Source organism: Cricetulus griseus, chromosome 3, assembly GCF_003668045.3.
Source record: "Cricetulus griseus strain 17A/GY chromosome 3, alternate assembly CriGri-PICRH-1.0, whole genome shotgun sequence".
NCBI classification, from domain to species: Eukaryota; Metazoa; Chordata; class Mammalia; order Rodentia; family Cricetidae; genus Cricetulus; species Cricetulus griseus.
This window is the reverse complement of record NC_048596.1, coordinates 116,615,762-116,758,593: the sequence shown is the minus strand read 5'-3', so window position 1 is coordinate 116,758,593 and position 142,832 is coordinate 116,615,762. Positions and strand designations below refer to the sequence as shown.

Below are 142,832 nucleotides of genomic sequence, written 5' to 3'. Positions count from 1 at the left end.
AAATATTTTACATTGGATTGGACATTTGTATATTGTATACAAATATTATATATTGATACAAATTTGAAAACATACTGTACATACATTTCTAATATTGTTCAAGGTATTGTATCTATTCAGCTCATTTGACAATGTAACTCAAATTTCTACTTCTTGAAAGTTATTACCAACAATGTAAGATAATAAGGAAATGTAGGTTAGTAATTAATTAGTAACTATTCCAATCGAACTTGTAGGCATGGTATCAAGGTCAAACAGAGATATATTTTAAATAGGTCATCTTCAAAAACATTAGAGATCTACAGAATATGGCATTTAAAATGTTATATTAAGATAGGTTCTTTTTTTATGATAATGAGACATGACTGTTCCTGGCAGCACCAATTTACTTCAGAGAAGATGATGGGCATTGAAGAAACTCTACATGGAGTTTACTTTCTTTGTAGCAAAAGCAAGTCACTGGTCAAGAAGTGCTTTTGCCTTGACTGTTGACAGTATGCTGTCCAAATTGGACAAACAAGACACAAAAGAGAGTAACCGCAAAACCTTGGATCAAGACAAAGTGGGACAGCCTTTCAAAAAAAAACCCTGCTTCACAGAAAAGTCTGTCAGAGATGCTAGGCCTATAGGATAAAGATGGATGCCCCAACATTGCAGAAAAATCTTGGATGACTGTCCAGATAGCCAGATGTTTTTGTCACTTCTCACGTTTTCTGGAAGTCACTTCCTTACACTTCCTGCTTACTCAGTTAATATATTTCCTTCTCAGCAAGTTGAAGACTAGATAGTTATATTTTTCATTGTTTACCAGACTCAGAAAAGAAACTCACTAAAGAGGTGTATAGTGTAAAAGTCTGAGAGACATAAAAAGATCATTTTGATAATGCAAATTAGAATAGAAAATAAGTTAGATACAAGACTTTGGACTCACCAAGATAGGACAGATAATGAAGTATTTTCTCTGAATTTGTCAAATGCAAATGGACTAGACATTATTGACAAACTTATTGCCTGTATATATTGTATATACTTATTGTACTTATTGTATTTAGTTTTTCTTATGTTAGTAGTTTTCTTTTTGTATTAGACAAAAAGGGGGAATTTTGGTGATATATGTGATTTAAGACTTACCTGAGGATTCAGAAAGCAACATCAGCCTCAAGTTATAGAGAGATCAGACAGTGGTGATACACACCTTTAATCCCCACAGCCAGAAGCTAGGAGGTGATGGTACATACCTTTAATCCTAGGACTCAGGATTAACAAGTAGACAGATCTCTGAGTCCAAGGCCACCAGATCTACACAAGACTGATCCAGTCCTAAAGAGAAATAGCTCACACAAAGATGATCTCAGCACCTGGAATCACACTAGAGGGGTATAAAAGATAGGAGCAGGGTCTTCAGTAGTCAGTATCAGGCATTCATTCTCCAGCCACATTGAGGATTGGAAGACATTGAACTCTCAGGATTCTCCAGCCTGAGGAGAGGTTACAGTCTGAGGTTTGGTGGAGCCATGATCACCTTCCAATCTGAGGTAGAGTGACAGATAATGACTAGCTGCTTTGCTTTTCTGATCTTCAGCTTGAACCTCAAAAATCTGTCTCTGGGTCTTTTATTTTCATGCTATAGCCTGGTGTGATGGGTGATAGCATAATCCCAACCTTCAGGGGGCTGAAGCAGGAAGAGTGCCACAAGTTTGAGGCCAGCTTGTGCTGGAATTGAGACCCTGTCTCAACCAAATTTAAAAAAAAAACCTTATTATCATTTGGGAGGTAGAAGCAGTGAAATTAGGAGTTGAGGTCATCCTGGGCTACATAATGAGTTTGAGACTAGCCTGATATACATGAGACCAACAAAAAACAGTTTTAAAGTCAGGTAATGGTGATACACGGCTTTAATCCCAGCACTCTAGAGGCAGAGGCAGGTGAATCTCTGAGTCTGAGGCCAGCCAGCTCTACAAAGTGAGTTCCAGGACAGCCAGGCCAGTTACACAGAGAAACCCTGCCAAAAAATGTATTTAACAAATAAATATTAATTACTGGTAAGAGTTACTGAATGGAAGAAGACAAAAAAGAAATGAAATGAAGGGAGCTTTGAGAGGCTAGCTCCAGAAGCATGTTTAATTTAGAAGTCATTGTCGAAGGGTCTGGACACAAAAGCTCAGAGAAAAAGCACACTGATTGGAAGTTTGGCAAAAAGAGAAAGGCAGGCATAGTCTAGAATAGCTTCCTGACTATGTCGAGTTGTTGTGGTGTTCCTCATACTTGCCATGACCACTACTTGCCATGACCACTGGGGAGTTACATGCCTGGCACTGTCTTAAGGCCTTCAGCTTTTCTCTGTAACACAACTTACACATAGTTGCCAAGTCTACCTTTCTCAGTGCTGACCATGCCTCTCCGTCCCTGGATAACTGTTGGCAACACCCCATTCTTCAGAGTAGAGCATCCGAACGCCATGGTTAGCAACTAAGCACCATCCTAGTGTGACCCTCATTCACCTTTACAGCTTCATCTCACTCATAGTAAGTCCCTTAACTGACAGTGGAAGGGTGAATCCATTCATTCATCCATCCAATAAGCTTCCAATAAGCTTTTGTTTGTTTTGTCAAGACATGACTCCTCTGTGTAGGCCTGGCTATTCTGGAACTCGATTTGTAGACCAGGCTGGCCTCAAACTCACAGAGATCCGTCTGCCTCTGCCTCCCAAGTGCTGGGATTAAAGATGTGCGCCACCAACGCCCGGATACAAGCATTTCTTTAGCACTCATTATTGCAGAATGGAAATGATAAATGGAGCTTTCCTTTCTGGGATTTATAAAAACAAACAGGAAATTGTGCAACAAGTATAAGGACTTCAGCGAATAGAGAAGACGTGATGGTGACTGCTGGGGAAGGAGGCCAAATGCAGACCTGACTGCCAGAAAAGTCTTGGTAAAGAGGCCAGTTTAGGCTAAACGTGACAGAAATAGCCTATGAAAAGATGGAGTGAGGAACATTCTTGGTAGAAATGGTGATGGAGGAATGAAGACTGCAGAGGTGCACGGCACAGCGAGGGACCGGGAAGGGCTCAAGGCTATTATTGGCTACCTAGCTGAGTTCAAGGCTAGCCTGGACTCTTGAGACCAGTCTGGGAAAAGTGTGGGTGTGTGTGTGGGGCAGCAATTGTATCAATAGCTGGAGAAGCAGAGTTCATTCCTCAGCCAGACACACACTAGTAATCCCAGCACTGGAGTCAGACACAAGGATCCCTGGGGCTTGCTGGCCAGCCAGTCTGACTGAGTCATAAGCTCCAAGTTCAGTGAGAAATTTGTGAATATGAGTCACACACACACACACACACACACACACACACACACACACACACACACACACAGAGGGGGGGGCGTGGGGAACAGGGCAAACATAAGATGAGGAAGCTGCTGACCAGATGGGGAAGGGGCCAAACAGAAGCTCCCATGTACATTTCTGTACAAGGAGCTGCTAAGATTCTCCCAGCGTCTAAGCCACAGGCATCCACTAGGATAATTTTGCCTTGTCATGCCGATGACACAGCTGGTGACTAATGCCTGTACAGAAAGTCACTGGGAGAGAATTTCCATCTTTTTAAATCTGTGTTACTACTGTCTTGCAAGTTCTGACCTCAGACATGATGAGTTTGATGAAAAGCAAAACAACCCAACCAAGTTTAGAAAAGAGAGAGAGAGAGAGAGAGAGAGAGAGAGAACAGGGAAGGGAACCGGTGAGATAACAGCCTGGAGACCTGAGTTCAATCCCCAGCCCCTACATAAAGGAAGAAAAGACTCAACTCAACTCTTTTGATCACACACCCATATCAAAACATCAACAAAAAACTAAGCTTGAACTGAAAATATTTTAAGGGCCAGAGCCCGCACAGTGGGTTTTTCTTATTTGTTTTTATGGTACTGCAGATTGAACCTAGGCACATTTTACATATTAAAGGGTCCTCCACCACTGAGCTATGTCCTCAGACCGTATGTGTACGTGTGTTTTGAGCCAGGGTCTCACTGTGAGGCAGCGCATGCAGGTGTCATCATGTCCAGTTCCCAGTTTCGTTCTGTATTTTCAATTATAGATTTGTGTGTGTGGTATGTGAACATGAATGCAGGTGCCTACTGATGTTAGAACAGGCACCGAATGCCCTGGAGTTGGGGTTACAGGCAGTGTGGGTGCTGGAAAACAAACTCAGGTCCTCTGGATAGAGCAGTATGTGTGCCTAATGACCGGGCCTTCTCTCCAGCTAGCTGGGTTTTGTTTTTAATGTTTTGTTTTCAGATTTTAAATTATTTTGTTGTTTTATGTGTTCAAGTATGTCATCTGCAGGTATGTTTTTGCACCATTGCGTGCTTGATTCTCATGGAGGCCTGAAGATGGCGTCAGATTCCCTGGGACTGGAATTACAAATGGATGTGAGTGGCCATGTGGATGCTCCGTAAGAACAGTCAGTCCTCGTAACCATTGAGCCATCCCTTCAATCCCTTAATGTTTTCATATTGAGACAGAGTTCCACCCAATTGCCCCAGAAGCCCTTGTTTTGGTCCTCATGCCTCTTCCTAAGTGCTAGTATAAAACCACCTGATTTCAGTGTTTCTTGTTTATAGTGCTGGGAATCAAACACATGCCCTTCTACATGCTAAGTTTTCCTATTAAAAAAAAAAAAAAAAGGAAGGGTCTCATGTAGCCCAGGCTGCCTTGAGCTCACTATGTACCTTAGGATGAACTTGAACTCCTGATCCTCCTGCTTGCCTTGTGCCTAAATGACGTGGGTACACTGCCATGATAACTGTGTCTCAAATACTAATCATCAATACTGAGCATCTACTCTGCACGAAGCATCACTAGGTAGTTTATGTGCAACTGGTAGGCCCCCAATCTCTCATTTCTTGTTTGGTATCCAGGCATTGGGTTATTAAATGTATAGGTCCTGGTCTAAGACTCAGTTATGCATAGTGAAGGAATGTCTTCAGTGTTTGGAGCATTGTCTGGACCCTCTAATTTATCCTGTTCATTGCAACATAGAAAAGACAGAGCAGATCAGGACCTGGCAGAGCTACTGGCACTCAGGCTCTGTTTGGGGTGGTAGAAGATGGCTATGGGAGCTTGGGATGGAGACTGCCAAGCCACTGAAGACCATTCCCTAAACCAGGTGGATGTTTTGGTAGCATTAAAAATGTGCTTTATGCCAGTCAGAAGTTCTTGTCACATTTTCTACAGTGAACAGGTTTTTCTCCTGTATGTGTTCTCTGGTGTGTGAGAAAATGGGAATGCTGGTTGAAGGTCTTGCCACACTTGGGGACACAGGCAGGGTCGTCGTCCCAGAAGGCTGCGATGATGGGTTGTGAAGTCTGGCTGAGGCTCTCCCCACACTGGAATCTGTAGGGTCTTTCTCCTGCATGGATTTGTTGGTATTACAGAGGGCAGAGCTTTCAGCAATCATTTCCCACAGTCATTGCACTTACAAGGCCCCTCACCTGTGCGTCCTCTGATGAGTGCCCAGATGTGAGTTCTGACTGAAACTTTTATGGCATTTGGGACAACTGAAGAGTGTGTATTCACGTGAACCACAAAATGAGAACCCCCAGGCCCTTCCTGCACCATGGGCATTGAAAAGGCCCTTTCTCCCAAGTGGGTTCCATGGTCTTGATCAAGTCTGAGCTCGGACTGAAGCCATCCTGGGAGTGCTTATACGTGTAAGATTTCTCCCTGTGTGGATCCCCTGGTGGGTGATGACATTTGCGCTCCAACCAGAGCTTTTATGACATTCCAGCACAAGCAGGTGTGCATTGATGAGATGGGGAGACCGCCCAAAAGTCTTCCCATGATCTGGGCACTCGTTGGGTCTCTCACCGCTGTGGGTTTTTAGGCTTTTCCAAGTGTAGAGATGTGGCAGAAGTTTTTTCTCACAACTACTACATTGGTAGGGCTTCTCTACTGTGTGCATTCTGCAATGTGTGACGAGGTAGGACTCTGTTGGAAGTTTTTCCCACACTGCTCACATTCATAAGGCTTCACATTCATAAAGCCAGGATGGCTTTTAGGTGTCTCGAGAGCTAGGTGCCCTGGCTAAAGATTTCCCCACAGTCTGCACACACAGGCTTCCTTCCTATGTATCCATGCTTGTTTATATCTTTCTCCTGGTCCTCATCTCCTAGAGGGGTCTATGATGTTCTTCTAATTTCAGAGCCTTCTCCCAGGCTCCTCCCCAGTTAGAACTATGAGAAACACCATTATTGGTCCATTTTGGGGCCGTTTCATACTGTTCTGTTGTCTCAGGAATGTCCTGGCTGAATTTCATCATAAATTGGTAGCAACAGAACAGACTTTGGGGGAGTATGGTCACAGCTGGCTACTACGAGGACTGTTAATTCATTCAGTCATTACAAAGCATCTCGGGGAGGGGGGAGGGGGGTCACCAAGAAACATAAGATGATGTTTTTTCCCTTGAGGAGTTTGCAGTAGAGAGGCTGGGGAGGTGGCTCAGATAAAGTGCTTGCCACAAAGCATGAGGACCTGAATTTGGATCCCCAGCTTCCAGACAGGGTGGTTGGTGCATGTCAGTAACTCCAGCATTTGACAGAGAATGCAGCACAGGCAGCTGGCAGTCAGACTAGGCAAATCTATGAGCTCCAGGTTCAGTGGGAGGCTCCACCTCAAAAATTAAGGTGGAGAGTGATTGACATTGACCTTTGGCCTCCAAATGCACACACGCATCCACACACGGATATAACACACACACACACACAGTTCCACTACAAACAAATGAAAGTTAGCAGTTGATCACCTGTTACAGTGTTAGACCCCCGAAAACTCAAGTATCCGGGGTCTCAGGCCAGGTTCGCGGTCACCCCAATCACCAGGCGGATTCGAGAGCTTGCTGCAAACTGCACGAGGCTTTATTGTAATTTAACGAGCTAACCCCATGTTAGCTCGGGTCTTTCACCCACCCGCCATGGCAGACGGCTAGAAAAAGACGGCTCCTAACGGGCTCCCAAAAGATCTTATAGGGCAGCGTAAGGGGAGTGTCTAGGGGTACGCACAGGCTCAGGATTGGTGTGCTTCCAGGCTTGGAGGGCTTGCCCTGTGTTGATTGGTCAACTGGTTGTTATGGCTCATAGGCCCTCCCAGGGTGGTTGCTATGCTCTCTACGTCATTGCTGTGCGCTTGTCCGTAAAGCACACCCAGGGTCGTAAAGCATAGCGCCACCAGCTAACTTCCGATTGGTTCCTTGTCACAAGACAGGCATCTGACCTCTAAGTGACTAAGGTTCCTTGTCACGAGACAGGCATCTGACCTCTACGTGACCAAGGCAGGTTTATGGCAAGCACGTGTTCGGCTGTAATGGCTGCCAAAAGGGAAGCCGGTTCCTTCATTCCCCCATTTTCTTTTTTGTAAATTCCAATCATGGAATTGCTGTCTCTCTAGCATCCCCATCAGGGAGTGATAGATACTGGCATCCCCATGCAAGGGAGTTCCCTTTGACTTAGCATTTTAACCAGGGAAAATGGACGGCGAAATTCTTTTCCAAACTGCTTCCTGCTGACTTTGGGACGAAGTTAGGGACCCCAGAAGGTTGAAATGCTAGTCAAAAGCAAAAAGGAATTTAGGCAATGGGGAATTCATCAGGGGCTTCTGGTTAGAAGACACTGTTGCAGAGACAGGGGGTGTCCACATCAGCTGGACTGGTTTACATCCACAGCAAGTCCAGGGCTCGCAGTCTACTTAGAACAGCCTGTAGTCAGCAACTGATACTCAGATGTCAGCCAGAAGCAGAAACCTGTTTAAGACATGTTTAAACTAGGAACAGAGGTTAAAACTTATTTACTGAAGCCCACAGTGCAGAAAAAGCAGATATCTGTTTAAACAGCAGGAACATATTTATAACTTTGAGTCCTAGCAAAAACTGTAGATTTGGGCTATAAGCATGTACATTTTTTTTTCTGTCCAGAGAGCCAGGTATGGATTGGACAGAGGTGCCTTTGGCCTGATGAAAAGCCCTTTAAGTTTGTACTTAGATGACAACCAAAATAAACTTAAAAACTTTGAGCTTGTGCCTGAACAGTAGATAGTTACTATTTTATCAGCTAACATACTGACTAGTCTATAGTGGATCTGACTGCCTGATGCTGTCAAGCTGACAACCAGTAATATTTCAGAGATCTGAGAAGGGTATATTTTATCCGAATCTACTGAAAAGTGACAGAAGCCAGTCTATATACAGTTAGCCACACCCAAGTTTCTCCATTACCGTTGGAGGCAGCTGTCTCAAAGAACAGCAATCTTCGCCAGGCCTATACTGTGAGAGTTTTTTTTTCCTCTCTGTGGAAGAGGGACATGGAAAAGACTGACCTTGTTTTGTCTAGGCAAAGGGGTGCAATCAATTTTCCAGTGTCCAGCAGCTTTGTCCACAGTCTCGGCCAGGTCCTGGCAGGCGGCAGGTTTCACATCTGAGCATCTCGCTCACTGGTCCAGGTGCAGGAACTGAGGTGCCTCGTAATCTTCTTTGGAGACTTTGGGTCACTGTCCGGATCTGGCAGTCTGTCTGACATTATAAACTTTAAAGATAACAATTTAAATGCCATATTCTGAAGATCTCTGAAGCATTAGAGGTCTGTTTTAGTTACTTTTCTTAAGCATACAAGAAGCACACAGGTGGCTAGGTAAAGTCTTCTTTCTGTAAGTAATTTTTAGTCTGACTTTCTTAGACATTCTTAGACAATTTTTTTTCTTTATTATTTAAGTCTCTTACATTTTTTTTCTCATTTTATAGTTAACATCAAAATTTTATCAAAGTCTCTCTTACAGTTCTTAATAACTTTAAGGCCGTTTAGATGTCCGCATCAGGCCACTATAAGTTTATATGCTCGAGCTTTATGTGCTCAAGGCAGAGAGACCTGGGGTAGGGGTGCTGCTGGTAACCCCAGACCCTTGGCCAATCCAGGGGTGGGAAAGACTCCTGCGGCCCCCCTGCATACCATGTGTGTAGAGCACAAAGAATGCCGGGCAGCTAGGCAAATGGCAGGGACCCACGGGACCGGCAAGTGGGGATAGGGAAAGACTCACCTACATGGGCCAGGCTCAGCTGTAAGGGCTGCAGCAGTGGTTCGAGTTCAGAAAAGCAGCATCGGGGGACTCCAACATAACACATTCTAACCCGTGACACATGGCAGAACTCCTTTCCCGTGCCATGTGCTTAGGGCAACAAGAAAAGACCCCTGACCCATGCATGCCACAAATATGAGACATGGAGACATTAGACAGGACAGACATTAAACAGGACAAACCGCGGCAAAGAAATGGTGCCCCAAACCAAAATTACAACCAAACCTTGGACTTTCATCCAGGGTGGAACCAAGGTTCTCGCAAGTCTGCTTACCCTATGGTTCAATTACAAATTCTGCGCAGATCAAATACAAATTACAAATTCTGCGCAGATCAAATCAAGCAACCCTCGGACTTTCATCCAGGGCAGGACTTCAGGGTCTTCCCCAGAAGTCCGAATTACAAATACAAATTCTGCGCAGATCAAATACAAATTACAAATTCTGCGCAGATCAAATCAAGCAACCCTCGGACTTTCATCCAGGGCAGGACTTCAGGGTCTTCCCCAGAAGTCCGAATTACAAATACAAATTCTGCGCAGATCAAATACAAATCATGGCACCAAACAAAACAGCAAGAGACAAAACAAGCAAACATTGAACATTGAACATATATAAGTTTCGAGCTCGAATCATCTTACCTCCAAGATCGAATCCACTCAGGTGAAGGGTGGTCGCAAATCCCGGACGAGCCCCCAAAATGTTAGACCCCCGAAAACTCAAGTATCCGGGGTCTCAGGCCAGGTTCGCGGTCACCCCAATCACCAGGCGGATTCGAGAGCTTGCTGCAAACTGCACGAGGCTTTATTGTAATTTAACGAGCTAACCCCATGTTAGCTCGGGTCTTTCACCCACCCGCCATGGCAGACGGCTAGAAAAAGACGGCTCCAACGGGCTCCCAAAAGATCTTATAGGGCAGCGTAAGGGGAGTGTCTAGGGGTACGCACAGGCTCAGGATTGGTGTGCTTCCAGGCTTGGAGGGCTTGCCCTGTGTTGATTGGTCAACTGGTTGTTATGGCTCATAGGCCCTCCCAGGGTGGTTGCTATGCTCTCTACGTCATTGCTGTGCGCTTGTCCGTAAAGCACACCCAGGGTCGTAAAGCATAGCGCCACCAGCTAACTTCCGATTGGTTCCTTGTCACAAGACAGGCATCTGACCTCTAAGTGACTAAGGTTCCTTGTCACGAGACAGGCATCTGACCTCTACGTGACCAAGGCAGGTTTATGGCAAGCACGTGTTCGGCTGTAATGGCTGCCAAAAGGGAAGCCGGTTCCTTCACAGAAGGTTCTCAGTTTCAGGAGGTCCCATTTTTATTAATTGTTGCTCTCAGAGTCTGTGTTACTTTTGTTCTATTTAGGAAGTGATCTCCTGTGCCTTAGTAGTTGCTTTCTTGTAGAACCCAGGACCACCAGCCCAGGGATGGCACCACAGTGGGCTGGGCTATCCCTCATCAATCACTAATTAAGAAAATGCCCCATATCTGGATATTATAGCGGTATTTTCTCAACTGAAGTTCCCTTCTCTCAGATGATTCTAGCTTGTGTCCAGCTGACATAAAATTAGGCAGGGCACCATTCATGTTTATACACACAAACACATTTATAGACACAAAAATATCAGAATAGGGGCTGGAGAGATGGCTCAGAGGTTAAGAGCACTGACTGCTCTTCCAGAGGTCCTGAGTTCAATTCCCAGCAACCACATGGTGGTTCACAGTCATCTGTCAAGATCTGGTGCCCTCTTCTGTCCTGCAGGCATACTTTCAGGCAGAACATAGTATACATAATAAATAAATAAATCTTAAAAAAATCAGAATAGGAATACTTCCCTAAATTTTAAATCCCCCTGAACAGACACATTGATTTTTAAATTAATTTTAAGAATTATTTACTAAATTTTACTCATTGAAATGTTTCAGATAATTCATATAAAAGGGAACAAATTTAGAAACAAAATAATTTCCATTCTTGCTAATAATAAAAATAGTAAAATTAGTCTAAATCCCTTTTTTATTATTTATTATCCTTATTTTTTTTTGGATTGGTATTTTGCCTGCATGTATGTCTGTGTGAGTGTGTTGGGTACCTTAGAACCGAAGTTACAGACAGTTGTGAGCTGCCATGTGGATTCTGGGAATTGAAATGGTCTTCTGGAAGAGCAATCAGTGCTCTCAACCCCTGAGCCATTTCTCCAGTCCTATCTAAATTCCTTTTAACTTGAGCCACTTCCAATATGAATAACTCGGATGTTACTTTCTCCTTTCTTTCCTTTTTTTTTTTTTTTTTTTTTTTTTTTTTTTTTTTTTTTTTTTTTTTTGAGACAGGGTTTCTCTGTGTAGCCCTGGCTGTCCTGGAACTCACAGAGATTCTCCTGCCTCTGCCTCCCAAGTGCTTTCTCCTTTTTTTAAATAGAAAATTTTACATTTTGTGTGTGTGTGAGTGTGTGTGTGTGTGAGAGAGAGAGAGAGAGAGAGAGAGAGAGAGAGAGAGAGAGAGAGAGAGGACAACTTATAGGAATCAGTGTTCTCTCTCCTCCGTGAGTGTTCTGGGTATGGAACTTAAGTCAGTCAGGCTTGCTTGGCTAGTGCAGTTACCTGCTGAGCCATCTGGCCAGGTCCAGTTTCTCCTTCTAGGTAAATGTCAAACCAAAACATCCAATGCATAGGCCTAAGTATGTGTGTGTTGGGTATGGGGATGTGTATCACATAGGGATTGTTACAATAGTATAATGATAGGAAAGTTTTCTTACATATATCTCCTAAGACTGGAGATGGCTCAGGCTTTAAGAGCACTGACTGCTCTTCCAAAGATGACTCAGTGGGTAAAGAGCTTGCTGTGCAAGCCTAAGGACCTGAGTTCAGATCCCCAGCCCCTATATAAAACCAGGAGTGGCAACACATTCTTGTTCCCCCAATACTGGAGGGTGGGGCCAGGAGTCTCTGGGGCTCACTGGCCAGCCAACCTTAGAGGAATCTGTGAACTCCAGGTTCAGTGAGAGACTGTTTAAAAAAAAGTGATGATGATGATGATGATGGGGGCTGGAGAGAGGCTCAATGCTTAAGAGCACTTACTGCTCTTCCAGAATAGCTGGGTTCAGTACTAGCACACATGTCAGGCAGTTCATAAAGCCTGTAACTCCAGTTCTAGATCTGACTCCCTCTTGTAGCTTTCACAGGCACATGTATGCATGTGGTACACACACACGTAGCTAAGTAAAAGTAAATAAATTTATTTTAAAAATTAGTGATGAGTGACTGAAGGAGACATCCAAATGTCAACACAGGCACCACAGAGCAAGCACACCCACACACATTCATGTACCATACATGCAAACACACACAAAGGAGGAGGGGGCTGGGGTTGGTTAGTGGGAGTTGTCTCTCTGAGTCTGGGTGGTAGGTACGTAGACCCAGGGGCCCCACAGGATGAAGGAGTTGTCTGTGGACTCAGAAGTCTAAGGGTAGTTTGAACAATTTAACAAGACCCTGGGCGGGAGGGAGACTCTTATTTACAGATAGCAGAGTTAGGGACCCTCTCTGTAGCCGGAGGGTAGATTTCTATGGTGATTCCTGCCACCTCCTGCCAGGAGCTGAAAACCAGCTTCCTTTCCTGCTTTTGACCTCCACACCACTTACAAAAGACTTCTCTGTGTTCTGTGAGCCCTGGGATGGAGCTGCTGTGACCACATACATTAACTTTTTAGAGGACAACCAATTCTCAAAGTAAGGATTCATGAACTCACAGTCCTTCCCCATGAGAAGTTTCATTTAAGTAAGTACAAGTAAGTAAATACAAGTAAATACAAGTAAGTAAAAATGGAAAAAATATTTAATTTAGGAAAAAAAAATCAAACAACCAAAACCTCACTATTGTTGCATTTCTTTCTGTAATAGAACAGCAGTTCTCAACCAGCGGGTTTCGATCCCTTGGGGGATCAAACGACCTTTTCACAGTGGTTGCCTAAGAACATCAGAAAACACAGATATTTACATCACAAGTTATAACAGTAAAATTACAGTTACGAAGTAGCAAGGAAAATAATTTTTTGACTGGGAGGGGGTCACCACAACATGAGGAACTGTGTTACAGGGTCGAAGTGTTAGGACGGTCGAGAACCACTGGAATAGAAAAAGTTGTATAGAGGGCCAGGCAGAGTGGAAAAAGCCTGGAATCCCAGAACTTGGGAAGTAGAGGCAGGAGGCCAGTCTGGGCTACATAAGACACCACAAGCACCACCCCACCTCAAAAAACAAGAAACGAGAAGAAAGCTCAGGGCTCAGGAACCTGCCTGGCTGGGTGTGATTCCACAGAACCCACTTGAAAATTCAGGGCACAGTGCAGCTGGCTTTTAATCCACCCACCCCACCCCAGAGTTCCTTGATGAGCTCCAGGCAAGCAAAGAGCCTTTCTCACGGGAGATAGACCATTCCTGAAGATGATACCTGAGGTTGTCCTTGGTCCCCCACAAACTTGCATATGCACCCATGTCTACACAGTAAATATTGAAAGGTTTCTGCACCCCATAAGCCTATCTGCCAACACAGCAATCCAATCAGACCAAATCAAACTGAATTAGAAAAAGCCCACATTTAATGGATGCAATGCTCCTGGATGGCTTTCCAGTCCCCCAGAGAGTATATAGGAAAGAGAGACCAGAAAACCAAGAATCTGTTCTCTGGGAGGCAGTTTAAATGCCCTGTGGGAGAGGTCTTGAGCATCTCTGGGGGAGGGGGTCATCATTTGGAGGGCTTTCTGAGATGCAGGAGGGTTTGGAGAGAGATAGGGGAGGGGACTTGGGGTGGAACTTCTGAGTGTGTGGACACCAGGTCATGTCTGCCTTCTTCCTGCTAACAAGGGATGATGCGGGCAGGGAGGAGTCGGAAGTCAGTGGGATCACACTCAGTGGGTGGTATGAGTGAAGAAGCATTCCATTAGCTGCCATCTTGGAGACCTCAGGCATCTGTTCCTTGAAGAGGCAGAGAAGGCAGGTTGCTAGGAGAAAACAAAAACAAAAACAAAAACAAAAACAAAAACAGATTGTTATCCCCTGGCCCTATGAATGGGGCTAGCCATGGGAAGGGTGATAATTGACAGGATGAGGGGAATGGAGAAGTGTCCTGGTTGTACAAAAGAGGCAGGGGTGAATGAGTGAGACAGGAGAGCAGATGTGCCCTTCATTGGGACATTTTGGAAAACCAGATTCCAGATGCTGGGTAGGTTTCCACTTAAGCCTGGAGAGGTGGTACCAATGATGAAGTCCCAGGAGCTGGTGCAGGTGTTATCTAGAGGGCCCTCTGTGGGTTCGCCTTGGCCCAGGCAGGAAGAGTGAACCTGCAAAATACGCTTGAAAATAGGTGGGCCAAAATAGGCTCTGGAGACTGATACTAGTTTCCATCAGGCAGATTTCTTGACACAGTAGCAGAGCTGTTTTCCCAGGAACCTGCTGGTATCTGTAAAACAACTGGAACAGATTTACATCTTGGTGTTATAGCAAAAGGCTATGGGTTAAAAGGCATGAACATTTTTAGAAGACAATCAGAAGAAATTTAAAACGCTGAACCTCTGAAATGACATCTGAAACCTGCTAATTCCTGACTATGAAGCCTGTAAAAGAGGCTCACCTGTCTACTTTTAGCAGGAAACTTAACTAATGAACTAATGAGCTATCAGTACCCTAGTCATCAAACGCCATCAGATCCACCTGAAGGGATAAGTCGATGAGCAGAAGTGGGACAGCCTTTTCAGCTAAAGCAGTCCCAGGTTTTACTGAAATGGGAAGGAAGGGGAATTGGTGAGGGAACTGTGGGACCCCAGTGAGAGGTAAAAACAGAATAGGTAGCTCCCAAGCCCAATACAAAGCCGATGGATTTACATACTACACGCAGTGTCCTACTGTCAGGCTGGGAGAGGGGAATGAGTCTCCAAATCTAAGCGCCCTCAGTGCTTCACCAGGCTGAGGAGTTTGAAGGCTGACAGAGTCTCAGATGGCTGGTGTTGGTGAGGCTGGACCTCCATGGTGTGGCACATGGACGAGCCCACACAGGGGCATTCCAATTTCCAGTGTTCAGGCTGTTGGCAGACAGGGCATGGCCTAGTCAGAAGCTGAGGGTTAGGGCGATATTGTGACAAATAACCGTAATGACGGCATTTGAAGCAGGCTCCTGGCTTAGTTGACTTGGGCTGAGCTCCAGCAGGATGGAGTCTAGTGGTTAACAGTCCTTGTGCCCCTTGTGGCCTCAGGGAAGCTGCTAAGGCTTGCATATGTACCCACAGATACACACACACACACACACACACACACACACACACACACACACACACACACATATATATATGGTGGGGTCTTGTTTGTTTTGAGACAGGGTCTCTCTGTGTAACTCATGCTGACCTGGTATTCACAATCCTCCTGCCTCAGTTTATGAGTGCTGGGAGTGCTGGGATAACAGTGTGCACCTCTAAGGAATTTCTAAGTTTTGTTTTGAGTTGTCTAAAGGGGCAGAACAGAGTTTCGGGGGCTATCGTCTTGCAGAGGGCAGCCCCTGTGTTCTCTTCACATGGCTCTGAGGTGGGTTTCATGTGCTCTGAAGTCTTGAGTGGTTTACGGGTATCACAAGAACAAGCAGGATCCATACCTCGCTTAGACCTAGGCCTTTCCAGTGCCAAGATGTGACTGAAGAAGGTAAAAGCTGATGAATTCCTATTATGTGGCCACATGGTATCAGATTGAGTGTGAGCAACCCTCCTTCAAAGCCCTAGAGTCCGTCCACCCCTATTTGTGCCAACAAGTACATTGTGAAGAGTTGTGGAGAAAATGGCTTTCATATTCCAGTGAGGACATTCCCTTTTCACCATCCGCATCAACAAGATGTCCTGTGTGGGGCTGACAGACTCCAGACTGGCATTTAGAATGGAGTGCTTTTGGGAAGCCCCTGGGCATAGTGGCCAGGGTTTATATTGCCACATCATTTTGCTTGTCCTCACCAAGCTGCAGAATAAAGAACATGTGACTGAAGCCCTGCCAATTTCAAGATCCCCAGCCACAAGATGATCTACATCTCAAAGAAGTGAGGCTTCACCACCTTTAATGAACTTGAAGAGAATGGCAGCCGAGAGGTGGCTCATCCCTGATGGCTAGGAAGTGATAAATATCCCCAATCATCCCCTGGAGGAATGGCAAGTCCAGCGTTTGAGGGCTTCCATTGTGCTGGGTCCTATATCACACCAAATCATATTCAGTAGTAAAACTCAAATCCATTTAGTGGGAAGGGGGAAGCAAAGAGGGGAGTTTTGGAGGCTGGAAGGCTTTGGGAGAAGAGAGAGGTCCAATCTCAGCAGCTGTCGGGCTGCTTTCTTCTGCCATCCCAAAGGCAGCAATGAGAACAGAGGCTGGAGGTGGCTCTGGCAGGTGACACTATGCAAGCTAGGACCTGAGGAAGAACATTCCTTTTACAACCAGTCACAGGAAGTGACACTGTCAGGGGGACCACACCCTGGGAGAGGACTGAGAGGAGGAAGTTGCTGGAGATGGGGATGGGACAAGGGGATGTGGTTCTTGCTTAGAGAAGTGTGACAGTGCAGGGGATCCCCAAAGCGGAGAGCTTTTCCCCGTGACCCTGCAGTCTCATTGCCAAGGAGATGGCGTTTCCCAAATTCAGGGTTATACAAGTTACCAGGTGAGCTTCCTTAAAAAGACAACACAGAAAAGCCTCACACACACCCCCACCCAATATTCAGGACCAAACTCAAGGCTTCTTGTGCTTGGCCAAGTGCTGGTTGGCCACTTTTACTTTAGGCAACCTCTCTCTCTCTCTCTCTCTCTCTCTCTCTCTCTCTCTCTCTCTCTCTCTCCTCTTCCTCTGCCTCCTCCTCCTCCTCTCCCTCCCTCTCTCCCTCCCTCTCTTTTTTTGACACAAGGTTTTTCTGTGTAGTCTTGGGTGTGCTGGAACTCGCTCTGTAGACCAGGCTGGTCTTGAACTCACAAAGATCTGCCTGCCTCTACCTCCCAATTGCTGGGATTAAGGGCATGGGCCACCAAAAGTCTCTTTCTTCTTTTTTTTTTTTTTTCATGTGTATGTGTGTATGCATGTTTACATTTGTGTGAACACATCTTTTTGACCATGGAGGCCTGCTTTACATCTGGTCCCCTCCTCTATTGCTCTCTGTTAAGGCAGGGTCTTTAGCTGAACCTGGGTCTCCCCAATTCCAGCTACTCTAACTACAAAGCTTACCCTTAGGGACCCCCAGCTCTATTTCCCAAGTGTGGGATTACAGGCGGCTAGGCCATCGTGCCTGTGAGCTTCACCCACATGTTTGCATGACAAGTGCCTTATCCAGTGAGCCATCCCTCAAAGCCTGTCCGTCTGGTTTAGTTTTTGTGTGTGTGGCTACAGATTCATTAGGGAAAAATGAGAAAGAACTGACAGTGGGGGACTCTAAGGAAGGACTATCTTGGTTTTTTGTTGTTGTTTGAGACAGTCTCACTACCTAGCCCCTGCTAGCCTGCTTGCTATGTGGACCAGGCTGGACTTGAACTCAGAGCTCCTCCTGTCTCTGCCTTCAGAGTACTGGGATTAAGGATGTGTGCCACCATGCCTGATCAACAGCAGTATATTTACAAGGAACCTTTTACATTACAGTCATAGGGAATGGTTCAAAATAAACCCCCAGGACTTTTGAGTGGGGAACTGAGAACAATAAGCACCAGATGATGTAACCTGAGTTGGGGATTGAGCCTCTATTTTAGAACATGGAGACCCCTGGACGCTCAGGCCTCCAGGATCTCAGCCCAGGACCTTAGTCACCCCAATCACCAGGCGGAGTCAAAAGCTTGATGCAAACAGCATGAGGCTTTACTATAGTTGCTTAACGAGCTAACCCCATGTTAGCTCGGGCCTTCCATCCATCCACCATGGCAGATGGCTAGGAAAGACAGCTTGAAGAGTCTGCATAGAGATTTTATAGGGCAGCGTAAGGGGAGTGTCTAGGGGTACTCACAGGCTCAGGATTGGTGTGCCTCCAGGCTTGGAGGGTTTGCCCTGTGTTGATTGGTCAACTGGTTATGGCCCATAGGCCCTCCCAGGGTGGTTGCTATGCTCTGCGAGTTATTGCTGTGCGCTTGTCCGTAAAGCACACCCAGAGCCGTAAAGCATAGCACCACCAGCTAACTTCTGATTGGTTCCTTGCCATGAGGCAGGCACCTAACCTCCTAGTGACTAAGACAAGGTCAAACAAGCACGTGTTCGGCTGTTATGGCTGCCGAAATGGGGAGCTGGTCCCTTCAAAAGTAGACATTTAGCTGGAGTGTTGATTAAATATACACATTTTAAAAATGAGAGTAGAATCATGCTATGAACTCAGTAATTTGCTTCTACAACTTGTTTAGGAACAACTTGTTTAGAACACAATTGCTAAGCAAATAAATGCCCAGTTGGATCCTGACCCATCAGGTCTGTACTGGAGTAGCTGGAGTTCTGTGAGGCTCAGGGCTCCATTTCTTTTGTCAGAGCTAATGAGGTGTTAATCTTTAGCCTTCAGTTCTGCCGAACTTTAAGCTATTAGTCATCATGAGCACATGACAGAATTTCTGTTTCACAGGCTGAACTTGACTTTAGCACAATTTAAAACACCGGTTCCCAGAAGAAACAATACTCTGTCTTGTTAATTGTAAGAAGTTGCTATAATCAAAATATGAATTGGATTTTGTTTTTCCTTATTATGGATCCCTGCCCCCTTTTAACATTTTATTGTTGTTTATTTTGTGTGTGCTTGTGTGTATGCATGTGAGTGAATGCATTTTAATTGAACATGCCAAAAAATGATTTGAGCAATAAAAGAAATGAATTTGAAAAGAGAACCGAAATGGCCATCACGTGTTAAAATCTTTGACAAAAACAGCATATGAAAACAACCATAGATACATGAAAACAAGATACAGCTACATGAAAATAGGGCATCCAGGTTAGAAAAAAGTTAGAAAGCTTATCTCTATTTCTTTAAGATGTGAATAAGTGTTAGTAACACAAGAGATCAATAGGGAAAGTATTTTGTCCAATACATTTAAGGTAATCCCTCTCCCTCTCTCTCTCTCTCTCTGTTACGTTTTTATTTAAAAAGAGAAAAAGAGAAAGATGCAAGATGAGACATGTTAACTAGTTTATTATATGGCCCAGCAGAGTAGGGAGACTAAGAGAGAAGAGGAACAAGGGTAATGACTGACCACCATGGCCAGTCGCCATAGAGAGACAGAGAGAGTGTGTAGGTGGGAGAAGAGCAGATCAGAGAAGGAGTGAGCAGAGAAGGAATGAGCAGAGAGAGAGCGTAAAGAGAGGAAGCAGAGAGAGTGAAGCAGGATAGTTGGAGCTTTTAAAGGGAAGACTGCACATGCGCACTGAGATTCCACGCATGCCCAGAGTCCTCATGTGTGGTGGGTTACGTGGTGAATACGTAGCATGTTTTCCTGTGCATGCCCTGAGTATTGTCAGGGGGCAGGGTCTGTCTCTTAAAGAGGTAGAGCCAATCAGCATCAAAGCCTGAACCTTTCACTCTCTCTCAATAGCTGAGGGGGGGTTACCTTAAGTCTATTGAACAAATTTCCCATTTTGATCTCTTGTGGTACTAAGCTTTACTCACAGTTGAAAGAAATAGAAATAAGCTTCCTAAATTTTCCTTTCCTTTCCCTTCCTTCCTTCCTTCCTTTCTTTTGGTTGTTCGAGGCTCACCTCAAACTCACAGATCCGCCTGCCTCTGCCTCCTGAGTACTGGGATTAAAGGCAAGCGCCACCACCTGCCGGTTTTCTGAATTTTTCTAAACTGGATGCCCTAGTTTCACATAATTGTGTCATGCATCTATGCTAATTGTCTCCATGTATTGTTGGTTGTTTTCATATGCTGTGTGGGGTTTTTTTGGTTTTTGTTCCCCCCCACCCCCAGACAGGGTTTCTCTGTGGCTTTGGAGCCTGTCCTGGAACACTCTCTTGTAGACCAAACTGGTCTCGAGCTCATAGAGATCCTCCTGCCTCTGCCTCCATAGTGCTGGGACTAAAAGCGTGCGCCACTAACACCCGGCTTCATATGCTGTTTATGTCAAAGATTTTAACACATTGTGGCCGTTTCATATCTCTTTTTAAATTCAGTTCTTTTATGTGCTAAAATTTTTTTGGGGCATGCCCAATTAAAAAGTACATGCGGCTTCAAATTTAAATATTGTGATCATATATTAAGGCCTGATAAATGCTTACTATTTTGTGATTTGAGTACTGTAAACATCTTAAAACCTATTAAAATGATATCTTTGGAGTATTAAGTGTTTTATAAACATCTAATGTTATATACATAGATTTTGATAAGGATTTCTTCCCAAAACAGATTATCATTTATTTAATGGGTAACAGAATTCAGATGATCCCTTCCAAAACTTTTTCCATATAACATTGCTAAATACAGTGGTTTTTATTAAGGTTTGATTATATATAAATTAATAGGTACATGTTTCCTTTTCATAATGAGGATTTTAGAAAATATAATCCCAACAAATAATGAAGTTCAAACTCTGTTTATTAAAAAAATCTTCTGTATGTTTATGTATATGAACTATCTGTCTACATGTGGTAATATTTTATTTTTACATAATGCATTTATTACCCAATTGGCTTGTGAGAAAGTGCTCATGTAAACTAAAGTTCTTAACTCAGCCCAACTCCATTTTGCTCATAGTAAATCTAAAAATTTTAGGGAAACAAAATGATGTTAAAAGACAAAAAAAAAAAAAAAAGTCAGCTTTAATCCCAGCACTCCCGAGGCAGAGGCAGGCAGATCTCCATGAATTCAAGGCCAGCCTGGCCTACAGATTGAGTTCCAGGACAGCCAGGGCTGTTATACAGAGAAAACTTCTCTCAGAAAACAAAAAGAAGAAGAAGAAGAAGAAGAAGAAGAAGAAGAAGAAGAAGAAGAAGAAGAAGAAGAAGAAGAAGACAAAAACATATTTAATCAACATGACCACATAGGTCAAACAAAGAGATGGCTAATGGTCTTACATCTTTTTTTTGAGACACACAACATGAGTTTTTTTTTTTAAGAATTTATTTATTTATTATGTATACAACATTATGCTTCCATGTATATCTGCACACTAGAACAGGGCACCAGGTCTCGTAACAGATGGTTGTGAGCCACCATGTGGTTGCTGGGAATTGAACTCAGGACCTCTGGAAGAGCAGTCAGTGCTCTTAACCTCTGAGCCATCTTTCCAGCCCACAACATGAGTTTTTAAATTAAAAAAAAATTAAATCTGCTTTTAAGCAGGATGTGGTGGTGCACACCTTTAATCCCAATACTTGGGAGGCAGAGGCAGGCGGATCTCTGTGAGTTCAAGGCCAGCCTGGTCTGCAAAACAAGTTTCAGGATAGCCAAGGCTGTTAAACAGAGAAATTCTGTCTTGAAAAACAAAAGGCAAACAAAAAAAAGAAGAAACAGATAGTCACTCCTACTGCAGGTTGTGTTTTTTCTTCTAGGCAATTGTCCTTCCTTGAGATACTAAACTCTTTATTCAAAGATAAACAGGACAATTTATGTCTGTGCTCTTAGATATGTCTTGTTTATATATGAGTATATAGATAAATACAAACATTTTTAGTATGTTTTTGATGACTATTGCTTTAAAAACAAAAAAAAAATGAGTAGGTTGTTTTGTTTTGTTTTGTTTTGTTTTTTTTCAAGATCCCTTCTTTAACCAGGTCTATGTAAGAGAAAATTCTAAGTGTTTTCTGGTTGTTGTTTTGTGTGTGGGGGGGGTTGTTTGTTTGGTTGGTTTTTGTTGTTTTTGGTTGGGTTTTTTGTTTGTTTGTTTGTTTGTTTTCGACAGGGTTTCCCTATGTAGTCCTAGCCATCCTAGAACTGGCTCTGTAGAAGATCAGGCTGGCCTCAAACTCACAGAGATGTCTGCCTCTGAGTGCTGGGAATAAAGGCATTCACCACCACTGCCTGACTACATTTTATTAATGTTTTTGAGTCATCAAGGTAGGATAAGGCATCTAGAGCAGGATAAAGTTTGGCATTTAAGAATTTAGTATCATTATAACTAAAAATAGAGATGAATACTTTTAAAAATATATCATTATGGTACAACACATTAAGATGATCTGTAAACTCTAAGATGTTTGTGTAAGCCTCAAAGAAAGTTTTCAAAATGACAACTAAAAATATTTAGGGGTGCTGGGTAGTGTTGGCCCCACTGTCTTCCATGTTCCTACTGGTATGGTCTATTAAGCAGTGCTTAAAGCATTCCACTGCTTTCCTAACCCAAAATTCCAAAGTCCAAATTCCTCCAAACAGCATGGTTAGGCCTGTCACAGCAATACCCCACTTCTGATACCAACTTCTGACTTAGTGTTATGTTTTTGTTTAAAAGGAGGAAAAGAGGTGGATGAGACATGTTAACCAGTTTATTATAAGCCCGGCAGAGTAGAGAGACTAAGAGAGAAGAGGAACGGGGCAGAGAGGCAGAGAGAAGGAAGAAGCAGAGAGAGCGTGGAGAAGCAGCAGAGAGGGAGAGTAGAGCGTAAAAAAAAGAGCAAGCAGCAGGGAAGTTGGGACTTTTAAAGGGGAGACTGGCATGAGCATTGAGGTTCCATGCATGGCCAGAGTTCTCACGCAGGCCCAGGCCGTAATGCATGGCAGGTGATGTAGCACCTGTGCGTGCCCTGACTGTTGTCGGGGGTGGGGTCTGTCTCTTAAAGAGATATTGCCCATCAGTATTAAGGCCTGAACCTTTCAGTTAGAGTTTCTATGGCTATGAAGAGACACCGTGACCAAGGCAACTCTAATAAAGGAAAAACATTTAATTGGGGTGTCTTACATTTTCAGAGGTTTAGTCCATTATCATTATGGTGTAATATGGTGGCATGCTAGCAGACATGGTGCTGGAGAAGTAGTTGAGTGTGCTATATCTTAACTGGCAGGCAACAGTAAGTGGTCTGTGTCACTGGGCATGGCTTGAGCATATATGAGACCTCATAGTCTGCCTCTAGAGTGACACACTTCCTCCAACAAGACTACACTTATTCTAACAAGGCCACGCCTCCTAATAGTGGCACTCCCTTTGGGGGTCATTTTCTTTCAAACCACCACAATAATCTATGTCACAAATAAATGCTATGTCAGACAGAGAGGATATTAAAAAAAAAGTCATATCCAAAGAATGATGTCTAATAGATTTTATATAATCCAGGAGTTTCTTTCTTTCTTTTTTAATAACTTATTTATCATTATTTTACATGCATTGGTGTTCTGCCTGCATGCATGTCTATGTGAAGATGCTATATCTGGCACTGGAGTTACAGGCAGTTGTGAACTGCCATGTGGGGGCTGCTTAACCACTGAGCCCTCTCTACAGCCCCCAGGAGTTCCTTTCTTAATGGTCTTTACCATCTGTTCCTCTCTCCTGAAGACCGGTGTCCTGCTAACTACTCACTCTCAACTACATCAGATCCTAGGAACAGGCTTCCCAGCTATGAGGGACCTTATAATATTCAATAAATAATATGTGCTCCCTTATACACATAAAATGTGACATTTGGCCAATAGGGAGAACTGTGAATGAAAACTCCCAAAAAGAAGCTGTGGAGACTGAATGACTGACTGACTGACTGACTGATTGACTGACTGACTCTCATTATTGAGGGGAGATAGGAATGTTGCGGGTCCAGAGGTTAAGTAGCTATCTTGGACTAACTCCAGCCTCAGGGCAGCTATCCCTTGAATTTACAACACCTGGGAACTCTCTTCACTTGCCACACCTTTCTGTGTCCTTGCTTTTTTCCACTTACCAGTCTGGTCTTCAGCCTTGCTCCTCCTAGCAGGCCAGATTTCCCTGTTTCATTTTCTAATCCGCCAATTTCATTCTCCAAGAAGGGGATTCCCCACCATCTACTTCTGCAATTTTCAGACTGGTTGGCATGTTCTGTGTGCTCAGACAGAGAGGAGTGACCAGCAAAGACAGCTCCATCTAGTTCCTGTCTCTTTCTTCCCAGCTCACTGGCCTGGGGAGTGAGGAGGACATGGAGAAACTTACAAGGGAAGTAAGCAACGGATCAGTGTCTTAGGCTACCCAGTCCAAGGCAGATTCTCTTTTTGCCTCTTCCTCCTTGAGACCTGCCCAGTGTCCTAATATGTGCATAAGATCTTCCCTGTCACTGGGAAATTACTTTTGTAAACATTCTGATCCTCAATTTGGAACTTAGTGCCTGAACACAGGGAATCCCCCAACTGCATGCTGGGTCCTCCAAATGAGGCTAAGCATAAAGGTGTGTCTTGGGGGGCGGGGTACAGAATAGAAAACAAAATTTGAGGAAATAGAAAGGCTGTGCCTTGTTTAGTTGAAATGTGCATGAATTTCTCTTTCTTTTGTGTATTCAGACACACACACACACACACACACACACACACACACACACACACACACACTGAGGCCAGAGGTCAATGTCAGGTGTTTTCCTCTATTGCTCTCCATCCTACTTTTTGAGACAGGGTCTCTCACTGAACCCAGACCTCACCAACTGGCTAGACTGATTTACCAGCAGGCCCAGGGATCTTCTTGTCCTGCCTCCATGCTGGGTCTGCAGGCTTATCACTATATTTAGCTTTTTATATGGGTACTGGATCCCAACGCAGGTCCTCACACTTGATGGCAAAAGCTTTTACTGACTAAGCCATCTGTCCAGCCCCTTCTTTCCTTCCTTCTTTCCCAAGACGATTTTAGCTGTTCATTTTATTCTATTGGGATACTGGGTCTGACAATGCACCTAAGGCTGGCCTGAAGCTCAGACTCCTCCTGACTCTGCTTCTGATGGTGTTTATGCCCAAGATGAAACTGAATTGTATATAGGCAAGAGATGTGCTTATATGCATAAAGCAAAAAACAGCACTATGCTTTGGGTTGTGAACCTTAGCCTTTAGCTAAGACTGAGGCTTCTCTCTGGTCCAGCACTAGGGAGGCAGAGGCAGGTGGATCTCTGATTTGAGTCCAGTCTGGTTTACATATTGAATGCCAGGTCAGCTAGAACTACATAAGACCCTGTCTCAAAAAGCAACAACAACAAAAAAAGGTGACTCCTAGAAGCAAACCAAACAAAACCAATGCAACTTAGGTCCACGGAATCAGTGGTATCAGTGGTATGGTTTGTGCCAAATTCGAAAGCAACCTTCTGGCACAAGCTGTTGGACACAGAACCTGCTTGATGCCGCCATACCCTACATGGATTTATTTATTTATTTGTTTTCGAGACAGGGTTTCTCTGTGTAGCTTTGGAGCCTATCCTGGCACTCGCTCTGGAGACCAGGCTGGCCTCGAACTTACAGAGATCCTCCTGCTTCTGCCTTCCCAGTGCTGGGATTAAAGGCGTGCACCACCAACTCCCGGCCCCTACATGGATTTAAACTAATGGAAAGGAAATATGTAAAAGTAGATTGGGGAAAGCATAAGTAAGTAAGTAAGCAAATAAATAAATAAATAAGTTGGTTATGGTAGTAATTACCTGTAATTTCAGCACTTGAGTAGCTGAGGTATTGATTACAGGAATGCGGCTAGCCTGAATTACATAGAGTTTAGGGCTAGCCTGGGCTACATAGTGAGACTCTCCTCCTGTCTTAGGCTCCTGGGATTCAGGCTATGCCCGCACTGAAGGAAGTTAAGCACCATCCTGCATGCTGTTGTGTACAATGGTGCAAGCTTTCTGGGAGTCTTGCAGCATGCACAAATGGACTTACAGGTGATTGTAATTCAATGATTCCAATTCTACTTCTTCCATAAGGAAATGTCTTTTTAAAAAACATTTATTTATTTATAGTGTTCTGCCTATGTATATGCCTACATGCCAGAAGAGGGCACCAGGTCTCATTATAGATGGTTGTGGGAATTGAACTTAAGACCTCTAGGAGAGAGCCGGGCGTTGGTGGCGCGTGCCTTTAATCCCAGCACTCAGGAGGCAGAGGCAGGAGGATCTCTGTGACTTCGAGGCCAGCCTGGTCTCCAGAGCGAGTGCCAGGATAGGCTCCAAAGCTACACAGAGAAACCCTGTCTCGAAAAACAAAAAACAAACAACAACAACAACAAAAAGACCTCTAGGAGAGCAGCCAAGTGCTCTTAATCTCTGAGCCATCTCTCCAGCACAGCACATGTCTTATAAACCCAAACACTTAGGAAGCTGAGGCAGAAAGATTGTAAGCTTGAAGCCAGTTTGGGCTTTATAATGAATTTAAGTCCAGCTTGAACTATAGAATGAGATTCTATCTCAAAAACAAACAAAAGGTAAATATGGCAAGATAATAGAAATTTGCAAAGTGGAGCTGGTATGATGGTTCAGCCAGTAAAGGTACCTCTGCCAAGCCCCAAATCCTGAGTGTGATCCCTAGGACCCACACTGTGGAAGTAAAGAACTGACTCTAGAAGTTGTCCTCTGACTTCTACATATTCTCCATTTCGTGTACACACACACACACACACACACATAAAAAAAAAATCAGGAGTTAAGTGTTGCTCATTGGTTATGTGTATGTCTAGCATTTACAATAACCTAGGCTCAATTGCCTGAACATTAAAAACAGATAAATCAAATCAGGGTATGGACTTCTGTGATATTTATAGCCATATAAAAATGTATGTTCCATTTAGCTATTTATAGCTGAAGATGTAAACGCATGAGTTGTGTTTCTACTGATGAATGCCAAAAAGTCTCCTGAGACTGACTCCCACAGGGTCCCAGTCCTCTTGGAGAAATAAACAGAATTAGCTGTTGGGGAGGGTTGTTCCCCCTGAAGGCTGTCAAGTTCACTGTCAGGGAAAGTGGGGACCAGCAACAATCTTTTGTGTGAAGGGGCAGACAAAGATGATAGGGATGTCAACATGGTACTAGAAATCCCCTTTGGGCAGAGTGTGGTGGTATGTGCTTGTAACTGTAGCTCTTGAAGGACATAGAATCATTATAAACTGGAAGCTAGCCTGGCTATAGAGTAAGACTGTCTCAACTCAAAAATAAAATGAACAGTCATCATGGGGCTGACAGGTATGTGGCCCATACCTTTAATTCTAGTTCTTGGCAAGATCAAAAGTTAAAATCATCCTTGGCTACATACCCCCATTCCCGACCTAGAGTACATGAGACCCTGTCTCATAATGGACAAATCAGCCTTGAGAGTTGGTGAACTTTGTATCTCTTCGGTCTGTAAAAAAGTCAAATTGATGAGATTCTATTTGTGGATAGAAAACCTCTGGAAATGAAAGTTGTTTGTTGTCCGGATCAGGAAAAGACTGGTAGCTGGTAGGATCTTACTGGCCTCTATCTGAAGGACTGGCAAGGTCACCCTGGGGAGAACTTGCAGGGCCATCAGAGAGTGACACCTTGTGGTGGTCAAGAGTAATGACAGAGACAGTCCAGAGCTTGGGAGAGTCCTTGGCCTCAGCAAAACCTGGAGCAGGGACAGCTTAAATAAAGCTAATTGACTAACTCAGTCTTTGAAGGACAAAGTTAGTTTTTAGTTTCACTTATTTTGGATTCTGGGGGTGGGGGCAGGGTCTCACTATGTAGCCAAAGCTGGCCTTCAACTCAGGATCTTCCTGCCCCAGCCTCCTGGGATCAACTTCAGGTGTTTTCCTGAGGAACAACAGTCATCCGATTAACATGTTCTTGTGGATAGAACAAGAAAACTGATCAGCATCTCTAAGGCTACAGACTTGATGTTTCTTTCCTTTAGTTGTTCTCACAAGGTGTGTCATATATATGCACACTACACGGTACCTTGTTCCTTTTGCCCACTTGGAGACCTAAGCCAACCCCTCCCACCCCCTCCTCTTCCTTTATCTCCTTACTCTTCTTTGGGCTAGGAACTGAACTCATGGCCTTGAGGCATGCTTTGCCACCAAACTATACTCCTAGCTCTGCTGAAGCGGGTGGAGGAGACGGCTCAATTGGCAAAGGCCGTTACCACCAGGCCTGATGACTGAGTTTGATCCTAGAAGACGACCAACTTCTGCAAGACGTCCTCTGACCTCCACACGTGTGGCACATATGCGTCCTCTCACACATATACGTGCTAGTAATAATGATTAAAGGTTAAAAGAAGGGCTGGGTAGAATTCTGAGGTACAGAGAGTCCAGCTCTATCTTCTAACAGATCTCCATCCAAACCTTTAAACTATTTCTTTTGTTTGTTTGTTTGTTGCAAGTGCTGCTAAGATAAACATTCCATGCTGTCTGCGTTTTTATGTCCAGTCAGGATTTCCCAGTTCATCCTAGCACAGACTACCCTCTTCCCCTAAAACCCCACTCCTGCAGAAACATCTGCTCTTGCTCCTTTGCTCCGGCTCTGGCTGCCTTTGCAGCCTCCCTCCACCCGGTTGCCCCTCTGGGGTAATAAATCTTCTTTGTGCTGAGAATATGGTGTCCCGGTATGTCCTGATTCTGGGTGGCAGACCTCCCTTCACACCCCAAAACAGCAGAGGAAAAATAGACAAATTACCAGTGAAGTTGAGCCAATTTCCCCCTTATTTCTCTTCTGTGACCTGTTTATTCTTAGTACGAGTGTGTGTGTGTGTGTGTGTGTGTGTGTGTGTGTGTGTGTGTGTGATCATTTGTACCAAGCCACAGTAATTAAATACTAGCACTTTGTCATATGTGTCCTTTGAATCCATTTATGGCCCTTTTTTGTGGAGAAAAGGGTTGATGTATGTGTTTGTTACACCACACATGTGTGTGAGTGCCTGTGCAGATGACAGAGAAGGACACTGGGTATCCTTCTCTATCTATCATTCTGGTTTATTCCCTTGAGACAAGATCTCTCACTGAACCTCAGACTATGTTGGCAGTCAATAAGCCTGATTGATTCCACCTGTCTCCTACCCTGTAGGGTGGGAGTTACAAGAACATATGGCCACACCCAGCTTTTTACTTGGTGCTAGGGATTTGAACTCAGGTCCTCATGTTTGCACAGAAAATGCTCTAACTTACTGAGCCATCTCCATAGCCACCTCACTTTTCTCTTTCTTTCTTCCTTCCTTCCTTCCTTTCTTTCTTTTTCAAGACATGGTTTCTTTGTGTAGCCTTGGCTGTCCTGGAACTACCTTTGTAGACCAGGTCTTGAACTCACAGAGATCCACCTGCCTCTGCCTCCCAAGTACTGGGATTAAATATTTTTATTTTTATTTTTGAATATAAAAGTTTTGCCTAAATATATGTCTGTGTACCACATGTAAGGCCAGAAGAGGGCATTACATCCTCTAAAACTGGAGTTATGGATGGTTATGAGCTGCCATGTGAATGCCAGGAATCAATCCCAGGCCCTTTGGAAGAGCAGCAGGTGCTTTTAACTACTGAGCTCTGGTTCCCCAGTTTTCTTTTAATGGCAGTGCTACAGATCAAACGAAGGACTCAGCCATGCTAGGCAAGCACTCAGTCCTTTGCTATGGCTCTGATTCACCTATGGCCTTTTACACTAAACAAATACTTTAATTTTATGTATTTTTGTTTTTCTTATTTGTTCATCTTAGCAGCTATGCTATCATACCTAGTCATGTTCTGTTTCTGCCCCACTCCCTCCCATTTTTCATGTATGTGACATGGTGTGCGTGTGTGTATACATGGTTTTTCCTACGTGTCAGTGCACTGGCATGTGAATATGTGCTAGTGCGTGTGGAGCGCCAAGGTTGATGTTGGAAATTATTCTCCACTGCTTTTCCACTTTATTCAGGGTCTCTCAGTCAATCCCAGAGCTCACTGATAGTACTAGTCCTGCTAGGTAGCTTACTCTGGTGCTCATCTATCTCTGCTTTCCAAGGCTGAAATTACAGGTATGCCATCATGCTTACCAGACGTTTATGTGAGTTTCGGGGATCCAAACTCTAGTCCTCAAGCTTACAGAGCAAGTGTTTAATCTGAGTCATCTCCATAGCCCACTTTTCACTTTTTGAGCCATGTCTTTCTATGTAGTCCATGCTGGCCAGGAACTGTGTGTAGCCCCAGCTGGCCTGAAGCGCTTCATCCTCCTGCCTCTATCTTCTGGAGTGTTAGGATCACTAGATTATGCCACCACGACACTTAATTATACATGCACATTTGCCTTTATGTTTGTCCTGACTTCTCTTTTTGGTGTTGTTTCTTTTGGTTTTTAGAGACAGGGTTTCTTTGTGTAGCCTTGGTTGTCTTAGAATTACTCTGTAGACCAGTCTGGCCTCTGCCTCCTGAGTGCTGGGTTAAAGACCTTGTCCTGATTTCTGAATGGGTTATTTTTATTTAATTTTTTATTAATTAATTTATTTGAAATAAAGTCTCATTTTGTAACCCTGTCTGCCCTGGAACTAGATATATAGTCCAGGCTGGCCTCTAACTCATAAAGAGCTGCCTGCCCATGCCTTTCAAGTACTGGGTTTAAAAGATGTATGCCACTGTGGTTGTCTGCTTTTTTTTTTTTTTTCTAAGAAAAAATTCAAGGTGTGTGTGTGTGTGTGTGTGTGTGTGTGTGTGTGTGTGAAATCAAATAGATAATAGTATAATAGTGAAGTCCATTAAAAGCAACCTTTGGCACCAGACAATTCCCTAAGGCAGTCTCAACTTTCCAAGCTGTATGGCTCAGGATATTTCATAGTTAGCAGTGGGATTTGTGATAAGAACAGCTTATGGTTAAGGAACTTGCATGGAAACTGCTTTTGTTTATGACAAGTTTATTATTTTTGCTGAAGGTTACAAGATTTTTCTTTTCAATAGCCAGCTCACTATTTTAGAGTTATCTTTTTTCTTATAAACAGCTTTTGTGTGCGTGTGTCTTCTTTCCCTCTATGTGTGTTACATTTTTCCTGGTTTTTATTTCAGTCCTATCATTAAATTAGTTTGTAATACCTTAGGGAACATCGTAGATTACGGAGATGAATCCCTTCTGAGATACACCCTGCCTCAAGCTCTCTTTGGTGCCACTCATGTCTCTGTCCCTCTCAACAAGGACCAGCCCACGCTGGGGCCGCCTCTGAGTCATTTTGTTCAGCCTAGAGCACCCTTTTGCCTTCCCACAAATATCTCTGAATAGAGAAATTCAGAATAGGGCATGGGAACCAGCCAGAGGTTGCAAATCCATTCTGCTCTTGGCAGGAAGGAGCTGGAATAGAGCCTAGCCCCCAGTCTCAGAGAAGCCCTGGCCAGCAGAGGATAGTTAAGAGAAAAGCAAGCTTCCCCTGAGGAATAAAACAAGGTCCTAAGGGCCCAAACCTCCTCACTGTCACACTCAAGGCAAACTATAAGTAAAAAGCAAGGAAAGCACATGACCATAGAGGATGGAAAAGTTTGTTTTTGGAAGACTCCAAAAACCTTACATGTGTTCTAAGGGAGGTTGATCCCTTTGGAGTCAGTATAGGACATACTCAAACACCAAATTCTCAGCACAAAGGAGATTTATTACCCTAGAGGGGCAACGGGGTGGGGGAGGCTGCAAGGGGGTGGCAGCAGCAGCAGCAAGTGCAGGCAAGTAAGAAAAGCAAGAGAGAAGGAGGGTGTTTCTGCAGGAGTGGGTCTGTAATGGGAAGAGGGGAGTGTGTGCTAGGGTGACCTGGGAAATCCTGATTGGACGCTTTAGCCAAATAATGAATGTTGATTGTTGGAACTTGGTGTTTTGGCTCAGGAATGAGTCAGTGGCTGAATAAGGGAATGGACCTTGTGGGGCAGCTTTAGGAATGTAACGGTTTTTAGTAAGGGAGAGGAAAAGGGTTAAAAAAGGCAAAACCTGTCTGCAATGTTTGCCATGCTCGTGCCTGCTAAAATAGAGCCCTTCATGTTTAGGCCTGGTAGGTAGTCTGGATGCTTGTGACAAGCCTCAAGCCATCCTGGTTGACAAAGTGAGTTCCAGGTAAAACCAGGTTAGGAAGACCCTGTCTCAAAAATCGAAACATAACAGACCAAAACCAAAATGCCTGCTCTGGTTTTCTCTTCATATGTCATGTCATGTGATACTAATTTCACTACCATAGCTTCAAGAGCTCCCCCCCCCCCCCCGCACAATATGGAGAACTCCCTTGCCCTCCCCCACTAAAGGGGACGTCCTGCTCTCTACCTAGCTTTATCTGGAAGATGTCTCTAGGCCCAGATGCCTGACTTATCTCAAGGATGACCCTTGACACAGTTCCCTGCAAACACTCTTTCCCTGCTGCCACATAGTAATTAAGAAACATGCTCTATTTTCTCTCTTTCCTTTCTTTCTTTTTTTGTTTTGGTTTTTCAAGACAGGGTTTCTCTGTATTGTTTTGGAGCCTGTCATGGAACTGGCACTGTAGACTAGGCTGGCCTACAACTCACAGAGATCTGCCTGCTTCTGCCTCCCGAGTGCTGGGATTAAAGACGTGCGCCACCAATGCCCGGCTTTTTTTTTTTTTTTTTTTTTTTTAGATTTTATTTATTTATTATGTATACAACATTATGCTTGCATGTCTATCTGCACACCAGAAGAGGGCACCAGATCTCATAACAGATGGTTGTGAGCCACCATGTGGTTGCTGAGAATTGAACCAGGACCTCTGGAAGAGAAGTCAGTGCTCTTAACCTCTGAGCCATCTCTCCAGCCCAACATGCTCTATTTTCATAGAGCTCTGCTGCCACTAATCCAGCTGTATTATAGGAGTGTGCCACCTAATACAAATTAAGGTTTACCCCAGCTACCGCCTCAATCCTGTATATCTCCTATACTCTGTGATAAAATTGGGCTGTCTCACTGAAGCTGTCTCCCAGAAGGCTATTTCCGCCATGTGCACAGGCCATCCTTCTGCCCTTTTGTTCTCATGGACTGGTGACCAGTGGACCTCAAAGAAAAAGGGGCTCCCAGACTTCCTTGGACTGGATTTCACTCTTCCTTTCTTGAGATAAATGTTTCCCCATCCCTTTTCCCAATCTCTTTCTAAGTGTTTTGTTTGGTTTTCTTTAGTCTTTTCTTTCTCTTGAGGCTGATCTTACTACTTCTTACATGCTGTGCATTTAAATAGTCTTTTCCAAATCATGTTTAACAACCTAGGCCTACAGCATAACTTAAAAAAGTAAAATAGCACCTGTGTTCAGCAGGAAGAGGCCCCTGAGGAACACTGAGGAAAGAACACAGATTAAGTAATGATGGGGTATCAGGTAGCCCAAAGCTTCCCTGCCCCAGTGACTGGACCTCATGTCAGGGCTCACTGATCCTGTGGCCAGGTGTCCTGAGAAGCAGGCTCTCCTTGTCCTTACCCTCCACTATCTCCATCCACTCTAGGAGAGCAGAGAGACTCAGGGGGCCTAAGGCTGGGCATTCCTTGAGGTGAGCTTCCTTCTTGCTCAGCATCTAGAGAAAATCAGGGAATACATAGTTCCTAACAGATTACTGGTCTCTGCTGGAGAACCTGCTTTTGTGAGGAGAGGCTGAAAGCCAGAGCCATCCACTCTGGACCTGGTACTTCTAGGGAGTGGACATGTGGCTTAGATTCAGCCTATCAAATGTTCCTTCCTCCCTCTCAGGAGGTGCAGACAGGAAGAAGAGAAACACAACTGGCTGTAGTGTCACCAGGGTTCATGGGTGAAAGGCTGAACTTTGGCTAATGGTTTACTGATGTGGTTCTTGGGGGACTCACACTTTGTTCCATGGTTCCCAGATGTTCCCAAGCCTGGCTACTCAGCTGCCATCAACTCAGAGTTCCTTGACAGTCTTCTGATTTGTTTAAATTACCTGTAAGTAGTTTCATGAAGGTTGTTTCATTTATTTTATTTTATGTGTTTGGGTGTTTTGCTCACATGCATGCCTGTGTACTTCATACGTGTCTGATGCCTTCAAAGATCAGAAGATGGTATTGAATCCCTTGGAGCTGGAGTTACAGATGGTAGTGATCCACTGTGTTTGTGCTGGGAGTCAAACCCAGGTCTTCTGGAAGGGCAGTGCTCTTAACCACTGAGCCATCTCTCCAGCCTTGGTTCTATGAAAGTTTTAGTCATGAATTCTTGGTGCAGCAGAGCCATTCTCTCCCTGTGGTTGGCTAGTGGTGAAAGGAATATCTTGGAGGAGGTACCACAAACTTATCTGTGTTTCTTTCTTTTTGGGGGGGTGGGGGTTTGAGATAAGGTTTCTCTGTGTAGCAATAGCTGTTTGGGAACTCACTCTGTAAAGCAAGCTGGCTTGAACTCACAGAGATCTGCCTGTCTCTGCTTCCAGAGTGCTGAGATTAAAGGTGTGTGCCACCACAGTCTGGCTCTTGCTGTGTTTCTAAGATGGCCTTGTCAACGGAGGCAAGGATGGAAGCATAGCTGCCCTCTGGTGTCCACAGTAGCCTGACTTTTTAGTGACCTTGACTCAAGTTAAAAACCAGACCCTTCTCTTTGATGCAGAATATAATTTGGGGATAAGTCAGTGTGAAGCAGAGTAGAAGTTTCTTAGGGGTTGTCTGGGGCTGGTGGAAAGATTCAGCTCTAACTTCCAGCTTTCCTGTCTGCTTCTCTGCAGAAATCTTTACTGGTTTAATACCTCCATTTACAAATGGTGACTCTTGGGCTGGAGAGATGGCTCAGAGGTTAAGAGCACTGACTGTTCTTCCAGAGGTCCTGAGTTCAATTCCCAGTAACCACATGGTGGCTCACAACCATCTGTAATGAGATCTGGTGCCCTCTTCTGGTGTGCAGATATACATGGAAGCAGAATGTTGTATACATAATAAATAAAATCTTTAAAAAAACAAAACAAATGGTGACTTTCGCAGGATAAAAGCATCCTGTGTACTGTCTTTGCTGCTTTCCTATCTGTTGCCTTATTTATTGAGATAGGATTGCACTATGCAGCTCTGGTTGTTATAGAACTATGTAGTCCAGACCGACCTGGAATTCATATAGATCTACCTGTCTCTGCCTCTGAGTGCTTAGATTAAAAACAGGTACCACCATGACTGCCCTTTTATTTTTTACTTTAATGTCTGTGAGTATTTGCCTGCATGTATGAATATGTACTACTTTATGCATGTCTGGTGCCTTCGGATCCCAGAGGAGGGTGCCAGGTCCCCTGAAACTGAAATGAAATGCTTGTGAGCCCCCAGGTGAGTACTGGTAACTGAACCTAGGTCTTCTGTAAGAGCAGCAAGATGGCTTAACCATTGAGCAATCTCTCCAGTCCCCCCCTCTCTCTATGTGTGTGTGTGTGCATATATATGTATGTATGTATATATTCTTCAGTTGTTTGTTTTGTTTTTAGACAGAATCTGTGGTGGTTTGAATGTAACTGGCCTCCATAATCTCATAGGGAGTAGCATTATTAGGAGGTGAGGTTTTGTTGGAATAGGTGTGGCTTTGTTGGAGGAAGTATGTCACTGTGGGGGTGGGCTTTGAGGTCTCCTTTGCTCAAGTTTCACTCAGTGTGACACTCAGATCACTTCCTGTTGTCTATGGGATCAAGATGTAGCTCCTTGGGGCTGGAGAGATGGCTCAGAGGTTAAGAGCACTGACTGCTCTTCCAGAGGTCCTGAGTTCAATTACCAGCAACCACATGGTGGCTCACAGCCATCTGTAATGAGATCTGGTGCCTTCTTCTGGCCTCCACGGATACATACAGGCACAACACTGTATATAATAAATAAATAAATATTTTTTAAAAACAATATTTCTAGAAAATTATAGGTTTAGAACTTGGAAATGACAAGAAGCCTTAAGCAAATGTAATTGTGTTGGAATTCTTGATTTGCAGCTGGTGAGAGGCTGGAACCAGACTCCTGAGTGAAGGGCTCTTTTTCTTTCCCATGTACCCATAATTCCCCCTTGATGGGGGATGTCCTTCTGTGTATATATTTGTTTTATTGGTTGATAAATAAAGCACTGTTGGCCAACAGGAAAGCAAGATAGGTGGGACTAAGAGTCGAGAAAGATTCTGGGAAATGTAGTAAAGAGAAGTCTTATGATCTTTTTTAAGATTGTATTTTGTGGTGTGTTTGTATACAAGTATTCTATGCTTGTGTGAATGCCTGAGGGCAACAGAAGAATATTGCAGGATATTTGTACACTGTGTGAAGATGTATTGCTGGGATTGGTGTAATAAAAAAGATGAATGACCAGTAGCTAGGCAGGAAGTATAGGTGGGATGTTCGAGCAGAGAGAGAGACAAACTGGGAGGAGGAATCTAGCAGACTCAGAGCTAGTTGAGTGTGCTATACTAAGAAGAGGTAACCAAGTCATGTGGTAGAATGTAGGTTTAAAAAAAAATATGGGTTAATTAAGTTGTAAGAGCTAGTTGGGGAAAAGCCTAAGCTAAGGCCAACTTTCATAATTAATAATAAGTCACTGGATTGTTATTTGCAGGCTGCCGATCTAAAGATAGTCTGACAAGAAAGCTTGCTACAGAAGAGGGTGTCAGATCCCCTGGAGCTAGAGTTATATGCAGTTGTGAGCCACAAATATAGGTGCTGGCATCTGAACTCAGATTCTCTGGATGAGCAGGAAGTGCTGCTTATTCAGTAAACCATCTCTCCAACATTCAAATTTCTTCATTTGATAAACTACCAGAAAACAAACAGTAAACTGAGAAAAATACTAGTTACTGGGTCAGCAAGATGGCTCAGAGGTTAAGAGCACTGGCTGCTTTTCCAGAGGTCCTGAGTGCAATTCCCAGAAACCACATGGTGGTTTACAATATGATGAGATCTGGTGCCCTCTTCTGGTGTGCAGGCATACATGTAGGCAAAAATTTATTATGTAGCTGTATACATAATAAATAAATCTTAAAAAATATGGCTCAGTGGGCAAAGGCACTTGTTTTATCATACACCACAAAGGATTGTTTATTGCTTCTTCCTTAGATTTCCTATTTGGGTGTTCAGGTGGTTACTCTCCTGCTCTGTTTTTTTTTTTTTTAAGATTTATTTATTTAATGTGCAATGGTGTTTTGCCTGTATATACTCTGCGTGAAGGTGTTGGATCCCCTGGACTAGAGTTACAGACAGTTGTGTGTAGTGATATATTATTTATGCTTTATTAAAGCTTGCCTGAGCATTCAGAAAGCAAAGTCAGCCACAAGCTATAGAAGCCAGGTGGTGGTGGTAAACAACTTTAATCCCACTACTTGGGAGGTAGAGGTGGACAGATTTCTGTTAGTTTAAGGCCACACTGAGCTACAAGAAATATATCCAGTCCTAAAGAGAAACAGCTCCCACAAAGATGATCTCAGCACTTGGGACCACACGCCTTTAATCCCAGGACTTATAAGAGGTATTTAAGACAGGAACAGGTCTCAGAGATAGCTTTCATTCTCTAGCCACCTTGAAGATAGGAAAACATTGAAGTATCTAACCATGTTGAAGACAGCATAGCAGTGTGAATGAATCTGAGCAGCACTGAAGTTGAGAGCAATTTGAAGATCGCCCCTTTGTTCTGAGCTGAGGTAGAGGTAAGAACTAGTGGCAGGCTACTTTGCTTTTCTGATCTTCAGCTTGAAGCTTCAACCCCAATATCTGTCTCTGGGTCTTTTATTTATCATGCCACAGTTGTGAACTGCCATATGGGTTCTGGAAATTGAACCCAGGTCCTCTGGAAGAGTAACCATGCTCTTAACCACAGAGCCATCTCTCCAGCCCTACTCTCCTGTTTTCATTCAGTATGGAGGCAGCCATTTCTTTTGTAGCACCAACCTTGGCAACATAGAGGTGTAGTAAGTCTTTCTGTGTTCCAGCAGCAAGCTTCCAAATGATGACACAGAGACATCTTATTAATTAGGAAAGCCTGGCCTATAGCTTAGGCTTGTTCCTAACTAGCTCTTCTAACTTAAACTAACCCATTTATATTAATCTAATGTCTATCACATGGAGGTACCTCTCTTCCATCTTGCACCTCCTGATTCCTTTCTATGTCTCCTGGCATCTCCTGTGCACCTAGATTCTCTTCCACTTCTCTCTTCCTACAAATCCTGCCTATAACTCCTGCCCAGCCATTGACAGTTCAGCTTTTTATTATACCAATCACAGCAAATACAACTTCACACAGTGTACAAATATCCATTTCCCCTTTTTGTCTAAATAAAAAGGAAAGGCTTTAACTCTAGCATACAATAAGAACAACTATCAGGTAAGAATTACATTCAAATATCCAGTCCATTTGTATTTGGCAAATTAGGAGAAAGTACTGTATTATCTATCCTATCTTGGTGAGTCCAAAGTTTTGTACCTAATTCCCTTTTTATCCTAACTTGTATTACCAACCTAAAATATTTTCTTAGATAAACAATTTAAACTTTTATGTCTCCCAACCTTTATATCTCTTATGTAATTTTCTTTTCTGAATTTGGCAATAAGGAAAACTGTAACTATAACTATCTCATCTTCAACTCCACCAGAAACCTAAGGATATAATGTTACCTGCGTAAAAAAGAAGTGCAGAGCAAACAATTTCCAAAACTAAGAAACAACAGAGATAGCTGGCTGCCTGGTCAGTCACCCAAGGTTCCTCTTAATGCTGGGGCATCCATCTTTGGCTTACAGACCTAGAATATCTGACAGACTTTTCTGTGAAGCAGGAAGTTTGAAGAACAGTCCTACCTTGTCTTGGCAAAGTTCAGCAGTCGCCTTCATTTCTGTCTTGCTTATCCAATTTGGACAGTATACTGTCAGCAGTTGAGGCAAGGGCAGTTTCTTGCCCAATGGCTAGCTTTGTCACAATGAAAGCAAACTCCAAATAGAGATTCTTCAGTGCCCATCATCCTTTTTTGAAGTAAGGGTTCTGCCAGGAGCAGACATGTCTTATTATCATGAAAAGCCTTAGGTTATTAAAACATCTTAAATGTCATATTCTGTATGTTTCAAGTGTTTGAAGACCACCTATCTATCTAAAATATATCTCTGTTTGACCTTGAAAACATACTTAACATGACTACAAGTTTGATTGTTATAGATGACTAACCAGTGTTTCTTATTTATCAAAATGGTTTATAACAACAGCTTTCAGTCGGGAGGTAGTGGCGCACACCTTTCTGAGTTCGAGACCAGCCTAGTCTACAAGAGCTAGTTCCAGGACAGCCTCCAAAGCCACAGAAAAACCCTGTCTTGAAAAAACAAAAACAACAACAAAACCCAGCTTTCAAGGACTAGAATTTTACATTACATTTTTATATTTTTAATTTATTTTTATTTATTTTATTTATTTATTTTTGGTTTGTAGACCAGGCTGGCCTCTGCCTCTTGAGTGCTGGGATTAAAGGAGTGTACCACCACACCCAGCCACATTACATTTTTATATAGATGCATAGGTACAATACCTTAAACAAGATTAGAAACATATATGCAGTATAATAAAAATAACCTTACATTTGTATCAATATATAAAAATACTTTAAACAAAAGTAGAAACATATATAGAGTGTGTTCTAACAAAATAACCTTAAATTTGTATCAATCCATGCTAATGTAAAATATTTGAGACTAGTGGTTGTTTAAAAGTAGACTCAACATTCCCATCATTTCTATACTATATCCTCACCTTTTCCCTTCAGAAAGAGTTCCCTGAATCTACTACCTTTGTTTAGCTTTTTTTCTGACCATCACCAATAACAACTTGTAACCAGTGCCCCTAAATGATAACATGCATCCATAATCCACCAAATGACAAAAAACTACCCACCCCCACCTCTTGGCAATGTGGGCGCTGTGCTCTCTAAACTGCTTCCTGTTGTCTGGGGATGACATCTTTAGGGACCTGAGAAAATGGGGATAATAGCCGGGCATTGGTGGCGCACGCCTTTAACCCCAGCACTCAGGAGGCAGAGGCAGGCGGATGTCTGTGAGTACAAGGCCAGCCTGGTCTCCAGAGCGAGTGCCAGGATAGGCTCCAAAGATACACAGAGAAACCCTGTCTCGAACCCCCCCCCCAAAAAAAAATAAAAGAAAATGGGGATAATGGTCAAGTCCTGGGAGAGCTAGTTGTATTATTTTTTTGTTTAGTCTCTGTGAAATGGGAAGTATAGAGCTTATCTGAAGTCTTGGCATTATAATTTTAAAAAGCAGCTCAAGAGAGAAAGCTGCCATGCAACAGAGTTCAAGCAGAGGGTTTGTTTGTTTGTTTTTATTAAGGGAAAAGGATCCTAAAAAGGGGAAAGGGGAGGGGCAGACCCACCTCTGGAGACAGGGCAGTGGGAAAGATGAAAGACAGAGAGAGAGGCAGAGAGAGAGAGGTAGAGATAGGGGGTATGAACAGGGCCCTTTTAAAAGGAAACGTATTGAATAGGCACAGGTAGTGCTCTTAGAGGCAGCCAGTACAAATGTCTAAATACTAACACTTGGCTGGATAGTCTGTGAGGCTGGACCATCTCAGTTAGCAGCTTTGAAGTTGTTCTGGATGTAGAATTTGGGGGAAACTGCAACAGAAGCATTCTGAGAGGCTGGATCACTTGGGCTGCTTGTCTTTGTTGGTGTCTGGTCCTTTTTTTTCCTGAAAACAGATACACTTGTAAAGGTAACATAGGGCTGGAGAGATGGCTTGGCCTATAGCTTAGGCTTGTTCCTAACTAGCTCTTCTAACTTAAATTAACCCATTTATACCAATCTATGCTCTATCACATGGTGTTCATTACCTCTCTCCATGCCTCCTGTGTGTCTAGATTATCCTTCTCTTCCTTTCGTTCCCCAGAAATCCCTCTAATACTTCCTGCCTAGCTATTGGCCATTCAGCTTTTTATTACACCAACCACATCAAATACAACTTCACACAGCATAAAAATATCCCACACCAGGGAGGTGCTGCTGTGACACCAAGGGAAGCACGGAAACACCAAGGTTGTAGCTGCATTCCCTCCCTCCTACCCAATGAGGATGCGAACAAGCTAGTCTATGATAGCTTAAGTACTACAATGGAAACTTTATACAGCTGTGTTATGGGTAGGGATGACCTAGGCAGGTGATGCTAGTGTTATGGAGAGGTCCACACTTTCCTCTGGTCTCTACACCAGCAACAGTCTTTGTTCTCGTGGTTACAAAAGAGAAAAATTCAGAAGCAGGCATAAAGGACACAGGAGTAAAGCATATTTTGCCTGCATGTATGTATGTGCACCATGTGCATGCCTTGTGTCTGAGATGGTCAGAAGAGGGCTTTTGGAAACAGACCTACAAACTGTTGTGAATTGCATTGTGGGTGTTGGGAATCGAACTAGGGTCCTCTGGAAGAGCACCGAGTGCTTTTAACTTCCATCTTTCCAGCCCCGAAGTCAAGAGTTTTAACTAGAGCAAGAAAGGAAGTAAAAGTATGCTCTTTGGGAAAAGCAATCCTTTATCTGTTATCCCTCCCTGTGCCTCCCTCAGAAGGCCCTAAATGAAAGTGGCATGCTTTTTCTTGAAAGCTCGTTTTACCCACTCTAAATAAACTTTTAAGATGCAAGAATATGTCTAGGGTTTTAAGTACCTTAAAATTGAAAAGTTCACTAGGGGAAAAGGTAGCAGAACTCTCCGCATGATCCCTTATCCAGAAAGACCCTGAAGCCAGTTTAAGATGAGCCAACTAGTAGACCACTACCATCTATTGTTCTTTATATCCTGTTTTGGGCGCCCTGAGCTGACCCATCTGGAGAGACCACTATCACTATTGTTCTTTATGTCCTGTTTTAGGGGGCCTGGTTGGCCATTCCCTCGCCAGAGTTAACCTTCTGTCTAAACACTATGGCAGGCTCCGAGGAGGAGGCTATAGAGGAATAGGAGTTCCAAAGCAGAGAGAGCAGGGCGGGGCTTTCATGCAGACGCAGGAATGTCACGTGTGAAAACAAAGGGGGTGTGCCACACTCGTGCTTGTGCGTAGCCGCAAACTGCGGGGAGAAGTGCAGTCTTGTACCATGAGGGACTTTACCTGTGCAGATTTCTTCCCTGCTTAGAGTCAGCTTTTGGCTGTCGAAGGCTCAACAATATCATTTACCACGCAATTTTCCGCTGAAGAAGACTGACAAATCCACCCAGCTTTCATTTTTTATAGAAGAATACACGCTGGTTTTAGAGAATTGACACTGTCTCGGGTAAAAGTCTTGGATAGCAGTAGTAGTTCGCGGATTTTCTCTTGTCTCTGATCCTGAGGCATTGCCTCAGGGCTATGAAACCCTCTGTGAGCGCTGGTACTGTGTTCGGCTTTTATCTAAGTAGACTACGTTTCCCACAATGCCTCGGGCCTAGCTTCCCTCCCACTGCCCAGCTGAACGCTGCCTCCACCAGTAGCGGAGCAGAGTTTCCAGGGACTGTCCTGAGCAGCCAATGAGCGTGGCGGTGGGCGGGCCTCTCCCGTCCATTGTTCTCTGTACCCCATGGGCTTGAGCTGAGGTGAATCTAGAGGGGCCGGGCCGGGCCGAGGGGCGCTTTTGAACGCTGAGCGACTTGGGGAACCGGATCTGGTCCCTGGAGAGGCGAGCGAGAGAGGCAGGTCTGGAGCCGCGCGCCCCGCGGGGAACAGCCAGAGAGACGAGCGAGTAACGGGCCTGGAGCCAGCTGAGGGCAGTTTGGGGGAGGGGCGTCCGTGTCCGCGCCCAGCGGGTCGGGGCCGGCGCTCAGCTCTGCGCCCCGGCTCCTCCGGGCCCGCGGAGTTCCGCTCTCGCCAGAGCTCCGCGCACACGCAGCCCAGGAGTGCAGCTTTACACTGGGAAGGGATGCCCAACGACATCCCGCCGTGCCTCCTCCTTGTCCAGATGGGGAAACTGAGGTTCCGAGGGGGCGTGTCGTCTCCCGGTTTAGCGAATAGACTGTCTAGGGTCAGTGTACGGGTGCTGCCCAGGAAGAATTCCTATGTATTTGTTTTACACGTAGTCATTTGGACAAACTGACATTAGGAGCATCGTTTTTTTTGGTTGTTGTTTTATTGCTGTTCTGTTTTTACTTTTGCTAGTTTCATGGGGATGAGAAGAAATGTTATCTGAATCTGTGGTGTAATGATTTTTAAAAATAAATATTCATTGCTTTCATAATATTTAAATAGTTTTTAAATCCACTGCTCTGAATATTTTGTAAGAATTGCTTCCCCCACCCTCCAATCCCCATGTATGTTTATTTTAAAAGAGAATTGGGAAATCCTAGGTGATGGGGCGTGGTATCTCAATACTCAGGAGGCAGGACAGGAAGATCAGGAGTTCAAGGCCACCTGGGCTACATAGTGAGACCTTGCTTCAGAAACAAAAACAGGAGGTCTGTACTGAAACTGTAGGGACTTTTTCTTATTGTTCCCAACTAGCACAGTATAACAACTGTTTACATAGTATTTACACTTAGGTATATGTTGTCTAGAGATGACTGAAAGTACATAATGCACCATTTTATATAGGGGACTTGAGCATTCACAGATTCCAGAGATTCCTGGAACCAGTCACCTGAGGATAACCTCCTTTGAAATATAGCAGTGATGCCTTCTCCTGGTTGGGGGGTGGCACATTGGCATATGCTCCATTGCTAACCATTAAGATGTCCAGTGTGATAAGGATGAGTGTTATTATCTGTTATTACGTTGTCAGTTTTAAGTGAGGTTGAATGACTGACCTCTTTGTTGGATCAATGTCCCTTGCTCTGCAGGAAGTCTGAAGTGACTTAGGGCAGGATATGTCAGTTCTGTTTCCCTCACCCCAGAACATTGGCTTTTCCACTGCTCATTCTTCCGGCTTCTGAAACGAACAATGATGTATTATTATTTGTGGGTATATGTGTATTCAATATTTCTTTTGCCATAGAGTAAGGCAGCAAGCCTCTGTTGATTTTGTTTTGGGTTTGGTTTGGTATTTTTGAGACAGGGTTTCTCTGTGTATCTTTGGCTGTCCTGGCACTCACTTTGTAGACCAGGGATCTGCCTGCCTCTGCCTCCTGAGTTCTGGGATTAAAAGCAGGTGCCACCACTGCCCAGGAGCTCTGTTGGTTTTGAATGTAAGGTGGCTGCTGTAGAATAGTGTACTTAGTGATCCTGGTTCTCTGTCTTGTTTCTCAGCAGTGTTTCTTGTTGAGATTGGAAGAAGGAGTTGCCTTCTCGAAGAGAGCCTGCCTGGAGACACAGGTGTAAGGCTTGAAGCCTGGGTGATCATCCAGGAAGTTGGACAATGGCAGCCGAAGAGCAAGAAGTGACCACTCTCCTCAGCCCTTTGGTTCAGGTACCTCAAGAAGAGGAAGATGAACAGGCAGAGGTCTCCACTATGATCCTAGAGGATGATTCATGGGTGCAGGAAGCAGTACTGCAGGAGGATGGCCCTGAGTCTGAGCCCTTTCCCCAGAATGCTGGGAAGGACAGCCCCCAGGAGGAGGGTGCAGCCGGGGGACCTCAGGGTGCACTGGTACGGTTTCGGGAGCTCTGTCGGCGCTGGCTGAGGCCAGAGGTACACACTAAGGAGCAGATGCTAACTGTGCTGCCAAGGGAAATTCAGGCCTGGCTGCAAGAGCATCGGCCTGAGAGCAGTGAGGAGGCTGTGGCCCTGGTGGAAGACTTGACCCAGACTTTTCGGAACAGTGGTAAGCTGCAGAACCACATAGGGAGAGGGTGGGAGCCTCCCGAGGTGGAGAAGTGTAATGTTTGTGCAGGAGCAAGTGGTCTTCACACAGAGTAGGAGATGGTGCTTGTCTCTCCCTGCTCTGTCTGTGGCACTCAGCAAGATCTTAGCTCTCATAATGCCCTCACTGTATGTAGTGGTAGCTCCAGAATTTCAGTGTGAGTGGCTTGGAGGGCTGTTCTTGGAGTCCATTTGCATACTAAACACAGCCTTAACTTGTTTATTCAGGAGGTTGGGAAGTTGATTGAGATCATGACATGGTCTGGGATAAAGTTCAATAGTAAATAAAATGCCTGCCTAGCATGCACAAAAGGTTATCTGGAAGCTATTTTTGTGCTTGTGATTTTTAAAAAAGATTCATTTATTATGTATACAGTGTTTATGTCTACATAACACTGTATGCTTGCAGGCCAAAAGAGGGCAGCAGATCTCATTATAGACTGTTGTGAGCCACCATATGGTTGCTGGGAATTGAACTCAGGACTTCTGGAAGAACAGTCAGTGCTCTTAACCTTTGAGCTATCTCCAGCCCCCATGCTTGTGATTTTTAATTTCCTTTGTTATAGAGAGAAAGTGGTGGGTTTTTTATTTGTTTATTTGTTTGTTTGTTTGTTTGAGATAGGGTCTTATTATTAATCCCAGGCTGGCTTCAGACTCACAGAGATATACCTGCCTCTGCCTCAAGAATAAGACATACTTCCCCTAAGAAACAGAAAATGTTATTGATTTGTACATATAAGCACAAAAATGAGCTCTGTAATCCACCTCTTGGTCCTTTCAGTTGGTTGTAATCATTCAGATAGTTCCAGCAATTAGAAAAAAAATGCATTTTTTTTTTCAAAGTGGACGTTGGATGAAACCATGATAAACAACAAAAACTGTGTGGGCTTTCTGTTGTATGAAGTTATCTTAGACCCTTAAAAGAGTAAGTATTGGCCAGGCATGGAGTGGCACACCTGTTATCCTAGTACTCAGAATTGAGGCAGGAGGATTGAAAGCTAGGTCGCTGTATACAGAATAGATCACATATGGAGAAAGAAAGAAAAAAAAAGGTTAATTCTAGACAAGCTCTTTATAATGTTACTATATTTGTCTGCTTTGTTAGTATTAAGTTCTGGAGCCTTGCCCTTTTAGCTGTTCTGTTTGCATTTGGCCCTGGGTGTAAACTGTACTCATTTGGTTACCAAGTATCTACTTCAGTTCTACCTTTCTCCTAGGACCCTTTCAGGACCCATAGGATGGGCTGCTTTGTGCTGATGAAGTAGCACAAGAGTTTTTTAGAAAGGAGTGTGGAGAGGACAGGCCAGATGGTAGGAGGGTGCAGAGAAACATGGACCATGAGGAGGAGGTTGCAGAACGGAGTAGAATTCGGAAAGTCACAGGGCAAGGAGGAAGCTGTGACAGCTGAGAGAGCTGTGTTCAGCCAAGGCTCTAAAGTGGGAGAGCCGAGGAAGTAGGTTTCTTCAGATGGCAGTGAGGCAGACTTGCTGATTGGAATGGAAAGTGTTTTCAGGAAGTGGTGGGAGTTTGGGGGAAGGGAGGATGGAGTTTTTGAATTAAGCATCATTGGCCTCCACAGGTTCTTGAACCAGGGCCTGTGCTGCATGAGAGGAAGCTGAATTTGGCAACAGGATGTAGGTTTGATTACACTGGGGAGAGGCTAGAGGCTGGTGAGCAGCCAGGAAGCAGCCTGGTTATGAGATGTACAGTGACGGGGAGTCAGGAGGAGGTGGAGAGACCACAGTGACTGAGAACAAGATTGGACAAGGATGTGTGAGAAAGAAGTAGTAATATACTAGCATTTTAGGAGTTCTTTCTTCAGGCCTACAATCTGTTTAGCATCTCATGTACAAAACTTGTGTAAATGGCCACCATTGTCATCAGAGGATTAGGGTAACCCACTTTAAGATCATGCAGCTGGTATGAGGCAAAACCAAGACCCATGTTCTTAATCTCTTCATCACATGAGTGGCCCTGAGGATTCCTAGTGAGGTGCGGAAAGGTGGAGATTCCAATCAGGACTAAGGCAGTGACTGAGTGCCATCCAGTCTAGTGGGCTTAGACTTGGAAGGGAAAAGATGAGGAGAAGGTAGTTTATGGCAGAGGGTGTGACAGTGGCCAAGGACTGAGAGATATGGATGTCAGTCCTCACAAAGGTTCTGACTTTGACTGTGACCTAGCCCCACACTGGGTACCTTGCATGGTCTTGTGAGGTGAGTTGGATTGTCATGTGACAGATAGGCCCAACAAGTTCACACCACTGTCAGTTGGTAGAACCAGGATTCACACTCAGGACTGTTTGCTTCTACATGAGTTTCACAGATTCTAAGTTTTATTTGATGTGAAGTATTTTAATTTCTTTGGCTTTGACAGATAACTTCTTTAGGAACATGCTTGAGAGGAAGCCCACAGTCTGGATTGTGCCAGACAAGTACTATATATATCACTGAGCTACAGCTACAGTCCCATAACTTTTGTTTGATTGATTTATTTTTCAAACAGGATTCTGTGTATTCCAAACTGGTCTAAAGTTGGTATGTAGTTGAGGATGATTGTGAACTTAAATTTTTTCTTTTTACTCATTTATTTCTTTGTGTTTTGCCTGCATGCATGTCTGTGCACCATGTGTATGCCTGGTGCCCTCAGAGGTCAGAAGAGTGCATCAGTTCTCCTGGAACTGAATTTATAGACTGTTCTGAGCTGACAAGGGGATACTGAGAAACGAACCCTGGTCCTCTGGAAGAGCAGCCAGTGCTCCTAGCTGCTGAGCCATTTCCAGCCCCACTTTGAACGTTTGATCCTCCTCCTCACCTGAGGGATTACAGATGTATGTTGCCATTCCTAGTTTGTGTGGTGCTGGATATATATATATATATATATTTCACTTGCATTGGTATTTTGCATGCATATATGTCTCTTTGAGGATGTCATATCTTGGAGTTACAGATAGATGTGAGCTGCCTTGTAGATGCTGGGAATTGAACTAGAGTCCTCAGAAGAATAGCCAATGCTCTTAGAAGAATAGCCAATGCTCTTAACTGCCGAGCCATCTCTCCAGCTCCATCTTCAGTATGTGTCTTTTGAGACAAGGCCTCACATTGTAGCCTAGCTTGGCCTCAGTCTCATGGTAGTCCTCCTGCCTCAGTCTCCTGAATTCTGGAATTACAGGATACACTACCACATTCATCTTAATTGTATTATATGTGTACATTTTAGACTTCACTTGCCTTCGGATGGCTGTGCCAAGTTTATAATGAACTTCAGGATTTCCAAGATATTACAGAATATTGGGTTGAGGAGAGGTCTGTCTGGGGATAATTTACTTTCGGAAGTCACAGATATGCCATTTCTAGCCTGTATCTGAGAAGATTGGAGCACTCACCATCAGCTTCGTAGTGTCTTAACGTTTTTTTCATTGGTCATCTAAGATGGGGGATTCCCCCCCCCAAAAGAACCAGGTTGTCACTCCTGACTTCTGCTGTCACTCCTGCCTCTGTGGCAAAGCATTCCACCAACTGAGCTACATTGTGTGTGTGTGTGTGTGTGTATATTTCATTTGCATTGGTATTTTTGCATGCATATATGTCTCTGTGAGGATTAAGATTTTTTCTGCTAGGTTGGGTGGTGGTGGCATGCTCCTGTGCTTCCAGCAGAGGCAGGTGGAGCTACACAGAGAAGCCCTGTCTTGAGATGATCTCGGTTTGGTCTTCATTTGATAGCACATTGTGCCCTTCTTCCTCATAAATGGTTGCTCTCAGGGATCTCTACACTTTCCTTCATTCCTTCTCAAACATTTACTCTACCTGATACCAGCTGGCCTCGGTTTTGTTTGTTAAGATCAAGGTCTTAGAGTGTGTTTACCCAGGAAAGGGCATTTCAAGGCATGGTTAGTCATTGTTTAATATTGGATTAAGAGGCACCCCTGGGTGTTCATGGTTAAAATGTTCTGTAATTCCAATTAAAACCATACCTCTAGTAATAGTTTACATGTAAAGCTCAAGTCTATTTGTTCATGTTCCCCATGGGTGTTTTAATCCTATTCCAAGTCCTAAATCACACTTTGTTATTTCTTGACTGAATTTTTGCAGTCACTTTTAAACTAAACTTATGTCTGGGCTCTTCCCCCTCAGCTGAGCTCCTCCACACCTCCCAGAGCAGTGGCTTGAAACTCTACAGGCTTTTCCACTTGTCTACCAAACCAAGTGACCTTCTTCTTCTCCTTCAGGGTATTTGCCATCTCTTTCTCTTTGCATTTCTGTTATTTACTGGCTTTTTGTTTTCAGATGAGACCTTACAATCTTGCTTTGTTGTTGTTGTTTACATACATGCTCTACTTATTTCTTTTTCTTTTTTTAAAAAAAGATTTATTTAAGGGGCTGGAGAGATAGCTCAGAGGTTAAGAGTACTGGCTGCTCTTCCAGAGGTCCTGAGTTCAATTCCCAGCAACCACATGGTGGCTCACAACTATCCGTTATGAGATCTGGTACCCTCTTCTGGTGTGCAAATATACATGAAAGCAGAATGTTGTATACCTAATAAAATCTTAAAAAAAAAAAAAAAGATTTATTTAAGCCAGGCGTTGGTGGGCGCACGCCTTTAATCCCAGCACTCAGGAGGCAGAGGCAGGCGGATCTCTGTGAGTTCGAGACCAGCCTGGTCTACAAGAGCTAGTTCCAGGACAGCCTCCAAAGCTACAGAGAAACCCTGTCTCGGAAAAAAAAAAAAAAAAAAAAGAAAAAGAAAAAAAAAAAGATTTATTTATTTACTATGCAGTGTTCTGTCTGCATGTGTCCCTGCAGACCAGAAGAGGGCACCAGATCTCATTACAGATGGTTGTGAGCCACCATGTGGTTGCTGGTCAGGACCTCTGGAAGAGCAGCCAGTGCTCTTAACCTCTGAGCATCTCTCCAGCCCCTCTACTTATTTCTTTTAGGAACTTAACAAAAGTCCCCAAAGGCCATGGACCTTGTTCTCTTTTCTTATTCCTCTTTCTGGGTTCTCTCTCACAATGAGAACTCAATGAGTATTGCAGGGATGAATAAAGGAAAGGTTTTTTTTTTTTTGTTTTTGTTTTTGTTTTTTTATTGCTTGCTTTTTGTTTTTTTTCCAAGACAGGGTTTCTCTGTGTAACAGCCCTGACTGTCCTGGAACTAACTCTATAGACCAGGCTGGCCTCAAACTCACAGAGATCCACCTGCCTCTGCCTCCCAAGTACTGGGATTAAAGGTCTGGGCCATCATGCCTGCCCATAAATAAAGGAAACATTTGCCCTTGAAGCTTGAGAGACCTCTGCTTAGTCCATCAAGGAGACAGACATAGGGCTAGCTCTTTCCAGACCCTTATAGTCCAGAAACAAGGAACTTAACATCTACACCCCCTGCTTCCCACCACCCCCAAACAGGGTCTCGCATAGCCCAGGATGGTCTCATACTCTATGTTGTCGAGGATGAACTTGAATTTCTGATTTTCCTGCCTTTACCTCCCTAGAGCTGAGATCACAGGTGCGTGCCACCATGCCCAGTTTATACAATATTGAGGATCAAACACTGGGCTTGGTCCCATACTAGGCAAGTACTCCAAGCTGCATCTTTAGCCTCAACATTAGCCTTTAAAAAACAAAGATGGGAGCTGGAGAGATGTCTCAGAGGTTAAGAGCACTGACTGCTCTTTCAGAGGACCCGAGTTCAATTCCCAGCAACCACATGGTGGCTCACAGCCATCTGTAATGAGGTCTGGTACCCTCTTCTGATGTGCATGCATGCAGATAACTGTATACGTAATAAACAAATAAATAAATAAAATCTTAAAAAAAACAAAGATTTACCTTTTGTTTTGTTGTTTGTTTTTTGAGGCAAGGTTTCTCTGTGTAGCTCTGACTATCCTGGAACTCACCTTGTAGACCAGACTGGCCTTGAATTCACAGAGATCCACCTGCCTCTGCCAAGTACTGGGATTAAAGGTGTGCACCACCACCACCACCACCACCACCACCACCACCACCACTACCACCACCACCATCACCACTACCACCACCACCACCGTCTGGTTAAGCTTTGATTTTAAAGATGTGTTTTTGTTTTCAGTTTTTAAAATATATGCAGTGCATTTGTGCAGGGTATGTATATATGAGTGTAGATGCCCATGGAGGCCAGAAGACTATGGAGGCCAGCTACTCTAGAGGAGTTCTTTGTGGTTTGTGAGCCTACCGACATGGTTGCTGGGAACCCAACTCAAGAGCAGTATGAATTCTTAACCACTAAGCTACCTTTCTAACTCCTAATCTTTGATTTTGTAAAACAAAATGGGGTCAAGTTCAAACCTGGCAACACATAGCCGCTAGGGATACTTCTGAGTCTTTGAAGGAGGATTGGCAGGACAGAACATCATTTAGACCTAGACTCAGGGCAATGGGTAAACCAGGCGCTTAGCTTCATGAAAGAACTCTCTTAGCCTGCAGTGTTTTCATTCTCAGAAACTCCCTCATTCATAGTCAGCAAACCCAGTGAATATGTAATATGTATCAACAGAGATATTTTAAAGCAGCATATGTGTTTGGAAGTGTTTTTCCCACTTCTTAAATTAAATATCTTCAAGGAAATTGTCCCCATGTGGCCTAAGAATAACTGTGTTGGGTAGCCCTTTCACCTGGTGTGATCTAGTTGGAAATCTGAGCTATAGAGGATTCACTTTGGTTGGGGAAGACCTCTCAAGCTGAAGAGCTGGCTCTGTTGTGGGCTACAGTGTCTGTCCCTTGAAGGGAAATGGGATTAGGAGAATTAAAGACTGAGGAGAGGCCCAGCAATTAAGAATACTTACTGCCCTTGCAGAGAACCCTAGTTTGGTTACTAACACTTAGATGACAGCCATCCATAACTCCAGTTCCAGGGGACCTGATGCCCTCTTGGGAAACAGGTATGCCCATGGTGCACATACACACGTGTAGGCCAGTGCTCATAAAATAAAAATCACAGGATGATACCACTGCTCCTGGGGGAGACTATCATGTGACTTGGGGCTTGCATGAGATTGACCACATTGTCATTGTTTGGCCGTGTTTTCAGTCTACTGCAGACCTATCAAAAGACCACTTATACAAAGCAGAAGTTAATGTCTGTAACTGGCTACAGGTTATTGATGTTAAAAAAAGAATGTGGGGGGAGAAGGGTTGAGGGGGGCACTTTTCGAGACAGGGGTTCCCTGTGTAGTCCTGGCTGTCCTGTAGTCCTGTAGATGATCTTGACTTAAGCTCTAGTCTTCTGACCACTGTGCCAGATCTCTGGTTTGTGAACTTGGCAGCTGTTGTATCCATCTGGGGAACCTGGAGTCCACGGCAAGGACGCTAGAGACTGAACTCAGAAACTTCCACATGTAAGCATATACTCCACTACTGAGAGACACCTTAGTTCCCAGGCAAAGGTTTTTGGAGGCGCCATAGGTGGTTCTGTAACGCAGCAAAATTTAAACCTTACATGTCAGTATAGCTTTTTTAATCAAAGGATAGTCCATTTAATAATGGCATTAATAACCAGGGAGCTTGGTGGAAAAGCACACTGTCACTCTTACCCCAGCCCCACTGAAGCAAAATATGCATTTAACTAGGTCTCTGGGTGGTTCCTATGCATTTTGAGAATGAGAAGCCTATCTTGTATCAGGGAGGAATAGAAATCATTAAATTCATACATGTTATCCAACCAATGAGCCAAAGAATCACAGCTTAGCTCTCCAGCCATCCTTAACATCTGATGTTTAGTGGCAACAGCCAACATGTTATTTTCTTTAAGTTTGTTGTGTAGCTAATTGTCCCCTCAATGACTATAAACACAAATGTACATATTCCCTTTCTCTCTATCTCTCTGTCTCTGTCTCTCTCCCTCCCTCCCCCCCCCTCTCTCTCTCTGTGTGTGTGTGTCCAGGCACATATTCCATGGTGCACATGTGGAAAGATTTTGGGAGCTGTTTCCTACTATGTGGGCAGGTTGTGGGCAATGAGATTAGGTCATCAGGTTTGATATCAAGTGTCTCTACCCACTGAGCAATCTTGCTGCCCTCCTTTTCTAATAATGGTCTTCCATAGCCTAGGACTTGACCTCATTGTGTCTGTGGCCAGGATGACCTTGGGCTCCTGATCCTTTGACTCTCTCTTGAGTGCTGGCTTTACATGTGTGAGCCACAATGCCAGGGTTATGGGGTGTTGCAGATCAGACCCAGGCTTTGTGCCTGCTAGGGAAGCACTCTACCAACTACTTGGCCAGCTCATATTCATTTTTTCTACCATGAAAGGTACCAAGCACTGTTAGAGAGCTGTTAAAGGTCAGTCTTTGGGTTAAAGAGATGGGTCAGCAGTTATGAGGGCATACTGCTCACTGGTCCAGAGGACCTGAGTTTGGTTCAGCACCGATATCAGATATCAAATGCCTGTAACTCTAATTCCAAGGGAATCCCATGCCTCTAGGTGCCCTGGGGACCTCTTCTCACCTGTGCATAACCACATAATACAATACAAATTAGGTAATGCTAAATAAATTTATTTTATTTTATGTGCATTGGTGTGAAGATATCAGATCCCCTGGAACTGGAGTTTTAGACAGTTGTGAGCTGCCATGTGGGTGCTGGGAGTTGAAACCAGGTCCTCTATAAGAGCAGTCAGTGCTCTTAACCGATGAGCCATCTCTCCAGGCCCCAATATATGTGTTTTTAACAAACAAAAATTCCAATTCTTAGCTTGAAAACAAAATTACTTTGAATTCACTTAAATCTTTGAAATATCTACCATATGGAACTATTAAGCAGAACTAACCCTACACCATGAAATGCATGGTGATCGTATAAATTGATAACTGAATTCACTGCTGTTTTCAAGCAGCTGGGTTGAGACAGAACATAGCCAGATATGATGGCACATTCCTTTAATCCCAGCATTTGAAAAGCAGAGGCAGGGGGCTGGAGAGATGGCTCAGTGGTTAAGAGCACTGGCTGCTCTTTCAGAGGACCTGGGTTCAATCCCAGCACCCACATGGCAGCTCACAACTGTCTGTTACTTCAGTTTCAGGGGATCTGACACCTTCACACCAATACACATTAAATAAATTATTTTTTTTAAAAAAAAGAAAAGCAGAGGCAGGCAGATCTCTGTGAGTTGGAGGTCAGCCTGTCTACATAATAAGTTCCAGGACAGGTGGGCTCTGTACAGTACCTGTGGAAGCCAGAAAGACTCTTATTACTCCCTGGGATTGGAGTCACAGACAGTAGCCATGTGAGTGCTGGGAATCCAGGTCCTCTGGTAGAATAACTAGTATTCTAAACCTCTGAGCCATCTCTGTAACAGGGAGGCTCTGTTGAGAGATCCTTCCTTAAAAAAAAAAAAAAAAAAAAAAAGAAGAAAAAGAAAAAGAAAAAGAAAAAAGTTACTTAGAATTTGTGAGTTCTAGAATTTTTATTTTTTGAGACAGGGTTTCTCTGTGTAGCCCTGGCTGTCCTGGAACTCACTTTGTTGACCAGGCTGACTTCAAACTCACGAAATAGATCCACCTGCCTTTGCCTCCCAACTGCTGGGATTAAAGGCGTGCGCCACCACACCCAGCTGAGTTTTGGGATTTTCACTTATGTTTTTGAACTTTAGTTGACTCAGGATGACTGGAACCTTGGAGATAAGGGGAACTATTCCAAAGCAAAGTGAAGTTTATCCCCAACTCAACATCAGTTTTCTTCACTCATCCTGAAATGCTTTTTGTTATAGTAGAGAAAAGACCTGCAGCCAGGCAGGAAATGTGCAGGTCCTGTAGACAGCCATAGGGCCCTACTATGCACCTGAGCCTAAAGAATGTCAGGGTTGGGAAAAGTCAAGAACCATTGCTTAGGCCAACCTGTGATGGAAACTTTAAGAGTTCACTGTTAACTCTTAAGAGTAGCAGTTCAACTGCCTAGTGGTAAGCTTTTGGACAGCTCTCAAATAGTTTTGGGGGAGAAAAAAAAACAAGCTAAAATTGAGGTCAGGTGTGATGGTACATGCCTTTAATCCCAATGCTCAGGAGACAAGCAGGCAGATCTCTGAGTTCTGAGCCAACCTGATCAGTTCCAGGGCAGTCAGGGCTACACAGAAAAACCCTGACACACACACACACATACACACACACACACACACACACACACACACACACACACACAGTAGAAAGGAAGATAGAAAACCCTAAAGTTGGAACCCTATTTTTCAACTTAAACAAAAATAGGTCTCTACTTCCCAAGTCACACAAAAATAAATTCTATATGGATTTATTATTTTTTTTCAACTTTTTTTATTTGAATTAGAAACAGGATTGTTTTACATGACAATCCCAGTTCCCTTCTCCCTCCTGTCCTCCCCTACCACCCGCCCTCCCAACTAAAACCCTAACACATACATATCCTTTCTGCTCCCCCTGGATGGTGAGGCCTTCCATAGGGTGTCATCAGTGTCTATTGTCTATTGGGATAGAGCCTAGGCCCACCCCTGTGTGTCTTGGCTCAGGGAGTAGTATTCCTCTGTATGGAATGGGCTCCCAAAGTCCGTCCACACCTATGCTAAGGATAAGTACTGAACTTCTACAGGAGGTCCCGGAGATTTCCGAGGTTTCCTCACAGAAACCCATGTTCCTGGGGTCTGGATCAGTCCCATGCTGGTATCCCAGTTATCAGTCTGGGGAGCAAGAGTTCCCCGATGTTCAGGTCAGCTGTTTCTGTGGGTTTCACCTGGTCTAGACCCCTTTGCTCTTCACTCGTCCTTCTCTGCATCTGGGTTCCAGTTCAGTTCGGTGATTAGTTATGGGTGTCTGCTTCCAAAGGCTGCTGGATGGAGGCTATAGGATAGCATATAAGTTAGTCATCAATCTCATTATCAGGGGAGGGCATTTAAGGTAGTCTCTCCTCTGTTGTTTAGATTGTTAGCTGGTGTCATCTTTGTAGATCTCCAGACTTTTCCCTAGTGCCTGATTTCTTGTAAATCAAAAATGTCTCCCTCTATTATGGTATCATTCTTGTTATCATCTATTCTTCCCCTGATTCAACCTTTCTGCTCCCTCATGTCCTCTGCATCCCTCCTCTTCTCCCCTTCTCATTCTCCTAGCTCCCTCTCCCCTCTTCCTGTGCTCCCAATTTGCTCAGGAGATCTTGACCCTTTCCCCTTCTCCAGGGTCCTCCTTATTTATTAGCTTCTTTGGAGTATGGATTGTAGGCTGGTAATCCTTTACTCTATGTCTAAAATCCACATGTGAGTGAGTGCATACCATGTTTGTCTTTTTGCAATTGGGTTACCTTGCTCAGAATGGCTTCTTCTAGTTCCATCCATTTTCCTGTGAATTTTAAGATTCCATTGTTTTTTCCGCTGAGTAGTACTCCACTGTGTAAATGAACCACATTTTCTCTATCCATTCTTTGGTTGAGGGGCATCTAGGCTGCTTCCAGTTTCTGGCTATTACAAATAGTGCTGCTATGAACACCGTTGAACAGATGTCCTTGTTGTATGAATGTGCTTCTTTTGGGTATATGCCTAAGAGTGGAATTGCTGGATCTTGTGATTGACTGATTCCCATTTTCTTGAGGAGTCGCCATACTGATTTCCAAAGTGGCTGTACAAGTTTGCACTCCCACCAGCAGTGGAGAAATGTTCCCCTTTCTCCACATCCTCTCCAGCATGAACTGTCATTGGTGTTTTTGATTTTGGCCATTCTGACAGGAGTAAGATGGTATCTCAGAGTTGTTTTGATTTGCATTTCCCTGATGGCTAAGGATGTTGAACACTTTCTTATGTGTCTTTCAGCCATTTTAGATTCCTCTATTGAGAATTGTCTATTTAGTTCTGTACCCCACTTTTTAATTGGATTGTTTGGTGTTTTGGAGACTAGCTTCTTGAGTTCTTTGTATATTTTGGAGATCAGCCCTCTGTCAGATGTGGGGTTGGTGAATATCTTTTCCCAGTCTGTGGGCTGCCGTTTTGTCTTGCTGACTGTGTCCTTTGCCTTACAGAAGCTTCTCAGTTTCAGGAGGTCCCATTTATCAATTGTTGACCTCAGTGTCTGTGCTACTGGTGTAATGTTCAGGAAGCAGTCTCCTGTACCAATTAATACAAGGGTATTTCCCACTTTGTCTTCTAATAGGTTCAGTGTAGCTGGATTTATGTTGAGGTGTTTGATCCATTTTGACTTAAGTTTTGTGCAAGGTGATAGGTCACGAGGACCCTAGTTTGATCCCTAGCACCCAAATTAAAAGTCAGGCATGAAGCCAGTCAGGTATGTTGCACACATCTTAATCCCAGCACTTGGGAGGGAAGCAGAGGCAGGCTAGTCTCTGTGTGTTTAAGACCATTCTGGTCTACATGAGTTCCAGGACAGCCAGGACTACATATTGAGACTTTTGTGTGGGTAAGATGGCTCATCACATAAAAGCATGCTTGATGACTTACATTTGATCCAGAAACCTTTGTGAAAAATCCAAATGCAGTGGTCTTTGTCTGTCGTCCTAGCACTCCTATGGGAAAGCAAAATGGGAAGCAAAGACAGGAAAATCACCAAGAGGTTCACAGGCCAGCTAGCCTGGAGTATTCAGGGCAGCAAATGTGAGAAACTATGCCTCAACAAGGTGGAAGGTGAGAACTAAACCCTGAAAGTTGTCTTCTGACCTTTATACATGGGCAGGCCTACACACACACACACACACACACACAGAGAGAGAGAGATAAAGTTTGTTTTAAAGGCCAGGCATGGTGGTCTACACACACACACACACACACACACACACACACACACACACACACACACACACACACACAGAGATAAAGTTTGTTTTAAAGGCCAGGCATGGTGGTGCATAATTATGATACCAGCACTGAGGAGGATGGAGCCAGGCAGATCCCTAGGGCTTGCTGGCCAGTCAACTAGCCTAATTGTACAAGCCCCAGGCCAGTGAGAAATTGGATTTCAAAAGGTACCTAAGGAAGACCTACACCAGATTTGTCCTCTTGATTCCACATGCATGCATTAGTCTTGTGCTGAACCTTCTGCTCTGCGCTTCTTTCTAATCAGGCAATGAAAAACAGGGCTGCCATTCCCAGCACCCATGTTTGGTAGTTCACAACCACCTGTAAATTCAGCTCCAGGGGATCTGATGCCATTGACCACTGAAGTCATTTACACATACAGACACATAAATAACAACAAAATTTTAAGGAGGTTACAACCATGGGTATCAGTGAACAAAAACCAAAGCCTCAGAAGGATGGGTCTTGTTTTGTTTTATGTTTTATGTTTTTGCTTTTTTTTCAAGACAGGGTTTCTCTGTGTAGCCCTGGGTGTCCTGGAACTCACTCTGTAGACCAGGCTGGCCTCGAACTCAGAGATCCACCTGCCTCTGCCTCCCAAGGGCTAGAACTAAAGGTGTGTGCCACCCTGGGGGTTTTGTTTGGTATTAAAGTCAGGAAGAAAACTTCCTCATTAGACTCATAAGGGTAAACAATGCTGTTGACAACTTCCTGGCAACATTAATATTCCTGACAGTCATTTGTTTCTAATGGTATGCATTTCTTTGAGTGTACATAATGTCTGTAGGGCCATTAAAGCAACACACAACACAGTGTGGTCCAGGTTTGTAGCTGCTCAAAGTCAGGCTTCATCCTATGGTAGATTTTAGTCTCTTTTTCTGATGATTTTTTTCAATAAAATGTTTGCAAGTATTGGATATTGAGGGTTTGACATTTTCTTTTAAATCTTTCTTCTTTTGTGTGTGTATGGTTGTTTTGTCCTTATTTATATCTATACCAAGTGCATGCCTAGTACCCATAGAGGCCAGAAGGAGGCCTCCAATCCCCTGGAACTGAGTTACAGGAAGTTATGAAGCATTGTGTGGGTGCTAGAAATAGAACCCCAGTTTTATGGAAGAGAAGCCAGTGCTCTTGATCACTGAGCCATCTCTCTAGCTCCAGATTTGACATTTTCAAGGAAAATAAATATTTTGTATCACCAACCCAAAGCCTCTAGGCTCTCATTATAGACAGATTTAAGGGTTCTTTTAACTGTTTACTGACTTGTTACAGTCATGTATAGACACCCAGAGTCCTCATTGCAAAAGCCGTTTCAACTTGTTTTCTGTAATTGTCAAGTATAAACACCAAATGGATTTTAATGAGAGAGATTATTATAGACTTGGTGAGGAACACAAATGTACACAAGATATGGTTACTGATGGTATATTATAAACGATAACAATGAAAACTATTCACACAGACACTCTGAGCCACCAAGATCCCAGATGCTTCCAAGAGCTGGCTGAACCAGAGAGAGAGAGAGAGAGAGAGAGAGAGAGAGAGAGAGAGAGAGAGAGAGAGAGAGCACACCTCCTGTCCTCTCTCTTTGTCCCACCCCGCTATGTACATGTGACCATGCCCAAACAGGCTTGGTCAGTGATACAGGTATCCAGGGTCTCTCCCTACTCACCTCTTTCTTTATTTTTAGAAGCTGGGATTTCTCTGTATAACATCCTTAGGTGTCCTGGAACTCACTTTGTAGATCAGGGTAGCCTTGAACTCAGAGATCTCCCAAGTGCTGCAATTAACGGTTTGTGCCACCACCACCACCAGGCAGCCTTACTTTTTAATAAGATTGAGCTATTGAGGTATTTCTGTGATACAAAAAAAAAAATCCATCCATCTTAGATTTAATTGAATGCCTGCTGAGCCCCAGGCACCAAGGTGAGCATAGGGTCATTGTGTACTTGTCACTGTCCACAATTGAGACTTTTAAGTCCCTACCTGAGCGTATTTGCTTGTGTAGAAACAAGTAGAGACATGGAACGCAAATCTTTAAGACTTGGTGATTGCCACAAAGATATAAGTCCTGGCAACTAAATAGCAACCAGGAGGAAAAGAACTTGGGTCCTTCTAGGGTTTTATTGTTTGTTAGAAATCGAGCCCAAAGGGGCTGGAGAGATGGCTCAGTGGTTGAAAGCACTTGCTACCCTGCCAGAGGACCCAGGTTCAAGTTTTAGTACCTACATGGCAGCGCATGATTGTTTGTAAATCCTGTTCCAAGGGATCTGACATCCACACACAGACACACATGCAGGCAAAACATCAATACACATAAAATAAAAATGAAACAAAAAATACTAAAAAAAAAGGGAAAAATGAACCCAAAGCCTCTCTCATACCTAGCACATGTTCTTCTGTTGGACATTACTCCTAGAACCAAGCCTGCTTGTGTGTGTGTGTGTGCACAAGTGCACAAGTGTACATGTGCACAGTCTCACATGGTGGTCCTTAGACATTGCCATGTTTTAAAATTATTTTTATTTTATGTATATGGGTGGTTTGTCTGTATGTCTGTCTGTGCATCACACACATGCAGGACTCACAGGAGCTTAAGAGAGTGTCAGATTCTCTGGAACTGGAGATACAGTTGTGAGCCCACCGTGTGAGTGCTAGGAATTGAACCCTAGTCCTTGGGAAGAGTGACCAGTGCTCTTAACCACTCCCATGTCCTTCCTTCCTTCCTTCCTTCCTTCCTTCCTTCCTTCCTTCCTTCCTTCCTTCCTTCCTATGAGACAGGATATCACTGGCTTGGAACTTGCCTGGCCAGTAAAACCCTAGGGATCTGCCTGTCTCTGCTTCCTCAGCATGGAAACTACAAGCACACACCACCAAGCTATGTTTTATATGGGTTCTGGGAGTCAAGGTCAGGTCTTCATGCTTGCCAAGCAAGCATGTTACCAACTAAGCCATCTCTCAGTCCTCTTTATTTTCACTTAAAAATTGTGTGTGTGTTAGCATGTGTGTAGAGGTCTGAGGACAACTTGCTGGAGTTGGGTCCCAGGGATCAAACTCAGGTCATCAGACTTGGCAGCAAGCACTGTTGAGCCACCCTGCAGCCCCCACCCCAACTTTTTTTTAATTGTTTCTTTTTCTCATCATAATGGGGAATTGACTGGACGTTGTATGTTTTTCTCTATTTCAGATTTTGAGATACAGAGTGAGAATGGAGAGAACTCAAATCAAGACATGTTTGAGGATGTGGAATCGCATGGAACGTTCTTGAAAATGCCCGGAGAGGACGGAGATCAGCAATCTGATGGGGAGAGTGACTTTGAGAGAGACTATGGCCCTGGGGGCGCCCAGGGAAATGCCCCCGGTGAGGACCACAGGGACATGCCATCCGAAAGCAGGGAAGTTGGCCAGCTGATAGGCCTTCAGGGCACCTACCTGGGTGAGAAGCCTTATGAATGTCCCCAGTGTGGGAAAACTTTTAGCCGGAAGTCCCACCTCATCACACACGAACGGACCCACACAGGCGAGAAACACTACAAATGTGATGAGTGCGGGAAGAGCTTTAGTGATGGCTCAAACTTTAGTAGACACCAAACGACACACACCGGGGAGAAACCTTACAAATGTAGGGACTGCGGGAAGAGCTTTAGCCGGAGTGCAAACCTGATCACCCACCAGAGGATCCACACTGGCGAGAAGCCTTTCCAGTGTGCCGAGTGTGGCAAGAGCTTCAGCAGGAGCCCCAACCTCATCGCGCATCAGCGCACACACACAGGTGAAAAGCCCTACTCCTGCCCCGAGTGTGGGAAGAGCTTTGGCAACCGGTCCAGCCTTAATACTCACCAGGGAATCCACACTGGAGAAAAACCCTACGCGTGTAAGGAATGTGGCGAAAGCTTCAGTTACAACTCCAACCTGATCAGACACCAGAGAATCCACACAGGAGAGAAACCATACAAATGTACAGACTGCGGACAAAAGTTCAGCCAGAGCTCAGCGCTCATCACCCACCGGAGAACACACACGGGAGAAAAACCCTACCAGTGCAGCGAGTGCGGCAAGAGCTTCAGCCGCAGCTCCAACCTGGCCACTCACCGGCGAACCCACATGGTGGAGAAGCCCTACAAGTGCGGGGTGTGTGGGAAGAGCTTCAGCCAGAGCTCCAGCCTGATCGCGCACCAGGGCGTGCACACGGGCGAGAAGCCCTACGAGTGCCTTACGTGCGGAGAGAGCTTCAGCTGGAGTTCCAACCTCATCAAGCACCAGAGGGTTCACACCGGCGAGAAGCCCTACAAATGCGGAGACTGCGGGAAGTGCTTCAGCCAGCGCTCGCAGCTGGTGGTGCACCAGCGGACTCACACGGGTGAGAAGCCCTATAAGTGCCTCATGTGTGGCAAGCGCTTCAGCCGGGGCTCCATTTTAGTGATGCACCAGAGAGCCCACTTGGGAGATAAGCCTTATAGGTGTCCCGAGTGCGGCAAAGGCTTCAGCTGGAATTCGGTTCTCATCATTCACCAGCGAATTCACACAGGAGAGAAGCCCTACAAATGCCCCGACTGTGGCAAAGGATTCAGCAATAGCTCCAACTTCATTACACACCAGAGGACTCACCTGAAAGAGAAACTTTACTAAAGTGGCAGGAAAGTGAAGGGACATGCGGAGCTGACTCTGAAGGGAGAATTCCCACAGTGCCCCCAATGGCGTCCCTTTAAAAGCGTCGTTTTTCCTAAACACCCTTGGGAATCTTGCCAGAACCATACCGTTTGTCCTCATTTCTAGGACATTGTTACCTTGTTAGAGCCCTGTGCAGTTCCAGAATGGAGTGTAGGAGTGGAAGTTTGGAAGTATAGGTCTTCTCTGTTGTATTTCGTGATTTGATTGGCACCCCCTCTTTACAGTCCTCTGTGCTTCTGTTCCCCTGAAATGGGGAGGTATTTCTCCATATGGGATGACAGGCAGTCTGTCTGCAGTCTAGGCTGAGCCCTCCTGGATATACTGGACACCAGTTGTGTGCTTCTGAGTGTTTTGCTGTCTATTCACCTTGTCCCGTTAGGTGCCTTTACCCTAAGCTGCTAGCATCCCAGGTTCCCCACCCTGGGTCAGGCTCCACTCGTGATGGCCTTTGTGTCAGGTCAGGATGATGGGTCTCCAATTCTGAATCATCCATATGAAGACAACTCCCTTTTCTAGTTTCAGAAAGTGTACAGAACACAGTTTGTGTACAGAACTGATGTCCCAGGGTCTCTTCCATTGATAAGAGAGACAGTGAAGAAAGGTATCAACTTATATTTGTGTACCTGCTTTTGTGTTTCCATACAGTCCTATATTAAGTTGGCTGTGTGGGACACCTGACCTCCAGCTGTCTGATAGGTGAAACAGTTCTGTGTGCCATGTAAGCATTTCTGAATCACTCTGTGTACTTGTTTGCTCCTTGTCCACATTTTACACGCACACACACAGTTTTTGGAGACAAAGTCCCATATAGCTCAAGCTGGCCTTGAACTTCTGATCCTCCTGCTGTCACTTCCTGCATTTTGGGATTACCAGTGTGTGCCACCATGCTCAGTTTATTCAGTGTTGGGGATTGAATTCAAAGCTTCATGCATGCCAGGCCATCACACTATTGAGTTATACTCTTAGCCCCTTAATCTGTGTGTGTGTGTTGATGTGTGCGGGTACTTGTGGAGTCCAATGGCTAACCTCCAGTGACATTCCTAAGGCACTCCCCACTTGTTTTTTTGAGACAGAGTCTCTCACTGGACTCTGGGACCCTGCTTAGGCTAAGCTCGTGGATGGACAGCCCCAGGAACTGCGTCTTAGTGCTAGGGATACAAGCATGTACATCACACACACTCACACACACACACGTCTCTCAGCATGGGTGCTGGGATTGGACTGAGGTCCTCATGCTTTCACAACATGTAAAAACTTTACCAACTGAGCATACTTTTGGTTTATATATGTGGATCTAGAATACTGCCCTGCAGGCTTTGTATGCTAAGGGCATTCTTTTTAAGGAACTGTCAATTTTGAGGGTATCAGAATCTCCTGGTGGGGCTGACAAGATGGCTCAGTGGTTAAGAGCACTTGCTGCTCTTCCAGAGGACCCCGGTTGAACTCCAGTACCTGCTTGGTGGCTCACAACCATGTGAAACCCGAGTTCTGGGGGATCTGATGTCATCTTCTGTTCTCCATGGGCACTGTATGCACATGGTGCACATACATACATACATGCAGGCAAAACACCCATACACACAGAATAAAAATCAATCTTTCAAAGAGAAAATCCCCTGGTGAGGTTTGGTCTTGAATCAGGAGTTTGCCCTCAGATTCACACTTAATCTTAGCTGCTACCACAGGGCTTTATTCTTAGGATCCCAAGTTGTGAAAAGTAAAGGCAGGAGTGCCAAGTGGAGAAGAGAGCTGTTATGAGGGAAGAGAGAAATGTGAAGCCATCTCCTCCTACAAAGGAGGCATTGGGCATTTTTTTTAAATGGATGTTAAATATTGCCAAGTAGAGTCCCATTCTTTTCCTGACTCTTTAAAAAAAAAATAGAGTTGAACTATCTAGTTCAGACTAGCCTAGAACTTCTAAGCCTCCTTGGCCTCCTGAGTGCTAGGATTACATGCCTGGGTTACCATGCCCAGCTCCTGAGTCTTATCTTTCAATGTGTGTTAAAAAAACGTGAACTTGGAGCTGGGCGTTGGTGGTGCACACCTTTAATCCCAGCATTAAAGGTGGTGCACACCTTTAATCCCAGCATTGGGAGGCAGAGGCAAGCAGATCTCTGTGAGTTTGAGGCCAGCCTGGTCTACAAGAGCCAGTTCCAGGACAGCCTCCAAAGCCACAGAGAAACCATGTCTGGAACACAACCCCCCCCCAAAAAAAAAAACCCTTGAACTTGGCCAGGCATAGTGGCACATGCCTTTAGTCCCAGCACTCAGGAGGCATGCAGATCTCTGTGAGTTCAAGACTAGCCTGTTCTACATAGTGAGTTCCAGGACAGCCAGAACTACATAGTGAGACCAGTTTAAGAAAAAAAGAAAAATAAAAGAACTTGACCTCCACTGTTAGTAAAACTGTACCTCACCTCCATACAGCACCCATCTCCAGCCCCAGGCTGAAAGTGGCCTAAGAAAGAAAGATCTAGTTGTTTCAAAGAACCTATCATTGGGTTAGATACTCACCACTGCTGTTTGTGAACCATACATCATGTTTGTCACCCAAGCCAGATGTGATGGCTTAATCTTATAAACAAGCTCTTGGGAGGCAGAGGTAGAAAGATAACAAGTTCAAGGCCAATCTGAACTATACAAAGTCAGACCAGTCTAGCTACCTATCATTCAAGATTTGGCATGACACGTTTGGCTAAGAAGTGAGATGACACTGAGAATTATCTCTGTTCAGAATCAGTTCATTTAGACAATGAGGACGTCTTAGTGATGGTGGTAGACTGTGAAACCAAGTAGGTTGTAAGAACCATCAGTGATTCCATCCCTTTGCTTATTTGGTAAACAGTCATTGAACACTATGTCCCATCACTTGGTTAGGTGGCAGAGAAAACTACAAACTCTTAATAGGTGCCAAATAACATATATTTGAATCTGCCCAGGAAGGTGCAAGAGCTGTCTGCCAAGAAGGGAGCATCGATGGAATAGTTTCCCAGGTAGACCATTCTGGTCTTAAACTCCATGTGTAGCCAAGGATGATCTTGAACTTCTGAGCCTCACGGCTTAATATCCCAAGTGTTAGGATTACAAGCATGTACCAACATAGCCAACCTCAGAGCTTCATTACCAAAGGAATCTGTTACTGCTGTTTTTCTGTTTTGTTTTTAGATGTTCTTACCTGTCTCAGGTTACAAACTCTTTTTAGGCTGGACAGTGGTGGTGTATGACTTTAATCCCAGCATGCAGGAGGCAGAGGCAGGTAGATCTCTGAGTTTGAGGCCAGCCTGGTTTACAAAGCTAGTTTCAGGACAGCCAAGGCTACATACAGAAATCCTGTCTCGAAAACAAAAACAAAACTTTTTTTAGGACCCAGCTTAGTGTGTGATACCAACTCTATAAATACTTTCTAGCTGACTTACTCCATAGAGATATATACAAATTCAAGAGGCAGATGAAGCCCTAAATTTTGGTTTAGAAAATGGATTGGGTTCCTTAGACTGTCCTTTGATAAAATAATGATAACTTCAGTGCCCACCCAGTAATTACCTGTATAAATCATACAGCTGACAATATCCAGAGAAATCAACCTTCAGTACACTGGAATCCTGAAGAAATAGGCTTTAATACCAATGCAGGAATGGACTTGCTAGCAAGAGTGAGAGCAAGCAGACAAAGAGAGAAGCCTCCTTTTTCCATGTCCTTTTATAGGCTTCCAGCAGGTGTGGCTCAGAGTAGAAGTCTGTCTTCCCACCCCAAAAGATCTGGATTAAAAATATTCCCACCTCAAAGATCCAGGTTAGAAATGCATCTTCCACTTCAAATGACTTAATTAAGCAAAAATCCCTCACAGGTGTGCCCAACTGTTTTGGAGTTTTGTTAATTCCAGATGTAGTCAAGTTGACAACTATGAATAGCCATCTTGCTATGTAGCTAGGGCTGGTCTCATACTTACAGTGATCTCCTGCCTCTGCTTCCCAAGTACTGGGACTACAGTTTTATGCGCCACATGCCCAGCCGCTCTCACACATTAATCCAGTATATAATCATATTCTGAGACAGTCCCCTTAAAGATCTTACTGAAATATGGCAGATAAGTATATTGACGTGTATAATTTAGGTTTCACAAGCTGCATACACTTATACAACAGCACCCAGATCCAGAAACAATGGAGCATCAGTACCCAGATGTGTTTATGGTGTGGGTAGAGTGTGGGAAGCTCACCAGACCTGGCTCTAGACAAAAACTGTGTTGCACACTTCTGCTTTTACTATTTTACAATCAAGGCAAGTCATAATGAGATCTTCTCCATAGAATTCTCCTTTGGATTACATTTATGGTTTGAGACACACTGTAATATAGCTAATCAAAGGGTACCACGCAGTGACAGTGGCTATGTAAGCTCCTACTGATCTCATTTGCTGACAACTTTCTGAGGTAAGTAGCCTCACTCTAGGACAGTGGAGACTTGGGGTATGTGGGAAGTCCATTACTAGCACCCGTTAATCACACCCCTGTGGTCACTTAGCTACATTGTATTAGTTTCTTTTAAACTTTTATTTTTACTTTTGTTTACATGAGGCAAGGTCTGGGAGTATAGCCCAGACTGGCCTCACTTTGGTAGATCTCCTGCCTCAGCTTTTCTGGCGCTGGGTTACATGCATGAGCCACCACATTGGGCATTCAAATTTATTATTAAAGCCATAAGAAAAAGAATGGTGACTCAAACCCATAATCCCAGCATTAGAAGATGAAACCCACCCTAGCCACATACCAAGTTCAAGGCTAGTCTGTGCTATATGACAAAAACATCTCAGGCAGGCAAGAAGGCCTTGTGGGTAAAGAAGATGGCCACCAAGCCTGACAACCTGCATTCAGTCCCTGAGTCCTACATAGAGAAAGGAGAAAGCTGACTCCCAGAAGTCGACCTCTGACTTCTACATTTGCATCATTGCACTTGTTCCCTGCCCCCCCCCATGTAAATTTAAGTCTCAAAGATACACAAGACACACTAATAGGGACAAATGGCTGAAAGAACAGATTTAAATAGTAATGACACCTTAGCTGGTTTTTCATCTCTAGTCAGTAGTGGGGATGTCACAATTGTAATTGATTAGTCCTCTTAAATAACAAATCATTTTTCCTGGCCCTTTACTCCAATTGGGGCAGGGGCCTCTACCTCATGACCAGGAAGCTCCACAGGGACACAGCTGCCTTGTTCCACCCACTGTCTCTCAGAGGGCTATGGAGATTTTCACATGGAGGGTTCTATTAGGCTTTTTCAGATCTTTAGGTAAAATAGTTTTTTTTTTTTTCACTTCAGACAAAATTACCCAAAGCCATGGAAGAAATGGATGTAAAATTGTGAGTGATGGAGAGGTTTAGAGACAGATTACTTCCTTTTAGTTTGCCACATTCCCTACCCCAGCCCCGTGTCTAGGTATGGGGACCCTGGATAATCTGAGCAATGGCTGTGGTTCCAGGCCCCCCCCCCTTGTCCTTGGATTCCTCTCTGCTGCTCATCCTATGGTGTCTCAACTCAAGTGTGTGACAGCTGCTTCAGCAGCTGTGGGGGAAACTGCTGAGTGAAGGGCCTCACTCCAGTAGAAAGTTTGCCCAGTCATTCATAGTTTGGTGATGTAAAACTTGTCAAAGGAGAAGTGCTCTGTCAAAGACAAGAACTGCAAATTTTCTCCTGGGATAGACCTTTGTCAAACCATTTTGGTCCTAAGGCAAATCTGGATTTCCTGGGCTGGTTCAGGGAATGGTTTGGAAGCTAGCTGTGTGCTGGCCTGGGCTTCCACATAAGCTACCTCATAACTCCTCAAGATGAGAGAAAAATCTCCGAGGCCCAGTCTTATGAGTCCCTCCTGTCATCCTGGCTTTCCTCACCTCTCCATGGTTGCTCTCCCTGTGAGTAGTCACTGCTTAGCTATCTTGAGTTTTGGAATTTTCACCTGGTAAATAGTGAAAGAGACCAGGGATAAAGCCCAGAAACAGCGCATGTGGTTAGCGCGTGTCAGTTTGGTCCTTAACACCAAAAATCAAAAACACATACTGTGTAGCCCAGGCTGGCCAAGTCTCCATTCTCCTGCCTCCCCGAGAATTATAGATAAGGTGCCCTTTGTAGCTTGAAAAAACCCAGATAAAATTAAACGCTAAGTGCCTTCCTGCCCCCTTTCCTTGAAGCCCCCACCTTTCCCCTTCTGAGCTCCCCCAGCCCCTTTGCAGTATCCCCACAAGTTGACTTTGAACACACCTGCATTTGGCATGAAGCACGCTGCTCTGCAGGGAACTGGGCTGTTCAGAGCAGCATTTTGGAAAGGTCCCCACCCCACCCCAACCCCGACTCTACTCAACCAGGAATGCTCTGCTTTTCTTTTTCCCACCACAGCATAGTTCTGGTCCAGCGCTTGCCCTGAGTAGATTCCCCGCAGTTGGCGATTGGTGAGTTAGTTAGTGTCAAGGGTACTCTAAACCGGCCAGGCCTGGAAATAAGGAAGTGGGCTGTGGGATGCAGCTTCACATGACAGGCACGTTATGTGGTAGAAAATGTCAACTGGACTTGGAGTTCCATACTGGTTATTCATCTGTACACTAAGTAAGGATAAACACCCCTGTCCCTGCCGTGAGTGACAACTTTGAAAAGGCCCCGGGTGCTCAGTGTCCAGAGTGGCGAGGCCCCGTCCGGGTCTTAAGACTAAACCTCCTCCCGCTACAACCGCCACCCTTTGCCCCTTCCCGCCGCAAAGCGTACGAGAGTCCTGCCCCTAGCCAATGATTCGCCTCAAGCAAATAGGAGTTGAGGCGTTCTCATATTTTTATTGGCTAATGCTGCTGTCAGTCTGGGTATGGAGACCTCTAGGAAAAGTATTTGCTGAGTGGGTTGAGTGTCCCGTGAGGATGTACTGTGGTCCGGGAGGAAGAGGCTCCGGGCTGTCCCCGCCCCGCCGGGTGAGTGGGCCAGGCCGAGAGTCAGGCTGCTCCTGCCCGCTGGGCTGAATGTGATCTTGGTGATGGAGGTGGGTCTTGCTGCTCACTGGGCCTGGAGAGGTTATCCCTGATCTTGTAGCTTCCAACACATTTTAGTCCTCAGGGCCTGTGTTTGCCACCAAAACGTATACATGGCGTGTGGGGCAGAGTAGCCTTCTTTCTTCCTGGTCATAGTCATGGTCATGGAACTAACCTGGAGCAAGTCCCCGGGGTACCTGCATCATTATTGCTTCATAGTTATAGTCAGAGTATCCGGTAACTTCCAATACTAGCTTCCTGTGGTCCTGCATTTTTATTATCTATTCTTAAAGCTTGCAGTCTTAAGAAGTAACGATCCCCTGTGTGAAAAAGAGTTACTACGTTACGGCTAAGAAGTTCTGAACAAGGTTGACAGTCTAGCCAGAGACACAGTTCTGGGGCTAGTTCCTCCCAGGTGCTGCTCTTCTAGGTACTGCTGCTATTAAAAGAAAGACAGCTCTGGAACGAACTGACTGGACCGACCCACGGACAAGGAAAACAGAACTGAAAAACAGGAGTTGGCCTGGTATAGTGTCACATGACTTTAATCCCAGCATTTGGGAGGTAGAGGCAAGTTGGATCTCTCTGAGTTTGAGACCAGCCTGGTCTACATAATGGGTTCCAGGCCTGCCAAGGCTACATAGTGACTGACTCAAGATAAACAAAAACAAAAACAAACCAAAGCAAAACAAAACAAAATGAAACAAAAACAGTATGTGAAGAATAGTACTTGGGTGATGGTCTCTAGCTGAGTCAGCTCAAACTGGCCTCGGAAATTCCTCACTGGAGGAGCATGCAAAACAACCTTTTCAACTTTAGCAGCATTTAAGCCCCAGTATCTATCTGTCCTGCTTGTTTGTATGTGCACCACATGCTTGCAGTTACCCTATAGGCCAGAAGAGGGTGCTATAATCTCTGGGAACTGGCCAGGGAAAGTTAGGTGTTGGGAATTGACTCTGGTCCTCTGAAGGAGCAGCAGGTACTCACAAATTAAAAAAAAAAAAAAACTTTTAAAAAGAGTAGCTAATATATTTGTTTTCTAAATTTAAAGATACATATTGGGGCTTAAATGCTGCTATCTGTAACTCCAGTTCCAGATGATCCATGGAACCAGGCATACACATGGCATACATACACATACATACACACACACACACGCACGCACGCACGCACGCACGCACGCACGCACGCGCGCGCATGCAGATAAAATACCCATATAATATAAAACATTATTTTTTAAAATGTATCCCTTTCCTGAAAGTTCTCACCCTAGGGGAAGGCATTGGAGAGGGAATTACAGAGGAAAGAGAAATTTAAGCCCTGTGCCTGCTGAGGGTGAGGCCATTGCTGCTTGGCTCTTACTCTTGCTTGCTTGCTAAACTTAAATTCTTAGAATTTACTAAATTGCTGTGTCCAGTTTGAATTCTCTTTGGGGAGCTCAGGAACAGTTGGGAGGGTGGGGGGCTGGAGAAAACCGAAGCCCTCACCAAATACAGTTGCCCTGCAGGACCTCAGATTCACCCTGGGATTTATTTCAAAATCCCCTGAAGTTATTTGGAACACAAGGGTGGAGGAGCAGATTATTGGTTCACATATGTGAGCTCCACATTGTCCCATATGGATAACTTAACTAGGGTTTTCTCAGCCCTGTGTGAATTGCAATGCAAGCACAACTTCAAGCTCCTCTTAGCAGCCTTCTGGGACTGCTGCTTCAGAGAGAGAGAACCACACTGCCCCAGCACTGGGAAGTGAGCGGGGCAGACAGCCAGATTCTCTTCTTCAGGCCTGCTGGTCTAACACTTGTGATTTCACTAGGGTTCCAATATCTAGAGGCATCGGATGCTGAGGCCCTCATCCTCCTGCAGAAACTGTGCTACTAGGGGCTAAAACCAAACAGTTTCCAACTGTCCTTCCCTGGGAGGGAGGCCGAGAGCTAGGCAAATAGCAGCATCCAGAGTGTGAGAAGGAGGCTGTGGCTTTGCAAGGGGCCTGAAAGGCAAAGGCTGCCACTGAAGTATGAGAATGTCATTCTGACTACTTGAAGCAGAGGAATGAGAAGCAGCTCTTTGCTATTTGTGTCAAAGGAAATTGCTTATTCCTTGGATAAGTTGCAACTTTGCTTCCTCCCGAAGGCTGACTGGAAAATGGACAGCTTTTGCTGTCTGAGGGTCGGTCTCTGCACAAGGTCAAGACTAATACTGGAGTGGATACCAGGGGAGACCGGAGACCTCCCCAGAACATACTACTGTCCCTGTCGTGAAACCGCTGAATTACTGTGTTTCCCAGAGAAGTCCTCTCCCTTCCACACACTGCTGCTTTTCCATTGCAGATTTGCATATGGCCGGCTTTCTCCTTTGCTGCTGTGCTCCTTGAGATGTTGAACTTTTAGCACTTACCACTTTCAATCCTAGCTAGGATGTGCAGTCAGGGAAGAAAGAGCCCTCAGAACTACTGCTGCCTCTGCCTCTGCCTCCTCAGTTCTGGGATTAAAAGCATGAGCCACCACCATTGGACTAACTGGCATATTCTTTTCTTTTTTTTCTTTTTTTTTCTGAGGCAGGGTTTCTCTGTGGCTTTGGAGGCTGTCTTGGAACTAGCTCTTGTAGACTAGGCTGGTCTCAAACTCACAGAGATCTGTCTGTCTCTGCCTCCCGAGTCCTGGGATTAAAGGCGAGCACCACCACTGCCCAGCTGGCATATTCTTAAAATAGCATTGGATAGCCAGCTATATCTCTAGTTAGGTGAGTGATATTTCTGGTCCCATATGTTATGATAGGGATAGATTTTAGGTCTGGTTGGTGGGAAGGGACAAGGTAGGGTTAAACCCAAGAGCAGTAATCTTTAAAACAGCTGAGAGTTCCCCAACCAACTCAGATGACTCATGTATGTTACACACACTGGAACGCAGCACCATAAACCCCTGATAGCATTTGGATCTATACAGAAAGAAAATCTTAGAACTTGGGTTCTAGAAATACATCATGTTGGTTTTCTGTTAGTTTTTCCAGCTATGCCTTGATAAGACAAAGCAGACAGGAAGAGCAGGGGATGCAAAATTTCAGAAGTCAGTGGTGACCATGTGCTCACCACCTTTGATTGCTGGGGTTGATCCTTTGTAACCAACTTTCCTCAGAAATTCCCAAAGGATTCCACTAGCTGCGGGCAGATCTTTGAGAGTTTGAGGGCGTCCTGGTCTATGCAGTGAGTCCCAGGTCAGCCAGGGCTACAAGATGAAAGAGGAGAAAGCTAAGACCACAGGCATTCTCTCTCTGAGTCCTAGCTGCCTCATGTGAGCTTCTCTGCTCCACCATGCCCTCCCTGCCACAATATTCTGAAACCCCTGAAAGTGTGAGCCAAGTTTTTGTTGTTGTTGTTTTGTTTTTGTGTACATGTCTGCCTGCAGGCCAGAAGAGGGCACCAGATCTCATTACAGATGGTTATGAACCACTATGTGGGTGCTGGGAATTGAACTCAGGACCTCTGGAAGAGCAGCCAGTGCTCTTAACCTCTGAGCCATTTCTCCAGTTCCCAAGATAAACCTTTCCTCTCTTTGTCGGTAGGTATTTCCTCATAGTGATGAGATATCTGACACACAAGGCAATGCTTTTCATTGGGCATGGAGCCCAAGGTCTCACACATGCTATGCAAGTGCTCTGCCACAGAGCTCTTCCCCAGTCATTGTGCTATGACATCTAGTGATGTGACCTTTTATGTCTCTTGGGAGATGCACAGGCCACCAGAACCTGGAGAAAAGGGACGCCTAAAAGAAGTAACTTGGAGAATTCTACACACCAAGATTCACTAGGTAAGTCTGTCATTTCCTGTAGAGTCAAACTTAGCTTCAGAGTTTCTGTAGTAGTGTCAACATGAGGCCTTAAAAGATTCATTTTCATGTCTGTGTATGTATGTGTCTGTGTTATGTGTGTGTGCAGGTACTCACACAAGCCATAGTACACACAGGAGAGCTGTGGTTGCAGATGTCAGGAACAGCCTAACATGGGTGCTGGGAACCAAACTCAGGTCCCCTGAAAGAGCAGCCCACACTGTGAACTGCGAGCCATCTTTCCAGTCCCTACACTAAGCATTTTTATGTTAAATTTTAAAAACTCATTCCTTTCCTCAATCTTGCTTCAAAAGAAACAGAAAGTCATGGTTTCCCCTTTCTCTCCCTCCCCCTCTTCCCATCCCCTAAATAAATTATGTTAATGTATTTTGTGTGCACAAATGACTTATCTACATGTATGTGTGTGCATGCTGTGCATTCCTTGACACGAAACGATGCTCAAAGAGAGTGTCAGGTGCCTGGGAGCTGGTGTTATTAGGAAAGGCTGTGAACCACCATGTGGGTGTTGGGAATTGAACCCTTCTCCTCTGCAACCAGTGCCATCATCTCTCTACCCTCCCATTTCTTGAACCGAGGTCTTCATTCATGCTAAACACATACTCTACCACTGTACCACCCTTTCCTCTGGAGCAGTGAGGACCTGAGCTTTCTGGCTCCTTAGTCCCAAGGGATGAATTACTTTTTTTTTTTTTTTTTTTTTTTTTTTTTTTTTTTTGTGTGTGTGTGTGTGTGTGTGTGTGTGTTTCAAGACAGGGTTTCTCTGTGTAGCTGTGGCCTGAAACTCGATCTGTAGATCAGGCTGGCCTTGAACTCACAGAGATCCACCTGCCTCTGCCTCCTGAGTGCTGGAATTATAGGGGTGCGCCAACCGAGGCCTGGAAGATGAGTTTCTTAAGCTCAGAAAAGATATCAAAGTAAAAGGGAGTCAGTTTAGAAGTGTGCCTACATTTTGTTGTGGGATATGAGAGCCTATATATACAGATTGAGGCCTGGAATCATCTTTTTATTTCTTCACAGTCCTTAATATAACATTATTTTTACTGAGGCATCCCAAGAATCTTCTTAAAATCTTCTTTTTTAAAACTAGCATCTCTCCTGCCTGAGATACAAATTGGCAGGGATTGAATTCAGCAATCAGTGTGCCTTCTGTTTATCTCCTTGTGGGTTTCCAACCCACAGGCCCACTGTAAATTCCCACCTGGGGCAGGAAGATTCCAGAGCCAGAGTTTACATCTTCATGGCTCAGAGAGGAGAGTAGAAGAAAGTTCTCAGTTTGTTTGTTTTGAGATAGGTTTCTCTGTGTAGCCCCGACTGTCCTGGAACTCACTGTGTAGACCAGGCTGGCTTCAAACTCACAGAGATCTGCCTGCCTCTGCCTCCTGAGGGCTGAGATTAAACACATGCGGTACCATCACCCCAGCTGGAGCAGAGTTTTTAGCAGGTGGGTAAGAGCCAATCCTGGTCAGGTGCCAGTGTTGAGAATAGCCACGGCCTTTGCCTTACGACCAAAAGAAATTGGGGAGGAAAGAGTTTGTTTCATATTACACTCTTAGGTAACAGTCCATCACTAGACAAAGTTAAGGCAGGAACCTGCAGGCCAGAACTCAAGCAGATGCCATGAAGGTTGTCTTATAGCACCCGGGACCATCTTATCGCACAGGGTGCCATCCAGAATCACCCATATCGAGCTTCACGCATCTATCATCAATCAAGAAATGCTCTATAGGCTTTCCCATAGGCTAGTCTGGTAGGGGCATTTTCTCAATTTGAGTTCCCTCTTCCCAAATGACTATGGCTTGTGTAAAGCTGACATAAAACTAGCCGCCAGCACAGCCTTGAATGAGCAGGAGTGGCAGGGCCTGGAGGATCAGAAGGTAACAGGGATGTATGAGGACTGCCAAGACCTTGACTTCTCAGTGAGCCTTGAAAAAAAAAAAGCCCCACACATGCTTTTTTTTTTTTTTTTTTTTTTTTTTTTTGCTACATGTCCTTAGCACCTGTGGACCCAGGAACAGTGTCACTACTGCTGCAGAGCCAGGAGCACCAAGCACCTTCTAGAATAAGATAGACACCCTGATGAATCTTCCTGGATGCTTGCTGACATTTCTGATGCCTTAGGTGACAGGAAGCCTTCTGTGCCACAGAGGGGACTCCCAGGGAGCGACACCAATGGGTGCAACAGGGTACAGTAATGAAGAAGTGTCGGAGGGGTCTTAAGAGGAGCCCAGAGGCTGCATCCCAACCTCTGTGTGGGGGAATGATCTCGGCCAGTGAGCTCTCTTCTCCAGAGAGAGTCCTGAGGGCAGCATTAGGGATTGGGAGTTGCCAGTCATGACGCTTATCCTGTCTCCACTACCCTAGTCTTCCTCGGGAGAAAAATGCTGATGTCTTTGGGGAAATAGTCACCTCCTATCCTAAAACAAAGTTCAGCCAAGCTCTATACCAACTAGTAGTGTAGGGTGACTAACATTTGGAGGGGTTTTTCTCTGCTCCGCAGCAAAGGCATTTTTGTTTTGTTTTGTTTTTCGAGACAGGGTTTCTCTGTGTAGCTTTGGAACCTATCCTGGCACTTGCTCTGGAGACCAGGCTAGCTTCGAACTCACGGAGATCTGCCTGCCTCTGCCTCCCGAGTGCTGGGATTAAAGGCGTGCGCCACCAATGCCCAGCTTGTTTTGTTTTTTTAAAGACAGAGTTTCTCTTTGTAGTCCTGGCTCTCCTGGAACCCTCTCTGGCCAGCTGACCCAGAAGGCCCAGACTGGTCTTGAACTGAGAGATCTGCCTACCTCTGCTTCCCAAGTTCTGGGACTAAAGGTGTCTTCTTGCCTGCTTCTAATAACACCATGGACACAGAGCAAAGGGTTGGAGGAGTGTAGACCTTACCTGATGAGCCTTGTCAGTTGAAAACCGTCATGGACTGTGAGTTTATTTATTTATTTTTGTTGCTACAGTATTCAAGACATTCTTTGAATTTAAGAGTTTAGGGCTGGAGAGATATCTCAGTGGGTAAAAAAAACACTTGTGCAAGCATGAGGACCTGAATTCAAATCCTCAGAACCCATGTAAAAGTGTATACCTCACATCTGTAATCCCAGTGAATTACAGGGATATGGGAGGCAGAGACAGGAAAACTACCAGAAACTCATGGACCAGCAAGCCAAGAGTACATAGTAGAAGAATAACGGAGACCCTATCTCAAATAAAGTGGAAGGTGAGGACTGCTACCAGAAGTTGTCCTCTGACCTCCATGTGTACCCTGTGGCAAGATAGTTCACACATGATTATGCACACACATGCACACACAGAGAAACACATTTTTTTAAGGAGCTGGAGAGATAGCTCAGTGGGGAAGAGTCCTTGCTTGCAAACACGAGGCTCTGAGTTTGGATCCCCATGATTCTCACAAAGCCAAGCGCAGTAGTGTGCATCTGTAATCCCACTGTACCTTCAGCTAGAAGGGAGAAGACCAGAGGACCCCAAAAGCTTGAGGGCCAAGTGGCCTGAGTATGCAGTAGCCAACCAGAAGAGATCCTGCCTCCACAGAGTGGAAGATGAAGACCAAGACTCAAGGTGTCCTCTGACCTTCCCATGTGTGATTTGACACCTGCACATACATAACATACACACACATCATATAAATAAATAAAATATGTTGAGAAAAGAAATGTCTTCATACTACTTTGTTTCTTGAGACAGGGCCTCACTGTGTAGCCCTGACTTGCCTGGAACTCAATGTGTACACCAGATCACACAGAGATCCACCTGCTAGGATTACAGGTGTGTACCACCACCACCACCTGCCTTTCAAACCACTTAGAAAGCATCACATCTACACACTCCTGGAACTTAGGGGGAAGGGCTTAGTGAGTGCTGTCAGAAGTGTAGCGGGACTTTCTTTGGACCACCAGCTCCCATATACTGACATGGAGACTTATTAGGTATGAAAGCTTGGCCTTAGCTTAGGCTTGTTCCGAACTACTTCTTGTTATTTAACTCTTTTATATTAATCTATGTTCTGCCATGTGGCTGGGGTACCTTTCTTCAGTACCATACATGCAACTTCCTCCAAATCCAGCTGGCAAATCTTCTGCCTCTCAGATTCTTCCCCTGAGTTCCTCTTTCTGTGCACAAGTCCCACCTATCCTCTTCTGCCTAGCTATTAACCATTCAACTCTTTATTAAATGAATCAGAAGCTGCCTTAGGCGGGTGAGGTAAAACAGAGACATCTTCACCCACTGTGATCAAATGTCCTGCACACAGAAGCTCCTGTTTACTGAGCATGTGTCTTGCCCTGAGACTTGGCTCTGCTCAGTTTCCTCTTTCCAGTTGGTTCCTTTCAAAGGATGTCTATGTGTAGAGCACGTGTTATTGGAGATGGTTTTCAAGGTAATGTTCCAGAAGTCAGAAGCTGGAGTTTTTGTTTCTTACAAGACCAATAAATAAAAACTGCACAGGTTGTTTTAAAATGTCTTTTTATGATTTTAAAAAATTATTTATGTGACTGGGGCAGTGGTAGTGTATACCTTTAATCCCAGCTCTTGGGAGGCAGAGGCAGAAGGATCTCTTGAGTTCGAGGCCAGTCTGGTCTATAGAGTGAGTTCCAGGATAGCCAGAGCTACACAGGAAACCCTGTTTCAAAAAATTATTTATGTGTATGTGTACATGTGTACACATGCATGCAGGTGCCTGCAGAGGCCAGAAGAGGGTGACTGATCCCCTGGAGCTGGAGTTCTAGACAGTTGTGAGTATGGGAACCAAATTCCAGCCCTCTCCAAGGATAGATATCAAGAGCCCTTAACCTCTGAGCCATCTATCTCTTCAACCCCTTCTCACTCTTTTTTTTTTAAAGATTTTATTTATTTGTTATGTAAAAAACATTCTGCTTCCATGTATATCTCCACACCAGAAGAGGGCAACCAGATCTCATAACGGATGGTTGTGAGCCACCATGTGGTTGCTGGGAATTGAACTCAGGACCTCTGAAAGAGCAGTCAGTGCTCTTAACCTCTGAGCCATCTCACCAGCCCCTTCTTCTCACTCTTCTAATGAGGAATTCTCTGGTGGAAATCCAGTAATACTTGAAGTAGTTCTGTCCTGTAAAGAAGAGAAAAAACAGACCTCTGCATTAACATTTGCTGGGTGCATCTTTGGACTAGAAGAAGACCCCATGTAATACCCACCTGAGGTTGTCTTGAATGTTTTCCTGGCTGTGACCTGAACAGCTTTGGACATAACCTGTTGGGAGCTGCAGAGTACCGCGCCTACAAGATGGCGCCGGTTTCCGCCTTCCGCCAACCCGACGGCGAGTGCTCTCTGTGGTAAACAACTCCTAATTTGGTAAAGGCCAGGTATCCTCTTAATTCTGCTTGGAGACAACCTATCCTGGCGCGCCACGTGGGGTTAGGTGATTGGTAGTTGTAGGATATATCAGGCCCCCTCTTCCTGGACCCGGGGCCACTCCCTGTAAATCAAGTTTTCCGAGTAAAACTGTGAGAAGAAGATTCCTCGGTGTTGCGTCGTTCTTGCTGGTCAAGGGTGGGCGAGACAATAACCTGACTGGGGTGACTGGCGAATGAAGAAACAAGAGACCTGGTGTTCTCTTTGGCTTCTGCTTCCCCCTTCACCACCGCCTGTGGTGTGAGGTTGCCTTTCCTTATACAGTTCATTGGAGGGGCCATTCGTATTACCTCTGTGAACCTTTCTGTGGACCCTGTCCCATTCTCCTGTCACTGTACTTCCTGTAGTAGTCAGCCATCTTCTCTCTGGATCTAGAGCCCTGAGGAGGCAGCCTCTGCTCCACCATCAAGGCTCTGGCCACACAAGAACCAACCCCGCAGTTCCTGCCTGGAGGCCTGCTGCCCCCACAGACTTTCTACAGTTGTTTGTGTCTGCTGGCCTCGCCTTCCTCTGCTGCCTGCACACCATCCAATTCAATTCAATTCCCCAAAAGCTACATCTGAGCAAGGCACCTTCCAGATCACACATAGCTCTCCAATTTTCTAAATTACTCACTCTGCTTTCACTTAGTGAAACACTACAGCCTAGCTAGTGGCTGCTGGTAACTCCATCTCTGGGGGAAACAAGAACTCTGCTTTGAGATATTTGCCAGTTTCTGAGATGTAAATACTCCCACAGCACTGAGCAGAGCGGGGAGGAGACTGCGGAATGAGCTTCAGGAGGGGTGGGAATGACTGGAAAGAGTCATCAGGTGAAACTCCAATTCTCAGAGCTCTCCAAAACCAGACTTCTATCAACCCCACTGTAAAATAATAATTCATTCTCATGCTGTTCCTCATGCCACACACCAGTGTCCTAGCTACTCAGGAGCTCTCAGCCTTGTGTGGAAGGGAAGAGAATCTACATCTGGATCCACATCTACTGGGAATGGCCTCAGGAGGCTGAAGGAGGGTTGCATGTTCAGGATTAGGCTAAGCTTTTACATAAGGAGTCCATGTCTCAAAAACAAGAAATAAAACAAAAATAAATAAAATTTACTATTCCCCAAATTTCTTTTTTTAAGATTTTATTTATTTATTATGTATACAACATTATGCTTCCATGTATATCTACACACCAGAAGAGGATACCAGATCTCAAAACGGATGGTTTCGAGCCATTATGTGGTTGCTGGGAATTGAACTCAGGACCTCTGGAAGAGCAGCCAGTGCTCTTAACCTCTGAGCCATCTCTCCAACCCTATTCCCCAAATTTCTTATTCCCAAATATTTCTTAAGTGCTATGGAAGGATGTACTCCTTACCAATTCATACACTGGAACCCCAACCCCAGTGTGATATTTGGAGTTGGGGGTCTAGGAATTAAGGTTAAATAAGGTCATAAGGATGGGATCTGTGGTGATTTGAATGAAAATGGCCTCCAGACTCTAGGAAGTGACATTATTGTAGGTGTGGCCTTGATGGAGGAAGTGTGACACAGGGGATGGGGCTTTGAGGTTTCAGAAACTCAAGCCAGATCCAGTGTTACTGTCTTCCTATTGCCCATGGATCCAGATGTAGAACTCTCAGTTCCTCTCCAGCACCATGTCTGTTTGTGTGCCACCATGCTTCCCACCATGACAAGAATGGAGTAAACCTCTGAACTGTAAGCCAGCCCCAATTAACTGTCTTCCTTTGTAAGAGTCACCATGAGCCGGGTGGTGGTGGCACATGTCCTTAATCCCAGAATTCAGGAGGCAGAGGCAGGAGGATCTCTGTGAGTTCGAGGCCAGCCTGGTCTACAGAGTGAGTTCCAGGACAGGCTCCAGAGCTACACAGAGAAACCCTGTCTCGAAAAAACAACAACAACAAAAAGAGTCGCCATGATCATGGGATCTCTTCACAGCTATAGAACATTGACTAAGACAGAGCTCACTCCACCCCACCAGCATGCACAGATGTCATGGTGCACAGAGAAAGCAGGATGTATCCTTTAGCCAAGCAAAAAGGACTCAGAATGACCCCAGCTGGCCCACACTTCCTAGAGCCCACACTCACACACATGCACAGACACAGACACACACTAGGAAAAACTCAAAAAATTCCAAAGGGGTTGGGACATAACTCAGTACAGCAGGCCCTGGGCTCAACACCTAGTCCAATAAATAAATAAATAAATAAGCTATTTGCTTGTTATTGGTTTTTTTTTTTTCAATGTTTATTGGTCCATAGACATTGTTTCCTTCTGTAAAAAAGTTCACACTCCAGCTCTTCTACTCTCACCCTGATGCTGTGACAAAGGCAGGAACACAACACTGCCACTTTACACTTGGAGAGATGGGGCTCCCAGAGCCAACAGTTGCTTCCAATCAAAATGTGCCACACGCCCTACCAACTCTGCTCAGATAGTTGTGACAGTCCCCACAGCCCTGGGTAGTAGTTATCACCATTTTCATTTTACAGAGAAGAAAAAGGGACAGGCTTAACTTGCCCGAAGCCAATAGCTGTGGTAGACCTGTGGTCACTCAGTCCTGCGCTGGCATCCTTGCCACTCAAGCAAATCTCCTTCTGAGATTCTCAGAGGCCCAGGAAGGAAACCGCTGACGTCAGCAGGAGGCCTGGAGGTCCACCCAGTCCCACACATGCAGAGACGCATCACTTGCTGCAGATAACAAAGTTCTGGGCTTGCAAGGGTGCCAGGTATGGGTGGTGACCAGAGGAGTAGCATCAATCTCATTTCCATCAAGCAAGATGTGGCCTTTGTGAGTGAAAAGAGACTCCACTTGGCTTTTCTTTCCATCCCATGATGTAACATCATAGATCTGCACTGTTCCATCAAAGCCTGGAGAAGAACAGAGAAAAGAGAGGAGTGACCCCACATCCCTCACTTTCTTAGGCAACTTCCTGTCACAAGACGTTCAAGAGGTTACCCACAGAGAAAGCCATACCTGAACCAGTGGGGGATGTCTCCATGAGCATCTGTGAATACACTACTACCCATCCACACATCCACAGAGTATGTATCACAACAGCTAGGCCTGAGGTGGCTGCGCTCACACATGAGTATGTGTGTGTGTGTGTGTGTATGTGGGGGGGGGATCAGAGAGGTGAGCCTTAGTTATCATTTTTCAGGCACAGTCCACCTTGTTTTTTGTCATGGGGTCTTGTCATTGGCCTGGAATCCCCAATTTGGCTAGGCTGGTTGGCCAATGAGCCCTAGAAATCTGCCTGTCTCTGCCTCTCTGTTGCTGGAATTATAAGAACATACTGCCATATCCAGTTTTCCCTTTCTCCCCCATCTTCTTCTCTTTCTCATTCTTTCCCTCTGTGAGGCATGTCTCACTAAGTAGCACTAGCTGACCAGGAATACTCTATAAAGACCAGCCTGGCCTCAAACACACAGAGAACCACCTCCTCTGTCTCCTAGGTGCTGGGGTTAAAGGCATGCACTACCACACCTGGCAACATCTACCACACCTGGCAATGTCCAGGTTCTTTACAAAAATTCTGGGCTCAAACTTACATCCTCAAGCTGCATGGCAAGCTTTACTGAGTTATGCCCAAACTTCACCATGTGTTATCTTTAATCCTCCTAACAGTATCTCCACAAGAAATGGAGCAAAAGAAACTTTAAACCCTTTTCAATTTGCCCCAAACTCCAATCCCTCCCCCCTTGTCTCCTCTTTAGTGTTGGCCCTCATGTCTTTCCACTGAGGTCCATCTGCACTCTCCCATGCTGCTGTTCCTTATTCTCCCTGACACACAGTTTCTTCTGCTCTTTCTGCATCCTGGGACTTCCCCTTTTGTGCTCTCAGCAGACCATTCTCACTGGCTTTAGATGGCCCCACTGAGCACACCCTTGCAATGAGAACCCCCAGGCTTTGGGAGCCTGCTTCTGTGGCTATAGTTAAAATATGTGGATAAGCAGCTCACAGGGATGCTGTGGCCTCTTTCTGGTGCAGCCTCTGGCTGTTCCAGATCTTACAGTCTGCAAGTCTCTCAATACACCTGACCAACCCTCTGCTAGGGTTAAAAGGGCCACTGACAGTTGGTACAAGTTCAGTGGCCAGGGTGGGGAGCCACCCACCTTTGAGGAGCCCAGAGACCAAAGTGGCACTCCAGGTAGGCAACCTGAACTTCTGCAGCCAGGTTAAGCATGGGGCTGTAGATTCCTTCCCAAGCTCCTATCATCCCTGGGAGAGAGCAGTGGTGTAACAGACACATCTTTCTCAATAGTACCTGAAATAGCCAAGCAGTTGTCCAGGCCTGGAGCCCAAGACACTCGAAGCAGCTCTGGGTCAGGGCTGGATTTGGACACTGGGCACTGGGCTGAGCTCACAGGATGACAGAGATTCCGGGGGTCGAGGAGACAGAGCTGCCCATCTGAGCCAAGGCTGGCGACACAGGGCCCAGGGCCTTGGCCCCTGTTCCTAACATCTGCACACCATCTCTGTCCACTAGAGTCAGGGCTGGGGCTGAAAGCCTCCAATGGTGCCCACTTCTGACGGGTATCCACAAGCCCCAGCCGACCTGAGGTGCCACAGAAAGCAAAGGTATCCGAATCTAGGACCTGAAGGCTGCTCAGTGACTCACTGTCACTGGTACCTAGAAGAAAGAGAGGAGCAAAGAAGAAGACATGCTGGAGTCAGGTGGGTCTGGCAATGTGGCAGGGCTGTGGCAGGGCTGGTGGGCTGCACCAGGCCTAAGCAGAATACGTCCTGTTTATACCTTTCCTTCACCGTGACAGTCTGCTCTACTGGGTGGGTGCTGGGCCCCAGAGGCCAGGGTTTGCACTGCATGCCCCAGGTTCCCCCACATCTGGCAGGAGTCTGTGTGATGTCTCGGGGTTGAAGCCTGGCCGAGGGACAGAGCTGGCTAGAGGAGCCAGCAGGGGGCACACTGCAGCCGTACCTGAGCTGTATGTGATCTTCTGGGATTCTATGTCTACAGTCTTCAGGCCACTGAGCCGAGTCCCGTGGAGGATTCCAGGTGCCGCAGTGGAGAAGACAGACACTCGAGGCCAGAGACTCTTCTCTCTGTCCTGCACATCAATGGTACTGACAGCTTCAATGACATCTGAAGGAAAGGGGAAGAGACCAAAGTGCAGAGCGTCAGTGAAGGCTGGCCAGAAACCCCTGACATTTAGAAGGCCAAGGGAGAGAGGAAGCCAAGGACTGGTGAGGCAGAGTTAAGACAAAAGCACTCCGGGTCTTGTTCACATTCTTGAACCTGCCAGACTCATTTTCACATCTTCATAATTTGTCTCATGAACTATTTTTTTGCAAATGGGAGACAATGAGTCATTGCAGCCATCTTGAAATCACGAAGTTCTGACTTGTTTGTCAGAAAAGAGGTAGGAGAAGGAAGGGAATGAGCACGCTACTGATGTCGGTTACATCTCCAGTGAAAAGTAACAAGTTCTGAGTTCACGAAACAGTCCTGCCTCTTCCAAAACATGCTCTGTTTTGGAAGACCCCGAAGCTCACAGCTGTGCTACAGATGTTGCTGATGAAAATGGGAAAACAGTAAGGACCGCCTCTTACACAAATCTGAAAGCCCATGTACTTCAAGTAGAATAAGATTTTAATTTAGTTTTCTTTTTAAATATCATTTACTTTGTTTATTGTATCTGTGTCCATGTGGGAAGGTCAGAGAACAACCTGTAGGCATTAGTTTTTCTTTCTACTGTGTGGGTCTGGGATTGAATTTAGATTGCCAGATGGGCAGGCTTGGCAGCAAGCGCCTTTACCTGCTGAGCCATCTTGCTGGTTTTTCTTTTCTTTTTTTGAACAGGGTTTCCCTGTGTAGCCGTGGCTGTTCTGGAACTCTGTAGACTAGGTTGGCCTCAAACTCACAGTGATCCACCTGCTTCTGCCTCCTGAGTGCTGGGATTAAAGGAGTGCAGCACCACTCCCCTGCCGCCTTTTTCTTTTTGAGACAGGGTCCTGCTAGCCCAGGCTGGCCTCAACCTCTTGATTCTCTTGTCTCCATCTCCTAGTGCTGGAATGGAATATAAACTTTAATTTTTGTCTGGTTCTCATCTGACAAAGTTTTACTCTGTCTCAGACCCAGGCTGCTTGGACAGCTAGCTGTTCCTTGCCTCTGCATTCTACATCATTTGATACTTTCTTTTTTCAGTTTTTGGAGATAGGTCTCATTACATAGACCAGGCTGGCCTCAAACTCAGAGATCCACTTGCCTCTGCCTCCCGAGGGCTGGGATTCATTTGGTGCTTCTCTTGATGTCACCCGTAACAGTCTGGGACAAGTCATTTGCTGCACAAACTACTTAAAAGAGAAATTCTTGTTTAATGCTTTGTGTTTTCTTTCTCCAAATAAGAATTCACTGTTTCATGCCCACACTGTATGAAGATGAAATCTCTGGGCATCTCCAGATTTAAAGGACAGGCACTGGTCAAAATAGTGAGAGGATGGGTATGAGAAGAGTACAGAGTGACTGAACAAGAGTGTGTGGCAGCATGTTCCTTCCAGACACAGTTCCCCTGCACCATGAGCAGAGGGAAGTCTGGGCTCCCAGGGCCATGGCACCCTCGGGGCATTTCATCCAGACTTCTCAACATAGGAGCTGCAAAGTGCTTGCAGCAGACACAACAGCTGAGCCGCAGGTCTACTGTAGCTGGTCTCTAGGGAGCACCAAAAAGCAGCAATTGAGGCCACTTCAGCAGAGCCCACCTGGCTCTCCTGGGCCACACTTCCCTGACTCCCCTGCACTGACTCCAAGGAGCCTGAAACCAATTCTCCCAGGACCTGCTGCTCTGACCCAGGGAAGGGTTATCAGCTGTGGGAAGGGAGACTATTTCAAAGATTCAGGAGGGGCTGGAATGTAATTCAACATCAAAGCACTTGCCTGGCATATCTGAGGCCTTGGATTTCCTCTCTACCCAGTACCATAATAATTACATACATACATAAAACAAAAATCCAGCCTCTTGCTAGGCAGTGGTGGTGCACACATTTAATCCCAGCATTTAGGAACCAGAGGCTGGCAGATCTCTGTGAGTTCAAGACCAATGATTTCCAGGACAGCCAAGGATACACAGTGAAACCCTGTCTTGAAAAACCAAAAAAAAGAAAAAAAAAAAAAACCCTCATAAATTTACCACATAATCCAGCAATATATCTCCATATCAAGATTTGCACATCAGGGCTGGAATAGATAAAATCTGCCATACCCATCCAAAGGAACAGTATCAGCAATGAAAAGGAACAAATTACTGATGCATGCCATAACATGGACAGTCTTAAAAAGCATATGCTAAGGGACAGAGGCCAGATATAAGAGAATACATGAAACGTTCCACTGATAAGACTTTTTTCAGAATAGGCAAATCTACTACAGAGAAAAATATATTAATGATTTCTGGGGCAGGGTGTAGGAGTGAGATTAACAGTAAATGGCATAACAGATCTTATTGGGAGTGATAAAAATGTTCTAAAACTGATTTACAGTGATGGCTGTAGAAGTTGGTAAATTTTCTTTAAAAAATCATTGACCTATACACTTGACATAGATGAATCATATGGCAGGTAAAACATACCTCAATAAAATCATTAAACAGCAGCATCATCAAAAACCTACCACATATATAGGGAAGCAACACAAGGAACTGGGAAGGACCACACAGACAAGTGGCAAGGACAGGCACAGGGTCAGGGATGAGCTCAACAGCATCCCCTGGGCAGCAGTGAGGCCTGGGAGAAGTAAAGCTCTGTGCTGACTGTAGGAAGCTTTGCCACAGTGTGGGATGGCTGTGAGGTGTCTCTCCCTGGCGAGGGTTGGATCAGGCTAGAGGGATACATGCTCTGGTGACTGCTGACAGGGACCTGCATTCCCATTGCTAGTCTCCCCAGGGGACTTCCTGCTCCTTCTCTGTGCCCTTGAGAAGTAGTGTGATCTCCGGGTAGACTGCCAGTGAGCCTCTCTCTCACTTGCTCTTTTCCTTCCCCTGAACCTCTTCGATGCTGCTGCCTCCTCCTCCTCCTCCTCCTCCAGCTGGGTGCTTCTGAGTGGCCCTAGCTCAGCCCTTCCTCTGAACCTGCCCAGCTGAGAGGCCCTGGCTCTCTAGGTGCTTTGCCAGTGGCTGGGTTGGTAAACTCAATTCCTGGAGGAAGTTCAAAGCTGCAGCATTTATGCCTATCTGCCACCCTATGGATGCTAACTCATCTTTGCTGTGCAAAAGCAGACAGAAGCTGTGCTGTCCCCTGTCCCCTCCCTTACAGGCTTCTTCAGTGACTCAGCATAAGGGACAGGAACATGAGTGGCTTTCCTAAAACCTCAACTTCCACCAAGTGAACTTCACTCACCATTGTCCTCTCCAATTTGCCACACCTGTAAGTAACACCCTGGAAGGCCAGTGGTCACAAGCAACCTGTTCCAGAGGGACAGAAAATCAGTCCAGACAGAGGGAAGCTCACCCTCACCCTGGCAGCCTTTCCTCTCCAGCCCACTCAGGATCCCTGGGACCAGCTACCCTCATTCAACATAGGAGCAGGCTCACCCTGCTTTAGGGACAGGATCACAATTCAGAGAGAGCCACAGACCGAGCCCAGGCTTCCACAGGTCATGATGGCCACCTAGAAAGGACACAGGTGGGGAGCCTGAACACATAACCCTGACTGAGACAGCTCTCCGAGAAGCTCCAGAGAATTTTCCACTCTGTATTTGGTCCCTGGAGCAACTCCAGAGACTTGGTGGCTCCACTACTCAAAATGGCTGCTAAGCTAATGGTTTCTTCATACACTAAATCTATGTGTGCCCCAGCCCCTTGTGCACCCCACCTACGTCTGGAGACTGAGAAGTGGGCATGGTGGTAAGAAGACATAACACTTCGAGCACTTCCTGTCATCCCAACAGAACAGAAGGTATGGGACACAGACTAGCCATACCTGGTATCTGGCACGTGTTTTAGGTCAAAGACAGACCTGTCTGAAAATCCTCCATGGCGCACTTTGAAATCTCTCTCTGGAAATAAACCCTAAAACACAAAAGGGTGGGGGCAATCAGACAGCACTGAATTTTTCTTTTCTTCTTCTTCTTCTTCTTTTTTTTTTTTTTAACAAGATAGGGTTTCTCTGAATAGCCTTGGCTATCCTGGAAATCACTCTGTAGACCAAACTGTCCTCAAACACAGAGATCCGCCTGCCTCTGCCGCACTGGGATTAAAGGTGTGCGCCACCACCGCTGAGCTCAGCACCTGCTTTTCTTTTTTTTTTTCCTTAAAATTTATTTTTATTTTGAGGTTTATTTATGTACATTGGGGTTTTGCCTGTATGTGTATCTGTGTGAGGGTGCAGATCCCCCTGGAACTGGAGTTACAGACAGTTTTGAACTGCCATGTGGGTACTGAGAATTGAACCTGGGTCCTTTAGAAGGGCCACCAGTGGTTAACCACTGAGCCATCTCTCCAGCCCTGAGCACCTGCTTTTCAAACACCTCAGATGAGTGCCAGGGAAGGAGGCCATGAGAGTTACTCAGCCGGACCTTGGCCGGCAGATGTCTGTAAATGTCTATATGTCCAGTTTCTTTATCTTCCTGCCCATCTCCAAGCCTTCTAGCCTGTCTCATCCTTCTCAGAAGGGGCAAAAACATGCTGAGCCTTCCTGGGAATAACAGAAGAAAACAGCTTCAGCCAAGAAAGCAAGGATTGCCACTGCCAACCACTCACCCTCCCACTAGGAGCCAGGTGGGTTCCTCTAGCAACAGAGACAAGACAACCACTTAACAAGTATTCACTCTATCAGGCACATTTAATTCTTTTTCTTCTCTTCTTCTTCAACTTTTTTCTTTTCCTCCTCCTCCTCTTCTTTCTTCTTTTTTGAGATAAGTTCTCACTGTGTAGCCCTGGCTGGCTAGTGGTAGTAGCAGCCAATAACTATATTTGCATAGTTAACCACTCACAGATTCTCCTCTAACTTCAAAGACTATTCTTTCTTTGCATCATTTAAATTTATTCCCTAAGACAGGCGTTGGTGGCGCACGCCTTTAATCCCAGCACTCAGGAGGCAGAGGCCTTCTCAGATCTCACACCTTCATCCTAGGTGATCTTACCCATCCATATGGTTTCCCTAATGGCTCCCTAATCTATTTTGTGTGTGTGTGATGCTGTGAAGATTGAACAAAGAGACCTTGCTCATGTTATGTGAGTTCTATACCATTGGGCTGCTTCTCAAGCCCCTACATCTATGTTTAAAAATTCTTTACGGGTATGGTGTTTTGCGTGCATGCATGTCTGAACACCACATGCACACCTGGTACCTTGGAGGCCAGAAGAAGGTGCCGGGTGCCCTGGGACAAGAGTTATAGAAGGTTGTGAGCTGCAACGTGGGTGCTGAGAGCCAAACACAGGTCCTCTGGAAGAGCAGCAGGTGCTCTCAGCCCCTGAACCATCTCTCCAGCTCCCTACATCTATTTTTTGATACAGTCATCTGTAGCAGCTTTCTCAGGAAGCACATGACTTTCCTTGGCATTCATCCCTATGCATAGGAGCTTCCTTCTGCTAGGTTTTAAGGACAGACAGACCCAGAGCTTATCAGGGACAGTACCTGGTGGGTAACAGGCACTCCAGAAAGGCCTACGTACAAGTTCCCTTATATTCCCTCTCTGTTTAAGTTACCTGGTTTTCCTTCACAGAGAGTCTGAGAGGTAGTATCAGATGAAGAATCTCATTTTTCTTCGAACTCTCATAACCAGCAACAAACACTCCTGAAACATAACAGTAACTATGATAATTGTCAGAAATATCGTGGATTACAGCTGGATTTATAAATTCTCCCGAAGGATAAATTTCCTCTCAGTTCACTAGTTGGCTCCCATGGAAGTTGGATGGGTCTCTCAAAAGGCTGAGGCCTTAAAATTCTGCCCAAGGGCAGAAAGCCATCTCCTTTAGAGACAGGCTGGGTATATTACCTTTTTCACCAATCCATTCAAGCACTCGAGTGGCTCCTGAGAGGTCAAATGCATGGAAATCTTGGTACCTGCAGTAGAGAGATTTAAAAAAAAAAAAAATCACACGGTGCACGACACTGTACAGCTGACCAAAAACTCTGAGATCACTGCAGAATTAGTGGACCCAGGTTCTGGGACTGGGTCTTTTTTCCGCATTTTACTTCCTGTGTGTTAAGACAAGGCACCAACCCATGGTTTTAATCTGTGGGACTCCCGGGGTTCCGCAAAGTTTATTTCACCAAGTTGATGTGAACAATCAATTGGAAAACCTGTGTTCAGTTAACTTAAAGGCCGGCGCAACATAACCAGTCTTCCCGGGTGAGCACCTGGTCCCACTACTTGCTTACAGAAGGGCCGAGTGTCCCAGAACGAGAGGCCGGGGATCAGCACCGCCCGCGAGCCTACACCGGGTCCGGGCTGCCCGCGCCCTCGCCTACTGCCCACCAGACCCGCCCACGGCCCGATTTACAAGCGCAAAGACTCCACTAGCCAGTCCTCCGCGAGCTCCATAGCAACTGCCGCTTCCTTCGCTCCACTTCCGTCAGTTCGACTTCCGGGGCGGGCACGCACTCTCGCGAGAGGGCGTGGTCTCCCGCCTAGCGGTGCAGGCAGCGCTCGGAGCTGCGCGAAGCCCTCATGTTTCCCGGGTTCTGTGGGCAGACTCCGGGTAAAAAACGACGCAGAAACAGACATTCTTGGATGTCAGCTCCAAGCAGGGCCGGAGACATCAAACATGCCCCGTTTTAGGATCAAGTTTGTGCAGCCAAAGAGCTGTCAAGTGTCCCAAAGCCAGGTACAATACAGACTTAATTGGAACTTAAGGTGAACAGTTAATTTAAAAGTTCGCGTGAATGTGCCCGTGAAGGATACTTTAGGTTTTTTTTTTTTTTAATGAAAGAAATTTTGTTGGGCTAGGAATGTAGCTAGAGTGCTTGCCTAGCATGCTTGAAGCTCGCTTTCCAGTACCGCATAAACACTCCTGGCATGGAGGCGCACACCTGTAATTCCAGTGCTCATGTGCTACATAGGGAGTTCGAGGTCAGTCTACGTTACACAAGACACTGTACCAATCAATAAAGTATCTGACACTCTCATTTTTATTCGATAACTTTGGCAGCCTACAGAGAGGTTCCTACATCCAGAGAAGAACCAGAAAACAGCAGGGCTGGATTCCAGCACACTAAAGCTTGGGATGAAAGATGGGGTGAGTGTAGCATGGTGTAGGCAGCTCCCCATCTCAGGCAAAGAAATTTTAGGTAGTAGAAATGACAATGGGCCCGTGAACAGAGTACCTGATTGCCAAAAGTTGACAATCATTCATTGCCTGGTTGGCACCATGGTGAAGGGTGATGGAGCTTTTCCAAGACCACCCCATCTCAACAAACACACCACCCTTCAGAGTCCTTTCCCCTTTCTTCAAAAGTGTGTGGAAGAAGATGCCCAGACATTCTGTGTAAAGAGCAGGGTTTTTATTCACAACTTCACCAGGGAAGCAAGAACTACAGCAGGAAAGACTTTGTGTCTGCATCATCAAGATTCCAGGTGACCCAACCAGAAATCTCAGCAAAGGAGTAACACACTGGAGCTTAGAATTTACATCCAGATGGGGCCACTCCTGGGGTTGCATTCAGCAGCTTGCCTGGATGGACACATTCTAAGCCATGTTGTTGTGTTGGTCCCATTATTGGCATCACTTCTTCAGTATTGGCTCCAGCAGCCTCCTGTACTGAAGACAAAAGGAGAAGGCTTGACCCACACATCATAGGGATATGCTGTATGCACAGAAGTGGCGGGGGGGGGGGCATGCTCTCTGCTGGGTCTCTGAGTGAGTACCTTTCTCCCTGAAAGGCCTGAGACGAGTCAGGGGTAATGGTTTTCCCAGATTATGGCACTGATTTCAGGGTGGTCATGACAATTAAAGGGCACCACAGAAATCAAGTCCAAGGCACTAGACAAGTGTTAGCGACATTCCTCTACCTCCCCCAAACTCTGCCCCAGACCTCTCTGATGCTCCCTGCCACTGGCCATGGCAGTATTGCTTCCCCTGAGAGTCTCTGGTTGGTCTTGGTATTTCAGGCCTTCAAAATAATCCTAGAGGTGATGTTATGTCTCTTTGGACTCTGCCAGTCCAAGCTTCTTGCTCTTGAATCTGAGATTTCTGGGATGTTTGCTGGGACTGTAGGTAGACTTTCTCTACGGAATGTCTCTCCTTCCATATACACACACTGCTAGGCAGATGTGGGGTGTTACAAAGGGAGTCAGCAGCAGGCACTGCCAGGGGCTTGCAGACAGGCAGTAAGAGCTCCTGCTTACCAAGACCTTTCTGTGTACCACACTGTGCATGTGACATAAATGGGTCTGTTATTTCCATTCAATGAAGAGCGTGAGTAGTTCAGTGACATTCCTAAGGTCACCTGACTACTAACTAGCTATGTGGCCCCAGCATACATGCTACCCCATCACACTGCCTTCTGCACACAGCAGTAAGTAAAGGGAGAGTGCTGTGCAGTGGGGACAGTACCAGAAGCAAAGAATGGAAGAGCTGCCACCCAGCCAGGCAGGACACTAAGGGCTTGAGCACCACAGGTTAGTTAGTGCTTTACAGCCACTTCCACCTGGGGGACATCAACTTGGTGTCTAAAGACTCTTTTGTTTTTGTTTCTCACAAACTCCTGGTCTTAAACCATCCTCCTGATGTATCAGGTACTGCAGGCAAGTGCACCATTGTGACCTGGAGGGAATTTTGGTTATCACAACTTGGTGAGGAGAGAGAATGTGTTAGTGGCGTCAGGTAGGTGGAGACCAGGGATGTGTTTAGCATCCTAAATGCACAGGACAGCCCCCAGAGCCTAGACTGTCGAGAGCACTGACATGATAAAGCCTGCCATTGGTAACTGGACAGGGGGATGGACAGGGAGATGGGAAGTAGGCTGGTTCTGAGTTCCCTTTGCACCGCTAGGGCTCAGAGGTCACAGGTCAGACCACAGGCAGACTGGAACAGCAAAGGCAGATGACAACTGGGATGGACAAGGCTGTGTGGCATGGAGGAGGACAGTCTGTTCAAAGGCAAGGATATCCTAGTCTGTGACTTCAGACTGGGGATGGGCAAAGAGGAACTTCTTTCCCAAGCAGTTTGCTGCGTCATTTTCTGGTCTTTGGGATATTTCCCCTTTGAGCCCTGAGACCCTGACTTTCTAGAATCCATGCATATTACATCCTGGCTAGGCAGTCCCACCCTGAACCCAAGCTGGGTGACAATTCTTCCATGTTGGTACTGGGGTAGAGGCTCACCTGAATTGGGGAGTCTGGGCCACTGAGGTTCATGCCTAAGGCTTTCTTTAGCAGGAGGATCCGGAACAGATCATGACTCAGCGGCAGTCTCTGGTCCCTCTGGATGCTGGGAAGTGCTGTCCCCACAAGCGACAGGCCTGGGGGCTCCAGACTCTTCTTGCCCATGAAATGACCTAAAAAAGAGGTGCCAAGGTATGTGACAGCTAGGGAGTGAGGACCCTATTACCTACCACACGCAAGTTCTGGTCTATTCCACCTTTCTGCTCTCACAGAGGAAAGACAAGAAATGTTCCTCCTCAGCAAGAAGCCACAGACATCTGGGTGGAGGCAAAGCCTCAGCTTTTCCCGACCTGCTGGAGGACAGCACAACTGGAAGAAGGGTAGATAGCCTGGGGCCAGGGAAGGAAGTAGAGAAGGCTCCTCGGAGACGGATGTACAAAGAAGACATGAGTGAGAAAACCTGGCAGTCTGCTTAAGGGAAGGGGGGCTGGCTGGCAACCAGATCTACAATGCTGGCCCAGCTCTTGTCTTAAACTTGCTTAATGGGTTATCTTAGCCTAGCCTGTGGCTGCTGGATCTGACCTGCTAATTCCCACCTGTTAAACTTGAGCCCCCGGGGTCTGCAGGAGCTCTGCCACTGTGAGCCTCCAGAAAGTTGAAAGGAAACTGGGGGCTAAGGAGAATGAGGCACACATGTTGGTGTCCCCTCAAGACTTACCGGTTGCCCAGAGGTTGCCCCGGGGGTGCACTCGGATCTTGCTGGCTCGGTTGCGGGGCTCCGGGAGATCCCAATTGAAGGGGGCGACGCCAGCAGTGAACAACACAAAGAGGAGGAGACTGCAGAGCAGCCGAGAGCCCCCTGCCTGCCGGGTCATGGCTGTTTCAAGCGGGCTCTTCTCCCGCACTCAGATACTAGTTCTCGAAGCCCGCCTTCCAGCCTTTTAAACTACAGTGGAGAGGAGCCCGCTGGAGGCGCTGAGCTCGCCCTGCCCCAAAGCCCCGCCCTCTGCAGGCTCCACCCCCAAAGCCACCAGGGTGGGCACTGCCTTATTTTGAGCTTTGGCAGAAACCCACCAGAGTTCGTGTGCAACCTGGAGTGTGGCACTGCGCCACAGCAAAGGTGGCTCCCAAGACCCTCCTTGGCCACCGACACCAGCTTTCTGCCATCATGTTATATCAGCTCTCAAAGCTTCCCTTTGAGGCTAAAGTGGAGCAAAAAGTCCCACTCCTCGCAGCGTGGGTGTTTGGCATCATCTAGCAGAGGAATTCCATAAAAGAATTCTGTCACCTCCTCCGTCTTGAGGCATCTGACCCTTGCTTGCACCTCTCTGCTCCCTCGCAAATATCTCACTCTGGGCAACCTGGAAATGTTCTGTGCCCAGAATGGGGAGAGAATGATGGGGAAGGGAGTGAGAAGCTGTCTCCTAGCAGTGGAACCACTTAGAGGGCCTGGTCTATCATAACTGGGCAGGAGGCAGACCTGCCCCGTGGGTTGGGGCAGTGGAAAGAGCGCTGGGTCAGGTGATGCTTTCTTCTATTGTGAAGTGGAAATAACCATACCGCCTATACCTTTAATAGCTTCACGTCTTTCAGTACAACTCTTAGTTAAGGTACAGCACTGTCTTCTTGAGGAGCTGTCTTGACTGGTCGTGGAAAACATCTCCAGCCATCACTGGCGTCACTTAGTGGTCAGGGGCAGATATGCGCTTCAACTCCTTTATTTTTGTTTAACTGTTCGCTGCACACCAACACTTGGAACACTGTGGGAAGGCCGGGGGTAAGGTGGGGGGGCATCAACTCCCTGCTACCAAGAGTTCACCTTCTCATTGGAAACTAGGTCAAGGAAAGACAGGTGGAATGGGGTGCAAGGTCTTGGATCCCTTTCTGGAACACTCGTGGGGCATAGCAGAACCTCCCAACCTGGGCCCAATGATGGCAGCTGCTATCATCATCTTTTTGTTTTAAGACAAGGCTTGCATGTAGACCTGGAACTCACTATATAGGCCAGATTGAATTGAATTTATAGCAATCCTCCTGCCTCAGCTTCTCAAGTGCTAGATTACAGATGTGACCCACTATACTTGGTTTGCTGTCCTAACACCTACACATTAGCTAGCTGAGCAAGGCCTGACAGTCCGATGGATCACCACCCCAGAAGGGGATCTTTGATGTTCTTATGGATGTCAGAGATTAACACAGTAGGCATCTTCCTTAATTGTGTTCCACCTTTGTGTTGTGTGCATGTATGTGTGCATGCATACCCACATATGGAGGCCAGAGGACAACTTTCGGGGGTCAAGTCTTACCTTCTACCTTGTGTGAAGCAGTGTCTCTCTTGTCTCTGCTGACTTGCAATGGCATGCAGTTTAGCAGTCCTATGAACTTCTGGATTATTCTCCCATCTCGTCTTAGGAACACTGATTACATGTATGTGATACTACATACAGTTTTTCATGTTGGTTCTAGGAATCTGAGCTTAGTTCGGGTTTGTTGCAGCAAGTGCTTTTCCCCACCAAGTCCCCTCCTGGCCCCCACCTTCATGTTTGAGGTAGGGTCTCTTGTTGAACCTGGTGCTTACTGATTAAGACTGGCTAGCTAGCAAGCCTGGGAACCCTCCTGTCCCCACCTCCCCAGAACTGGGATTTTCGGTGCTGGCCAACAACCCAGCTTTTTCTATGGGTGCTGATGATCTGAACTCAGGTCCTCATGCTTACAAGGCAAGCACTTTACTAATCCACCTCACAGTGCCAGGGAAACTTTCTGCAGCTGTGATGCTGAGGTTCCAGAGTGTGGCCCATAGGACAATGACGGCCCATTTCTGGCCCTGGCTTTTCCTTTCAATTTCCTTGCTTCTCACCCCCAACCTGACATTTACACCTCTCTGCTTTCTTGTCACAGCCTAGCCATGGTGTTCAGATATAGCTCTTATCACCTTCCCGTAATAATCACTCCCTCTGCAATCTCCTCCCTCTCTCCTGCATCCACCACACTCCCAGACTCTCTTTGGGCCATGGATGTGGAAGCCAGGGGAAATAGTGTTGAGTGAGCCCTGCTTTCCTCAACCACTTAAAGGAACTTACTTAACAAGCTTCTCTCATGTTATTGGCAAAGACCACCCCTGAGGTTCACCAGAGTCAGGCTTCAGGTCTGTCATGACACTTTTGGGGCACTGCCTCAGGCCCCCAAAGCTGTGAGAATAGTTTTCCCTAACAGCTATCATTTCAGCACCAACTGAGTTTTGAGGTATCAGGGGGCAGAGCCAGTGGGCACTGCCTCTCCAGTCTCAGTGGTCTCCTACGGGTGACCCTGAGGCTTTGAGTTCTGTTCTCACAAATTCACTTACACCAAAGACCAGCTCCATCTAACACATGATCAGTTCACAGCTTAGAAGAGAAAGCCAGGGAACTGCTACTCAGATGGGCAGATGACAGCTCAGGGATGATATGAAGCCCTGCAGTGAGCAGCCCAGGCAGCTTTCTTAACTATTTGCATATAGTGTTCATGCATTTAAGGGGACAGTTACATAACCCCAAAGAGGGTTTTGGAAAGGGTTTTGGATTTTAGAGACTGAGACTCATTGTGGAGCTAGACTGGCCTTGAACTCAAAATCCTCTTGCTTCAACCTCTCCAGTGCTGCTGGTATGCGTGCCACATCACTGTCTATCCAAAGAGGTATAAATACTTAGTCTGGTAGAGAATCTCACTGTTTCTAAGAGATTTGATAATCTGAGGAAACCCGAGAAGGGGCTTTGCAAACCAAGGTTTACTGTAATAGCCCATTCAACTTCCAAAGGTAGGACAGGACATGGCACCTAGGGCAGTAACACGGTGACACAGCAGACCTCTGTTGTGTAGTGACCTTGCAAAGACCCAATGCAAATCCTGGACTGTTTTCTCTCCTTGGTAAAACAGAGGTTACTCTGAGGCTTGTTAAATAGGAAACAATAGCTCTTGCCTTTGAAGCCATTGCTGGAGCAGCTGCCACCAAAATGAAGCTCAGTCCCTTTGTGACTTCTGACAGAAGCAAATACACAGCATTTCAGTGCACCCTCTCCCTTTAGGAAGATGATGTCTTCCCCTCGTTCTGAAGAGCTGAAACACAAGTGTGATGCCCCTTTAATGTTTGCACATTTGAAAAGATGATGAAGTTCAGGTTGTCTGAGGACACTGCAAAGGCAGCAGATTGGCAAGGTGTTCCAGGTGTATAGAAAGAAATGTGTCATCCACACTGAAAGGTGCCGCCAAAAAAGGCTAATGGCACAACTGTCCACATGGGCATCCATTCCAGCAAGGCAGTTATCACCAGGCTAAAGCTGGACAAAGGCCACAAATGATCCCGAAGGGAAAGCCCAGTCCTGCCTGGTAGGAAAGGAGAAGGGCAGATGAACACAAGGGAGACGTGACTGAGAAGATGCAGGATTAGAGCAATTTCAAGCATGACGTTCATTAAAGAGTGCTTACATAGAGAAAATTAGTTAAGACTAAAGTTTGTTATAAACTGCAAAGTGGTTTTAGTCAATCCTGCTGTGATCCTAGGAAAAGCAAAGCCCGAAGCCCCATTCCCAGGAAATGGTCACTCATTAGCAGTGAGATCAGGGTGTATGTACATGGCACCACCAACATGCCTGTGACACCTTGGTTCCTAAACCAAAATGCCAGTGCACCTACATCAGTTCTCTTATTATTTTTTTTAAAAAAACGATATCCGCCTGCCTCTGCCTCCCTAGTGTTGGGATTAAAGGCGTGAGCCATCACACTTGGCTCTATCGCAATTCTTGACCAGTTCTGAGAAAAGAATTCTACAGCATTCTGTTTTTGGCTCAAGTTTTCAGGCTGAGAGCTCTGATCAAAGCTTGATGCTGGCCAATTTATTTACTTGCCTGACATTAAGTTCCAAACATAAATTCGTCTAACTAGACTCCTTGAATTAAAGCTGGGGCCTGGTTTACCAATCCAAATAGATGGGAAATTAAAGTGACGGTTCTGGAAAAGTGATTCTTAATTGAGAGTGGGTAGAAGCATGACAGAAACAGGATGCCTCAGATAGGATATACAGTTTCAAAGTCAGATTCAATAGCAAGATTTAACTGTCTATGAGAAAAGGTCATTGTTTTTATAATACAAGCTTAAGAAAATATTCTTGGCTGATGAGGGTAGTAGACTGGGGGCGTGGGTGTCAGAATAATGACAGAATGGTTCCTAAAGAGGCCGTGGGTTTTAGAGGTTTATTAGAAGACCATCATAGGGGAAGTTGAAATTCCCGATGGATGAGGTAGCTTTTCTGGTTTGTGTTTTGAAACTGGGTCTCATGTAGCTCAAGTTGGCCTTGAAGTCACTGTTGTAGCTAAGGCTGGGCCTTAAATTCCTGACACACCTGCCTCCACCTCCCCTGTGCTAGGACTACAGGCACAGGTTGTCACACCCCCTCAGGAGGCGGCTTTTGCTTTGTTTTGTTTTGTTTTTGAGACAGGGTTTCCCTGCTTAACAGTCTTGGCTCTGGAACTCCCTTTATAGACCAGGCTGGTCTCAAACTCTCAGAGCTCTCTGCCTGCCTCTGCCTCCCAAATGCTGGGATTAAAGGTGTGTGCCACCACTGCCCAGCATGACAACAGAATCTTTTTTTAAAATTTATTTATTTTTATTGTTTGTGCATTAGTGTTTTGCATGGATATCAGGTCCCCTGGAATTAGCGTTACAGACAGTTGTAAGATGCCATGTGGGTGCTGGGAATTGGAACCTGGGTCCTCTGGAAGAGCAGCCAGAGCTCTTAACTGTTGAGCCATCTCTCTAGCCCAACAACAGAATCTTTTGCGACCATAGGTTATACATAAAGCAACTGATTCGCAACTGATGTTGTTTCCTTTGCAATAATTACTTCAACTCTTAACTTCTTCGGTTACTATTTTATAACATAGTAGAACAAGATGAGTATATTAATCAATTTAAAAATAAGCACAACACTGTAACAGGCACTAGGGGACACCCAAAGATGAATCCAAGACCAGACCTGTCTCATTATATAAAGGAATCAACTCACTCTAGTGGGGAGAGGAACACAGAGAAAGCCAGTGCCCTCTGACAGTGTTAAGAGAGGAGCATGGACAGGCACTGGGTGGTCTGAAGCAGGAAGCACTGGGGGCTCCCAGCACCTTTCTGTGATCACTATGTCCACTAACTTTTTTTTTTTTTTTTTTTTTTGAGATAGGGTTTCTCTGTGTAGCTTTGGAGCCTATCCTGGCACTCGCTCTGGAGACCAGGCTGGCCTCGAACTCACAGAGATCCACCTGCTTCAGCCTCCCAAGTGATGGGATTAAAGGCGTGCACCACCACCAGGCTGGATTCTATGTCAATATATGTTCCACCCACTAAGGTGAGTTCTGAAAGGGCAGCAAAGACCCTGCTTACTTACTGCTGGAGCCAGGGTCTAGCTGAAAATCTGGCACAGCAGATATTAACAAGCATCTGCTGATTGAGAGAATTCTTAGCTGTACCCCACACAGTAACCAGCACAAGCAGAGGTGGTGGCATGTCTCCCTGGCAAGTCCCATGTGGATACAGACTGTGGCATCTGGGGACAACTGAGACCGGAAGAGTCCGGAGGACTTACAGTGACCCTTGGAAGGAATGTCTTCACAATTTGGGGTAAGCCCTGCTAGTTTCAGTCTCAACAACATTCCTTGATTAAGCAGCGTTCTTTCTATATCTAGACATACTTTGTGTGGAAAGGGTCATATCTGCTGTTTGACTTCTTACAGTCACTGGTGTTCACAGCTCTAGCAACAGAGAACAGTGGTTAAGCTGGCGGGAGGGGGGGGCACGACGGGACACAGGACATGACATGACAGAAAACAGCTTAAGCTGGCCCTCCTGAACACCTTGAGGAAGGGAGGAAATCCATGTAACCAGCTATAGTTAGCTGGATCATTTCAAAACTCACTGCTATAAGGAGGGGGTGACTGCAGATGATGGATTAGTGCCCCCCATGTTATGAGCACCTAGTTGGAATTGATAAGACACTAAAGCAAATACCAAAGCACTGTGCTAAAGAGTCTCCCCAGAAAAGTACACAAGCAATCAAAAAAGACAAGGCTCTCTCAGAAGCCTATGACTCCCTAGGTAAAGTGACAAATGCCAACAGTCCCACCAATTAAGAGGACACAGGAAGAGTCTACAGGCATACACAAACAGGAAAGCAGAATTAACATTAAAAAAAATTGGAAAGGATACATGGTGCTTAAATGGAACCATGTCGAGAGGAAGTTTTCAGATTCAAATTTGGCAAGGCCAAGAGAGAATGTACTTAGTAAGTAACAGGAAAGTACAAATCACTTTAATGATTCATGCGCTCTGCTCAACAACACTAATCTAAGATACTATGCCTCCTCTGCTTCCAGTACATGGTTATACCCAGCATTTAATATGCGCTGCTTCATGCTACTGGGGAAGCAGAACACAGTGTCTATAAAACCAGGCTCCTGCACCAGAGGCGCTCACAACCCGCCAGGAATGAGGCCATACCTCAAATCCCAAGCATTGTAAAGCTGTCAAGGATCTGCAGCAGAAGAACAATTATATCTAAAGATGGTGAGACTCAGATATGCACAGATGAGAGAATTCAGCAATATAGTGAAAACACCAGGGTGGCTGGCCTGGCGATGCTCACTCCATATCAGCTGCGTTCAAAGCCTGAACCTCACATGCAGGTTTTTGAGAGAGAGGTAGGGTGAAGACAAATGTATGGTTCAATAAAGGGATTCTTCTAAAAACAAAAGGCACACCCAAAGTAATTATCTACTATGCCTACAGACAGGATCAGTGGGGTAGGAAACATAAGACAGAGGATAGGAACAGGCATGGATACCATGACTGGTACTCAAGCAACAGGAAGCGTAAATGCTCATGAAAATGGATCCTTATTGGCAGTGAGATGCACAGGGAAATACAATACCTAGCTCCTCCCCCCTGAACATTTGAGATCTGGCAGACAAACTGGAGTTGTAGGGCTGGAGCTGAGAAAATGACACAAGATTTATTAGCTGTAGTTGTGAGACCAAGAGATCATCCTAGTATCAAATTCCAATGTAAAGTTTTATTGGGTCTCACCCCTTTTCCAATTCCTTCCAGGGGCTGAGTCCTCCACACCTCCCCTTAATCCTGCCAAATGCCAGAACTGGGAAGTTCCATTCAGTCACTAGTTAAGTTTCTCTAGCATTTCTTACATTTTCCTTGTATTTTTGTTTTGGTGAGTTTTGTCTCACTAAGATGCCCAGGTAGTTTCAAATCTATGGGCTCAAATGGTTTTCCTGCCTCAGCCTCCTGTGTGATTTGGACTACAGGTGTGTACTGCATGCCTGGCTCATTTCTTACATTTTCCTTTTTTAAAGATTTATTTTTATTTGTGTAAGTGCACATGAGTGCAGGTGCCCAAGGAGACAAGAAGTGTGGGACCCTTGGAGCTGGAGTTACAGGCAGTTGTGGGTGCCATAAACCCAAGTCCTCTACAAAGGTAGCAAGTATTCATTACCTCAATGAGCAGACTGTCTCCAACACCCCTTTCAGGATTTATTTTACAAAGAGCCCAAGATATACATATATACGTAATACATACATACATACATACATACATACATACATACGTATATATATGTGTGTGTGTATCTTTAAAGATTTATTATTTTTGAAAGATACATTCTCTCTCTCTCTCTGTCTCTGTGTGCGTGCGTGCGTGCGTGCGTGTGTGTGTGTGTGTGTATGTGCATGCTTATGGAAGTTAGATGGCAACACTGGATCCCCTGGAACTGGAGTTATGGGTGGTTGTGAGCTGCCTCATGTGGGTGCTGGGAACTGAACTCCCATCCTCTAAAGCAGTGTGTGCTCTTAACCAATGAATCATCTTTCCAATCTTTATTTTTTTTTAATGTGTTTTGCCTGAATGTATGCATGAATACCATATGCCTGCAGTGCCCACAGAGGCCAGAAGAGGGCATGAGATCCCCTGGAACCAGAGATACAGGTGGTTGTGAGCTGCCATATGAAAGCTGAGAACAGAACCAGGTCCTCTTTAAGAGCAGCCAGTGCTCTGAACTTTGGAGCTAACTCTAACCCCCCAAATCTTTTAGTTTTAAGTCTTATGCTTTATCTTTCAACAATACAAAAAGTGGCTAATAGAGTGATTAAAATGTTTTCAAGTGCTCTGGCTACTTGTAAAGAGAAATTTAGCCTTTTAAAAAAATATTTATTGGCTGGGCGTTGATGGTGCATGCCTTTAATTCCAGCACTCGGGAGGCAAATGGATCTCTGTGAGTTCGAGACCAGCCTGGTCTACAAGAGCTAGTTCTAGGACAGCCTCCAAAGCCACAGAGAAACCCTGTCTCGAACCCCCCCCCCAAAATTATGTATATGAGTGCTCTATCTGTACATTCATTTGCACACCAGAAGAGGGCAGCAGATCTTGTTACAGATGGTTGTGAGCCACCATGTGGTTGCTGGGAATTGAACTCAGGACCTCTGGAAGAGCAGCCAGTGCTCCTAACCTGTGAGCCACCTCTCCAGTCCCAGCCTTTGTTAACAGGAACATCTAGCAAGGCAGGAAAAGGAGCCAGGGCACTGAGCAGGAAGAATATTAACCCTGTCTCCCACAGACAACTATCAAGGAAGAAATGAATAATACTCTGCCATGCTGGAGAAGTGGTTGGAGCACCCTCCCGATCATGAGAAAATAGAAGCCCTGCAGGTTGAAAAAGCCATCTGTTAAGAGTTGACACCATTAAGCATCCATATGCAAAATTTGAAGGGTAGGCCTAGTTAATGGGTTTCAGCTGGCAGCCTTCTCTTGCGGGAAGGCTCTGGAAGCTTGTCTACTCCATTAACAATACAGCACAGGCTGTCACCTCAGCTGAGTACACAGAACCTGACCACGTGCCCAACAGAAAACTTGCTTACTTTGAGATTTCACATTAAACAAGAAAGACAGAATTAGAAGTATTTTGTGTTAGTGCATATTGGCTTACCCTACATTCCTTTTCCCTGGTGGCTTGAAAATGAAAAGAAAACACAATTGGGCTTTTAGTCACTACTTCAAATTCTGTCTCCTTAAGCCTGCATTAGAGAAAATGCAAAGCCAGTCACTTAAAATAATAATGGGTTTAGGCAAATGAGAGTTAAAGAGAGTAAAATGCTGGCCCCCGAGCCTTCACCTGCCTCACCCAAATGCTAATACAGTGTGGAGAAGTGTGGAGAGGGCCTGCAGGGGACAGAGGGCCAGGTGTTTCTACAGCCAGGTGAGATTTCCCTGAACCTCTCAGTAACACCACCTGGGACTGTACACATCTGACTCACACCCTAGTGAAGACTCAATTGTATAACTAAGAGATTTCCTATGAACGTCAGTGGCTACTTTGGCTTCACAGAAACCAAAACAAACCTAAACAAAACCCCTTTGTTAGTATTTGACCAACCTTCATGGCTGAAGGACTGTTCATACTAAAGCCTTTTCTTCTTTCTAGTTTCTTTTTCTTATTTTTCGAGACAGGGTTTCTCTATGTAGCTTTGGAACCTGTCCTGGAACTTGCTCTGTAGACCAGGCTGGCCTTGAACTCAAGAACATTCGCCTGTCTCTGCCTCCCAAGTGCTGGGACTAAAGGCTTGTGCCACCACCACCCAGCTTTTCTAGTTTCTTGATACGCAATCTCACAAAGCCTGGGCTGACCTTGAGATGACCTAGAGCTGACCCTCCTATTTCTGGTGCTGTGATATTCCAGATTCTGGGATAACAAGCCTGTATTGCCATGCCCAGCACACCCGAGACTGTGTAAACCATAGTGGGCACTAGTAACCAGCCAAGAAAGGCACATTTCAGGAGCTTTCCCAACAAACACAATTCCGGGGAAGGGGTTCAATGTGCAAAGTCTTTTATTTAAAATTCTGAAAAGTTAAGACTTATGACCTCAATGTGTGCCACCCTACAGTAAGGAAGGATGACAGGTGTGAACTCACTCACACAGAGCTGTCTTCATTTACAGAACTCTGTAGGCACTTTAGAAGTGAAGCTTGGCTTCAAAATACAAACACTGGGGGCTTTGGCTCAACCTTTTAATATAAAAAATTCACTGATGTACAAAAATGTGAAAGAGTGACAATGACAACATATGAAATCCTGTGATTGAAAGTCCCCTTGGGTGCACTCCATGGTGCACATGCACCCGCCCACACAGCCTTAGGTGTGGAAACAGAAACTAATGCAAACCAGTGCTACCAAGAAGCGCCAACATGTGTGTCTCCAAATATCCGCCAATCACAGACCAGGATCTACTCCAAACATCCAGCAACAAAAAGCACAGCATCTTCCAGGAACAGTGCAGCCGACTTCTTACTCACGATGGACCAGTACAAATAAACCCAGCAGAAACAGTACTGCATACTAGAAAATGAAACATGAGCACAAGTCAGAGGCACTTCCAACAGCTTTTAAGTCTTCAGTGTTAATTAACTCTTTTGTGAACAGAATCAAATATCAAAGTACCTAATTATTCCCTCATGCTTTAACTGTAATCCACTTAACAGTTTCCAAAATTAAACAGAAGACACTGTGGGGGAGGTGGACTGAATGCAGGGCCTCACACATGCTAAGCCCCAGTACGGCTAAGCTATCCCCTTAACCCAAGAGCACTTCATTTTTAATCAAACATTCAGTAGGGCAATCTCACCTTAAATTTAGGATAGTCATTCATGAGGATTGTCACAATTCCAATATAAGGAACAAATCTAGAACAAACAAGCAAACAACTTATCATCACAGAAAAATGCTTAAATGAAGCAGCTGCTAACATTTACTGACTATTAATTACCAGTACCTTCCACAGAGTACTAATTTTCATTCACAAAGTCCACTTGCATATATTATATTTGCTCCTTTCATCAGCCTGTTACAAGGAAGTTAGGATTATCACCATTTTATAGATGAGGAAACAGGATCACGCACCCAAGCTGCATGGCTTGTGTGTGGCAGAAGCAGAACCAGACTGGAGATCTTAGGTCCCCAGGTGGTATCTCTAATGGCTAGGGGATGGGTGTGGCCTCTTAGCCTTTGGGGAGATAAAGCACACACGGCAGCATACTACAAGGTATCTCATGCTGAGTGGCCAGCAAACAGTAGAGCTTTTTTCCGGAGCTCATGGCTTCACCACCCGTCCGTTTAACTGTAGTCTGGTCTTGCCCTCTTAATTCTGATTTTGTTTTTTAGACCGAATCTTGAAATGTAGCCCAGGCTGGCATTGAGCTTCCTTCCACCTGCCTTAGTCTCCTCTCCTAAAATGCTGGAATGAGTACATGTGCCGCCATGCCTAGCTCTGACTTTTTCTACAACCATTTTTATCACCATATACAGCAAATCCATCTTAGCCCCCATCTTCCTGAACATCTCCTTCAGGATTTTATTTTGTTGAACACAAACTTGCTCTTAAAATGCTTCCTCTTTGGTTTCAATAACCCAAAATCTGTTTCTACACCTACCTCTAGACTGCTGTACCTGGACTTTCATTTCTTTCCCAAGAAGGAATTATAGATGGTGACCAAGCCCACCAGGCATTTACAGAGCCTCTGAGGATCTGAACTCAGAGCCTTCCACTTGAGCTGCAAGTGCTCTAACCACTGAACAATCTCCCCAGCCCTGTGTTTTCATTAGCTTTCTTTTTTATTTCCTCAAACTACACAAAACCACCTGGTGAAAAATCTTTTAGGACTTGCTACACTGTCATTGAGGTTTTCCTCACAATTTTAACTAATTTGCTATATTACTAATTATATGGTATTTGACACTCCTCCAAACTTGATCCCCCATAACCTCAAGGCCAACAAAGTGCCTTGTACATTCAACCTTCCAGTAAACATTTAATGTTCTCTTGAGGACACACACTTGTACACACAGTTTCACCATGCAGGAGATCAAGCCCAGGGCTTCATCCAGGCCAGGCACTCACTCTATTGCTGAGCTAAGCCTTTGGTCCAATACTGCCTGATGGAATGTTTGAATACCTGAGGATTTTCTTTTCATTTTCCTAAGAAATTTCATTTTCTCCAGGCGTTAAACCTTATCTCTATGCATGACACCCAACATTGTAAGAATACAGGGCAGAGGCTAGTGGATGTCTATAAGATCAAGTCTAGCCTAGTCTACATATCAAGTTTTAAGTCAACCAGGGCTACCCAGTGACACCCTATCTAAAAAACAAAACAACTCACAATAATAATAATAATTCAGGACAGAACAAGAAAATTATCATCACTGATGTGAGAGAAATGATGGTAAGCAAATGTCTCTTCATTTTCTCCTCCGCTGACAGGCTCCAAGGTAGCTACACACTTCGTGTGGCAAACTAACATTTATCAAAGAGAAAAGAGGCTGGGCCCAAGAAGACTCTGAACTCTATCACAGTCCACTTTCACTTTGTAAAGCCTTCCTGCCATGCCAAAGGCCACAGAAACAGAAATCACCTCACACTTAATACCCTCCACCCTCAAAGCCATAGGCATTGTCTTTAGAGTCCTCCACTTCCTGTTAAACATCCTTCACTTCTTGTTAGGAACTCTCCTTACTTCCTATCTCCTGGTTTTTGTTTTTTGCAAAAATGAACTGGTCTCCCTCCCTCTCCCCCCTTCCCCAAACTCCCTTTCCACACACTGGTGTTTCTTACAGTTGGACCTTCTCTGACAGAGTCACTTAGGGCTGCAGCTGTAGCTCAGTTGGCAGAATGTGGCCTGGCATACAGGCATGGAGCCTTGGGTTTGATCTCTGGCACCACATAAATCAGTGTGGTAGTGCACACCTGTAACCCCAATGTTTAGGAAGTGCAGACAGGAGGATCAGTCATTGTCAGCTACAGCAGAGAGCTCAAGGCCAGCCTGGGTGACATGAAACCCTGTGTCAAACACACACAAAACTACCACAAACACTTTTCTGTCCTCACATTTTCTGAGTAAACAAACCCCTGAAAGATGCACCTCAAATAACGCTTTTTCACACTCAAGGTCAAGGTGTCTATGTCTGATAGAAGGTGCATGACACATGTGCATGGTGACAAGCAGTTTCACCATAGGACCTGTGTCAACATGTGGGTTCCCCAAGAGTTGAAAAGAGACACCTACAAATGAAGGATATCATTAGTTGTTTTAAATCCAAACCTGCAGTATTCTCCCCTATACTGCTCAGGTAAACAGCTATGTTAAAGTAGAATTGCTAGGAAGCAGAGTAAGATTATAAATAAGTAAACAAATGCCGCTCATAAACCAACTCCAGCACCAGCTGATGCCAAGCCATTATCTAGAGGGTCTAGAGTTCACGTGACCAAAAGTGCTACTAAGGCTGTTGTGGCACCATGCCAGCAACCTCAGCTATGAGGGAGTCTGAGGCAGCGGTGATTGTGCCTGCACATGGGTTTAATTTTTTATTTACATGTAAGAATTATATATGTTTATGGAATACTTCTTAATGTATTTCAATATATGTATACAGCCAGAGTACAAAGTGAGACACTGACTTAAACGAAAAGGACTGCTAAAGAAATAAATTACCAGCCAGGCATTGGTGGCACATGCTTTTAATCCCAGCACTCGGGAGGCAGAGGCAGGCGGATCTCTGTGAGTTCGAGGCCAGCCTGGTCTCCAGAGCGAATGCCAGGATAGCTCCAAAGCTACACAGAGAAACCCTGTCTCATAAAAAGCCAAAAAAGAAAAGAAAAGAAACTTATCAGTCTAAAGACCAAACAGTAAAGAAAATATGCTACATGAATTAAGAGAGGATCTATATTTAAGAAGCTTGGGGAAAGTTGGGAGTAGTGATGCACACCTTTAAATGTGACGGCCAAGGCCACTCACTGGCAGTGGGTCCAGGATCTAACTCTAATGCACAAACTGACTTAGTGGAGCCCATTCTACATGGAGAGATACCTTGCCCAGCCTAGACACAGGGGTGTGAGGGGTGGGGAGGTGCCTTGGTCCTGCCTCAATGAGATGATGGGCCTCCTAAAGGAGGCCTTACCCTCTGAGGAGCAGATGGGAAGTGAGGGGGAGAAGGGGAGAGCAGGAGGAAAAGAGGGAGGGGGAACTAGGATTGGAATGTAAAAAAATAAATTTTAAAAAATGTGATGGCTAAAGCTTTATGTTTTTGGTTTTATTTTTTTCGAGACAAGGTTTCTCTGTGTGTAGTCCTGGCTGTCCTGGAACTCACAGAGATCATTCTGCTTCTATCTGTTGAGATTAAAGGTGTGTGCCACCTCAGCAGGGCTAAACTTTTATGTTTTAAATTTAAATTACTATGCTTAAGAGAGCTATAAAATAAAAACGGCTCTAAACTGTTATCCCCACTTGCTCAAGGACAGATAACTTCCTGAAATGCTGAGAGCTAATGTGTAAACAAGCTTGGTTGCTTCAACTGAACAGGATGTGCTTGAACACCAATCAAGAGGAAGTATGTCAGGATGTATGCTTGCCCCTGATTGGATGAAGGTGGGAAGTATGTAGTCTTGTGGGTATTCCCTTTATAAGCTTCTGACTAATATAATTCGGTGCCATAATCTGGAAATCCTGGGTATGGACCTGGCCAGTGTCCATCGTCCAGGCCAATTTTTAATAAAGCTTGCTTCAAATTTGGCACAAAACTTGTGGGAGAGATTAACATAATTCCAGCACTTTGGAGACAGAGTTCGAGGGCAGTGTGAGGTCTATATAGTGAGTCACAGCACAGCCAGATCTCCACAGTGACACTCTGTCTAGAAAAAACAAAAATAAATACAAGTTTGGGGCTGACAAGATGGCTCACTCAGTAAAAGCATTTGTCACTAAGACTGACAACTGAGTTTGAAGAACCAACTTCCCTGGGATGTCCTCTGACCTTCACATTTACAAAAACAATTACTAAAAACAAAACAAAACAAAAAACAAAACCCCAGGCCTGGTGAATGCCTTTAATCCCAGCAGAGAGGCAGAGGGAGAAGGTAATCTCTGGGAGTTCAAAGCCAGTCTGGTCTACAAAGTGAGTTACAGACTAGCCAGAATCACACAATATGACTATCAAATAAATAAATAAAAAGTCTGAAAGGCAATTTAATAAAATACTACTATAGCAAGTTTTTTTTTTTTTTTTTTTTGGAGATAAGGTTTCATGTAGTTCAAGCTGGCCATAAACTTTCAATCCTGTTAACACAGGCATAAGACTACCAAGCTTAGCTGATAAAAAGTGCATTTAAAAGTGTATATTCACAAAGAATATATTAAGTTGTAATTGTTGATTTCAGTCAAGAGTGCTCACATCAAACTTTTTCTTACATTTTCAATTAAAATAATTTCAAGATTTATTTTTACTATTTTATGTATATGAGTGTTCTGCCTGCAATGTGCACCTATGCACTACATGTGTGCCTGGTGCCCAAGGAGGTGGTAAGCCTCCATGTGGGTTCTGGGAATTGAACCTGGGTCCTTTGAAACAATAGTAAGTGCTCTTAACCACCGAGCCAACTATTCAGCCCCATATTTTTAATTTTCAAAATAGGGTCTTACTGTGCGACTACAAACAGCTTCACCTCAAGAGAAACCCTGTTCCAACTTCCAGGTAGCTAGGGTTATACACGTGTGCACTGCACCTAGACACAAGCTTTCTTTTTCTTTGACATGTAATTTACACGCATTTTATGAGTTATCACTTAATATAGTTTAATACATGTGTGCACTAAACCAGTCAGGGTAATTAACATTTCCGTTGTACCATCAAAGCCTGTGGCAAACTTTAAGAGCAGATGTTTTGTCTGTGCCTTCACTTCCTCTTAAGAACACTATTCTTGTGTTGGGACAGTCTTCTTTGGATAAACTTCACTACCGCAGTCTCCCCTTCCTCAGTTCCATTCTTTTTTCCAGATAACATTTTCTCTCAACTATTCTGTCTGTCTCTCTTCTTTCACTCCCATTGTGCTCAAACTTTCTGGTTTTCCAAAGTCATCTCTATTAAATACTTAGTTGGTACAGTATTAGTTTCATTTCTAAAGTTTTTATTACATGCTAGAAAATGAATTAAACTTGAAAATTAAGAGAGATGAAAGAAGCTGAACACAACTGTATGATTCTGTTTACACAAAATAACCCAAACAGGGCAATCCCTAGACAGTAGGTTAGCGCTCTCAGCAGCTACAAGAGGAAGGGACGAGACGTGACTGCCAATGAGTGTGGAGGGTTACTTGAGGGTGGAGAGAAATGTTCTGGAATTAGATAGTAGTGATGGCTGCATAAACTTGTGGATATACTAAAATCTGTGAATTACCCCTCAAAAATAGAGAAACTCATATCCAAATATGTGAATTCTGCTTCAGTAACATTTTAAAAAGTAATTTTGGTTTAGAACTTTAGGTAAGTATACAGTAGTTCAGAAAAAAAAAAAAAAACTTTTTTTTTTAATTTCTAAAGATATTTGTAACCCAGTCACAGGCTTGCCTGCAGAAACGCCCTCTCCCCAAGAGTGAGGTACAGCCTGACTCTGAAACACAGCTTAGTGCTTTATAAATACAATTTCCACAAAGGAGGGCGACTCCCTTGGATACCTGTCAAGCTAAGTGATGGGGTAATCAGTGGAAAGTGAGTTTGTACAGTGAAGCCTGCCTGCCAGCTGTTCATGCCCCAGGTGTTTATATTTCATAGAAACATTACTTAATTCAGATTATTAATTTTTTGTTAAAAGCCATTAAAGGGCTTATGTTGTTAAAGCTGAAATTTTAGTTTAAATTTTATATAGTTTGGAATTTTAAAAAAGTTCTTCAGAAAGACAAGTTACTTGAGAGAAAGAAAGCCTGACTACTCTAACCTGGAGATGAGATATACCTTTTAACCAACAAAGGGACAGAATAGGCAGACACAACTGTTACAATAAGGAACCAAATGCATATAAAGGAACACTTTTTCTTTTACCACCTGAAACAAGGTTTCTCTATGTAGCTCTGGCTGTCCTAGAACTCAACTCTGTAGACCAGGCTGGCCTCCAACCTGGAGATCTACCTGCCTCTGCCTCCCAAGTGCTGGGACTAAAGACATTTGTCACCACTGCCCAGCTAAAGGGATACCCTTAAATGAAAGGGGTATACATCAAACACTCCAGCAAAATTCATTAAAAAGGTTTAAAGTATAAGCATGCTTTACCCAGTAACTCAGTTTTTTTATTTTTTATTTTTTTATTTTTTTTATTTTACTGAGAAGACTGGGTAGAATCACTGGATATATCTAACAGCAAGATGTTTATCATCACAAAAAGAAACAAAAAACTAGACATAAGCCAGGGGCTAACATTAGGACACCCAGTAGCTCTATGAGCTACCCCAAGAATGGAGTACTAGCTCTGCAAACAATAGTACATGTATTGATTTGTAAATACACTAATGACCTTGGAGTGAAAGGGGGGTTGTACAATAGTTTGACTATATTCTCCCCCATATAACAAGTGTTTTTATGAATGTGTAAGCATGTATACATTGACACCTGCATCTCTGTCCCTACAAAGAAAGGCTAAAATCAAAAGTAAATATTGATGGAGGTGGGAGAAATGAAAGCAACCCCACCTTCTTCTTCTTCTTTTTTTTTTTTTTTTTTGGTTTTTTCCAGATAGGGTTTGGAGGCTGTGGCTTTGGAGGCTGTCCTGGAACTAGCTCTTGTAGACCAGGCTGGTCTCGAACTCACAGAAATCCACCTGCCTCTGCCTCCCGAGTGCTGGCATTAAAGGTGTGTGCCACCACCGCCTGGTGCAACCCCACCTTCTGACAACTAGAATTTCTTATCATTCGAAATATATCTGTAGATTTACAACTCAGAGAAAAACAGAGGCTAAAAAGAGATTAATGAGTCTGAAAATTTGGAAATTATTTCTCAGAGGCACTGATGACCTAATGTGGGTTATATTTAGCTCTAACACAGGATATAAAAGTTCTCCTGAAGTTGATATGCACGCACCCATGCACACACATGCAGACAAAACACAACACAATGGTACTTGTTCTTATCAGGGTTCCTTCACATCTCTCATGCTACAACTGAAGAAACTGAAGAAAAACAGCCACTTTCTTCTGCACAGCAGTGTCACAGGAAGGTGGCTGTTACAAAGTTGATTTATTTAGTAAGGGCAACATTCTGACAACAGTAAGAAAGCTATGAAACACCTAAAGAGAGAACCAGCATTTGAGGCTGTCATGCCAGCAATTCTGCTGTGACGGCTCAGAGGGTAGGCTCTGGAGCTTCCAGCCACTTAATACCAACATCTTCGTGATCTTAGATACTACTGAGTTTCCTCATCTGCAGAATGGGAAAGTTAGGATTGTTTGAAGGTTAACATGAAGCAATTTAAGGCACATACAATGAGTGTCTGGTATAGAGCAAGCCCTAATGAAGGTGAGTTATTGTTAATACTATTAATATATTAAAGCAGTATTCCATACTTCCTTATACCTGTAACTTACAATTCCTGTCCTCGACTGATCTGTTCTCCTGATAATATCTGAAATAAACAGGCTTAACATAATTTAAAAATTTCATTTGACCTCATCAACTTTCAAGACTAGAAATAAAACAATATAGAATAAATTAACACAATAAAATTAATTTAGATGAGCAATTTATATTGTCCCAATACATTTCCAATAACTTAAGTTTCATGAGGCAGCATTAATTCTACTTTGGACCCAAAATCCTGGCCAGCTACTAACATCTATATTCCTGGGGTGAACTGAGTAACTGATTCTTGTTTTTAGAGACAGAGTCTCATGTAGCCCAGGTTAACCTCAAACTCACAGGTTTTTGGTAGGTCTAGCCTTGATCTTTTTGCCTCTACTTCCCAGGAGCTGGGATTACGAGTGTGCACCATCATACATGGCTAACAAATTTCTCATTGATTTGTGACATCCAGTATCTGATCTCATCCCTAGTTTTCTACTCTCTTATACGTAACGCACCCCTTCTCTCAGGAGTGGTGTGCTTTAAGACTCAGATGCATTTTAAGATGTACATCTTTTAAAGGACAAAAAGTGACTTTTTGGAATCAGGACCAACTGCTCGGCATTCAGTTGTGCACATAGTCAGTAAGATCATTTTAAAGTGATATGAAAAGCCGAAGATGTTCCCCTGGGTACTTACCCCCTCGCTCTCCCTACAACATCTTTCTTCTCTAGCCAATGTTGTCCTTGTTTATAGAGGCCTCGGTCATCAACGGCATTATTATCTCCTTTGGTTAAAAACTTGATATGCCCATTTTGCCTTCAGAGTAAAGGAAACACAAGTCAGCAAACACCGTCTTGGCATTTAATGCACAGAATCTGCTCTTCTCTACAAGGCTGAGTAATCATCATGCCTAACAGCAATTCTTTTTTGTTTTGTTTTGTTTTTTTTGGTTTCTCGAGACAGGGTTTCTCTGTGTAACAGCCCTGGCTGTCCTGAAACTAGCTCTACAGACCAGGCTGGCTTCAAGCTCACAGAGATCCTCCTGCCTCTGCCTCCCAAGTTCTGGGATTAAAGGCGTGTGCCACCACCACTCAGCTGGTTAATGGTTGTTTTATAGACATTTGTTGAAATACACATGTGACACAACATGATACTGAGGATCTGGCCCAAAATAATACAAAAACGAGGAAGAGAAGAGAGCGTAGATGCACAGAAATGGCCAATCTGTGTCATCTGGTAGAGGGCAGATACCTGGAGTTCCTTAGACTCTGCAGTGCATGCCAGAAAACTTCTAAATACAAAATACAAGACTTAAAGTAACACAGATCAAGGGATGAACAGTGGTTGGCTACCTGTGGCATTCTGTAGTTGTACATTATCTTATTTTTTTCTCTAACAAATACAGTTATTAGAAAAACAAGTTTGTTTTGTTTTCCGAGACAGGGTCTCAGTGCACAACCCTAGCTATATTGGAACTCACTATGCAGAGCAGGTTGGCCTTGAACTCATCGATCTATCTACCTCTGTCTCCTGAGCACTGGGATTAAAAGTGTGTGCCACCATCACTGCCTGGCAGAAAACCAAGTTTTAAAAGAAAAAAAAAAAAAAAAAAAAAAGCCTCATCAGGCAGCGGATCTCTGTGAGTTCGAGACCAGCCTGGTCTATAAGAGCTAGTTCCAGGACAGCCTCAAAAACCACAGAGAAACCCTGTCTCGAACTCCCCCCCCCCCAAACAAAACAACAACAACAAAACAGCCTCAATACTTCAGGATTAATAGCATTTATAATACTATCTTGGGCCAGGTGTGGTGGCACAAGCTTTTAATCACAACACTGAAGAGGCTGAGGTAGGTGGATCTCTGAGTTCCAGGCCAGCCTGGTCTACATAAGAAGATCAAGGACAGCCAGGGCTGTATAGAGAGCCTGACTCAAAAAACAAGACCAGGACTGAAAAGATGACTCAGCGGTTGAGAGCACTGGCTGCTCTTCCAGAGGACCCAGATTTAATTCCTAGCACCCACATGGCAGCTCATAGCTGTCTACAACTCAGTTCCAGGTAATATGACATGCTCACACAGACATACATGCAGGCAAAACACCAGTGCACATTAAAAAAAAAAAAAATCAAAACCTCAAACTTTCTTGCCTAATCAAAAAATGATTACTTTGGGGCTGGTGATATAGCCTGGTGAGTGCCTGCTTAGCATATACTAGGCCTTGATTTTGGTCCCTGCACCAAAGAAACTGAGAACAGCAGCACAAGGGTATAATCCCAATGCTTGGGAGGTAAGGGTATAAAGATGAAAGAAGACAGTCTGGGCTACATGAGGCCCTACAGAAAGAAAAAGAGAGGAGGGGGGGACAGAGGGGACAAAGAGGAGAGAGAGGTCAAGAAATGTAATACTACTAAAGAATGGTAAGACTTCAGTAATTTTTTAAGTTGTTTTTAGATTTATATGTATTAATGTTTTGACTTCGTGTATGTACACCATGCATGTTCCTGAAGAGGGCGAAGAGGATACCCCCAAGACCTAGTTACAGGGGCTTGTGAACTGCCATGTGAGTGATAAGAATGGAACTGGGTCCTCTACAAGAGCAACAAGTACTCTTAATCTCCGAGCCATCTCTCCAGTCCAACTTCTAGTAATTTTATAATGTAATTGAAAACAAAGCAAAATTTACAGTTACTAAAAACCAAACTAAAATCAATACAAGTTCCTTTAACAATCACAGTCTATAATAAAGAAAATTTGCTTCAGGTTTCCCAAGATGCTAGAACTGCGGGTGGAAATTGGGAGGTGTTGCAAACACCAAAGACAGTTAAGTGCAAATGCCACATTCAAGATGAGGTTCCAGTTAGAAAAAAAAATGCAAATATATACAGAGAAAAATAACCTGTAGCTGACAATTCAGTAAGTGAAAGAATGTCTGAGATCTCCTGGGGGGTTAAAGAGGACAGTCAAGAGGTCAGGAAGAGTCAGTTAAAACAGAAAAGCAGAAGGGAAGGAATGCTACCAACTGGGCCATTCCCAAGGACCTGGACCTTCGTGTAAGCATAACAATGTACACGCTCTCCCCTGCGGGACTGTGATCAGCTCTCTACTGTTTGCTTAAGGCAGAACAAATACTCTTCCCTGGTGACCACCCCTCAATACACTACACCTATTAAGATATGCCCCAGCCAGATGTATTGGTGCCTGCATGGAATCTCAACACCCAGGAGGCAGAGGAAAGAGTTCCCCCCAAATTCTGATCCTCCAGAGTGTTGGGTACAAGTGACCTTTCTGGAATTTGCCATCCTCTTGACTCCACTCTCTGGTGCTGGGATTAAGGTAAGTACCACCCCAGTTGTGTAACTATCAAATGGAGAGAAACTACATAAAGCGTGTGGGGAACCTTGGCGGATTCCATGGCAGGGGACAAACATGCCAGGTAGACAGAGCTTAAGTGAGAAGTTTTATTAGAAGAGGGGGAAGGGGGAAGAAAAGATAACAGTGGTAAAGAGAGACAGAGATGGAGAGAGAAGAGGAAGACAGGAAATGCCCTGTCTGCCCCAGGGGAACAGCAGGAAAAGGGGGGAGCATGTAAATGGGCAGGGGTCTTTCTTTTAAAGGGGTCCTTTGCACCTGTGTGCAGACTAGTAGTCATGGAACTCTGGGCTGACCAGGGTACTGTCTGCCTGGGTGCATTCTGCCAGGTGACAGGGGCAGGCCAGCATAATGCCTGAATCCTTACATCAAGTCAGTATTAATTTAGGACTTTCTCAATGCAAGAGAGCCAGTATACAAATCCCTTTTTGTTCATTTCTTTCTCTCCTTCTCTTGTGAAAGTTTCCTTAACTGTAAAATATTACGGACTGGAATGGACAGGGACCATCCACTTAAGAGTTCTTAACATTACCTCAGGAAAATGAAACCCAAGAAAGTGTAAGGTTTTGCTTGCTGTTCTCACTGAGGTGGTTGGAAGGCTTTTTATATGTGTCCTTTCTGCTTCTAAAATGTAAGAGTCTATTTAGAAAAATAACTTAGATTTCGGAAATTTATCTTGGGCTGGGCACACTGGCACCTACTGGTAAACCTCAGCACTTGTGTGTGAGGCAAGAGCAGGAAGGTCAGGAGTATTCATTCAGTGGACACCTTTCGGGAGTCAGGTCTCCTACCACGTACCCACATGGGGATTGAACTAAAGTCACAGGGCCTGGTGATACACGTTATTACACTGAACCATCTCACCAGTCCCTTGAGACGTTTTTAAACTTTAAATTCATTTTTCATTATGTTGTGTATATATATTGCCACAGTGCATGTGTAGAGATTAGAGGACAATTTACCTATCCCTGTCCCCTGGACACACACACACACACACACACACACACACACACACACACACACACACACACACACACACACACACACACACACGCATACATACCCCGTTTTTTACAGGATTTCTCTGTGTAGTCCTGGCTGTCCTGGAACTCATTCTGTAGACCAGGCTGGCCTTGAATTCCCAGAAATCTGCCTGCCTCTGCCTCCGGAGTGTGCCACTAACACCTCCCCCACCCCACCCCCCTTTGAGATTGGTTCTCTCCTTCTACTGTGGGTTCTGGGGATCGAGGTCAGGTCATCAGGCACATTTAGCTGCTGACCCATCTGTACCTGCCTCTTTACTGAACTTTGAGAATCTGATAAACATGGATGTGGCCTGGGTTTGAATCCAGTATTCCAGAAGAAGCCGACAAATGTATTATCATTATACTGTCTTACAGCTTTTGTTTTCATTTTAGAGATTAAGGTTACTTTATTCCATTATAGCAGGGAATTATATTTAGGATTGATATTTATATCATGATTTTTGGGAGTTATACACAGACTGATAGCAATTAGAAAAGAACAAGAAAAACCTCTGGAAAAATCATCAGAGAAATAGATGAATTAATAACTATTCAGAGTTTTTCAAATGTTCGCCAAACTTTCAAACATTGATAAAATTTGATGGAAAGTAAAGGAGGTCAAGTGGTCCTTATTCTCTGTAATGTTTTATTATGAAAGAGTCTCATTTAACCCAGGCTAACCTTCAACTTGCTATGCAAGCCAAACATGACCCTGAATTTGTCTGCCTCTGGCTCCCAAGTGCTGGGATTACAAACATATGTATCCCAAGGCCTGGGTTTTGTATTGTAGTGTTGAAGAGCTAATCCAGGGGTTTATTCTACCACATGAGCTACATCTCCAGCCCTGTTTATCCAGCAGGGTGTTGATGGCTCAAGTGTTTAATCCCAGCACTCAGGAGGCAGAGGCAGGCGGATGTCTGAGAGTGTGAGACCAGCCTGGTCTACAAGAGTTAGTTCCAGGACAGGCTCCAAAGTTACACAGGGAAACCCTGTCTCAAAAAAACAACAAAAAAAGTTTCATTAACTCAGTAGTGGTGGCACATGCCTTTAATCCCAGCACTCGGGAGGCAGAGGCAGGCGGATCTCTGTGAGTTGGAGGTCAGCCTGGTCTACAGAGCGAGTTCCAGGACAACCTCCAAAGCAATACAGAGAAACCCTGTCTCGATAAACAAACAAACAAACAAAAAAGTCAAAATTAACAAACTCTGAAACAAAATTTTTCAAAAACACAAATGAAAAGTTGGCATGTACTTTTCATGGATCTTCAAGACTCGATGCACTATAGGAATCTCTCTTCCTTCTATCCTGAAAACAACGATTTCCCCCACTCGTATGGGATCTTCAACTCGGTTCGTGAGGAAAAGGAGGTCTCCTCTGTGAAACGCAGGCTCCATGCTGCCACTGGGAGGGAGACAAGAAACAGAAAGACAGATACATCTATTCAAAATTAAATACTCAACAGAGCAACAGATACCAGTGTGCCCCATGTTGTATTCAGCATTTAACAACCATAGTACCACAGATGACACTGTCCTCAAAATAGGCTGCCTTATCCATGCTATTTCATTCATTCATTTTGGGGACACAGTTGCAGTCTCACAGTATAGATCAGACTGCCCTGCCCTCAAACTTGTGGCAATTTTCTGACGTCTGCCTTCCACATCCTGAGATTACATGTGTGCATCATCACACCCAGCTTGGTTCCCCTCAACTAGTAAAGAAATTTTTGAGTTATTAGTCTTTATTAACTGGTTCCATTCTAAACATTGTGATCCAAAGGTGCTTGAGTCTTGGAAAAGGGCAGTGTTACTAATCCCTTAACCTTTTAAAATTTCAAATGACAAACAATATAAAAGAATGAACTTTAAAAAACACTGCCCTTATTCTGGCTTCATCTGAAAATACTAAACATATTCAAATATGCAAATGAGAACTGGATCATCTTCTGCCATTTATAAAGATACAGACCATGATGACCTTCTGAGTTCAACTGATGAGGGAGGAAAACAGATCATCAGAGAACACTGGTGTTATCAAGTCATTTCTTTGTTTTTTAAGAGAAATCTGAAAGACTACTGAGATTTCTGCCCAAGAATTTTGGAAACTGGGCAGAAGTGAGAGACATTCATGGACAGCATCTCCTTCCCCTGCCCGTCCTGCCTCATATGGTTCTGAGAAGTTCTAGCAGATTTGTATTTATATCTTCAGGAACTCAAACTCCAGTTTTCAATTACAAGAACATTATTAAAAGTAAAATTATCAGCAGGAAGTAAAACTCAAGACAGAACATCCAGGTACAGACACTGCTGTTTGAAGACTATACATGGCAACAGCAGTGGTTCCTAAACTCCCATGTAGCTGGAATAACCTGAGCAATTTAAATAAAATCCTCATGCTCAGGCCCATTTGTAAAAGAATGTCTGGGAATGGGTGGCAGGCATCACTGAATCCCCAGAAAGCAAATTCCACCTAAAGCAAAATTCAAGAACTATGAGGAACATGTGTTTATTTTTGTTTTCATTTGTGTCGGAGGCAAGCCTGGACTAAGTAGCCCATGCTGACATAAAACTTACAGCATTCTTCTCGCCTCCCAAGTGCTGGGATTACAGGCATGTTTGCCTGTTTGCTTATTGTTTTGTTGAACTCATAGTAATCTCCTGCTGGGATTACAGTCTTGCTCTACCTGCTAGGCTAGTATATGCTTATTCTCCCCCCACATCCAGACTGATTTCTCTGTGGGATCCTGCCTCAAAGTTAAATAAATAAACAGACAGACAGACAGATAAATAAGTAAATAAATGAAATTGTTATTTAGAATTGTTAGGCTAAGGCTGTAGCTCAGTGGTAGAGAACTCTTCTAGAATGAACAAGGCCTAAGTTGACTCTCCAGTTGGATCTACCAAAAAGTGAAAAAAATAAAAGGAAAAAAACAAAAACTTTATAAGCAGGGCTATACACAGAGAGAAAAGGAAAATAGGATGCACATACAGAATTATCTAAATTTTATGTAAAAATATACATGAAAAGAAACTACAATGTTAGCAGTGATTTCTATCTCCGAATTACAAAGACAGGTTCATCTAGTGTTTTTCTGTTTCTAACATTTCACATTTTGGGAATATATTAACTTTTTCTTATTAGAAAAGCAGTTCTCCTTAAAGGTCACTATGACAGTCAGGCAGGAAATGACAAGGGCCTTAAATAGAACAGCAAAGAGAACAGCTATAAAGGAGTGGAGAGGGGGAAACAATCGGTGGCCAATTAGACACAGGAGAAAAAAGAAAGACCTAGAGGTTTGTGGCACTGGCAACTGAGCAGATGCTATGACAGACACAGAAACAGGAGGGGGAGGGTCAAAATGCAGATGAATTTTATTTTTATCATGCAGAGAATCAAGTGTCTGGTGAGTAGTCAGGTGAAGCTGTCCAGTAAATAAAGAAAAATAAGAAACAAAAGCTTTAGGAATTCACATGTAGATGCCAATTTAAAACACATGAAAGCAGCCAGAAGTGGTAGAAATGCCTATAATACTAGAAGCTGGGGGGCAGAGGCAGCAGGACCGAGCTCAATGCCAGCCTGAGCCGCATGCCAATACTGTGCCCACAAAACCTAAATAAATAAATAAAACATATGAAGTATATAATAGAGGGTAGGGAAGCATAGAAGTGAATATGCTTGTATACCTTATATAAAAACATCCTTGTGACAAATAAACCATGAACAATGGCTCAGCAGTTAAGAGCTGCTCTACCAAAAGACCTGAGTTCAATTCCCAGCACCTACATGACAATTCATAACCTCTCTAACTCTAGTTCCAGGAGATTTGATACCTTCCTCAGACCTCTACAGGCACCAAGCACATAAGTAGTGCACAGACATGCATGCAGGCAAAATACCTATGCACATAAAACAATAAAATCTAAAAACAGTACCAAAAAAGAAAAAAAGAAAGTTGAATATGCAAAAGAATTTTGTTTGTTTGTTTGTTTTGGTTTTTTTCCAGCACAGGGTTTGTCTATATTGCTTTGGAGGTTGTCCTGGCACACTCTTTGTAGACCAGGCTAGCCTTCAACTCACAGAGATCCACCTGCCTCTGTCTCCCGAGTGCTGGGATTAAAGGCGTGCACCACAGAGGCAGAGGCAGGTGGATCTCTGAGTTTGAGACCAGCCTGGTCTAAAAGAGCTAGTTCCAGGACAGCCTCCAAAGCCACAGAGAAACCCTCTCTCGAAAAACAAACAAACAAACAAACAAAAACAAAAACAAAAAAAAGTAAGTAGTAAACTGGGCTAGTGGTGGGACACGCCTTTAATCCCAGCATTGGAGGCAGAGGCAGGTGGATCTCTGTGAGTTCGAGGCAAGACTGGTCTACATAGCAAGTTGAAGGCTAGCCATAGCTGTTACACAGAAACACCCTGTCTTGGGAAAAAAAAAAAGTATATAGTGAGATCATTTAGCATGTTGTTATTATCACTATTACTATTCTGTTTCTATTTGTGGTGCTGGAGAGTAAAATCCAGGCCTTCCTCATTTTACCTCTGAACTACACCTCCAGCTTACAAGGATCATTAAAAAAAATAAAACTGAGGAAAATTGTTTAAGCATTAAGTGAATTACTAGTAAATCTAATATCTGATTAAATTTACACCTTTTTGTCTTTTCAAGACAGGGTTTCTCTGTATAACAGTCCTGGCTGTCCTGGAACTCTCTCTCACAGCTGGCCTTGAACTCACAGAGATCCACCTGCCTCTGCCTCCTGAGTGCTGTGATTAAAGGTGTGCACAACCACAGCCCAGCTAAGTTACATTTTTAATATAACAAACATGCTTCCCTCTCCTATTTAAAATGAGACAGGGTTTTATATATCCCTGCTGGCCTTGAACTGGATGTGTAGCAGAAGATGACCTTGAAATTTGATCCGTCTGCCTCCACCTCCTGAGTCCTGGATCAAAGGTTATGAAGTGCCACACATCAAACAAACAAACAAACAAACAAAAAACTGTATGGGTGTTTTACATGCATGCATATATGTATGTGTACTGTGTGCATACCTAGTGCCCTCAGACTCCAGAAGAGGTATGGTAGCACTACAGTCAAGACTGGCTGTTACTATGTACGAGGCCAGGTTGGCACAATAATCCTCTTGTTTCAGCCTCCCAAGTGCATGAATGTCAGGTATGAGCCACCACATTCAACTACACTTTTAATTTTTTAACTGACACATTAAAAACTGCATATACTGGTACTGGAGAAATAGCTCTTGCTGCCAAGTCTGAAGATATGAGTTCAATCCCTGGTGCTCACATGGTGGAAAGAACAAACTCCCACTAGTTAGTCTATGACTTCTACATGTGCGTTTTGGCATGAGCACATCTATACACATACACAAATAAATAAAATGTAATAAAAACTATATATTTGGGGTCTTGGACCTGGACTTATTGGGCTGGGTGACTGCCTAGCAAGCAAAAGTCCTGAATTCAATCCCTAGCACCACATATTAGGCTTGCTGGCAGATGCCTAGAATCCTAGCACTTGGGAGAGAAGAAGGAACAGAAATTCAAGGTAATGCTTGACTACATTTAGAATTCAAGCAGCTTGTACTGTATGAAAGGGAGGAGGGGAAACCCAGGCATGTTGGTACACGCCTTGAATGCCAACACCCCGAAGGCAGAGGCAGACAGATCTCTATGAGCTTGAGGCCACCCTGGTCTCCAGAATGAGTTTCAGGACAGCTAGGACTAGGGAACTTGGTTTTTTAAAAAATGGTAATAGCTGATACGGTTGCTATACCCCTATAATCTCAGCATTTGGAACCAGCACAGGCAAAACTGTTTAAAAAGGAAGAAAGGAAAAGAATAAAGGTAAAAATTCTAGCATTCTCACCAAAAAAAAAAAAAAACAGAGAGCCTCATGGAAATGACAGGCATACTTACGGTAGTGATTGTGGCGGTTTCCAAGTATATACTTACCAAACTCATCAAGTTCTGTATCTTAAAACTACTGCTTGTTGCTTATCAGTCAAACCTCAATAAGGTACTAATGAAGGAGGTAACTATCTAACTTTAGATAATGGAGACAGTTCCATCCCTTTCTTATTTGTACTGTATTAGTTCCAGTAAGGACTTGAAAGAGTACAAAATAAGTCCCCAAATAAGATAGAGCTATAATGATTCAATTAAATAACCACATAGTAATTTCCAAAAATTAGTTGCTAAATTAGGTTTTAAAATCAGTAAGATTTATGAGTGCAAAGATAGGAATGGAAACAAGATAAAAAAATTCAGTATTATTCACTTAAAGAGATGGTATTATCACCTTCAAAGTTCCTGGAATCTGGCTTAGAAATGATATTTAAAGGTCAACAGAAAATAAGGAAATAATTAGTGATGCTGCTAGCACTGAATACATGATGCAGAAAAACTCTTTAGTGGAGGCACTATGCTGCCTAATGAACTAAATTCCAGGCCTGATGTACCAAACTAAGGAATGCAAAAAGACAGAAGAATCTGAGGGAAAGAAAGTACAATGAATAAAGCATACTTTCTTGGGGATGAACCAAAAATAAAGTTCACATAGCAAACTTTTTTGTTGTTCTTTTTTTAAGATAGCATTCTCATGTAGCCTATGGGTTTTCCATGAACTCCACATATATCTAAGACTGGCCTTGAACTCCTGATCCTCCTGCCTGTGATTCCTCAGTGCTGAGATTACAGGCATGAGCCACCACATTCAGCACATAGCAACCTTTGATTAGAAAGGATCTAGAGTTGGGAGTGGTGGCTGGAGAAATAGCTCAGTGGTTAAGAGCACACATTGCTCTTAAAGAGGACCAGAGTTTGATACTCATGACGGACAGCTGTTTGTCTTCTGGCGTCCATGGGCACCCACACGCACATGTATCTGACCCCCCCCCCCATGCGTATAATTAAAAGCAGTTGTTTCTAAAGAAAAGGACATGGATGGGTCCTTTGGGGTTCAGAATGGAAACACTTCCCATGGTATTTCTCACAATCGAGTAGAAATTGGTTTCCTTCTGGGCTCTCTCCTGGTAATAGTTTCTAAGGAACTGGTATACAACTATTTCTTCAATACTTTTTTTTCTCCTCCCACGTAACCCATGTTTTGAAAAGGAAGGGTGTTACCTGAGCACCACTACAATTGGACTCTCACTTCCGGTTATCACCATCAGCCCCTTCCAGATCATTAGTGCTGAGGAGACAATCATTCCAAAGTTTAAAACTTGGTAGTATAGCTGTAGGAACAAAGAGAAGAAAAGAAGAAATCAGATCCAGTATTATTCTTACTTAGGCAAGTAAATGACAGTAGCTATTAATTTAAAAGTTTCAAGTAGCCAAGATGGGGATGTAGCTCAGTTGGTAGAATGCTTGTCTAGCGCCGGGCGTTGGTGGCGAACGCCTTTAATCCTGGCACTTGGGAGGCAGAGGCAGGCGGATCTCTGTGAGTTCGAGACCAGCCTGGTCTACAAGAGCTAGTTCCAGGAGAGTCTCCAAAGCCACAGAGAAACCCTGTCTCGAAAAACCAAAAAAAAAAAAAAAAAGAAAGAAAGAAAGAAAGAAAGAAAGAAAGAAAAACATTTAGCCTGGAGTTGGTGGCGCACGCCTTTAATCCCAGCACTTGGGAGGCAGAGGCAGGCGGATCTTGTCTAGCATGTACAAAGCCCAGTGTTCAATCCCCAGCACTGCATAAAACCAGGCGTGGTGACTCTTGTCTATAATCCTAGCATACAGGAGGTGAAGTCAGGAAACGGGTAAAGAGTCCATCATCATCAGGCTATTTACTGAGTTGGCCAGGAGTCCAACTCAAAAACAAACAAACAAATCTAAGGAAGAAAAAAGAAAGTACCATACAATTAAACTAATCGGAATAAATAAACGTAAGGGAAATTTTTTTTTTTCCTTCAAGACAGGGTTTCTCTCTGTAGCTTTGGAGCCTATCCTGGCACTCGCTCTGGAGAGCGGGCTGGCCTCAAACTCAGAGAGATCTGCCTGCCTCTGCCTCCCAAGTGCTGGGATTAAAGGCATGTGCCAACCAAAGCCCAGCGGGAAATTGTAATTATTGTGTATACAGAGTTCTGTCTCCTGTATGCCTGCAGGCCAGAAGAGGGCGCCAGATCTCATTACAGAGATCTAGTTGTGAAGCACCATGTGGTTCCTGTGAATTGAACTCAGGACCTTTGGAACAATAGCCACTGCTCTTAACCTCTGAGCCATCTCTCCAGCCCCAGGAGAAACTTACTTAAAAGTTTCAAGTAACCAGCATGGTGTCCCAGACTACAATTCCAGAACTTGGAGGCCAGACTGGCTACATGGTGAGTTCTAGGATCACCTGACTTATGGTGTGATGCCTTGTCCAAAAACAAACAAAAAAACATAACCCCCCCCCAAACAAACAAACAAAAAAAACCCCAAAAGTTTCAAAGCAACCACTATGGCTGTTGAAGTCCTGAGACTTTAAAGTGGCATTTCATGTAGCCCAAGGTGGCCTCAAACTAAGTAGCTGAAGCTAGCCTTGAACTCTAGAACCTCCTGCCTCCACCTCCCAAGTGCTCCCACTGTAGGTATTTGCCACTACAATATGACCCCCTCTTTTTTATTGAGACATTCTTCAAAGGAAAACTTAAAACCAACACCAGAGAAGAGCACTCCTCTTACCCAAAGTGCCTTCCTAAATTCTGTTTGCTACAACACCAGTGACATCTATGTAATAACTAACATTTCAGAGCCTTGCACTGTTTCATTTGGGTTGCCTTACTATTTAAACTTATATTCAACCATGACATGCCACACACAGTTGACAGTTCTCTATCTGCTTCTCAACTTCTCTCCTACTTAACTGTGTACTGTTTGTCTCCCTTAATAACCATAGAATAACCCCACACACAAAAAAAGTCTGGTGGTGGTGGCGGGGGCGGCGGCGGTGGAGGCGGCAGTGGTGGCCCACACCTTTAATTCCAGCACTCCAGAAGCAGAGGCAGGAAGATCTGTGTCAGTTTGAGGCCAGCCTGGTCTACAGAGTGAGTTCCAGGACAGTTAGAGCTATGTAGAGAGATCCTGTCTCAAAAAAAAAAAAAAAAAAATTTCAGATGCAAGAACTATATAAGTCAAACTTGTTTACTAAACTTGCACTACACCACGAATTCTAAATTTCCTATCTTGAACTGATAAAACACTAGACCTACACTCACTGAAAGACATTTTAAATGAGAAAAATAGTAGAAATTAGTATTGAGTCAAGAATGAAAAAAAAAAAAAAAAACAGGGATTGTGAGAGATAGTTCAGTGGTTAAGAGCACTTGCTACTATTACAGAAGACCCAGTCAGCTTTGGTTCTCAGCACCCAAATGGATATTTACAAATGTCCATGGCTCCAGTTCCAGGACTCCAGCATCTGCCTGTGGCCTCAGCAGGCACCAGGCACACATACTTACACACAAAACACTCTTACACAGTAAAAATTTAAAAAAACTATTGAAATTATTTATTTTTCCTTTGTTCTGCGTTTATATTTGAAATAGTATCCATGTAGTCAGTTACTCTTTGTTTTTTTTTAGATTTATTTATTTATTATGTACAGCATCCTGTCACATATATCCCTGCAGGTCAGAAGAAGGCACCAGATCTCATTACGGAGGGTTGTGAGCCACCATGTGGTTGCTGGGAATTGAACTCAGGACCTCTGGAAGAGCAGCCAGTGCTCTTAACCTCTGAGCCATCTCTCCAGCCCCAGTTACTCTCTTTAAACTTTGTGTGTATGAATGTTTCACCCTGGCATACATGTCTGTGTACCTTGTGTGTGCCTAATGCCTTGGACCCAAACTGAGGGATGGCTGTAAACTACCATGTGGGTGCTAGGAACTAAACCTGAAAACCTTGTTTCTGAAAGAGAAACAAGCACTCTAGACGTCAGAGCTATCTATCTCTCCAGCCTTCTCAATGTTAGGTTTAATGTATTCTTTGCTAACCTTGAAACTCATGATCTTGCCTCAACCTCCAAAGTGCTAGGACTATAGGCAGGCACCACCATGCAAAATGTCTTTTATGGATGGGGCTTTCTCCCTTTCTTTTTGGTGTTTTAAACCAGGATCATAAAAGCTTTTTCATTACATTCGGTTGTTAGGTCTCTAGTCTTCCCTAATATAAACTATCTTCCCAACTACTTTTTTTCCCCATGACACTCATTTTCTTTTGTGTGTTGAGGAAGGGAGACTTATACCACAGAATACATGTGGAGGTCAGAGGTCAACTTGGGGAAGTTGCTTCCCTTCCTCCACCACGTGGGCCCTAAGGATCAAACTGAAGTCATCAGGCTTAGTGGGAAAGGCCTTTACCCACTGAGCCATCTCTCACTGTCCCTACATATACAAGTTGTTTGTTTTTGCAGTGCTGGGGACTAAATGGCTTTCTGCTGTTTTTATTTAAGTCAGGGTCTTGCCATGTCACCTTGGCTGGCCTGGAACTTGTCAAGTAGGTCAGGTTGGTCTTAAATTTGGGTTAATGTTCCTGCCTCTGAGTGCTGTGATTATAGGTGTCACCATGCCTGGCTTGAACTACATTTTTTTTTTAAATAGTAAAGCTGAGCTTTTAAGTGTTCATAGTCTTTTGTTTGTTTGTTTGTTTTTCAAGACAGGGCTTCTCTGTGTAGCTTTGGAGCCTATCCTAGCACATACTCTGTAGACCAGGCTGGCCTCGAACTCACAGAGATCTGCCTGCCTCTGCCTCCAGAGTGCTGGGACTAAAGGTGTGCGCCACCAACACCTGGCCTGTTCATAGTTTTAAAACCTTTATTTCTATATGTCAAGGTATAATATAAATATTTAGAGGCCCATATTATCAGTTTTATAGTTAAGGTCTCTATAATCTAAACTTAGTATCAACTTTTCAGATTTCTTCTAGTACTTTCTAGCCCTATCCTTTATTTATCTTGGTATCTAGTCACCTTCTAGCTTTACCCACTTTTTCATATTACATTTAAAATTTTTATTGTATGTGAGGCAAGAGTCTGGCTATGTTGCCCAGGCTGGCCTTAAACTCCTGATCCTCTGACCTAAACCTCAAGAGCAGCTAGAACCACTGAGGTGCATCACTGCGCCTGGCTTAATATCTGCCCTTTACACTTTTTTATGAATTCACTTATAGTGCTCGTGAAAACCCAGGGCCTTATGTGAGCTAAGCAAGCACTGCTGAACTAAATGTCTGAGCCCTACAACTGCTGTTTAAAGAAACAGCTACAAAAAATTGAAAGTTTGAGGCTGGGGAGATGGTTCAGTGGTTAAGAGCACTGGCTGTTCTTCCAGAGAATCAAGGTTCAGGTCCAGCACCCACTTGTTGGCTCACAACTGACTGTAACTCCTGTTCCTAGATATCAGACATCCTCTGTGGGCAACACACACACACACACACACACACACACACACACACACGGTACATGTACATTCATACACACATGCAGGCAAAACATACATAATAAAGTTTTGAAAAAGGAAAAAACTAAAAGAGAAATGAAAATTTATATTCTGTAGGAAGTTACTTTCCTATTTACATTCGCCCTCCCTTTTCCTTAGACACACAACATCACAATGATTATAGGATTTTACCCTTCTGCTAATCAAGATCATCATCTCCAGTTTTAGTGGAGTGAGTAGTTTCTTTTCCTGATTCTATGATAAAATAATGACAAAACAATTTAAAGTAGAAAATGTTTATTAGTGCTCACAATTCAAAGGGACAGTCTAATCCATCATTGCGGGGGAAGGGAAGACACAGGAGCTTGAAGTAGCTGTCATATTCCATCCACAGCCAGAAAGCAGGGAAAGCCAAAACAAACAAACAAACCAACCAACAAACAAAAACCTTGCCAATATTCAGCTGGCTTCCTCCATTTTATGCAGAATATGGTCCTCTGGCTAATTAAAATGGGTTTTTTCCACCTCAATGAACTCAAGCAGTCTAGGTAACACCCCAGGCATACCTTGGGGTAATCCCAGACTCTGTCCAGCTAACAAGTGACACTAACCAGCACACAGAGAAGTCACAGTCCCTTCAAGTGTTCATACCTGTAGGGCTACTTCCTTAAAAAGGACCAGTAAGTTAGTCTTAGGAGAACGTAAACAGAAGCATACTCTGCTAAAGCATATGTCCTATCTGAGCAAGGTGTCACATGCTCTCTCCTTTTTCTGCCAAGAGGCTTTACTTGAAAGTCACATACAGCTTCTACTTACTGCTTCTTTACCCTACATGTTAATACTTATGGGTATAAATTATTAACAAAAAGTGTTTTTATCTGCCTGGTATTGGCAGAATAAGTTACCCAACCTCATTCCATTTAGCCACATCAAGCTATTAGTAAGAAACTGTGACATGTGCACAATAACAACCACAGAATTGAATCACCCTTTCTAAGAAGTGACCAGAACAGTATGTTCCTCCCTGTTCAAGGTCAACTATGAAATGTTATTAAACTCAATGAAAACACTGGGCAGGCCACACAGCTGTCATTCCTGCAGTGGGCAGTCTAAGTATGTGGGGTAGGGAGAGGAAGAACAGGACCGCCAGTTGAAGAGTTACATGAGATTATCTCAAATTAAAAAAAAAAGAAAAGAAAAGAAAAGGAAAAGAGAATAAATTTTTAAGCTCTTTTCAGCTAGGCAAGGTGGAACATGTCTGTAACCTTAGCATTTGGAAGGCTAAAGCAGGAAGAATGTCAATTCCAGGCCAGCGGGATATCTAGTGAGACCCTATCTAAAAAATTACCTAAGGCTGAGCTCAACTGGTAGAGTAATTGCCTAGCATGCATAAAGCCTTGGGTTAGATCCACAGTTATACAGAAATTGGATATGACAACAATATCCACCTAGCACTGGGATGTGGAGGACCATAAGTTCAAATTCATCCCCAACTACAGGAATCTTCCTCCATTGCCCTTCCACCTTATTCTTTGAGGCAGTGTCTTTCAATCAAACAGAGAGCTGTGGACATGGCTACTCTTGCTAGCCAGCTGCTCAGGCAATCCCCTTGGGTTTCCACCTTCCAAGACTGGAATTACAAACCTACTGCTATATTTACCCAGCATTCAGCATTTCTGTGGTACTGGGAGTCCTAGATCTGGTCCTCTTGTTTGCCTAATGTGCACTTTAACCATTGAGCCATTTCATCACCACCCACCAAACAGAAAGCATTTAAAACTGGATGAAAATAAAAACACAACACAGTAAAATGTAGGATATACCTACAAGAAGTAATACACAGAGGGGATTTTTGTAACTGTAAAGGTTTATGTTGTTAAGAAGAAGTCATCCTTGTTTTCAGTACTTGGGAGGTTAAGACACCAGATATATGGCACCCAGTATTGTGGAGCTGGTGTAATGTTTAATATCCTCCAGTGAGTTACATGTACTGAAATAGCATTCTGTAGCTAGAATTCACTAGGCCAGTGACAATGAGATGTCTCAACATGAAAAGGCACTTGCTGCCAAACCTGATTACCTGAGTTCAATCCCACGGACCCACATGGTAGAAGGAGAGTACTGACCTCCATATGTGCACCATGATAAGAGAGGGGGGGACGGAGAGAGGGAGAGAGGGAGCAAGGGAGAGAGGGGGGGGGGAGACAGAGGTGCAGAGGCAGAGAGAGGGGGCGTAACATACATTTAACAATTTTAAATACTTATGATATGACATGACAGTGATTACTATGCTCAAAACTCTTGAGTATCTGCTGACTTAAAGGTTTTAATTTCCAAAAGAGACAGGTAGAATTCTCTTTAAAAACATAATGGTTCCACTCAAATGGGATATTAGAAAGCTTTGTACTATGGACTCCCCATGTCCCTGAATCAAAATGCAAGGAACTGAGTTGCTACTGATTGGTGACTGATCTTGACTACCAGGGAGAAATTCAAAGTCTATTACACATGAAGGAAAAAAGGAAGGAAGTATAACTGGAAAAGGGGGATCCTGAGAACTCTTAGGTTCCCATAAAAGTTAGTGAAAATATCCCAATTCCAGGAGGATTATATGATACTAACCTAGCCCTTTAGTAGTAAAGGTCTGAGTCACCCTATCAGGAAAGGAACTATGGCCAGTTTAGATTCTTGCCCAGAGCAGAAGAAAACAACTATGACCATGTGATCAACTATAGAGACAAAGGTCACATTCTATTAGAAACATAACTGCTTTCATCTTTATGTGACACCAATGATCAAAACAGGTGTGACCAGATGCTAAGGTGACAAAGGGCAGGCTACAGAAGCTTTGTACTCTGTTAATTTGGGTAAATCAACAGCTTCCCCCAGGTCCCCTTTGCTGTATGGTTCTGAGTTAAATCTGCCCAAAAAGGGCCATCTGCCATAGCTCTGGAAGGTGAAGGGAAGCTGTGATCGTGACCGAAGGTCATAGTGGTTACAGTGAGTGAGGACACTGTGAGGCACTGCCAGAATTCGGTTTGTCCTTGCTTTCTGCAGCTCTAGGTCTACTTCTGGCTAACAGATTACAAAAGCCTTCCATGGAAGGCTCTCCCCTGGAACCCCACTTCAGTAGCCACATACAGACTCAGGTCCATGGGAAGTGTGGACTTACCCACCTGTAAATACCAGAGGTTCAGAAGAGCTAGTCAGTGACAGTTTTCTCCTGAGAGGCTCATTATGTAGCCCGGGCTGGCCTTGAACATGGTAATCCTCCTGCTGCACAGTACTGAGATTACAGGTGTGGCCACTGAACCCAGAATGACATTTCTGATTCTCTAACTTCTTTTAAACTCTCGTGTAAGCAGCTTCTCCCACAACATGAAAGGTTATTCCTAAAATAAATCTTTCATTCTATGTTTGTTATTAATAATTTTCTCACCAACCACAATGTGCCAGCTAACATATGTGTGATGCTTAGCTTTAAGTGACAACTTGCCACACCTGAAATCATCTGAAAAGTGAGTCTCAACTGAAGGATTATCTAATCAAACTGCCATATGTGAGTGTCTATGGAGGATTGTCTTGATTGTTAGTTGACAGAAACCACTGTGGGCAGCACCACTCTATGGGCAGGAAATCCTGGGCTCTAGAAGAGAGAGGGGGCTGGCTCAGAGTCAGCAAGCAGGCAGCATGGTACATTTCATTCTCTCTGTTCTTGACTGTGGATGTGGTGTGACTGGCTGCTTAAGTTCTTGCCTGACTTCCCCCTGATGATGAACAGTAACCTGGAACTATAAGGGAAACATAGTCTTCTTCTCCTGCAATGCCTTTCAGTCAGGGTATTTTATCACAGCAAAGAAATGAAACCAGAGACTTTTCCAGGCAGTTGCTGTCCCTGTAAATACTTGTGTCTGGACTCTGTTCTTGAAGTCAGAAGACAACCCAACTAAGGAAGAGCACACTGCTCTTATTCCACATTCACAGCTGCTTATGGGAATGAATAGTGTTTTTAGGTCCGCAGAGAGAATGGCATAAAGAGACAAAATACTGAGTGAGGAACAGCAGCAAAAGAAGTTTTTAAGCATTAAAGTGCTACTCTAGATTGCCCAGTCTCAAATGACAGACTTTGATTTCTGGATGCTTAAGAATGCAACTAGGAGCTGATGGAAGCAGAAGCAGAGATCCACAGTTAAACACTGAGCCGAACTCCTAGGATCCAGTTGTAGAGAGGGAGGAGTGATGAGCAAAGGGGTTGAGACCATGCTGGGGAAACCTATAGAAAAAGCTGACCTAAGCAAGTGGAAACTCACGGACCCCAGTCTGACAGCTGGGGAACCAGCACAGGACCAAACCAGGCCCCCTAAATGTGAGTGTCAGTTGGAAAGCCTGGGCAGTCTATGGGGGCCTCTGGCAGTGAAATCGGTATTTATCCCTAGGTGCACAAATAGGCTTTGGGAACCCATTCCCTATGGAGGGATAGTCTCTCAGCCTAGATACACGGGGGAAGGCCTAGGCCCTGCCCCCCTAAAAAAGAATGCAACTAGGTGATGGTGGTGGTGGTGGTGCACACCTTTAGTCCCAGCACTTGGGAGGCAGAGGCAGGTGTATCTCTTTGAGTTCGAGGCTAGCCTGGTCTACACAGTGGGTTCCAGGACAGTCAGAGCAACACAGAGAAACCTTGTCTGAGAAAAAAAATCAAAAAACAAAAAACAGAAACCAAAACCAAAACAAAACAAGTTAGATAATCCTAAAAAGCACACAAAAAGATTTTATCAAATCTTAAGGACCTTACACTAGTCAGTCATGGTGGCACACACCTTTAACAGCATTGTTCAGGGGGCAGATCTCTGTGAGTTTAAGGCCAGCCAAGGCCAAGGAATGACATCCTGTCTTACGTAGAAATACAGAACAAAATTAAAACACAAAGAGCAGCCACAGCCAAGCAGTAGTGACACACGCCTTTATTCCCAGCACTCAGGAGATAGAGGCAGGCAGATGATCTCTGTGAGTTCGAGGCCAGCCTGGTCTACACAGTGAGTTCCAAGACAGCCAGGAATACACAGAGAAACCCTGTCTCAACACACCACACCACCCACCACCCCCCCCCGCCAAAAGTGTATCCTCCGTAGCAAATGGCAGTGAGAAAGAAGACCCAGGCAGGAGGATCAGGAGTTTGAGGCTGGCCTCAACTATACAGATACACAGAATCATGAAAACCTATCTTTAAAACAAAACAAAAAATTTCAAGGAATCCAGAAGACACCCATATAATGCTCACATACTCATTCAGAAAAAAACATTCACACACACATTACAAAATAAATTTCCTTTCTTTTTTTTTAAGATTTTTATTGTGTATACAGTATTCTGTCTGCATGTATGCCTCCAGGCCAGAAGAGGGTACCAGATCTCATTGTGGATGGTTGTGAGCCACCAACTGGGTGGTGGGAATTGAACTCAGGACCTCTGGAATAGCAGTCAGTGCTCTTAACTTCTGAGCCATCTCTCCAGCCCACAAAATAAATTTTCATGTGGTAGTGGTGCATGCCTTTAATCCCAGCCTTTAACCGGGGAGGCAGAGACAAGTGAATCTCTGTGAGTTCAAGGAACTACAGAGTGAGTTCCACGACAAGCTCCAAAGCTATAGAGAAACCCTGTATTGAAAAAAACAGAAGAAAAAATAAAAGAAAAACCAGAAGAAAAAAAAAGTCCAAAGAGAAAAGATGGACTAATGGGGAGTTAAACAACAGATGAGTCAGACTGAAGCTGTTCGGGCTCAGACATGGATCAAGTCACATCCTGGCCAACATCCCTAAGTCACTAAGAAATCTGAAACAAGGCCAAGCATGAGGGTTCATGTTTATATTCCAAGCACTTGGGAAATGGAGGCAGGAGAGTCACCAAGAATTCTCCAAGAATCACCAAGCCTGTTCTACATAGGGAGTTACAATCCAGCCTGGGCTATAGAGTGAGACCCTGTCTCAGAGAGATGTATAGAGAATTCTTAAATTTATAAAATTCTATAAAAACCCCATCAAATTTGTTGAATAATTAAAGTTCTCAGATGGTACTTTTTTAAATGAGATTTTGTCTTTAAAAGGAGTATGTGGTGGTGGTAATTCCAGAGATAGAAGGTAAGTCCCTATTGCTGAAGAAACCATGCACTATGGACACTGAACCCAGAGACACTGAGTGGAATCTGACCTGAAAGCCTCCTCCCCAAGGACTAATTTTCATGGTACCAGAAGGAACCATGCAACGTTCCAAAGGATAAAAGCAACCAACAGTTCTACCCAGTTACAATGCCTATAAACCACAACAATGATCACCATGATCAATAAGACTAAGGGTAGCCGGGCGTTGGTGGCGCACGCCTTTAATCCCAGCACTCAGTCGGATCTCTGTGAGTTCGAGGGCAGCCTGGTCTCCAAAGCGAGTGCCAGGATAGACTCCAAAAGCTACACAGAGAAACCCTGTCTCGAAGGAAAAAAAAAAAAGCCTAAGGGTATTAGTGACACACATGCCTTTTGGTAACCAACAGCTCTCTAACTGGACTTAGGACCCACTCAACAAGAGTGAAATCACAACCAGTACTGGAAACGTAGCCCAGAGCCTAATCTCTAATTACATTCTAAATATCTGTCCTTATACCCCTCACTTCTCTTTGTAACAGACAGGGACCATTAGAGAAAACTGCAACCTATCAAAATGCAGAGGTGTGGAGATCAATTTCAATGGATACATCTACAACACAACTTCTTCACCCAAGGCTTAGGGATCACTGTGAAAGGAGGAAAGACGGTATAAGCCAGAGGACCAGGGAGTATGTTATGAGATTGTGTCAGAAGCTACACCTATGAAGTCTCACCAGCCCAGTTACCTAAGCATGACCTGAATAATTCATATGTAATGTAAAAGGTGTAAAGCTTGAGGCTTCAACCCTAGACAACTAAGGAAAGCTGACCGTGGGAGAAACAATCTTCCCCAGCAAAAGAATATACCAATTGGTTATCCAATACCAAATGATCATCCTTGAAAACACACACATACAAGTTACATTATATAGACTGAGCAGCAGTTTGTATTTATGTATTTAGACACACACACACACACACACCACACATTTTTTTCTTTTGGTTTTTCGAGACAGGGTTTCTCTGTGTAGCCCTGGCTGTCTTGGAACTTGCTCTGTAGACCATGCTGTCCTTGAACTCAGAGATCCACCTGTCTCTGTCTCCCAAGTGCTGGGATTAAAAGTATGCACCACCATATCTGGCTACTTGTTACTTTTTTTTAAAATTGAAACTGAAATTAAAAAAATAAATTTGATATTTGCATAGGATTAGGAAAATAAAATCTTTATTAGCAAGGAGGGGTGGTGTCAGCATTCTTTAACTGTTAAGTGTCAGTGTGGAAACACTAGTAGTAGTCCCTGGTACATCACAAGTGCAATTTTATTTTGAGCTGCACTTTCTACCCAATACTGCATTTTTCCCATTTCTTCTCCCTCCCTCCCTCCCTCCCTCCCTCCCTCCCTCCCTCCCTCCCTCCCTCCCTCCCTCCTTCTTTTCTTGTGACAGGGTTTCTCTGTATAGCTGTGGCTGTCCTGGAACTAACTCTGTAAACCAGCCTGGCCTTGAACTCACAGAGATCCACCTAACACACACACTTGTTTGTAAGCAATTCAAGGAAATGGGACACGGATCTGAAAGAAGCAAAGAGGAGAATATGAGAGGGTTTGCAGGGAGGAAAAGGGAAGTTATAAAACATGTATATATTCTCAAAAGGTAAAAAGGGAGGAGGGTGGTCATATTGATAAACTAAGTTTAATACTGTTTTAACTTTGTGTTCTATGCTGCAGAAGTGTGAATCTGTATGGTGTATGCAGGTGTGCTGATGCATTCACCCATGTAGGCATGTGAGGAGGACAAACGTCAACACTGGGAGTCTTAATCAATTGCTCTCTGTCTTAATTTTTGAGACCATCTCTCACTGAACGTAGAGCTTGGCATTTCAGCTCAACTGTCTGGCCAGCACACCTGTGGGGTTCCACCTGTGTTAGCCCCCATCACTGAGGCTACAGGCACATGCTGCCACACCCCAGCTTTTACATGGGTGTTAGGGATCCAAACGTAGGTGCTCAAGCAGTTTACTACTGAGCCATCTCCCATGGCTCAAGCTTAATTTTTTTTTTTTTTTAATTGCAGCTTGGCCCTCAGAGTCCCTGGGGGGTGGGGGTGGGGGGTTGTCTCTGGATAGCTTACTGTATCCATCGGGGTTAGCTACAAGCTGTACAGGTAAAGGCTGGCACCAGCAACCTGGTTATGGAGCCAGTAAGACTATAGGTGTGCCACCCCACCACTCGCCTTGGCCAAGGCTGCCACTGACTCAACTAGGGTTGAGTCCCTGCCCAGCTTCCTTGCCTGTGTTCCAGAGTGCTCTCCTGGGGTCCAGGCCAGGGCTGGGACTTTGGCAGGAAATCACTTCCTTGCTTGGTTCAGCCCTCCTCCCACTCACCTCCTGGTGTCTCTGGGGTCTTTTCTTTCTTTCTTTCTTTCTTTCTTTCTTTCTTTCTTTCTTTCTTTTTTTTTTTCTCTTTTTCAAGCTTAATTTTTTAAAAACAATACATACATATCTTTTTTTTCCCAAAGCCGGGTTTCTCTGTGTATCCCTTTGTAGACCAGGCTGTCCTCGAGCTCAGATAATTGCCTGATATTTGTCTCCTGAGTCCTGGGACTAAAGGTATGTGCTTCTACCATGCCCAGCTTTTAAGTTTAATATATTTTAAAATGTTTAAATTTGGGTTTGGTCCTCAGCTGGTGGGAAGGTCAACAACATCAAAGTAACAACAATAAAATAACAAAAAATGTTTCAATTTGCAGTGTGTGATGGCTAATGCTTATAGCCATGGCATATGGGAGACTAACATAGGGAAACTGTGTTTGAGGCTAGCTTTATATGAAAAATGTAAACCAAGTGTGATGGCTTAACCTTGTGCTCCCAGCCCTTGGGAGGTCCTGACAGAGAACTAACATGAATTTGAGGCCAGCCTGGGCTACACAGTGAGTTGCAGAATAATCCAGTACTATGTCTCAAAACAAATAAAAAACAAAAACCAACAACAAAACCCACAGGGCCTAGGGAAATGACTCTGTGGGTAAAGAAAGGTCCTGATTCCTAAGTTGGGATTCCCAACAACCACATGAAAGCTAGACATGGCAGTGCTTGCCTGTGACTCGAATACTGGGGAGAGACAAATGGATCCTGGAGGCTCACTGACCTGCCTGTCTGTGGGACAACTCCACATGCAGTGAAAAGTGCTGTCTCAAAAAGTAAGATGCTTTCCTGCACAAGCCACCAGTGTAGCTACCACCTCTCCTCAAAAAGGCTTCTCTACAGCAGAGGCAGACGGTCACAGACAACCACAGCTGGACACAGAGCAGAGATCCACAGATGGTGGGGAGCCCAGCACCAACCGACGCATCTGCATCACAGCTCCTGTATCTATGCTCGGAGAACATCACATGAGAGGGGACCAAAAGACTCTAAAGAGCCAGAATCCCCGAAGTGTGCTGTGAAACACTCTCTAGAAATAGCTCTATAAACAAACGAACAGTGGACACGCTAAGGGAGAAGGGGAAAGTTTTGAGCAATCTCTCCTTTAGACAAAGAACTGAGGCACTAATGACTGCTGGGAGGAGAGAAACTGCCCTCTCAGGGATGAGCTCATTTACTGGTCGTCCAACGCAGAGTGGTCAGCCTTAAAACCATATAATCACCACCAACAAAAACACTCAGCAGGTTGGATTTATATTTATTTGTGCATATACACACATATTTACGTAACAATTAAAAGAAAGCTATTAACTTAAGTGGGGGAGATGTGAAGGGTTTGAAGAAAGGAAACTGGAAGGAAGGAAATGGAAGGGAATCTTATATCAGATAAAAAACCATATTAAAAACATAAAATAGATAGATATTAAAAATGGACCATAATTTGCCAGGCGGTGGTGGCACACACCTCTAATCCCAGCACTCAGCAGACAGAGGCAGGCAGATCTCTGTGAGTTAGAGGCCAGCCTGGTCTATAGAGTTCCAGGACAGCCAAGAGTACACAGGAAAATCCTGTCTCAAAAAAACAAAAAAGGGCCATAATTTTAAAAGCCTTTCTATCCAAGTGATTTCATATAGATGCATTATTGATCCACACAAGGTTTGAAATGGTAGCAGCTCAGATAATTACTCTTTGTTTCAAAAGTCTGGCAGATAGTTATTAAAATCTTAAAAGAAGGGAGAGGGACAGAGGCAGACACCCATATTAGCCCCATATGTGCATGCATAGGTGAGCAAACTTGCATGTGTACACACACACACACCAAAATAAATGAAAGAATGACCAAAAAAAAAAAAAAATTAGTTCCAGGGAATGTGTGTGAAAATTAGGTGAGATGTGTGATTAGCATGCCTGAGGCCCAGGAATCAATTTCTAACACAGAAAAAAAAGCACAGTTGCATTATATTAATAACATATAGCAATGTCCTAAATTTATCACATTCTATTTTATTAGCTTATTGTCACCTATGCTGTTGAATTGCTTTTTCTGTTTTGTCTACAAAGTAGAAATTATAGTTGTGTGTGACTGTCTTTTCTTAATTCCCCTTCTATAATGATGTATTAATGGCATGATATTAACATGTTTAGAAGGATTTATATCACAGAAATAGCTAAACTCTACAAATCTGGGCTTCATGGATTAAGAACAACCCTAGTTAAAAGGTGATCTTTGAGGGGAGAATGTGTGTGAAGAGATTGCTCAGTGATTATGGTGCTTGCCACCAAATCTGACAAGCTAAGTTTGATCTCCAGGACCCACAGGATGGAAGGAGAGAACCAATCCCCCAAAGTCATCCACTAACCCTGAATTCCTGACACTCCCTCACCACACCTCTACCTTCAAAGTGCTGGGATTACAAGTGTGTACCACCATGGGTTTCAGTTTTAGGGGTTTTGTTTGGTGTTGTTTTTTTTTTTTTCCCTCTCTCTTTGGGGGGACAAGGCTTTGCTTTTAATTACATGCTAGCCTTCAATTATGTTACCCAGGCTGGCTCAGCCTTCCAAATGCTGGGATTACAGATGTATGTTAACATGCTTCCTTCCAAGACAAGGCTGTCTTTCAAAACACCAGGAGCAAGCAACAGCATAGTTCAACTAGTAAAGGTGCTTGCAGCCAAGCCTGATAGCCTGAGTTCAATCCTGGGACCCACATGGCAGGAAGAACCGATTCTGGCAACTCAGTCTCTAACTCGTTGTGTAAAGGCATGCTCACACTCATATACATACAGGCACACACAAAATTAATATGATTTTTAAAAGGAGGGAGGGGCACTAGCCAGACAACTCAGCTTGTAAGCTCATGGACCAGCTAGCTACAAGAGAGACCCTGCTTCTATAAGGTGGGAGGAGAGAACCAACTCCCAAAAGTTGTCCTCTGATTGTCACCTGCACTCTGTAGCTTGTGTATGCCCATATTCACACACACATACATCACACACACACACACACACACACACACTAAATAATAATAAATAATAAGTAAGTAAAGGGGCTAGAGAAATAGCTCAGCAGTTGAGAGCACTTGCTGCTCTTGCAAAACACCTAGGTTTGGTTTCTAGCATCCACATGGCACCTCACAACTATAAACCTAGTTTCAAAGGATCCAATGCCTCATCTGGCACCAGGCACACACATGGTGTACATACATAGGTATAGGCAAATACTCATATACATAAAGCTAAATGAAATCTTTTTTAAAAGTAAAAATTTAAAAGCAAAGATACCAGATGTAGTTTACTGGTAGAGTACATGCTCAGAACCCGAAAAACAAAGCTGTGCAGTGGTGGTCCATGCCTAGCACTTGGAAGGCAGAAACAGGTGGATCTCTGAGTTTGAGGCCATCCTGGACCAAAGAGTGAGGTCCAGGACAGCCAGGACTACACAGAGAAACCCTGTCTCAAAAAAAAAAAAAAAAAAAAAAAAAAAAAAAAAAAAAAGAAGAAGAAGGAAAGAAAGAAAGAAAGAAAGAAAGAAAAAGAAAAGAATGAAGAAAGAGAAAAAGAACTGGAAGGTCCAGGTATCACACCCAACAAGCAACAAACACATAATTATTCTTTTGGGAATGGAATAAATAAGGAGGGTAGGAGTTGGGGTCATCCAGCCAGGTATAGTGTGTATGCTTTCAATCTCAGCACTTGGGAGGTAGAAGCAGATGGATCTCAGAATCCCAAGACAGCTTGGTCTACACAGTTAGACCCTATCTCATTTAAAAAACAAAACAAAACAACAACAACAACAAAAAACTTTCCAGATAGGACTATAGCTCAATGACAGATTGACTCCCTAGACAGAGAGACAGGGCATTTGCCTAATTCACAAAAAGCCTCAGGCATGATTCTCACCACTACATTTGAAGAAAAAAAAAGTTGTTTGGCCTGACATGGTAGTGCAGCACTCAAAATTCAAAGGCAGAATTCCAAGTTTAAGGCCTGCCTAGGCTACAGAGTGAGTTCCAGTCAGCAGGGGCTACACATGGAGACTTTATTACAAATAGACAAATAGGTAGAAAGTCATTCTAACTAGCAAGGCCATATATGGTGACATATATCTGTAAATCTACCTCTCATGACACTGAGGCAGGACTGTCTGAGCTACATAGCAAGACTCTGTCTCAAAATAAATAAAATAATAAAAATAGGGTCTTTCAGGACTGGAGGTGCAGCTCTGTGGAAGTCTGTGATGAGCATGTGCAAAGCCCTAGGGTCCATCCCCAGCACTAAAACAGGAGTTCATTCAAAATACAGCTAAGTGACAACTGCTACTTGAAGCTGTTCCGGTGACCTGACTGGGATGTCTCACAATTTTGTAGGTATGTCTAAGAAGACATGCCCCTACTTTTCTATGTGGTAATTATAAACAGAGCAAAACAAATGCCCCACTCCAAAACAACAAATCTTTAAGTCATATTGTTGGTGGCGCACACCTTTAGTCCCAGAATTTCGGAGGCAGAGGCAGGCGGATCTCTAGAGACCAGCATGGTCTACAAGAGCTGGTTCCAGGGCAGCCTCCAAAGCCACAGAGAAACCCTGTCTCGAAAAACAAAACAAACAAAAAGCTAAAAAGAGAGGCTGGAGGAAAAGTTGCTAGCAAAAGTAATCACCAGACACAGCTGGTTCAGAAGACAAAAAGGTGAAAACTTTTATAATAATGAAATGATCGTGTTCTCAGTGCCTTTTAGCACATGAGCTAGAAGACCAAGAGAGAGTAAGGTTTGAGGAGACCTAAATTTCAAGATTTCTGTGCCACTGTCATCTGTCATCAAAGATTCGGAGGGCTGTCACCTTTCTGCTAAGGAAACTGGCACACAAGTAGTATAATTGCTTCAACTCCGCGCTCAAAGCGACCCAAGTTCAAGTGTATGAAGTCTACTGAGGTCCACCTGGACTCGAAGGGTGACTATGAAATGAGAGCAACAAGACGCTTTTGTGGGACCTGCAATGGCCCTCTCCAGAGCCCCACCAGAAACGGTTAAGTCTGCCGCCTTACAGTATCCAAAACAATAAGGAACCCCCAACTCCCATTTACAGTTTCCACTCACTCCCCTGCCTTCTTGGGAGGAAGGGATGGCGAAGGCTCGCCTTCCCTCTCGGTCCCTTGAATCTGGTGCTATGAGGGGGGGCAAAGAGTCCTTGGCTACAGGCTGCGAAGAAAGGAATGATCCATACAGGCGACCGACCCACGCAGGCCCTCAACCCGGCCCAGAGGTCCGCAAGGCCCCCTCAACGGCAAAGGAACCAGAGGAACCTGGGCAGACAGAGAGGCCAACCTCACCTGCCTCTTGTTCATCCGCCGCACATCATCTAGAAAATCTAGAGACAGCATGGTGAGATGGAGAACGCGACAACGAGCAGCCAAGAAGGAGCAATAGAATCACCAGGAGGAACCGCTGCCACACGGGCCGGGCTCACAGTGGACAGGACCCCTGACGCCTGCCTGCACTTCCGCTTCCGGGGCGGGAGCAATCGAGGCCCCGCCCCTCCGCTGCAAAGAGAGGACAAAGAATGACTCGCGAGCCTCCTAAAAACAGCCTGGGGCCTAGCCTTGCCACAGGAGGACCTTCCGAGCTGACCTTTGCCGGCCGAGAACCCGCCAAAGCCCGCTTTCCGTGCTCAGCCCGTGGCTGCTCGTGAAGGCGGTGACCCTGTGTTAGATAGGCGCGCAGCCTGCGGAAGGCGGGCCCTTCCGTACGCCTGGCCTATCGGAAGCCGAGTTTGCACCAGGGCAAGGCCGGCAGTCTTTCTGCGTACTGCCGGGTCCTGGGTGTGGCCCGGGACGTGTTGCCTAGCTGTTTGTTCTCAGGTTGAGCATGCTGCGGTACGCTACCGGAAGCTGTGCGGCTTTTAGAGGATTGTATACACACACACACACACACACACACACACACACACACACACACACACACACACACACACACACACACACACACACACACACACACACACACACACACACACACACACACACACACACACACACACACACACACACACACACACACACACACACACACACACACACACACACACACACACACACACACACACACACACACACACACACACACTGTGCGGCTTTGTTAAAGCATAGTACACACAGACACTAGGCTGTTCGACTTCTAATTGATCACACAATAACGAAATGTCATGAGGGCACTGGTGGTGCAGGTGGCCAGGAAGAACCTCCTCAATCTGGAAGCTTCCCAGCAGTAATTTGCTTTGTCTCCTGACACCTGGATGTGAACCATTTATCTGAACCGCTTATTTTCACAGGGGTAGGGATAAGGAGTGGCATTATTGCCATGAAGTTTCTTTTGGTGGATGATAGTTATACAGCTCTGTGG

General features: G+C 44.4%; 4 protein-coding genes and 1 long non-coding RNA gene across 14 annotated transcripts; 1 reads left to right on the top strand and 4 right to left on the bottom strand.

Annotated features, from left to right (window-relative positions):
* Window positions 1–13,687: 13,687 nt before the first annotated feature.
* Window positions 13,688–38,722, bottom strand: LOC118238567. The gene is made up of 2 exons (XR_004769142.1): window positions 38,664–38,722; window positions 13,688–15,188 (listed from the first exon to the last, which is right to left on the bottom strand). It is a non-coding gene; the product is annotated as an uncharacterized LOC118238567 (long non-coding RNA).
* Window positions 38,723–42,326: 3,604 nt separating this feature from the next.
* On the top strand, window positions 42,327–62,802 carry Zscan2 (zinc finger and SCAN domain containing 2). Of its 6 annotated transcripts, none has more exons than XM_035442426.1 (3): window positions 42,327–42,413; window positions 44,059–44,570; window positions 60,583–62,802. In XM_035442426.1, exons 2-3 carry the CDS (start codon window positions 44,165–44,167, stop codon window positions 62,022–62,024), a joined length of 1,848 nt encoding a protein of 615 aa, XP_035298317.1. In that variant the 5' UTR covers window positions 42,327–42,413; window positions 44,059–44,164; the 3' UTR covers window positions 62,025–62,802. The 6 variants fall into 6 exon arrangements, with proteins under 6 accessions (XP_035298317.1, XP_035298319.1, XP_027264070.1 ...); XM_035442428.1 differs by lacking the exon at window positions 60,583–62,802 and adding an exon at window positions 47,255–47,521 and having other exon boundaries at window positions 42,351–42,513; window positions 44,056–44,570; XM_027408269.2 differs by having other exon boundaries at window positions 42,354–42,513.
* A 17,742-nt stretch (window positions 62,803–80,544) lies between these two features.
* Window positions 80,545–89,864, bottom strand: Wdr73 (WD repeat domain 73). Of its 2 annotated transcripts, none has more exons than XM_027408271.2 (8): window positions 89,783–89,864; window positions 89,275–89,342; window positions 88,982–89,070; window positions 87,255–87,343; window positions 86,673–86,737; window positions 83,260–83,424; window positions 82,588–82,953; window positions 80,545–81,190 (listed from the first exon to the last, which is right to left on the bottom strand). In XM_027408271.2, exons 1-8 carry the CDS (start codon window positions 89,821–89,823, stop codon window positions 80,955–80,957), a joined length of 1,119 nt encoding a protein of 372 aa, XP_027264072.1. In that variant the 5' UTR covers window positions 89,824–89,864; the 3' UTR covers window positions 80,545–80,954. The 2 variants fall into 2 exon arrangements, with proteins under 2 accessions (XP_027264072.1, XP_035298316.1); XM_035442425.1 differs by having other exon boundaries at window positions 82,588–82,878.
* Window positions 89,865–90,765: 901 nt separating this feature from the next.
* On the bottom strand, window positions 90,766–98,190 carry Nmb (neuromedin B). Of its 2 annotated transcripts, none has more exons than XM_027408272.2 (3): window positions 93,323–98,190; window positions 92,605–92,777; window positions 90,766–91,034 (listed from the first exon to the last, which is right to left on the bottom strand). In XM_027408272.2, exons 1-3 carry the CDS (start codon window positions 93,477–93,479, stop codon window positions 90,900–90,902), a joined length of 465 nt encoding a protein of 154 aa, XP_027264073.1. In that variant the 5' UTR covers window positions 93,480–98,190; the 3' UTR covers window positions 90,766–90,899. The 2 variants fall into 2 exon arrangements, with proteins under 2 accessions (XP_027264073.1, XP_027264074.1); XM_027408273.2 differs by having other exon boundaries at window positions 90,854–91,039.
* Window positions 98,191–103,497: 5,307 nt separating this feature from the next.
* Window positions 103,498–142,175, bottom strand: Sec11a (SEC11 homolog A, signal peptidase complex subunit). Of its 3 annotated transcripts, XM_027408274.2 has the most exons (7): window positions 142,062–142,166; window positions 141,764–141,973; window positions 123,599–123,708; window positions 117,707–117,856; window positions 112,759–112,878; window positions 104,310–104,367; window positions 103,498–104,023 (listed from the first exon to the last, which is right to left on the bottom strand). In XM_027408274.2, the coding sequence occupies exons 2-7, from the start codon at window positions 141,812–141,814 to the stop codon at window positions 103,973–103,975; spliced, it is 540 nt and encodes a 179-aa protein (XP_027264075.1). In that variant the 5' UTR covers window positions 141,815–141,973; window positions 142,062–142,166; the 3' UTR covers window positions 103,498–103,972. The 3 variants fall into 3 exon arrangements, with proteins under 3 accessions (XP_027264075.1, XP_035298314.1, XP_035298315.1); XM_035442423.1 differs by lacking the exons at window positions 103,498–104,023; window positions 104,310–104,367 and adding an exon at window positions 112,023–112,137 and having other exon boundaries at window positions 142,062–142,175; XM_035442424.1 differs by lacking the exons at window positions 103,498–104,023; window positions 104,310–104,367 and adding an exon at window positions 112,054–112,123 and having other exon boundaries at window positions 142,062–142,172.
* Between the last annotated feature and the right edge of the window lie 657 nt (window positions 142,176–142,832).

Excerpts from the sequence above, each read along its gene's own strand:
- Sec11a (XM_027408274.2), bottom strand. The coding sequence starts at position 141,814 with ATGCTGTCTCTAGATTTTCTAGATGATGTGCGGCGGATGAACAAGAGG. Across the intron at positions 123,709-141,763 it reads GGCGGATGAACAAGAGGCAG|CTATACTACCAAGTTTTAAA; the intron begins GTGAGGTTGGCC and ends TTGTTCCTACAG. Across the intron at positions 104,368-112,758 it reads GTTGTAGGGAGAGCGAGGGG|ATTTGTTCCTTATATTGGAA; the intron begins GTAAGTACCCAG and ends TGTTTGTTCTAG.
- Nmb (XM_027408272.2), bottom strand. The coding sequence starts at position 93,479 with ATGACCCGGCAGGCAGGGGGCTCTCGGCTGCTCTGCAGTCTCCTCCTC. Across the intron at positions 92,778-93,322 it reads GGGCAACCTCTGGGCAACCG|GTCATTTCATGGGCAAGAAG; the intron begins GTAAGTCTTGAG and ends CCTCTTTTTTAG. Across the intron at positions 91,035-92,604 it reads GCCCAGACTCCCCAATTCAG|GAGGCTGCTGGAGCCAATAC; the intron begins GTGAGCCTCTAC and ends TCTTCAGTACAG.
- Zscan2 (XM_035442426.1), top strand. The coding sequence starts at position 44,165 with ATGGCAGCCGAAGAGCAAGAAGTGACCACTCTCCTCAGCCCTTTGGTT. Across the intron at positions 44,571-60,582 it reads CCAGACTTTTCGGAACAGTG|ATTTTGAGATACAGAGTGAG; the intron begins GTAAGCTGCAGA and ends TCTCTATTTCAG.
- Wdr73 (XM_027408271.2), bottom strand. The coding sequence starts at position 89,823 with ATGGAGCTCGCGGAGGACTGGCTAGTGGAGTCTTTGCGCTT. Across the intron at positions 83,425-86,672 it reads GCAAATTGGAGAGGACAATG|ATGTCATTGAAGCTGTCAGT; the intron begins GTGAGTGAAGTT and ends CCTTTCCTTCAG. Across the intron at positions 82,954-83,259 it reads GAAGATCACATACAGCTCAG|GTACCAGTGACAGTGAGTCA; the intron begins GTACGGCTGCAG and ends TCTTTCTTCTAG.